We start from the raw sequence: 134,846 nt of genomic DNA on the forward strand, positions 1-134,846 counted from the left end.
ATTAGCAGGGCTCGGAATGGGGGATTCAAAATCGACGAAATCAGTACCGAGACAGACAGAGTTATCGACATGGAGATCATGACCAACTGGACTCATCCACAGTAAGGACTTGGCTTGTGAAACCACTGCGTCCAAGCATGAGACGGGATCCAGGTCAACTAGGAGGGTATGTCATTTGCCATGGTAGCAGGGTTTTGCTAAGTTCTTCTGTTTGGTTTCTCATGGGAGTCATGTTTTAGGGAATGGATTTCCGTTGCTTCGGGTTATAGTGTAGAGGTGCCAAATCAAGTCCGCATTGATATCAATCATGGTAACTCTAAACAAGTGGTGATGGATCTCTCGTGTCTTGTTTTACCGCTTGAAAAGTGCCATTCCCACCCACAAAACTCAGGTGAGATGATTGGAGTGGCTGACACTATACTGCTTGTCTAGGTGCGTAGTCCAGATGATCTTATACAGAAACAGGTACGGTATCTAATAATCTACAATTACAATCATGCAGTTCACTCATCTTCAGATTCTCACCAATCTGTGTTGGGCAGACAAGGCTTTGGGGAAGACTGTGCTGAATTGACGACGACTTGGCCAATATCAAATCACCTGTCTGTGAATAACTGCCGACTGACTGGCTGCGTCTGAAACATGAGCTCGCATAACTCTGGACTGTGAATAACACTAGATGCCCAAACGGCATTTTTTATTCAAACAAGGCCCCGGTTGACGATGGCTGCCTTGATTTGAAACGACACCAAAGAACCCCCAAGGCAGCTTAACCAAGACATTTATTTGCATTGCCATTCCTTCTGCCCAAAGGAACCAACCTCAACAGCTTGGCAAGGGATTCGATCCAAAAACTTACCACCACCCGGCAAAATCTGTCAACTCGCCATCATGTACGACTTCACTTCCCCATCGTATGACTATGTCGACTGCATCTTCTCGTGGCGAGACAAGACCGACTGCGATTGTGGTGTCTTGACGCGAATGCGCCACATGAAGGTCCTCAACAGATACAAGAGCGGCCGCTGCGAGATGCCCGACGTGATGAGCTTGAAGCTCGAAATCTTTCTCACCGCCGTCACCCACCTCTTGTCCCATGACGACTTCATCCAACAGTACGACCCCGAGATCCACCTGATTGCCGGCTCCAAGAAGGCTGGAACGAAGAAGCAGATTCACTACCTGTGCCTGGACTTTGGCGCAAAGATACTCGAATTTCCCTGCCCCCCCTACAACGTCAGTTTCGAGACGAACCTCAAGAACCATGCCAACAGCTTGCAATTTGCCTTGTTTGAAGTGGCCAAATGCGCCAATCGATATGGCGGCGGCAAGGTGGTTCCTCGACTGGCATGGATCATGCAGGGCGTTGGAAAGGACGGACCGTACTGTTACACTTTTCATCCCCGTCAGCAAGGAGGCGGATTCCTCGAGCTCGCTCTATTCGGAGGAGTCTCTCTCAAGATTGATATCAACTAAGGACGATACTTGGACGGAAACATCCCCGGCGTCGGGTCTCAACGACGGCGAAGTAGGAGATTGCGTGGATACAGGAAATGGGGAGAGCGTCAGGGAATACACCAGTTGCTGTGTGCCCACGGTTCCAATCGCTCCTTGGCCACTTCTGCTCAGACGGCTCGCATGGATAATACTTGTAAAATCAAGGGCCTGTTGAAAGGAGAGTGTGGAAATACCCAAGCAGAACAACACAGAACAGAGTCAATACAAGAAGTACATCACCACTTTCGTAGACATGATAAAGACGTGACCCCACCCATGGCCGAACTTTGCTTTGTAGCCGTCGTCAAATGGATTAATGACGGATGGGGAAACCATTTTCCTATTAGCTATCAAATCTTGTTTTACGCTTTCCTGTACTTGCTGTTGGGACATTTCCATTGCCTGGTGTTGTGTCTCGACTGCTTGTGGCACTGGCTGACACGAATTGCACTGGACCGCCCTTTGATCGCGCTCTCGCTTGTCCGATCTCGGTTTGGCTTTGCCTCAACTGCTCCTTGTATGCCGATTTGGGGAATATGCTAGGATCCCACAAATCCGTTCCCAATGTGGTCCGGTACTGATCCTTTTGGCTCACTTCGGCGAAGCCCATGAGCTTGTCCATGAGGCTAGGGTTCTTCAACGCGGAAGATTGTGCAATCTTGGAGTTGAAATGGACGCCGTCCTTCTTGAGCTTGAGAAAGTGCTCAAACTTCTTGTTGGCACCCGGAGGTGGCGATCCGGGAGGCGAAGGGGGGATATCCATGTTCGGGACGGTGGGAAGAGTCAGATCCCGCAGCAGTGCCCGGTTGGCTGAGTATGGTGATCCTGGTGGTAGGGACGGCACGGATGCCTCATCTTCCATGGGCGCCTCTTCCAATGGGGGAAAACTGAGACTTTCCGAGCCTTCAGGTGGTCGCATGGGACCGATCATGCTTGGCTGGTCTGCTGTGGCGGGTGCTGGAGCCGACATCGTGGCAGGGTCAGGCTCAGCTTTTGGGACATTTTCTTCCTCTTTGTCATGTATGAGCTTTCAGTCATGGTGAAGTGTGGTAGAGAGACTTACTGGGAACCTCATTCGAGGTGGTTGTAGCTGCGACTTGATTCTCAAGTGACTGGCCTCATTCGAATCAGTGCTGCCCGCTGTTCTAGGAGTGGACGATGACATTGCGTTCTTGTCATAGGGCTCGTACCTTGGGAGGCGGCGTCTGGACCTCTTCGTCCTCGTCGCTACTCTCGTAACCCACGAGAGCCATCTTCTTTTCAAACACTAGGTTATGAAATTACGTAGATGACAGTTGATATAATTTCTTGAAGGATAATTCCAAATCGTTCACCTCGTGGACAAGACGCAAGATTTTTGTATATCTCAAACAGATATCAAATTAAATCCTTTTGAACTTTACTCTCTCTCACAAATGCTTGGCTTAGCACTCAAGGCACAGTAAAAGCGACCGACGTGAGTGAATGAAGCAGAAATGGTCTAACACTAATCGGGTTTAGCCTGGGGAAGCAACTACCCATGCCGGACCCGCCCAAATGCCATTGCTCCAGTCAGTCAGTCCATTGAGCCAAAGGCGAGGCCAGGCAACGGAAGCTGCATCAGCGCTGGCCCTGGCTGCTGCTACTGGGTCCAGCCTCATCATCCACCCAAAGAGCTCCCGCTTAGCAACCTTTGGAGCTTGCCAACGTCACAATCAAACCCGCGATTTCCCAACCCACGCCCATCAAACAAACGAACTTCCCAAGAAGGCGGCACCCAAACATTTACATTCTATCCATTGACGTTGGCCGTTCAACGTCTCCCGTCTCCGCCAGATCCATACGAGCCACCTCACATCCACATTACACATTATGGCTTCCGACCAAGAGCGGGAGCACGCTCTCCAGAACCTCCGTGCCAAACTCATCGAGTCGCGGGAATGGGAAGCAAAGCTCAAGGGCCTCCGACAGGAGATCAAGGGACTCGTTAAGGACTTTGACCAGACAGAGGAGAATATCAAAGCTCTGCAAAGCGTGGGACAAATCATTGGAGAAGTGCTGAAGCAGCTGGATGAGGAGAGATGTGAGTTTATCCCCAATACACTCCTACCTCTACGTAAATATCCTTCTGGAAATTTGCATTGGAGAGGGTGACAAGTGCTAGCATCTTTCAAGCCCACAGTTCGCTAATCCGACTTGCCACAAACAGTCATCGTCAAAGCCTCTTCAGGTCCCCGCTATGTCGTCGGTTGCCGCTCCAAGGTCGACAAGGCCAAGATGAAGCAAGGAACCCGTGTCGCGCTCGACATGACGACTCTCACAATTATGCGCATGCTTCCCCGCGAGGTCGACCCTCTTGTCTACAACATGTCATTGGAGGACCCCGGCCAAGTCAGCTTTGCCGGTATCGGTGGATTGAATGACCAGATCAGAGAGCTGCGTGAGGTCATTGAGCTGCCGCTCAAGAACCCCGAGCTCTTCCTTAGAGTAGGCATCAAGCCGCCAAAGGGAGTTCTGTTATACGGACCGCCCGGAACAGGCAAGACGCTACTCGCAAGAGCCGTGGCCAGCAGTTTGGAGACAAATTTCCTAAAGGGTAGGCACATTGAACAATGTATGAGCACACACGAATGCTAACTCTCACCGTCTCTTAGTCGTCTCTTCGGCCATTGTGGACAAGTATATTGGTGAATCCGCAAGGTTGATTCGAGAAATGTTCGGCTATGCCAAGGAGCACGAGCCCTGTATCATCTTCATGGACGAGATTGACGCCATCGGTGGACGACGATTTTCCGAGGGAACGAGTGCGGATCGTGAGATTCAGCGTACGCTGATGGAACTGCTCAACCAGCTCGACGGTTTCGACTATCTGGGCAAGACCAAGATCATCATGGCTACCAACAGACCCGACACCCTCGACCCGGCTCTGCTGCGTGCCGGTCGTTTGGACCGAAAGATTGAGATCCCGCTGCCCAACGAGGTTGGTCGGCTCGAGATTCTCAAGATTCACTCGCAAAGTGTCGTGACGGATGGCGAAATCGACTTTGAGAGTGTAGTCAAGATGAGTGACGGTTTGAACGGTGCCGATTTGCGGAATATCGTAACAGAGGCGTAAGTCCATCTTGACCTTGCCCTATGGAGTGTTTGCTAACATGTTTTCAAAGGGGTCTATTCGCCATCAAGGATTATCGTGATGCCATCAACCAAGACGACTTCAACAAGGCAGTGCGTAAGCTGGCTGAAGCCAAGAAATTAGAAGGCAAGCTTGAGTACAAGCAGCTGTAAGCTATAAGGAATGAATGATCTTGATTCAGTGGTTTTTTGCTCGGCGTTGGCACGGCAAATAGACAACGAGGCTTGGTCACATCAGTCCGCATGACTATACCTCGATGTATAATTCTACCTACCTAGGTACTCTTAAGAAACAGGGTACTTGTGATGATTCCCAGCACTGCTTACTTTCCCTTTGTGAAGACTATGAATGTGTAGCCGTCTCTTGATGGGGGACGACGGTTTGATCGCGGTTTAGATGTGTAGTTGTGTTGACGATTGTTTCTTTCCGATCGGCACGGGCTCCAAGCGTGTATCCTTAGTGGACGAGAACACCATGGCCTTCGGATCAATTGCCGAGGCTTTAGATCTCTCAAAGAAAAGGCTTAGGTACACACTCCGTAGATCCGTGGAGCCCACACAGATTGATGCACCTTTGCTTACCTTGGAAATGGCAAGAGTCAAGATTTGGCGGTGAAGCATTATACGGATAAAAATCCGAGCGGGCACTTTTTTCTGTCTATTCTATAACATGACTCAAACTTTTATCATTTTTGGGGGGTGGAATAGGACATTTGACAAGTCCAAAGGCCTTTTTCGTGCCGCTGCCCACCCGAGCCACCCTCATCAGATTCTACACGGTTCAAGAAGCGACTAAAAAAGAATGCAGCCCATCGGGCCGGCGTCGATGGGTGGTGGTAGTACTTAATCTGTACATGGCGATTTCTAGACTAGTCTGGTGTTGGTCATAAACCTTACGGTTAGTGTCATTGGTTATACAGAAGCACAGAGAAAAAAAAACAAGGCGGTCAAATAACATAATGGTCATGTTTTGGGTAGAGAGGATTTTATGATCAAGAGGCTAGCTTCGGGACGATGAACTTCCCTGATGAACCATTCCCATAGCCCAACGATGTGGACGCAGCCGATTGGTCAAGGGAAATGGGGATGGTTGTTGTGACAGGTAGAATATTTCCAGCCTTTTACAAGAAACATATCAGACTACAACATCAGCGCGTCGCGGTTTGGTTGTCATTTTCTGCAGTATGTCGAGTGTGTGGCTGCATCAGTTGTCTTTCGTTCATGGTGATAGCTCGCAGCTAATGACAGAAATCAATCACAAGGCTGAGAGAGACAAACAGGCCAAGCCACCTTGAATTCGAGCCTTCTAGGTATTAAGAATTCTGTATAGGCCGTACTGTTGACCAAGAGGATTGTGCATCTTTGTTGGCGACAATGCAAAAGTGAGACTCATTTATGATAATCGCGGGTTTGAGCCAACCAGGTTCTAGGAATGGCCATAACCTTGTTGATCTAAAATCGCAGCAGGAATTTTTTTTCTTTTTCCTCAATCATATTTTCACGTGAAAGGGTCTTTTCCCATTGGGCTGATCCCGGTCATCTTCCCGCGAAATGGCTTTCATGTCGCGATGGCCATTCAAGCGCCATGATAGATCCGGGCGGCATTGTGAGGAACGAATGACCACGACGAAATTTGATCCCTGCTGTCTGACATCAGAAGTGCTTCCCGAGAAATGCAGCAAGTGCTGCTAGAGGTGCTATTCTTAGTGATTCAGAATTCTTAGTCACCGGACTAACCCGGTAGAGTCCCCTGAAAATGAGGCTGTGGTTTTGGAATTTCCGCAGTACGACTTCGAGAAGGTCGCCAGCGGAGGGCCACCCAGGCCTTGTGCGTCCGGCGATCTCCATTGGGCGGGGGCTTGGGGGGGTGGTTTTCCTCTCTCTATCACCAAAAGGGCGCGCCCGCGCTAGAGCAAGGCACCCGACAGGCCACAGGTTGGGAAGGACGACAGGTAGGCCTGGTAGGTTGGCGGACAAGAGAAATGTCGTCAAAGGGTCGGATTGCATAAACGCAGAGCCAAGGAAGCGCAGGTTGGAGAGTAGTAGGTATCGGAGATATTGCCATGCATAGCACAAGGGGTGCCACCACAAACCTCGTATGACCCAAGCAAGGCCAGGGACGGACGATGGATAGTGTCTCCCAAGCTTTTGAGATCGCAAGCTTGCCCTCTGGTACAGAGTATTGGCCCGCAAGATCTGCATGCGGATACGGGAACGCTGATGGATGGGGGGAGCCACTGTTGCTTGCTTGCCGGCCTTTCTGTTGGAAGGACAGACAGAAACTTTCTTTTACTCTTCGGCTACCTCGTTTCCCTCCAACGGCATCAATATCCACTTGGACTCATCCCATGTTTGGACTAACGATGTCTAAGCCCTTGGAACGATATTTAGTTGAACACAAGCCTGACGAGCAGAAAGAAAGAGGGAGGGGCAAGGCGTCCAGGATTGAAGCCAAGCGTGTCAGCATTTGGGCGGCTGGCCCGCCGTAATGAAAGAGAAGAAACGAGGCTCATAGGCAGCTCAATTGCCTATTCGCAGAGCCAGTAGAAGGATGGGCGTTGTGCCAAATGACAGCTGCGGTCAGACGGCCGCAGTGGTGGTGGTGATGGTTTTTGCACGTAGTTTTAGTGGGCATTGGCAATGTATTCCATAGGTAATAGCATACTGTTTTGCTGTTGGGTCGCCGCCGCATTGCATGGATTCCAGTTCAAACGAATGACGCTTGATCCTTGTCATACCTGGCGTTGCCGAGCCAGGGTGATGCCCTGCTCTGTGCTCTTCAGCCACCATGTTGTTGGCCATGTTCTTGTGGGAGACTGACCCCAGGGCCCAGCTCGTACCGACAGGTCAGTGGGTTCTGGTAGGTAAGTAGTTAGTTAATAGTGGGATGGATTGTCAGGTACGCCACGATATACGATGGGGAACGGGGGGAGAACAGGACAGATAGATCATGAAGGTGGTGATTTGCTGGATGGCTGCACTGTGCCTGCCCATACGGAGAATGAAGTTTTCGCAGTCCCCTCCAAAGGTCCTGCAGCAGGGGACCTCAATTGTCGATACGGATGGGCACGAGAATAGTAGTTGCTCAGCCAATGCATTCGATTCTGCACATACCCTGAGGGATAGAGAGCGTTATTACAGTAGTGTTTGTAGTATGTATCAGCCATGAGTCCAGAGGGGCCAAATCTGACAATGCATGAAAGAGCAGAAAGCAACAACGAGTCAATGGCAAAAATGGTTCGGTCGCTGCCCGGCAAAATGCCTTGGCATTGTACGTAAGTCGCTACCACACTTGTTTACCAGCAAAGCCGGTCCAAATGGCAAGAATAAAGTGATTTTCAAATAAAGAACTCAAAAGAGGAAGTCGACCCCGGAGCAGTATATTGGTGTCTAGTCGTACAAAGCCGCGGGTGAGGCTGGAGGGGAACAAGACGTGGTTGTTGCATAGTGGTCATCACATCACGTCAATTTCTTCCAAACCTCTTGTCAGCAACCAGCGGGCGACGATCGGGACATTGAGATTTCTCCTTTCATTGCTTTTTCTTGTTTCTTTTGTTGTACTGATCTGGATACACTCCAACGGCCACGGTTCCGTTGCCAGATAGAGTCAGGGAAGAAATCATAACTATAAATGCCAAACTGGGGTGAATCTCAATGTATGGACATGCATTACAAGCAGTAAAAAGTGTAGATTAGGTACATGACCAACATCCAAACCTAGGTGTTGATCCCAAGTCTCTCTCTGTCTTTCTGGTTGAATTTAACCTGCCGAAGGTACATTTCATGGAATACAACAAGACACTGGACCCGGTGCCCATCCTTCATAGTATGTACAATATTATTTACGTATGTATGCACTGCATTTCATCTGGTCAATGGCGTCTCCGTTCCCCCCCAAACCAAAATCATCGATGGGTGGAAGCCCCATGGCCACTCACCTGGCAATACGGAGCTCAGGGGCTGCTTAGCACGCCAAGAACTAGCTGGTGACCCACTATCTTTGTTACGCTGCAGCTGCCCCCGCCATACAGAGTACGTACTTGGTACTGTACGTAGTAGTAGCAGTAGTTGCAGCTCAGCCCAGAGCCAGTTGAGAGCCAGAGCCAGCACCAAAGCCAGAGCCAGGCGCTCAAAGAGAAACCTACATAATAAGAGCAATCCCCTTGACCGTGCTGCTTCGGAAAGCATTTCTTGTTCTTAGTATTTCTGCCTCTCATCTCTTGCACTTCGCTCACTCTTGATACCCCCCCTCTTTTCGTAGTAAACCCAATCCCATCAACAGACCACCCGCGGGAGCTCGCTTGAACAAACCCCCCTCCAATCCATCCCACTTCGTACGAGCCTACTACTCTAGAGACTGCCGGCAAGATGTGTGGGTAAGTTCAGACACCAGAAGACCCGACCAAAGAAAAGAGACAGACCCATTGTCGAGCTCTCTCCCGTCTGCTGTTTCACCGCGAGGTCTTGGTATCACGGAAACTTGACTTGTCATCCTGCCGAGTCTCAGTCACACCATTGTTTTTAATGGTTGTGACTACCAGACTTTGGCGGCTAGCCCGCGGTGAAAGCAGACAGGATGGATCCTGCGATGTCTCTGCCACTCGACCCAAGCAACGTTGAATACTGATGATTCAAAACAGAATCTTTGGCTACATAAACTACCTTGTCGAGAAGGACAGAAAGTTCAGTACGTGTTCCCCAATTCCCGTTACCCCTTGAGAGGTGGGGGTGCCTTTACATCCGCATCTCCAGACCGCCTATTAGAAAGAAAAATGCTAACTTTGAACTTCCAGTTCTTGACACACTTGTCAATGGTACGAGCATCAATACAGCTGTATTGAGCACTCTCTTCGGGGTGCTTCCATCCTCGTGCTGTGGCTAATACGATTGCCTAACATACAGGTCTTTCCCGACTCGAATACCGTGGATACGACTCTGCCGGTCTCGCCGTCGACGGTGACAAGAAGAACACAGTCTTTGCCTTCAAGGAGGTTGGCAAGGTTGCCAAGCTCAAGGCACTGATTGAGGAGGAGAAGCCAGATCTTACCAAGATCTTTGACTCACATGCTGGTATTGCCCACACAAGATGGGCTACCCACGGTCCTCCCTCTCGCTTGAACTGCCACCCCCACAGGTCAGTGATTTCTCCCCCAACCCAGTATTGGAATCCTATGCAGTTCGGTTCCAACGTGCCATACAAACCATTGTAGCTGTTGCTGACATGTCATTGGCTCCAGATCCGACGCCAACTGGGAGTTTTCCGTCGTCCACAATGGTATCATTACCAACTACAAGGAGCTCAAGACTCTCCTGGAGTCCAAGGGCCTGAAGTTCGAGACTGAGACCGATACGGAATGTATTGCCAAGCTCGCCAAGTACATCTACGACCAGCACCCAACCTTGGGCTTTGTCGACCTTACAAAGACTGTCATCAACGAGCTCGAGGGTGCCTACGGTCTCCTGATCAAGTCTGTCCACTACCCCCACGAGGTTGTCGCCGCCCGCAAGGGTTCGCCCCTCGTCATTGGTGTCAAGACCCAGAAGCGCATGAAGGTTGACTTTGTCGATGTCGAGTACTCTGAGGAGGGTGCTCTGCCGGCTGAGGCCGCCTCGCAGAATGCTGCCCTCAAGAAGACCTCGGACAACTTCTTGACTCCCAACGCCGCCATGCTGACGGCTCCCGACAAGTCTCTGCTCCACCGATCGCAGTCGCGTGCTTTCATGACCGACGATGGCATGCCCATGCCCGCCGAGTTCTTCCTGTCCTCCGACCCGGCTGCCATTATCGAGCACACCAAGAAGGTCATGTACCTTGAGGATGACGACATTGCCCACATCCACGAGGGCTCCCTCAACATCCACCGTCTCAAGAAGGCCGACGGCAGCTCCAATGTACGAACCATTCAGACTCTCGAGCTCGAGCTGCAGGAGATCATGAAGGGCAAGTTCGACCACTTCATGCAGAAGGAGATCTTCGAGCAGCCCGAGTCGGTTGTCAACACCATGAGAGGTCGTCTGGATCTGGAGAACAAGACCGTCACTCTTGGTGGTCTCCGATCATACATTGCAACCATCCGAAGATGCCGTCGTATCATCTTCATTGCTTGCGGCACTAGTTATCACTCTTGCATGGCTGTTCGAGGTATCTTCGAAGAGCTTGCCGAGATTCCCATCTCTGTCGAGTTGGCTTCGGACTTCCTGGACAGACAGGCTCCCGTTTTCCGTGACGACACCTGCGTGTTCGTCTCGCAATCTGGTGAGACTGCTGACTCTCTGATGGCTCTGCGATACTGCTTGGAGCGCGGTGCTCTCACTGTCGGTATCGTCAACGTCGTTGGTTCGTCCATCTCGCTGCTCACCCACTGTGGTGTCCACGTCAACGCTGGTCCTGAGATTGGTGTCGCCTCCACCAAGGCCTACACTTCGCAGTTCATTGCCATGGTCATGTTTGCTCTGTCGCTTAGCGAGGACCGTGCTTCCAAGGCTCAGAGACGTCTGGAGATCATGGAGGGTCTTGGCAAGATCTCTGGCCAGATCAAGGATATCCTTGCTCTCGACCAGCCCATCAAGGAGCTGTGCGCCCAGACTTTCAAGAACCAGAAGTCCCTGCTGCTCTTGGGTCGTGGCAGCCAGTTCTCTACTGCCCTTGAGGGTGCCCTGAAGATCAAGGAAATTTCTTACCTTCACTGCGAGGCTGTCATGTCCGGTGAGCTCAAGCACGGTGTGCTGGCCCTTGTCGATGAGAACCTTCCCATCATCATGATCTTGACCCGCGACGACCTCTTCAAGAAGTCGCTCAACGCCTACCAACAAGGTATGTTCTTTCCCTTTCATTACCCACAGGATTCCGATTAACTAACTTGCAATAGTTACTGCTCGTGGTGGCAAGCCCATTGTCATCTGCAACCCCAGCGACGAGGAGTTCCAGGCCAACCAGGCAGAGAAGATTGAGGTTCCCAAGACCGTTGACTGCTTGCAGGGTCTCCTCAATGTTATCCCCCTGCAGTTGATTGCCTACTGGCTGGCTGTCATGGAGGGTCTCAACGTCGACTTCCCGCGTAACTTGGCCAAGTCCGTGACTGTCGAGTAAAGGAATTGGTTGTATGAATTAAGCATTTGTTGGCCACGGCGACCGGAGTTGGTTGCTATAGGTATGCAGGAGCGGTGATTGATTTTGGCGCAATATCACCGTTCACCCAGCACAAAGGAACTGGGAATTTGGGAAAAAGCCGACAAAATGTACTCACGCATTTGGTGCGATGATGAAGCGACGGCATCAGCAGATGATGTACGTGCAAATAAATGAATTTTTAGCGCAGTCAAAAGCTAGACAGAGGATGACTGAGATTTTTACTAATTGATACATGTTCTAAAATCACCTTGACTGACTGATTTCTTCACCGCGAGACTTGTGCGAACAAGATGAACAAGGCCTTGATTCAATTTGCTACTTGGGAAAGATGATATCATGTGCATTCTCTCTTCCATCCATAATCAACCAGACACACCCATGATTTTGGCAGGCACGTACATGTTCTTATGCCTTGACATACCGAGCACCAGGTTGCCGATTCATGATCTCTTGGCGCAGGTGGCAAGTAGCCGTAGTTATGAATGATATCGAGACAGCAACGCATGCAAGAAGCGAAGTGGTTGCCCCAAGAATCCTCCAGTGGCCAGAAGATTCCGCGTAGAAAGGATACATTTGCACATACTGAATAGAGTACGAAGATTGGCACGATCATTGACCACAAGCCTTATTGACCATGCGAAGGCTTTCAGATTGTATTCGCTCTAGTGTTACACATCCAACCCGAAACGCCGAGAGCAGTCTATATTGCTTCACTCGCGCTTTGTCATTTCCACGGGATATCGTGCTGCTGCTATCAAGAATGTGCAAGACCCCCAGTCCGCCTGAACCAATCAAACATAGCTTAGACTGTCTGCGTGCCATATCCCTTGATTCTGTCAGCAAACGCCCAGCTCTGGTTCTCCAGCTTGGCGTCCTCCTTCAGATCCACTCCATCCTTGGTCACGACGGCAATTGAGTACGTGTCCAAGGATCGAGCATCTCTGTAAAACAACACCTTCATACACTCCTGGACAACCTTGACGGCCTCTTCCCGGGTAAGCTTGGCGGCGCTCTCCTCGTCGGGAGCATACTTGCGCATGACGGGTTGGGCCAGCATCTCGCCGTAGCCAGTGGCCAAGCTGGGGCTGGTGAACGTGGTGCCGAGCAGATCGGTGGCGGCGAGGAAGGGCTTGCCCTCCTCATCAAGGCCGGCGACCAGCAGGTGGTTCCAGAGCGGGTCAAACTTGGAGCGGCGGTGGTAGAGCAGCTTGGCCAGGTACTTGTGCAAGTTGCGGGCGTTGAGCGTATGCGAGGCGTCTGAGTGGTAGTTCTCGTCAATAGCGAGCTCTGTGAGGTGGCGGTCGAGGTACTGCATGTCCGACACGTCGCCGCCAAAGCCGACAACGGTCGAGTCGGCAAAGGTGCGCAGACGCTTGACGTCGTTGAAGCGGGCGAGCGATCCGTACGAGGCTGATCAGATGGGCAAATTAGCAAGGAAACAGTTGCAGGTACGGATGAATTGTCGAGCGGAATCCCCCGTCGTTTTCGTGAGCATACCTAGGTTGTCGGCCGCAATGACGACGCCGTCCTTGAACTTGAGAGCTACCACAGAGGTTCCGGTCACGATTGGAGACTGGGTGTGTGTGCTGGGACCATTGGGGCGCATATAGGAAGCATCGTAGCTGCCGTAAACGTCGTCTCTGGGCTGTGTCAAGACAACGAGGCAGACATTAGCAATCAGGTTCAGGTCGAATGGACATGGGTGACTCTGGAAGCAAGCTTACACGGCCCCAAAATTGCGGTCGGTGATCCATCTTGGTGTTGTATGTATCTGGTGAGCGACTCTGGAGAGAGAGAGTTACGTGACGTAAGAAAGCAGCGAGAGATGATGAACGGCGTCGTTTGTGGTGGTTGATTGTAGTCAAGATGATGGAGATGATGGGAAAGGCTGAGAGTTGCGAGGCGTTCAGTGGTTCGTTCCTACCTTAGGTACCTCAGGTAGCGTGCGTAGCTCTGTGAGCTGGGGTGTTTTGGGGGGCCTGGCAGTCGTCACGGTTCTGCCTTCCATCATTGAGGTGGGCGAGAGAGCTTGGACCAATGAGCTATCACCCTTCGGTGCCTTGTATGTTGGAACCAATCAGCATACACTCCTCCTACACGACATACTCTGTACATATCCCACAGCTCGCTTATGTATCAACTTGCACAAATATAATTGTTGTTGATAATTGCAGTCATGCACCGCATCTATATATTTCTGACTGCATAGGAAACTTCAATGATATTTCTAGGAAATTCAATAATGGTCCAGACTGCCCGCGGTTGAGGCCTCAACCGGGCATGCTCAACCAAACTCAATTGCTACCCATCTTCCTCTGCTGAGAATCGCAGTTCCAAAAACATATATAGAATGGAAACTCTTTCTCTCTCTCTCAGAGTTATCCTAATTACAAAATCTAAGTGTTGCTAGAATAGGTGTGTAAATATACAAGATTGATTAAAATATGACTATATTGTACAGAGGATAATGAAATGGTAATCCTAACGCGAGCGCGACAAGCACGCTTTTGGGTATATGATCGCGACAAATCTGATCTTATTGCAAGATTGAATGCTCCAGGCCCGCCCCCAGGTAAAGGACCTTTTTGTGTGTCGAAATCTAAACCTCCCTTGTACCGTTGAAAATGCTGTCCGAAGTCGAAGGTGGAAAATAAAAAATGCGGATTCCTCAAAAACGCCCATAGACTCGAGACATCAAATCATCACTTGTGACCGACAGACTCTCTCTCTCTCTTTTACCCCATAAACCTTTGCTATTGTTTTCAGCCCTCCTTTGCCAGCTCGGATGCAATCTCCTCCCGTACCTTGCGGCACCATGTCCAGATTGCTTGCTCAAAGTCCAACCATACTTGTCTGTCACGGTTGTAGACGATGCCCATGACGTCCACTTTAAGGACGATCTCCCATCGCAACTCGGCTGCCTTGATCCAGTAGCGCAAGTTGTCGGCGCATCTATAGGGCTTCTGCGTATCTGTGTGGAAATTGCCAATCGCGCCGAACCGTCGCTTGGACTTTCTGACTGCTGCATTGTGAAGCTGTACAAGGCGCAGTCCGTTCTGCATACTCTGAAGAAATGGCGTCGGCAGCTCTATAGAGTCGGTAATAGGAGTGTATGAGGGCAAGACCTCATCCTCGGGCATCATCGCGGTAAGGAAGACGATTTCACGCTCAATCTCTCGGCCGGTCCAGTTGCCAGTCAACCAAGTCCATCCGGCCCTCTCTGCCCGATCTGCTGCTTCAAGTTCTTCTTCTTGCTTGAGCATTGAGCGGATGCTCCCAATCCAGGAGACCATGGTGTCATGCTCGTTGTCATGCATACCCCCAATAAAGTTGCGTGTCGCCATGTTTTTCAAAACCTCCATGACTTTCCAAAGCTCCGAGCGTACCGCCTTTTCCGATTTGATCGTATCCAGGCGTTCGGGATGGTCATGGGTCGTGTAGTATACCTTGGCGGCACGAATAGCCAAGGTCATGACGTCAAGGATTTGCATACCTTGCAGTTCATACCAGCCCTGTCCATGAGCGGCAGTCTTGTCAGGCGATGTAATCACAATTGACGCGCGAGATGAAGCAGTTGCCGCTGCAGACTCGCGTAGTGACTTGGCAGCAGTATCGAGAGCCGAGTTCAGCTCAGCCTTGAGCTCGGCATTTGTCGGCGGCTTGGGAATGTGCTTTTCCCTGTGTTTGTAGGTACTGGTGGTTGGAGGGAGCATATTGGCGTCCGCCTCATCTTCTTCTTCGTCATCCGAGTAGAAGACAGCACTATCTGTAACGGGTGACTGAGCAAAATAGCCATGGATGGAACTGAAGTCTGGACTCGTGCTCATGGGGGAAGCATATGGCGAGTCAAAGTCATACCCCGACACAATGGGCGAAAGGAGTGCTGGCATATCGACTTGTGAGAAATCCAGCGTAGCTCTGGGATTTCTTTTCCTGGCAAGCTGCCCTCCCTTTCCATCCAACAATCCGGTCCTAGCGAAATAATGCTGAAGGTGAGTAATGCTTCCCAAGCTCAAAACACTGTCTCTGTGCTTGGCACTCTCTGCAAAATCGGTCCCATCAGGCCTCGAATATCCTCGTCGCTTTGATTTACCGACACCAAAGAAGCTTGCCGATGAATAACGCTTGGACTTTCTGTCTGTTACTGATGGGGCCGATGTATAGCTGGCCGATGACTGTCGTGAGTAGGAATCGTTGTCAAGAGAGTATCGGTATGATGAGGCATCGGAGCTGGAAGCGCGGGATTCTGATGAGGCTGTTGATATGGTGCGGCCGAATCTCAAGCTTAGGGCGCCCAATGCCCTTGTTGGCACCGTCTCCAAGGCGGGCGAGCCGCGGCGACGAATAGGTTCGTCAAGAGACATCCTCGGCCTTGCAGGCTCGTCAAGGGACATCCTGTAAGCCATGACGAGCAGTCAGGATAGAGAACGAGTTAAGGAGGATTATCTAAAAGATCCAGTAGCGGCAGGATGTAACGGCAGCTAGTTCAGGCCTGCAACTGAATGAGACGAAAGAGACGGGGAGAGATTAAAGTACGATTGTTACGGCGGAAGTAGTAGTAAAAAACAAGTGGAAGAAAGATAGCGAGAAGAAGAGGGAAAGGTTTGTGTACCACAACGAAAGAGAAACGAAAGATGTCGAGGTACAGATTTGACGGGGAGTCAGCGGAAAGTTCGGTAGGTTGGCAAGTAGGTAGGCACTGTTTGAACAAAATCTCTGAGCCTAGGAGGTATAATGGAGCAACATTGACATGCTGGCGAAGGAGCAGTGGTAATGTAGGTAGGTAGCAAGCAGGTGTACACGTCGAGAGGAGTACGTACGGTAGGTAAGAGGAGTGGCAGCCAACTAACTGCTTCGTACCTAACGTACCTGAACCCTAGGGATGGACATCGTTAGAATATCAGGGGTGGATTCTTCGAGGAGAGCGACCAGGGGGTTTCGAAAGCAGTCATTCGCGTCTTGCCGATTGGGTGGAGACGCGTGAAATGGGACTGTCTAGCCCTTGTATTTTTCTCTGTAAAAGGAAGATCCGACGGAATGGATGGGACGGGGAACTTGGATCGCCTGGCAGCTAAGCAAGAAAGCTAGCTGCCTGGTCGATGCTGTTGTAGACGATTCCATCATGTCTCTCTCTATCTCACTCTGAAAGATTGGCGGTGGGCACAAGAGTGTCTCTGCATAAAGAGAGTGCTGCCAACGCAGAGAGGCATGACTTGGGAAGTGAACTGGACACCAAAGCTTTTTTGGCTCCTGTGACAATGTTTAGATCAACTGGCCCAGCAACGAAATTGGTTGACATTCCACAGCTAATGACCGAAGAGTGGGGTGCAATGAAGTTCGACAGTGTCAAGCAAATGCCCTTGCCATCCACCAATAACCGACGAAGGGGCGAACTGTCCTGACTGGATGGATGGAGACAGGACCCAGGGTTGTTGCTTGCTCCTCAGGTGATTACAGAAAACCGTCAGATCTTGCCCAAGATTCGAGTCTATCGAAAGGAAAGCATTCAAGAAGAGATGTCAGACTCTGACTGCGGTATGTCGGGTAGTACCAAATCTGTCTGCTCAATCAGGTTTGGTAGCTGTCAGGTCAAATATCACTTGCTGAACCCAAACGAGCTTGCTTAATTTTAGCTGCTCCCCCACATTTTCCCTCGACAGCAAGACAAGGTACCTAGGTAATTAGCTTGTGCTCGGGCCGGGTATGGAGCTTTCCAGGGGCCCTTCCGTACCTTACCTAGGCTGTGTATGCCGCGCCGCAGCTGGGAATGGAGCTTCTAGAAGCCGGGTACGTACGTCAAAGGAGGCAACCCTTGTACTGATTACCAACCAGTCGTAACCCTGATGAAGTGTAATACGACCATCATTGATCACCTTTTCCCTTCAGCTACAGTGTGTGTAGTCTAACTGAAGCGAACGGTCTTCTTGAGACCGGAAACTAAAATCTGTTCCCCATGCAAGGGTCCATGGGGTCTTATGGTTTGGCTGTTTTATGATTCCCGCCTTACATATACGACATTTGAACCTATCCATGCACAAAAAAAGAAGGGCTGCATCAACTTCTGCATCCGCGGGTATAATGCATAACGAACCATGCATGTTGCCAGGGTTCAGTGCTGCAATACACGAGCTATTTCCAAACTATTGTATGAGATGTGACGCCAATGTGCATGTAAGAAAAAAAAAACATATGTTTCAAGTTAAGTATTAAACAATTACATGGTAATATCTAGAAGAAGAAAAGAAGTAAACTGCAAAATAGGTGGTCGGCTTTTGGCCACTGCTTGGTTTTGAGATTTGGAGCACACTTATGATTTTGTATCGTACGTAATCTGAGGTCATGTATTTTATCAGATCGATCGATCCAAAAACTCTCCTGCTCGGCTGCTAAATAAATGCCTACCTTCTATGCAATACACGTGCAAACCAGCAACACTTGGACTTCATGATGAACACTTGATACCACATGTCGGTAATGTACCCAGCGACAACTACCACCTTTAATTGGCACGGTCTTGCACGGGTCTTGCAACGTGGCTGCTAGCTTGGGAGGTCTGAACCACTTATCAGACTTCATCTCAAGGTCCATAACCACGGCACAAAAGCCCAGCCAGGTTGCCAGGCTCTGTCGCACAAACCATCATCTGTACCGTGTGAAGCGCACGAGTTATTCTCGTCCAGTTCGTCTGGTAGATCTGCAGACACCAAACCGCTTGTGGGTCTAGTGCCACTGTCACCCTGGGAGGTTCTAAAAATCCATATTACAACCGGACCCATCCCGTGGGTCGGGGATTGTATCACGATAGAAGGACCCTTGAAGGACATCTGCAAACTAAAGCCAGTGGCTCGTGAAGCTGGAAATGAAAGTCACCATGAGGCAATCTCCTAGGTCCCGTCGGCCGGTCAGTCGGTCGCACAGCAGTCTCCTGAATCGACAGACTTCCTCATTGCCTTGTGTTTGGCCTGTCTGTCTTGCTGCAAGTCAAGGGCTCTCGTAATCAAATCTGTGTATTGGGGGGGTTTTCGCATACGGACGAGCCAACCACTCGACTTTGACCAGCCGCGGTTGCTTTTCCCCAAAGTCAAATCGCGGGCGGAAAAACAACAATAACAACAACACTGCTGCTACTCCTACTACCACTACCGCCAGCTACCGCCACTACTGCTACTAGGTACTCTGTAGTTCGATTGAAACTTGGGTTGTAAAAGTTCAAAGGGAACACCCGAAAATGTTTTAGATTTTCCTTCCGGCCAGCTTTTGGACTGCTTCCTCTCTTCTTCCCACCTTCACGCCGGGTTTTATTCTTTGGGCTTTCTAAACAAGCGCAATTTTTTGTTTGCCTCGACGATTTTGCTTGGAAGTGCCTCGCCCGGAAGCATTCGACTTTGTGCCCGCGACGCGAGGAGTTTGGCAGCAGAAGCTCTCCTTGCAGCCGTCAACCTTGTACCTTGCTGCTGTGTAGAACAACAGCGACAAAAGCTTACTACCTGGAGCGACCCGGACCCCGGACACCAAAGCCGCCTAGGGGCATCCATCCATCCATCATCCATTTGCCATCATCTATTCGCCATTCATCCATCCAGATCCTCCGTTGGATGGATTCTTAGAGGGAGACCCGCGGAATCTGCGAACCTGAGCTTGCCACATATCACATTGGCTGAGCATACCTACTACATACGTACAGGCATCGGCCCTCTTTTGGGCTTTCACACCCTTTAGCGGACGTTGCTACCTAACTAGGCAGACGAAACACTTCCTCCTCGCCGCTACCTACCTGCCGCCAATTCCGCTGGATACCGAGTCCTCCCTACTCAGGACCGGGCTCCAACTGAAGGCCCATAGGCTGGTTCGTTCGTTCATTCGTTCGCCTTGCTGTTTACCTGCGTCCTGCAAGTCTCAATTAAAGGACCGGCCTGCAATTACGCGTTGTTGACGAGCCCCTACCTATCTTCCTACCTGCAGGGCCTCCAAGAAAAAAAAAAGAATAACAGAAACTCCACCCCCACTAATGCCAGCTTGGGGCGGGCTGGGGGCCAATACCTATTACCTACCAAGGACCTTTGTTAGCTGTGAGCAAAGCTGCAATACTAAACGTTCAGTACGCCGGCCGCGCAAAAGGAGAAAGCGAGCCTGTGAAACACCCAACTTTATCAATTTCACACCAGATCGTCAACTGCTTCAACTAAATCGACGGTTAAATGACCGGGCCAGCTGTCATCGTGGATCCGGCTACTGAGGCTCAACAACAACCACCTATTATCTCATCGCCTACTGCTCCTGCATTACAAGTGCCAGCAGATCAGCACCACCATGTCCACCACCCCGACCACCCCGATCCGCCCTCCATCCTGACAAGCCTGACGCTTTCAGATGTCCCGGGTGACCTTGCCCAGCTCGGACCACTCGATCCGCCCCATCTGCAACTCACTGATACCAGTCTGGACAACGACAGCGCCGCATTACCACCTGTCCGCTCAACTTCACGTCACCAACCGCGCAAACCCTCTCCCGGCCTCGCAGCGCGTCTCAAGGCCCTAGGCTTCGGCGGCACACCGAGGCAGTCCTCCGCGCCATCAACATACAGTCACGAGCGCATCGGCCGATTGCCAGAAGACCAGCTACGATCAATCGACGAAAAGCATCAGGCCAACAGTGTTGCCGATCTTATTGAGCGGCGTGGTCGCGCTTGGAAGGGCGCCGGCGCTCCCTTGCAGCAACTGCTCAGATCAAAGTCCAGTCGCAGCAGTCTAAGGTCGCTGGGCAGGGTCGAGGAGGATACTCTCGAGCCCGAGCGGAAACCCATCACAAAGCTTGAGCTGCCCGAGATTCCCTCAACGCCCCCTCTCGAGATGGATACAAACAAGTACATCCTGCCTGACCACACCAATGGCAATGGCACAAAGGCTCTGTCGGATACACGTCGTGAGCACATTGAGCGTGATGTGCCCGCACAAGATCAAGAAGACGATTTGATCACAACGCCGCCGCCGCCGCCTCCTCCCCCCAAAGACACGCCGCCAGGCGGGACAGCTCCGTCCGAGTTCAATCCCGATGAACTCTCATATTTCAATCCGCTGGGCTTGCAACGGACTGGTTCTATTTACACCATCTCGAGACTTTCTTTTGCGAACCAACTTGCCCAACTGACGTCATTGCAACTCCCCGATGCCGAAACGTTGCCAGGCAAGATATCTGCAATTCCAACAGCTCAGGCTGCTGCTAAAGCTCTGATCAATGCCGCTGAACAGATACGCATGTGGATCTACAAGGCAACCGAGGTAATCGGAGGTCTCGACAGTGATGGCGATGTTGAGTGGGCTGCAGCAGGTGGCAGGGAAGGTTATGAGGAAGTGGAAAATCTCGTGACAAGATTCGAGGAACTCATCAATGTCTACGTTGGTGCGATTGAGGAGCTTCAAGGCCGTGGCGACATTGGCAATGTGAGTAGCAATGACTTGACGCGAGCCGTCTCACAGATGGAGTCGATTTTGGGTGAATGGGCCAAGATTCGTTCAACTTTAAAGGTTGCCAAGGGCCAAATCGAAATTGCCATGGAGTGGGAGGAGCTATGGAACACGGTGCTGGGCGAAATTCAGAACGAGATGGACGACCTTTGTCGGCTCGTCTTTGAAATGGAGGAACGGAGGCACAAGTCTCTCATGGCTGTCGCCAATGGAGATGGAGTCGATATAGGGGACTTGGAAACCATAGTGGAGGAGACGCCATCCGTAGCGGCCCGCAACAACCGCATGAGTTTACCAGTCATCCCCAATAGTCCCGCTTCCCCGGCAGGAGCGGGCCCTTCTCTGAACCAGGACGACTCCAGTCTGCTCGCACTGTTTGCCAGGATGCAACCACTCAAGGCCTCCCTGGACTTTTTGCCAATGAGACTCTCAGTATTCGAGGCGAGAGCAGAGGGCGTGTTTCCTTCCGCCTGTGAGGAGTTGTCAGAGAGGAAAATAGCTCTTGAGGAGAGCTACAAGAAACTTGAAAAGGATGCAGAATCAGTACGAAAAGAGCTCGGCGAGGACAAGTGGGTGCTAGTGTTTCGCGGTGCTGGTCGTCAAGCACAGAAGATGTACGAATCTGTCGAGCGTAGTGTCGCCAAACTGCGTGAAGCGGTGGACGCGGGAATGCATCTCACCAACCCGGCGGCCATGATCAAGAAGATTGAGAGCTACGAAGCGAAGAAGGTACACTATGGTCCAGCCATCGAAAGAGTTCTTTCCATCATTGAAAAGGGCGTCAAAGATCGGCTGACCGTCAATGGTGAGATCCTGAGGCTGCACGCCGACATGCAATTGAAGTGGCAGGACATCAAACACCAGATACAGGATTTGGATGCGGCACTCGAGGAAGTCCAGGCGGACAAGAGAGGCCAAACATTGCGAGACTCCATCTCGAGCATGCTCTCCAACGACAGGTCTACTATTGCTAGCGGCCATGATACTCCGGGAAGCTCTCCGCCTTCATCTGTCATCATGTCAAACCTTGGACTGGAGCCCGTGACACCAGCAGCCAAGAAGACTCGCGCAGTCAGCACCGGCAGTCATCTTCCACAGCCGTCGTCCGCCCGCAGATCCCTTGCCGCTCCCAATCAGATCCCTCGAAAGCCGATCGGCTCGCGTCTCTCCACCATATCCACCCCATCCCAAAAGTCCACGCCGCCACGAAGCGCATCTGCAACGCCTCTCGGGTATCGGATGCCCAGGACTTCTTCCAACCTGATTGACAACCGTCCTCGCTGGAATGGCTCGGTCAACCCACAGCATAGCGACGTCGGGCACAACTTCAAACCCCTCAGCATGACTACACCAAGTCCATATGCAAAGACGGGTTCTACTCCGAACCGTTCCACATCGTCTCTAGCAGCACACGGCTCACAGAGCTCAAAGCTTCCTGTTCTTCGCAGTCCGCTCAGCCGAGCGGGGACAGTATCACCAATGCCCGAGGATACACCCTCGAGATTGAGTACATCCCGTCTATCGTTCCGCGATCGAATTTCCTCGCCCGGGCCTTATGCGCAGCAAACGTTGGCCCAGCCACGTTTGACAAGCAAGAACTCCATGTCCTCGCTCACAAACAATAGAAGGGCCTCGTTGCAGCCACCTCAAATGCAGGGCTACGATGCTGCGAGGCGACCCGCGAGCTCCATGGCAGCCTCCAGACGCACAAGCATGCTGCCGCAGCCAAAGGCAAGAGCAGAGACACCTACTGGACGGCACAGTCCCCATGCGCTTGCTGGGGCGCGTTCTGCTGTGCGGAAATACAGCAGTAGTAGCAGTGCAGCAAGGGAGGATTCCAAGGATAACAAGCCTCGTTGGCGGTTTTGAGAACAAGGCAGCTGGCGTGTTCAAGTAGGACCTGAGGATTCATCCTCACTCCTTTACCGTCCGTTCGTCCACACACTTGCACATACACACAAACACACACACACAAAATGAATCGGCGACTCGGCGTAGTCAGATACCACTAGTGATACCAAATGACCCAATGATACCATAAGAAGTTTTTGTTTTTCCCCAGGCGCATATACAGATCAGATATTGAATACTTTACATCAAAGCAGGCAGCAGGCAGTGAAATTGCCATTCCCTTCACGTTCAACATCGATGCTTCAATAAAAAGAAAGAAAGGTATCGTTTGCATAGCATTGTGCAAGCGGTGCTACTTGCAAGTTTTTGATCATGATTCTCCCTCTCACTCTTGCTGGTCAATAAATCATATGGTTCTTGAGCCTATAGACATCATGAGGGGCTGAATTTGTAAAATAATATACAATCAAAGACACAACCCACGTTTTACATGGTCCACATTTGTTTTCTCAATCATATGCATGTATTGATTATCCACAATCAACTTGTCTTGTATGTCTGCTCATTCATGGATAATACATATGAACCGGGAAGGCATGTCTGGAATTACATTTACACCTAAACAACCAGCTTGCTGCCCAAGAAGGAACAAAATTGGGTGAGGTCTCATTTATATCGTAAGTGGAAAAGAAAAGGTCCATAGAACGCCTCTACCATGCCATGCTATAGCCATTTGCCAGAAAAAATAATAATGTTTGCACGCTCCACTGCAATGCTGTTCATGTCTCTAATCATATAACGTCACAAAACCGAAGAAAGGTATAAGCTGTGCTAAGCAACAGTGCTCGGCATATCCTTCCTCTCCAACAAGACACGCTTTCCCAGGGCTCGTCAAGGTCGTGTTGTCCGTGCAAGCTAGTGTGGCATGGCCTCAATGTATAGGGTCTGTTGTGTGCCGCTTCGGCTTCCACCTCGAGCCCCGACTCTCCCACCTCGACTTGTAGAGCCTGTCGCGCTCGACGCGGAACGCGCCGATCCGGTTGACGTTCTCTTGCTTGCTGTCTTCTTCTTCACGCCGGCACCTGGTCGTGCCTTTTGGCTACCAAATGACCTGCGATAGGGTTTGCGTCCACCCTTGGCAAAGCGCCCGGCGCCTCCGCGGCTCGACGACGCAGACCGGGAGCGAGATGAAGCCGCCGCCGATTTTTTCTCCATCTCATCCATTTCGGCATTCCATCGTTGTACATGAGGAGGCAGCTGGGAAGCACTCTTGTCGAAATAGTGAGAGTCCTCGCCGTCATCCTCGGCGTCTTCCATCTCGTCGTCATCGTCGTCATTATCCTCTTCGTCCGTCGACACAAGATCCACAACACTGTGCCCTGAGACCTTGCGAGACTTCGATTGTGAAGATTTGGCGGATGCACGGTCACGGTATAGCTCGACATATTGACCGTGGTAGTCCTTGAGCATTGACAAGAACTTTTTCCCGAAAGACTTGACCTTGTCGCGGTCGATTCCAGGTATCTCTGCCATTTCATCCAGATTCAATGTCCATTTGGTCGCCATGATCCGCAATTGCTGACGGGTGAAAATGGGTTTGCGAAAACTGTGCTGATTCTGAAGGTCTGCAGCCAAGTTGGCACCTTCTTGCTCAAAGAGAGATATGATGTTCCGATGAACCACATTAATGTTTACCAGTCCAGGATCCTCAGCTATTGGCGCCCCAGCTAGAGCCCTGCGCCTTCTGCTCCTGGGAGTTGGCATGACTTCAAAATCGTCATCGTCGAATGAATCATCATCGACGACAAAATTGTCCTTGGCATACCCATTGTCATGCATTTCGTAGGCTTCTTCCTCTCCTTCACTACTAGAGTATACCAAAGTAGCCTTGCCTTTGCCCTTTTGCCTCGAGCTTTTTGTCATTGGCGAGGAAATATTGGTGGATGGAGGCAACATCGATGTTGAAAGTTTAGTCTGTTTCCCTGCACCAGATGCTTTCTTCTTGGTTCTGGGAGCATTCGCTTGACTGTCGCCGCTCTTAACTTGAACAGTCAACATGAGCTTCTGTTTTTGGCGTAAAAAGGAATATGCCTTTGGGCCCAGCTGTCACAGCAGGTCAGATCATTGGTTCGGTTCTGCAGGGAATGACGAATTACTTACAATAAAGTATTGGAATGCCATATCGATCTTCTTGTTGATGACATTGTTCTCCAAAAGCGCCTCTTGTGCCGCAAGCCTATCAATGACTCTGTGCAGTTCATGTTTTGGTGTCCCATGGGCAACGCCAAAATACTTCATCGTCTCTTCCTTCATCAATTCCGTATTCCTTTTCCGTTGAAGGCCAAGTAAGATCTCAGTGCACTGGTTCAACGTCAACTTCTCTTGGCAATCGATAACCTGCAGAACTTTTGTGGCGAGCTCTGTGTAATCCTTCAACTCAAAGACACCCTTAGTCCTGCAGTTGTCGCATGTAGACTGACAGTCGGATTTATCGAATGTCTCCCCAAAGTATCGAAGAATCTCGACACGCCTGCAATCGCTCTGGTTCTCGGCAAATGCAGTCACTGTACTCAACATGTTTCTTTGGCGGGCCTTTTGCTCTTCGTGTCCATCTCCTTCGGCAATCATTTTCCTCAGCTGCGTGACATCGCCGTAGCTGTAGTACAGGTAACACTCGGACGGCTTCCCGTCTCGCCCGGCACGTCCAGTCTCCTGGTAATATCCTTCCAGACTTTTGGGCAAAGTCTGATGGATAACGAATCGGACATCTGGTTTGTCAATGCCCATACCAAATGCTATCGTCGCGACAACTACCTTGATCTTCCCGCTTTGCCAGTCCTTTTGGATCTGTGATTTTTGGACCGGCTCCATTCCGGCATGGTAGTGATGCGCAGCAATCTCTTGGGCTTGGAGCTTTTTAGCCGTCGACTCTGCATTCTTTCTCGATAACGTATAAACGATGCCAGTTTTCCCAGCATACTTGCCATTTATCAGTTCTGCAATGAGGTTCACGGTCCCCTTCTCTTTCCGTCGAACCTCGTAATACAGGTTGGGTCGGTTGAACGACTGTGAAAATACTTGGCACTGATCTATGCCAAGATTGTGCTTGATGTCGACTATGACATTAGGAGTGGCAGTCGCGGTCAGGGCCATCACAGGGACGTTGGGAAATTCTAGACGAAACGTCCCAAGCTCCTTGTAGTCTGGGCGGAAATCATGTCCCCATTGACTGACACAATGTGCCTCATCAATGACCAAGCGGGCAAGTTTTCTGTTCCGGTGCAAAATCTTCAGGGCATCTCGAAAGGCTGCACTTTTGTTGATCATTTCCGGCGTCACATAGAGAAGATCCAGATACTGGTCCCCATTTCGATCTTTGACGGTGTCTAGAACAATTTTCTTGTGTGCGGCGCTGCATTCGCCATTGAAGGATCTGGCCTGTATGTTCAGATACGTCAGGTGGTCAACCTGGTCTTGCATCAAACTCAGCAGTGGAGAGACCACGATGGTAATACCATGAGTCCTTCCACTCTTGACCACAGCTGGCAGTTGGTAACAGAGAGATTTGCCTCCACCGGTTGGCATGAGAACAAAAGCGTCTTTTCCGGCAAGTGTAGTGTTGATAGCTTCGAGCTGGTTGTGCCTGAAGCCGGCCATCCTAAACCTGTCCTTAAGGGCTCTCTTCACCTCTGGTGACCAGGCGAATTTCATCAATTCAGGAGGAAAGCTAGCTTTGGTCGATGTACTCGCAACTCGCTTGACAGTCTTCTGCTTTGCCGGGGCGGCATTGCCTGATGTCTCTGAAAAAACCGAGCGTCCGTTCTTCCGCGAGGCTTCCGAAGAAGATTGCTTGAGCTCAAAGTCTTGGGCAAGTTCTAGCATATCCATGTCGTCGTCAAACTCGTCTTCGCTCATGAAAGTCTCAACGCGTTGAGAGGGCGTTCTGCTTGTGGGGTTCCTACCCCTAGAGCCAGAAGCATTAGTCACGGGTCTTTGTTTTGTGGGCGCTTCATATGCCGGGTCATCGTCAAACAGCTCCGCTTCGTCCTCCAGATCGTAGAGATCTTCATCCATGGAAGGAATCGTGTTGGGCCAAGCTGGTGTGCGCACCGTCGTAGGCTCTTGGTACGTCCTGGCAGTTGTGCTCCTCGATCCAGCAGATGTATCCCGCTGTTGGTGTTTTGCGGTGGGTCGAGTCCGCGATGGATTCTCAGCTACATACGAAGAGCCCGGAACTTCCGAGCGCTGTGTGACTTGTGTTTGCAGGATAACCTGGCCATGACCACCAGGTACTAATGTAGACTCCCTGGATAAGCTCGGCTCGTTCTGATTTCGGATCGGCTGTGTGGCATGAACGATTGAATCGTGCCGGCCGTTGCGGGTAGGCTCGTGATCTTCGAACATTGCGACATCGTTGATTCCGGCTCGGAGGAGAGAAGCTATCATTGACGACTCCTGGCTTTGGATAGCTTTCACCAAGTCGTCCATTTTTCCATTCATAGATGTGGTGTCTTCCATTTGTTCGTAAGCATCCATCATTCTTTCAATGTGCATATCTTTTTCAAGTACAAGATCCTCGTATGACTGATGTTCATCGGAAAGAGCATTCAAAGCGGCATGTTGTCGAGTAAGTCGTTCCTTGTCTTTTTTCAACTCGTCGGTTTTCTTGAAGTCTGCGCTGGTGAGCGCATTCCGGAACTCGATTCTGTTGTTCTTCAAACGTTCCTCCATTAGACTGCGATGCCTTTGCAAGATTGAGGGTTTAGACAAGAACAATTTCAACAGCGCCGTCTGCAGGCCGTCTTCAGGCAAGGAAGCAGCTTGTGCCAGTGGGCTAGGATTCGTCTCAGCAACGGGCTGATTGTCGGCACTTTCGTCCAAGGAAGCAGCCGCTGTTGACTGACCCGGCTTTTTGACGGGCGACATCACAGGCTGAGGCACTTTGACATTGGCATGTCGTGCCTTGGATGGCGTATCGAAGGCGATTATGGCTGGAGAGGTCTCCCGTTCACAGCCTCGAGAGAAGTCCTCTTGACTACCACGACTCTTTCCACGGCTGTTTGTAGATTGTATCGTGATGATGGACGCGTTGTGCGTAGGTGGCGTGGCCCACTCTTCATCAGAGTCTTGAATCACTTGACTATTGCGCCGTATCCTTCGAGCTCCTGAAGGCTGAGAGTTGCTCCCATCAGCAAGCTCTTCTTTCAAGGTCGAGAACTTCTTCACGGGACTCGGGGTATGTCTCACGGCCCTCGATGTCACCTCGGTGGTGGCGCGTCGATTTGATGTCTCATCTGGTGACTGCTTCCGATTTGTTATTTCCTTGGCGGCATTCGCTTTGGGCCGCGACTCCCGAATGGTCACTTGGCTGGCATGCTGACTGCCGAGGAAGTCAAGCTCCATGAGATCGGGACTTCGTTCCGACTTCGCTGCGTCCCTTTTCTTTGTCTTTGGGGTGACGCGAATGACTGATTCCACAGACGTATCACCAACCAAATCGTCGATGTCAGGGAACTCGTCGTCATAGAGCTCGGCCGACGAGCCCACGCGTCGGCTAATCTCGTTGCTCTTGCGTTTCTTTCCACGATCTTCAGCCACGGGCTCCGGCCGACTCGCATGATCTTCAGTCCACAGCTGGACGTCGTCGCCGAATGCGAATCCATTAGAGTCTGAAGAGGTGAAGTCGTCAGATCCGGTCAAATCTACAGTATCGCAGAAATCGTCGTCGAATAAATTTGGAGTTCGCAGCTTGGGCGCAGGACTTCGTTTGGCAGCGGGTCTTTGGGGAGCCGGTGTGCGCACTGTGGGTGTCTTTAGAGACGCCGAGTATGCCCTCTGTAGGTTGCCTGATCCCGTAGCCGAGGCTGGCGTTAGGAGTTGTTCCTGGGTCTGCTCTTGCTGCAGTATCAGAGAGCGTCTCTTCCGCGCCGAGTTGGTCACTAAGCGCCCCATGTTCGCCCCAGGCTGTCCTATTCCCTCCTCGTCCAGATCCTCCTGCGAATATCTCGATTTCGTTGTTGAAACATGAGTTGCGGGGGTTCGAGAGGTCTGTCTTTCTGACGGGACCAGCGTTGACGAGGAGCTGCTAAACGATCCAATATGCCTTGTTTTGGGTTGCGGTGGTACAGCGAACTGTGTTGCAGCATCTGGCGTCGACGAGAGATCCCCAGATATATCGCGTGCAGCGGGGAGCTCGGGCGCGTTTGGTGTTGATAGTGCTAGATTCGCCAGTAACCAAGAAAGATTCTCGCGAAGATTGTTTCGAGTCATGAAGACGTATTGGAACCCCAGTTCCACAGCTTCGCCATGGAAAACAAGATTCGCATACGATTCTTCTTGGGCGGCAGTTTGATATCGAACGGTCTTGTTGTGTTTTTTGCTGGCCCGTTGACCATGACCACAAAACGCGGCCCCACTATGTAGGTAGACGCGGTTACCAAACGTGGAGGACCATCGCCAGATCATGTGACTCAAATTTACAGATTTGCTGCCAACTCCTATTTGGGGAGCGCAACAACTTTTGGTGGTACTGATCCACTAGCGGCGGGATCTCGAAACGCTAAAAATTGGAATCCAGCCAGGCACTGAGTCGGGGTCTTTCTAGTAACTCTGCACAGACATTGCGGCTCTCGGGCGGCTATAATACGTACAGTACAGTCCAGAACCTTGACGTGGGCTTTTCCCACCGCGTCTGATCGTCAGAATACAAGAAGTTGGGTATCAACTCTATTCGGTTTGCTTGCATTAGACTTTTTCCATTTGAATTGGCCGGTAGACGCCGTCAACAATTCACTTGGGCAAAGCAAGTGCAATCATGATATGCCATGAATTTAGTTCCCTATTGGAATATGAACATGTCCCGTTGTGGGCCACGATCTATCTATGAGTCTAAGTCTAAATGTACAAGTCAACCACTATTTATACTGAGCCGTCTTCTACATCAACTACTTTTGGTCTCTCCGCCCCATTAAATAAGTACATTAGTGTCACAAGGAGTTTACCGGCCGCCGAAAGGAATATCGCCGGCGCCGAGCCACTCGTTTTGTAAATGCCAGCACCAATGAGGGCTCCCACGATCAGCGCCAACAAGAAACACACCCTCCGGTTCCGGGCCCGGTTCTCGCGCGTAAACATGTGAGGATCGATCAACAAGTCCACCCAAGCCGCCGTGGCCATGGCCGTGGAGATCTCCGTCATGGCCAGCGACCGCGACTGCACGACCTGGCTACCAGACGCAAACGCCAGCAAGGCCACGGCGGTGACGGCGGCGGGGCCTACTTTGTGGGTGCCGTACTCGAGCTGGATGGCGGCCGCGGCAAAGACGAGGAGCGACTGCAACAGGTTGCACAAGACGAGCCACCAGCGCCGCCGGGGACCGACCAGGTGGCTCACTTGTCCTGTTGACCAGCCGCCCAGCACAAAGAACCCGAGAGCGGCGCCAATGTTTGCCGTGATAAACATGTCTCCATCGAACTCGGGGAATACGATTGCCAGCATGAGAAATACAGTGTTTCCAGTCTGATTGGAGGCGAAACAGTGGTAGTCGGGGAAGGAGATGGCATCTTGAATTCCGGTGAATCTGTAATATTGAATTGATCAGCATTTGTTCATGTCATATGCTCATCCAATCCGGGTCTAGAAGTTCAAGGTCCGAGTGGAGCCTAGAATCTGGATCTAGAGGACCACTTGTCGACTTACAGTGTTAAAAGTATAAGTTCGAACTCTGCAAATATGGACGGTCGAACATCTTCAAGAAGATGATTCTTCATTTTTGTGAAACAGTTATTCTTTGACATAGCTGTCTTATTCGGTAAACTGGCCAGCTGCCCTGTACTTGCTGAATCCCTCGTCTTTTCCGCGGGCAACTTTTCGCTTTCAGGGGAGCTCATGATGATGGTGGGCTTTGAGGAAAGTATCAAGATTGATTAACGACTTAGTGTTCACTTGGCCCAAGAGGCAGAAAGTTTGTTGAGAGATCGGATGTTTGATTGCAAACAAAATTAGATTCTACTTTTACTCATAAAGTCGGAAGAAAACAAAGAGTCAACTCTCGGGGGGGGCCCGCTTTACGTCCGGCAACTCAACCGGTCATCTTGGGCATCTTGAACACGGGAAACCAGATTCGGCACGGCTGAGAGGCGACCGTGACCGCCTCAACAATGAATCAAGTCACAAAAGAAAAACCTTGACCGACCTTCTGGAAGCCGTTCAAGAAGTATTAGACTGGGCACCGATAACCGTGAGGGAGGCCAAAAGCATTGTCCATGTGGAACTTGACGGTCTCGACTAGCCAGACCCGTCGACAATTCTGGGAGGGCTTGCCATGATTGGGACTAGTTGTTGTCCAACGACACGAAGACAACACATGAGTCAAGGCTACCCTTCGGCGTTAAGGTGCCAGTTTGCTCGCCACGACCTGATTTTCATCGTGAGTAAATATGATCGAAATGCTACATAGCGACTATAGAAATTCCATGGTATCTATTACAGACCAGTCTTGCGTCAATGGTGGCCCCGAAAAGCTGATCTCCTTATGACATGTATTTTGTAGAATACTTACATTCGGCTACCACTCGACTGCCAGGCACGAGAAGAACTTTGGAAACATGACGTCGCGTAACGCCACCCCTGTTGGTCGTTGCCTCTGAAAATGTTTTCCCTTTTCCTTGAGGCTCCGGTGGCACCGGCGACCGACTACCGAGTGGAGACAACCGACTACCGTTTCCGTGTAACACGGCATCCTGCTTCCTGACTCTGCGCCAAGAGAAGCACTTGACCATACCGGTGGAATGTGTGATGCTTAAAGAGCAGTCTGTCTGATCTTTTCTTTGCGTGGCCACTGGTTGAGACATCTCGAATCCGGAGGCCGCCATCCAGGTCGAGCTGCCCAGATCCAGTGAGCGGAGCCCTGTTCTGCGAGATGTTAGAGTGAATACCCCTTTTCCCTCTGAGTCTAATACGGTAGCATTCATATTGGGTGTTGGCACACACAGTGGAAGGCTCATATTCTGGTTGATTTTGGATTGGACATGCTCTCCTTTACATGGCTGCCGTCGCGATACCGAGGTCTTCCTGGTTGATGGATTTTTGTTCTGTCCTAGCAGTACCTCGGAGGTCCTGGTCTTCTTCTGATATATGAGGAGACGAATGTGGCTGACATACTGCCACGTTGATCATACATAGATGCTCGATTAGTTGAAATGCTGGAAATGCCCGATGCATGTTACCTCGACTGCATGGCACCCAAGAGAGGTCCACTAGAAAGCGATTTCTCATTCAGCCCTACGCGTGGATCTTTGGGGTCGGTCGCAGGTAGCTCCGTACACTTGGAAATCCGTTCCAGGGCCCGACAGCCGCTGCGCTGCAAGTAGGGCGAGTAATCTCAGCCGTGCTTTACCGAACATGCTTGGGCTGATGAACCTACAAGTACAGCTTGAGTATATTACATCTTAACAGAACGTGGACCCGTCTCCAGTCTTGCATCAGCCTGTTCATTATGTCCCAATCCTACAAAGAAGTCTCATCCCAGTCAACCAACCTTCTCTTTGATCCAAGGACTTGGGTAATTCCTACGTACCGTGTTCTTGCATTGCAAATGGAATCGGCACATTTCCGACTGGGTGGGCGCGGCCTCCTAGGGGGGCCAGCGCTAACCCTAGCCTAGCCAGTAGCCAGCCCCTAAGGCCCCTGATAATGCTGAGTTTTTTTTGTGTTTTGTGACAAATCGTCGCGGCTCATGGTGTACACCTTAGTTTGACTACCAGCCGCCAGATCTACCGAACGAGCAATCTTTAGGGTCAGTATATTGTAACCCTTTTGTTGCCTTTCCGCGGAAGTCACTGACTGGTGCTGTAGTATACTGACGCTCGAATCCCTAGCCGCATAGGATTGGCCCAATCCAGAGCCCTCCAAGATATAGATAAGCTATGCTTGTGCGACCATGATCGGGAACTTCTTGGCACACTTTCGAGACGGGATTCTGGCTGGCTGAGGCTTTGTCGCCTCCTCATTTCATCTCTACCGCCCATCATTGGGACATCACGAAAAGATCCGGGGAAAGCAAGAAGACGATCCAGATCTGCTTCTGCAGGTCTCGATGGGGCATCCCCAGACTTGCCGCGGAGATTCCTTCCTGACGTCGTTATCGAGCGTAGGCCAACGACAGTTCATATGCTTATCTCTCGGCGGGTGGATCCGACTATTTTCGACGCGGCATACAACAGATAAGGTGACATTCACTACCCCCCGGCTTTGCTCTCACCATCCTTGACAGCCCTTATCCATCTGCCAACCTGACGGCAATCTGTAGGCGGGCTAGGGTGATCCAATTCGCTTGATCATATCATCGATTAGCTGGGGGACTATTCCTTGCCGGCATTTTGGGGGGGCGGTGTTGTCGACCAGTCTGACAGCCGGAGAAACACATTTCAACCATGACACGAGACATAACAAAGACTTTATCTATGCCCAGAAAAACTTATCTCAAATCAAGCGTTCGTCGAAGCTGATTGTTGAGAACAGCTTCTTATCGAAAAGCAGTTCAGAAGTACCAAGGCCTTGGCCGTATAATCATTTCGGTCCAAAACAGCGTTCTTTTGTACGAGTGTCACTCGACCGCTTGCTATTTCGCCGTGGGGGGTTATTGAATATACATCACCGACCAGAAGTCTGCGAATCTTCTGATTTCCCATATACTTGCCCACGCTAGAGCACTTGCTCCCAGAAATACTGGATCTTGTCATGCTTATCATTGATTGTCAATAAGCTTATCGACCTTTCTTCGAATCAACAATTAGTTTGGATTTGGTGGTTTCTGCTAGTGCCAGTTTCAATCTCTCTACTCAAGAACCAGGAACAGCAAGAAGACCGTTTGATAGCGGCTTGACGACATATTAGCTTTCCCAATTATACAGCCAGCTCCCGGTGGCCTTTCCCTAGACTGGAAACCACTCCACCACAATCTTCCGCGGAGAAGACGACTTTGGATGAGTGTGGAGGGTCTAAGAGGGTCCAGCCCACCTTGAAGCTGCAAATCCGGAGATGCTTATTGCAGGACTCGATATTTCATATTGAGAAAGAGCTCAATACTTGAAGCCTAGATATATAGGCGAAAGGTTCGTCGATATTGATATACTCAATTCATCGACAGGCGCCATCTGACCCATTGGCAACCTTGCGAACCGTCCGCATCCATTCACTGCGATTTCTTGTATATTCGGAGATCATCTGGCGGACAGAATGAAGCTATCTTACATTTGGACCGCTCCTGAGGTCAATCCCATTAACCGCAAAGCCCGCTCCATACCCTTTCTAAACCCTCTTAATGTCTATGGACGTGTTTTCTTCTTCTCGTGGTTTGGCTTCATGGTTGCCTTCTGGGCATGGTATACATTTCCACCACTGGTATGAAAAAATGACATGTTATGGTGGAGGGCTCCAAGTCGCTGACAAAAGTCCAGCTGTCACACACCATCAAATCAAATCTTGGGCTTTCACCAGCTCAGGTAGCCAACTCAAATATTGTATCATTATGTGCTACGTAAGTATATGGGTCATGGGACTCGGGTTTCGAGTCCATGTGCTTACACTATAATTCTAGACTACTCATTCGGTTCATTGCTGGATCTCTTTGTGATCAGTTTGGGCCTCGTTGGGTATTCGCCGGCCTGCTTCTCATCGGCTCTATTCCACTCGGCCTGGCACCCCTCGTTCATGATGCCACCGGCCTATATGTCAGTCGGTTCTTCATGGGTATTCTTGGAGGCGCTTTCGTCCCTTGCATGGTCTGGTCGACTGGCTTCTTCGACAAGAATGTCGTAGGTACTGCCAACGCATTGACCGGCGGGTGGGGAAATGCTGGTGGAGGTATAACCTACTTTATCATGCCGGCTGTCTTTGATTCTCTCAAGGGACGTGGATATACTGACGGTCAGGCTTGGCGTATCACCTTTATCGTTCCATTGATCATTGTCATTGCCACGGCGCTGGGTATGATCGTGTTCTGCCCGGATACTCCGACCGGCAAGTGGTCCGAAAGACACCTCCACGCCAACGTCAACCTTAACGCCCACGGTGTCGAGACTCCTACTGATGGAGCGCGGACTCCGACGGGTGGTGTTGTTGATGTCCCTGGGGTCGTTACCGATAAGGACGATGCGAATGGCTATCCGGTCAGCGAGGAAAAGGACAGTAAGGCAGTACCTAAACATGGCTCCAACTGGGACCATGAGGCAGCCATGACAAAGGAGGAGATGCGTGTGACGGCCAAGGGTGAAGTTGTGGCTAAGCCATCATTCGCAGAAGGCATGCGAGTACTTTGCTGCCTTCAGACTGCTTTCCACGTTGCAACCTACTTTTGCTCATTCGGCGGCGAGTTGGCCATCAACTCCATCCTGGGCGCATACTACCTCAAGAATTTCCCCTCCCTTGGCCAAACCAAGGCGTCCAACTGGGCTGCCATGTTTGGCTTTCTCAATTTTGTCACTCGGCCCCTCGGCGGCATGGTCAGCGACTTGATCTTTCGGGCGACAGGTCACAGCCTCTGGGGCAAAAAGATTTGGATCATGGTGTGCGGGTGTCTGACGGGTATCCTCCTCATCGTCATTGGGCGGGTAGACCCACACGATCAGTCGACCATGTTTGGCCTCATTGCCCTCATGGCCGTGTTTCTCGAAGCGGGTAACGGAGCCAACTTTTCGCTCGTACCACATGTTCACCCGCATGCCAACGGCTTTGTCTCGGGCACCACGGGCGCGGGCGGCAACCTCGGCGGCGTCGTGTTTGCCATCATCTTTCGCTTCATGGAGAATGGCACGGATTACGCCAGGGCCTTTTGGATCATTGGCATCATGATGATTGCTTTGAATCTTGTATTTTCATGGGTCAAGCCTCTACCAGCGGGCCAGATTGGGGGCCGTTGAGAGGGTGACTTGTGTGCAATGTTGAGCGACCTTGGTTTTTTTTCTTTCTTTTTTTTCTTTTTTTTTTCAAGATCATCATCTCTCTTGTCTTTTCTTGATGACACCAAGGCGCAAAGGGGTCGGGAGCGGAGACCTTTTGGTAGATTCTGCGGGTTGAAGCCGAAGGGGGGGGGAAAAAAAAGGAGCGAAAACGATGATGATACCTTTTGTTATTTTGTTTAATTGAGCGGGTATGAAAATATAGTCTACATGATTCTGGTTGGTTTTCTTGCATAGGATAGTTCCGTTCGTGACACCCCTTTTGTGATATTGGACCAGCGAAATAACTTACCTAATCAAGACGGATGCCAAAATGATGCAGTAAAATCCGGAGACTGATTGTCAAACACCTTAATATCCGTGATTAGAGGAGAGAGAAAAAACAAAGTTAGATTAGAGAATGAGTACAAGTATACAGGTTGATCGACAGCCGCGACTACCGATTCGGGCGAAGTGGCAACGGGAAAACAGGAGCTGTCCCGTCCCGACCAACCACGACACAAAACCATTCCCGAATCTGGAAATGCTGTTTATATTCCCTTTTGGAATGACAGGAATTCCAACGCACGTGCATTTTGACTGCAACAATGTATAAAAGACACGGTCTCGACCTTGGTACTCAGTATGCTGCTGTAATGTAAAATGATTCAATGTAACAAATCCCGGCCCCAGACTTTTTTTTCTCCTTGTTCCCCTTGTCCAAGAGCCGAGGGGAGTTCCCTGCTCAGAAGCGTGGTCCGGGTTCCATTGCATAACGGTCCGCAAATGGCTAATATATATCAAACAGACTTGTATATAAAAACCATATTTTGACAACCATGCAAAATAGAAAATAACGAGGTCATTAATTTAAAAGGCTTCTAGAGGTTTTTTTTTTTTTTAATTTACGCTTTGCCGGCGTCCTCCACTCTATAGACATGCTACCTTGATCATACATGACATTATTAAAAAACAAGGAAAACTGGGCAATAATGTTATGAGATTCGTTTTTGGAATGCAAAATATGCAAGAGCCGCAACCGAGCCCCGTACCCGTCGTCGGTGGGAACTCGAAACCCATTTTTTGTTTCCCCCTTTGCAGATCACCAGATGGCTCTGCAAAGACTATGCGCGCGCGATTGAAAAACCAGTGTATCCTCACTTCAAGCGACAAGGAAAGAACCATGCAAAGTAAAACCGTTTTGTGTGATTGAAAATACTAAAACTCTACCTCACAATGCTGAATTGAAAAAGAATCAAGAAAAGTAACCATGGTGGTTGCTTTCTTTACAGAGCAAAGACGGCAGCGAGGGCCAGGGATCCGAACAGAGCCAGGGATCCAGCGAGAGAACGGCCAGCTCCACTGATAATGGGAGTAGAGGTGGCGTTGGAAGCGGACGTGCTGGTGGCAGAGGTCTTGGTCACGCTGGACAGAGTGGAAGAAGCGGCGCCGCTGGCAGTGGTGACGGCGGTGCTGCTAGAGTTGGCAATGATGGTGGTGGCCTCGGCGTAGGTGGAAGTGCTGGTGGTGGTGGGCTCGGCGACGTAGGTGGTGGGCTCGGCGGCGTAGGTAGTAGCCTCAGTGGTGGCCTCAGTGGTGGCAGAGGAGATCACAGTGGTAGGGTAGCCGCCGGCGCTGGTGGTGGCAGCAGCAGTGGTGGCAACAGTGGTGGTGCTGTCGTCGCTGGTGGTGGCTACAATGTGGAAGGGGAACGAGTACTGGAAGATGGACGTGTCGCTCTCCAGGGTGATCTTGATACCGTAGGTGGCGGCATCACCGAGAGAAGAGTCCACAGCCCAAGAGTAGCTACCAGCTCCGTTGTCAACACCAGCTACGATAGTCAGTCAGTGTTTGTTCTTTCTATAGAGTTTCCAACTCGGCACGAGTCTAGTAACTTACTGGCAAAGGAGCCAAGGTCCTGAAGAGTGGTAGAGTCGGCACCACCGAGCAGAGACAGGGTCACGGTCTCGTCAGTGTAGGAGCTGGCATCCCAAACAACAGTGTAAGTCGAGCCGGCAGAGACATTCTCGTCCTTGGCGGGGGTGGACAGAGCATCGAAGCCTGAAGTCTGGGCGACGGCGGAGGCGGCAAAGGCCACAATGGCAGCAGAGATGGTGTAGCGCATCTTGACGGTTTTTTGAATTGTCGTTTGTTTGTTTTTTTGAATATTAGAAGTATTAGAATATACGTCTATGAAAAGAAACAAGCTGGAATCACTGAATTAAGCGATCGGCCGAGACGGGAAAGAATGAATGAATGGATATAGAGAAGACCGTTCCGGGGAGGGAGGGGTGTTGCTCTATGGGGGTGAATGAGTGACTTATAAAAAGAGTGTGGGAAGGCTGAGTATTTGCCAATTGGTAAAGAATGTGGTAGACGAGAAAAAATGTCTGTCCTGTTTGGGTTGAGAGGAGGTGGAAAGAAAGAGAGGAGGAAGAGAAGAAGATGCCGGCATGGATAGACGATGAGAAAAAGCGCAGCCAGTCCGGCGTACGCACCAGCGGGCAGGCGGCACAGCACGGACGGGGCGCGCCTCCATTCGAGGGTCGCGATGGTGGATGATATGACAGGCAGACGAACATGGGCCGCCGCCCGGCTGACTTGCACTAAACTGCCTGACTGTGTGTGTGAGAGTTGACCGAAAGGCCCTGGACCTGGACCTGGACACCCCCAAAACACACACACACAGAGAGACAGAGCCCAGCATACCTACACTGAAGGGACCCAGACAAATGGGAATCCGTTATTGATCCATCCCTCCCATTCTATCCATCCAGCTAGACTCTAACTACTTACCTAGGTTACCTAGCCCAGCCCACCTGCCCCAAGCCAATACCTGATCGGACCAACAAGCCAAGAGGGAAGACGACAAGAGTAAAAAAAATAACCAAATCTCCAGTCGGCTAGGCAGGATGGGGTCAATTGAGCCGCTGTCTGCTCGTCTGCGCCGCTGCATCATACCCACCCAGTCTACCTTAATCTAGTTACAACGCGCGTGCTGCAAATAGACTTGAGGAGTCACTTGGGCGAACACCCTGAATGATTGAAATTACCCGGGCTAAACTGTTACGTCGTTTGCTGAGCGGCTGGCGGGCGCGGGGCCTCTGCTAACTACTAGTTCAACTTGCCCACGCAGCAAAATACTGGGGAACATTGAATGGAATTGCACCGCGCGCATACCTAACTTCCACCTCTAGGGTACGCATGGACCCAACGTCCATGTCAATCTCCCGTCGGCCGCTGGGTCTCCAGTGGGAAGGATTGGCGACGACAGAAGTTGGTCTGTTTTTTTCTTTCTTGGTGTTTGACACGGATAAGGGGAGGGGAGGGGGGTTCTGCACCACAAGTTTGTCAGAATCTTTTCAAGCCGAGCGGCCGGTAATGGACTAGGATAGCTAGTGGTGGGAATTGTGTATTCGTAGGTAGGACCAGTTAATATTTCTCTCTTACACGAGCAATACCTGCCCAATACACTACTCACCCCATTTCTCATCGCCACAGCCTGGGCAGCCTACGTAACTTGATCATTAAATTTAATATCATTTCGAGCCCATTCCTCGATCTTGAATGGTCCACTCGTACTGAAAACAGCACGCCGAACGCGCACCTAAGCTACGTGGTCGCAAAACCCGCAGTGGACATGATGTGATGAGAGAGAAAGTAGTGTAGCGGAAGAGGAAGAATGAATAATAATAATAATAATGCTGCAGCATGGTGGATGTACCTAAAAAAGTAAGCAGAGTAGTAGTTCGGAGGAATAGAACAAACTAAGCGAAATTTCCCCTGCAGAAGTTCAGAAAAAAGTCTACATTACATTAGGTGCGCTGAGCTTCTTTTCAGCCCTTGGCACTTGTTGAATGCTATTGGCCGCCGACGATGGCTCAGCGTTGCCCTTATGCAAGGACGAACCCCCTACCACCCTACCTAGCCCAGACCAGACCATGCTCATCCTTGTCCATGCTTTGCTGACACGCGGGACAGGACTCCCAAAGTGACTCCGACCGATGGAATGGATGATGGATGCATGGCCTTGTTGGCGCTTGTATTGTGGGAATCTGGACCCGGTGCTTGCCTGCCTGCCTGCCTAAAAAGAAGAGGACCATCTTTGTGTGTGTGCGAGTCGTAAAAGTTGACTTCCAACTCCTATTGCTATACGATGACAAAGTGAGAGAACATTGCCGAGAATAGGGATACAAATGAGCCAAGCAATCATGCCCCATGGGTGGGCAGGAAGGACTTCGTATAAGTAAGAAGGGGATAAGTTGCGATGATGGCTGTGTGAGCGCAACTCGTCTAGGGTTCGGAACAGGTCACAAGTAACAAAATATGCGAGGGGTCATTTCCATGTGTCTCTCTCTGGGCATTATTCGCCCATTCATGCTGGATTGACAGGTCGGCTCCTCTGTCTGCATGGGCAAAATTGCTCAAAAGGGTACATGGCGTGAATGGCGTCTTGGTTATGCTTGGCTAGCTGTCCCTGTTCTGTCCCAAAAGCAATTTCCTGTCCCCAAGCCCAAAAAGCTTGGCATGAAGTTTGTTCCTGTTCCTTTAACCACCAGTCATCACATCACCCCATCCGCGCTTCCAATCACGGAAGTCTTCCGAGTCACGGTCGGTTTTTTTTTTTTTTTTTTTTTTTCCCTCTGTCGACATCCCTTCCACATCCCTAGCCTATTTACCAGGTATTTCAAGGTGGTAAACCGCCGTCTTTCTGACTAGTATTTTTCTTTATTCAAGTTTCAGCCACCAGATTGGATTGACATCATGGTACATAAGTCGTGAGATTCGCCAGTCTTTACAAACTACTCTCCCTAACAACTATCTGCGTGAATCAATCGGCCTCATTACGGGGTCCATCAGGCTGCCTCACCAGCGGCTCAGCTTGGATACTATAGAGAGCAAACGAGGAAAAGATCTGCAGCCCCAAGTCCAGCAAAAAAAAAGGCAGCATTGGCAAACCAAGCGAGAAGCGACCGGCCCGAGCTAAACCGTCTCACCAAGAGAAAAGAGAGATTAACGTATGACAGATCAAAACCACTTCGGATCTCGATAGTGCATCTTTCTTTCAACTGAGCTTAAAAAAAAGGTAAAACTTGGTAAGACATCGTCTAGTACATGACATCCACATGGTAATACTACGTAAATGTATTTACTTCAACCTGCTTGTCTCTACCGTCTATTCCTGAGAAAACTAGCCCTTGAAAATGGCTCACCACGGTGATCTATCCTAGCTTGCCTAGACAGGTGCTCGTATAGTCGGTCGATCAAATGATTCAAATCCTCCTTCGGCCGCCCGCTACGGCCGCCAATGCCCTGTTTCAGTGGGTTTCCCCTTCGCTTGCTTGCTAGGTCACTTCGATCATGTATTCACTCACCACCGAGAGCATTCAAGAGGATTGTCAAATCAAGGTGGGAAAATTTGATCTCATGGTTCCCAGGGACCCGTTCGTCTCTACTTTACCGCTGACCGTGCCCCCATTAAGTCAGCTCTTATTGACCAGATTCAGCAGCCAATATAATGCACGTCTGACAGGACAAAAAAACGCGTGCGTGTGTTTTACTACTCTTCATGGTTATGTGCCGCCCTTTCCCATTACACCAAAATCTCACGCTGTGCTGGCATTATTGAAAAAGTATTCATTCCATGAGACCCAACCATGTAGTGTCATACGTTACTGGCGCCTTTCTTTGATCTTGTCTCATTCGCCACGCCGCGGTTAGCCCTTGCTGGGAACAATCTCAGCCACCCATGCGGTAAATGGACTGCTGACAGTAAAGAGAAACTATACCATTAAGGAAACCATCTCAGCTTTGTCTCTCTAAAAAAACTGTTTCTTTTTTTGGACAGCACCTAAAGTGGTTTTTTTTCGTCCTTCTCTCAGCCCTACCAAACCGGTTCCACCGAAAACAGGTCTACAACCATCGTGACCCATGTCGTCGGTGACGAGCCAGTGAGGCAGGTGTTGGGGCCCAATGCTGGCGGTGCAGCCAGTTTTTGGAAATAATGGAGTCAACCACCGCCGTGTTATGGAGTCTCGTCGCTCGGTACTCCGTAGTTTACACACTCAGCCTTGGCGCTAGCACTCTTTAACAAATACGAATATGCGAATTTCAAGATTTCCCTGACCCCGAGTTTCATGTTTTTATCTTATTTCTTTTTCCCGGCAGCCGGGTGGCCTGCTGGGTTCATATCGTGGGGTATTTCATGATGCAATCCTTTTGGGGTACAATGCATTCCAATGCGCATGTCAATGACTGGAAAGAAGTGCCGCAGCCAGACTTAGAATTATTCTACAAGCGTCAGCCCACGACCACACTGGCCTGCCATTGGGGCAAACAAAACAAACACTACTGCTCTCATCCAGAGAGAGAATAGATAGTAGTCTGGACACCATCTCAACGCATAGACAAGAGTGACGTTGCATCCTACCCCCGAAAAGAGAGAGAATACCAAGCCAGTGGTTGCATCCACATAGTCGCCCATCCTTATCTCCGCACCGACGGCAATTGAATAATCGAATAATGGGATACGAGCAACACTGGATTACCACATGACCTACTAACTCACCCCTTCGCTGGATAAGGCTTCGTGTGAGCAGTACTTTCAGACAAAGAGTAGGGAGAAACTGGAACCATGCTGTCGGTGTCGGCACTTCAGTGTATTTCGAGATCCAAAATGGGAAGAAGAAAGCGACTGTCAGAATACTACTTCAGCAGGGCTAATTGAAGTAAGCTACATGATGACGTGCCTCGAACAATCATGCCTTAGCCTTGTTATTTTGCAAAAGCTGTGCCGTATAGTTGCTTTCAACAGGTTCAGCCTGATTCCAGTCGCTACAATGCTTGGGCCCTCATCCATTCGTTCGCAAGGCAGTTGATGTGACTCACATGAACAAATCTTTCATGTAGATCGGCGGCGTTGCAATGAATACGAGGTGTTTACTGGGGATGACATTTCGATTTACAAAAATCTAGAGTAGTGTCGAAAAATGTAACTGTAACACTCGGATTGTTCGATTGGTTGAAGAATGATTCCATACTCGACAATACGACGTCCAAGCTTCTGGTATCGCGATACAGCCTCACAATGCCCGAGCCAAGAGAGAAATGGCATAAGCTCAGGCTATGCTTCTTGGGCCGTTTCATCGTGATTCTTTTCCACCCGAACATGACATATCTGAACCACACAGTCTTTAGGGCCTAGCACAACCAGTCCTCATCTGTGTGAGGCGATGCCGTCCAAAGATGATTCAACTTGCGACCAAGTGACCTATTGGGGAGATTCGTGATTCAAACATCTTCTCATTTTACCAAGGTGCTCACATCGATTCTCTCTGCGAATTAAATATAGTGCCTCTGAATGACTCAAGCTCCAGGTCTGTTTTCCGACTCAACGGCTACAAAAAACCTAAAAGCCGGAGCAAATCCCTTTTTTAAGATGACCATGTCCATGATCATACAATCAAACCTTGACGCCATAACCATTGGAGCGCTCTGATCATAAGTAGACCGAGCCGCTCCAATTCAAGAAAAGTGGTTTTTTTTGCCGGGAGGAAACACAACGCCCAACCCATTTGTGCAAGAAACTCCTCGTGAAGGAAAGTCGTTAGATTCTATGCTTTTCGCTCTCTGTGGGAATATGCCATTAGTATCGCAATTGACAAAACATCGACTTGACTCAAGGTCGAAAATTACTCACCAAGTCGAGAATACAGCATATACAGAGCCATTCTGTTACACTCCTCGGTACCAGTAATGGTAACCAGTCGCTCATTGCTATTGTCTTGCGGCTCGTTGATCTTGATGACACTTCCACTGATCTGTCGAATTTCGTTGATCTTCTGTCCACCCTTACCAATAATAGCGCCGACCATGTCATTAGGGATGTAGATCTGCTGAGTCATGGGAGCACCGGCCATACCGCCACCGTGCATGGGTTGCTGGCCCTGAGGTCCACCGTGGGCTTGAGGACCAGCGACATGACCACCCTGGTGCGGAGGCATGTGAGGTCCAGCACCGTAGCCACCGGCGGCTTGAGGAGCATAGTGCAAAGGTGCGCTGGCAGCAGGCTGCGGTACTGCGCCGTGGTACGGGGGCTGCTGTTGAGGATAAGGGTTGGGAGGCAAGTAGTGGTGGGATCTCGGATCGGGACGTCTGCCGTAGTTCTCCCGTTGTCCAAAGTTGCCTCCGGCTGGTTGAGGACAGTACGGCACTACCTGCATGCCGCCAGGTACAACACCAGCAGGGCCACCGCTGCGCGTTGCGTATGCCGACGCTGCGGGTCCACCGAAGCGCTCATTGAGCTGATCCAAGAGGGTACTTCCGACATAGTAGGTAGCAATGTGCACTGCATCGGCCACGCCCATGACTACTAGCGAGCGCTCAGAGGACAGGGGTAAGCACGAGTCCGAGGCGTTAAGTCTGGCACCCGAAGCCTCCTGAATTTCACGGATTCTCACACCACCCTTGCCGATAATAGATCCTATAAGCACGTGAGGAATCAGGAGACGGAGAGGGTACGTCTTGGACTGGGCTGTCGACGACTCTGTCAAAGGTTCATTGTTGAGGGTACGAATGATCAGACCAAAGGCCTACACATGTTAGAACGACCTCAACCTGCAAGAATATGTACGGGCTAGACAAACCTTGGCGACAGCATCTACAACTCCGCTAACAGTGAGGATACGCTCTACGGCGCCCTTTTGGTAATCACTGACGGTACACTTAGCGCCAGACTGCTTGCGAATGTTGCTGACATTTTCGCCTCCCTTGCCAATGATGGTTGCAGCCTCGGGGCTGGAAATCACAGCTCGAATGTGAATCCAAGCAGTCTCATCGTGAGTGTTGGTACTCGGCGGAATGGAAGCAGCAGTAGTGCTGGCGGCAGTGAGACCGCCAGGAGCCTTCAAATCATTGGCATCTGAAGCAGCGACCTCGCCGAGATCATCCTTGGACTCCGCCTCGGCCTTTTCTCCGTTGGTGTCTTCGGGCTTGAGAGGGGCTTCAGCCTCGGTGGGAGATGTGACGGGACGTTCTTCAACGTCTGATTTCTCCTCCTCTTCATGGCCGTTCTTGATAACCTTGTCGAGGGCAGGTCGCTTAGCTTCAGGCTGGTCATTCTTGGCCGAAGGCGATGAGGCATCCTCGAGAGGGCGCTTGGCCGGGTTGGTTGTATGAGATGGTGATGCAGACATGGTGTCGTGACTATTGTGTGGCTTTTCTTTTCTCTTTCTTGTTCACGCGGAATTGGCGAGTGAAACTTGCAATGTCGAATACGTTGATTCAATTATCGATTTCTATCTACACCTAAAGGGTTTTCGGAAGGAAAACGTGTAGGTGTAGTGGCTTCGGGACGGACACACACTCGGTGTGAGGGAGGGTCGGGAGATGAGGTCGGATTGAGACGTGGTCGAGTGAATGTGCAGGCTCGGTATATCGCAGGCAGTTGAAGTGCTGGTGATGTGATGCGATGCTACAACGATGGCCCTTGGGAGCTGTCGCGTAGGCTGGTAGGTGACTTGAGAAGCGGCGAAATGTGGCAATAGGAAGACTGTTTGCTACCCCAAAGCAGACTGGGTTGGAGGATGGTGAAAGTGAAGAAATGACACGGTGGTGGAGCAGAGTAGTGATGATATCTCGGAAAAACACGAGGCGGGATGAGATAGACACAGTCAGTCAGCGGTTCTTCAAACCTTTGCTCCGTCAAACGGGACCAGACAGCGGCGCGAAGTCGTCTTCTTTGAATGCCAGTTCCAAACAGCTACACCGCTTATTCCCTAGAATCTTTTTTGATAGCAGCAGGCCGCAGACGTGCAGGAAGAAGTTGAGGACTGATAGTTTGCGCGGGTGGCAGCTTCGATAGCTCCTTGTCCGATTCTTTGACCTCTGCCGGGGAAGCTCCAACTCTGGGAAAACCGAGAATTGGAAAAAAAAAATCGAGGGCGCGATGGGGGGTTAGGGTGGAGAGGGAAGAAAACCAAGATGCGAAGAGAATCACCCAGAGGAGAAGAAACCTTGGATGGGGGTTCCGAAATAGAAACAGAGATGAAGAAACCAAGCTGGGGAAGACGGGGTTTGCGAGAAGGATGAAGGGGATGTTGTCTCACGAAAGGTTGATGTGGACGAAGATCTACGCTCCACTCCTGCAGTCCAAGCGTTTGTGCCCAGGTGGTTTTAGGGCGCGGTCCAAGGAGTGGGGCAAGACACAGTGCGAAGATCTTGTGTTTCTAAATGCCGGATCGCCAAGGTGACCTTGCTTTTTGCACGGAATACGAGGGTCTAAAGGTTGTTTGTACGCGTCTGCAGGGGCGACTGTTACTGTGCCTACACTGTAAGCTTCGTCTCCTCTCCATTCCAATGTCACGATCTGTGCTGCAAGCCATTTCGGTGGGGGACTAATGACGAAACAGATACAGACATTGAGAATGTGAGTGTATGTATGAGCTGAATGGACCAATTGACAGAACGACAGATGACACTTGTTGCGCATTTCTCTTGAGGGGCCGCCAAAGGTTCATATGAATCCGAGAAATTCAGAGGTTACCGTGCCGTATATAGCCTGGTCAGACTCCAGGTCGCAAATTGGTAAGCTTGCTGGCGCTTCTTTGAAGCTATGAAGCGGGAGTGGCTCCCCCGGAGTAGTACCATAGTAATAACACCCTACCTACTACTACTTTAGCTACACAAGCATAAACCAACTGTGGACCATTGAGACCAACACAGACGCTGCGGGCCCTGCCGCGAAATACGAAAAGCTTCCGATATCCAAGAATCATTCTGGCGCGAATTTGCTGCTGTGCATTGGCACGTTTGAGATAAAGTCTTGCGGGCCAGTCCTGTGCCGTGATGGACTTTACTCAGGAGGATGGGCTGGACGCGCTCCACGCTCGTCGCGTCGAGCAGTCGCTGGCAGAACTACAGGCAACAGTCAGGGAGCACGAGTTAGCCTTGAGCAAGGTCGGTACTTTGCAATCTTCTTGATAATGTTCCCATTCATTTCAACAATTCTAATGGACCATAGCTGCGCGCATCAGCGTCCAATGGACCAAATCATGGCAACCGTCCAGAGGCCCCTTTGCAAATGGTAAAGGCGGCCTATGATGAGCTTGCAGCTCAGACGGCCTTTCTGCCTTTCCCCGAGTCCGTCTTGCCGGCTCTTATTGCACTGCGCAAGACCCATCAGACCGTCGAGGATACAAAGGCCTACCTTGAGTTCCACGGGGAAGAAGTAGAGAAGGCAAAGAAGCGGCTGCAAGCTGAGCAGTCAGCCTTACGGGATCAGCAGGTGCTCTCACAAAGTTTACACAATCGCATCCGGTCTCTACGCGACGGAGCGGAGAGTCGCATGGATATGGGCCCCGACGACATTGCACAAGAGCGCATTACCGAGCTGAAGCAGAGGAAGAAGAAATACACTAGGGAGACTTCGACCCTGCTCAAAGCATTGAAGAAGTTCATTGACGAGCATCTTGCAGCATCGTTGGCTGCAGAGGACTTGGGCGGTCCTGTAGTTGGTGACATGATGGACCTCGATGACGAAGATTTGGCTGCCGGCTTCAGTTCTCAGGGTCGACTGAAAAAGCCCAAGGCAAATCAGGATCAAGATAAGCGGCAACGGCGTATCGATGAGATTTGGGGCCAGAGCCAGGAACCGGTAGCGCAGTCCGAAGCAGAAGATCGAAAAGAGGCTGCCGCCGCGGGCGCGGAGATGCGAGACTTGACAGAGGCATTGCTCAACAAGCTTGTCGAGTCGGAAGGCGACAGCTCAGCAGCTTACATTATACTGCACAAAGAAACAGCAGCGGCACGTTTTTTGGTCAGGTCAAAAGTCGCACAGTTTCATCCTAGAGATTCGACCAAACTACGGCTCATCGACTTTGGCCGAGAGTTGGATGATTAACCATGGATAGATCCATGATAAATGGTATCATACTGGGAGAAATCACTTTTGTCCATCTTACCACATCAATGTCTCTCTATCATCTTTGACAGCCTGTCTTCATCGATTCGTGAGTCGTCTGAAATCCACAGATGTGCTTTCATCACTCTAAGCGGCCTTAAGGCTCATAAGTGTTTGATGCTGGTCCACAACTTTGTTTGGTTCTAGAACCCCCCGGGTGCCGGGATGCTGAAACCAAGACAATTGATGCGATGTTCATTTTTAGAACTGTCCTCTAAACAAAAGTATTTATCCCTGACTTTGAAACGCCCAGATGTGACGATGCTACCGGAATGTCTGTGACCTCCAAAAAACGAATTTCGATCAGCGCAACAGTGCATACATGGCTCATCCCTTTAAGCGAACACACAAAGATCATCAAGAGCAAGGTACAATATCGTCTTGCAACGTAGTGAATGACAAGGGTGGCTTTCCCACACATCCACAGAAAGTTGGAACTTAAAATAAGACGTTCAAAGTCAGTGAGCGGATATAAAAGCGGATGGAAGGGGGGCTTTTATGATATGGTCATAATACTAAAAAGAAGAATGCGAGAATGAGAGTTAGGACTTTGTGGGACATCTAATGCAATCGGCTCATGTTTCGGTGTATATTTTGAAAAGATCCCTATTAGCGGAGTATACTCTACTTTGATGTACTTTGGCCAAGAAATTTGAAAGGGCTATTACCGCCTACTTATTCCGTACATACTTTGTCATTTGAATCTTGAGAACAGCAAAACCAGAGAGAACCTCTGTCATTCGTTCGATTTGTAAAGCAAGAATCAATACAGAAAGCACAACTATATGAGATCTTGATCCATTTTTTTTGGTTTGCTTTTTCATTGTCGTATCTGCAGCCCAGATCACAAACACGCTCATGCACAGATCCCCACGGATCTCAGCAGCTGCGGCCCTCGCAGGGCGGCAGTTGGGTGTCGTTCCACCCACTACTCCCTTGCGGCAAAAACCATTTTACGCGTCTCCGTCGCGTCTCTCGCAACGCGGTGGGCAGCAGCAATTCTTCCCCCACTACCACCACCGCCAGACTTGCTCATCGTCACCAACACCAACCCGTCTTGCCATTGACATTTCCGGAGCGCAAAGCTGCCTTGTTCTCCTCCCCTTCACCTCGTTCCACCGCGCAATGAGCACCGTCCCCTCTGCCACCTCGCCCCCGACCTCGCCGCCCGCCAAGCGCCACAAGCCATCCAACTCGATTGCCGAGGCCGTCGCTACCACCACCACCACCGACAGCACTGACAACACCACTACAAGTAATACAATGGCCGACACGACAACAACAAGCAGCAACGGCACCACTGCCGCCACCGCCACCACCCTCGACCAAGCCCCTCCACTGCTGATCAAGAAGCTTTCGGAAACGGCCAAGCTGCCCCTCCGCGGCAACGAGTTTGCTGCGGGCTACGATATCTACGCCTCCCAGGATACGGTCATTCCCAAGCGAGGCAAGGGCCTTGTTGAGACTGATCTCTCCATTGCCGTGCCGGCTGGTACCTGTACGTTCTATTCTGCTGTCTTCGTGGGGAGTTTGTCGATTTCTACTCCCTCGTTTTCTCTTCAAGTTGAAGAGCAAAGATGGAATCCCAAAAAAAACCACCACAGTGAAACAAGTTTTCAAAGAAAAAAGCAGTCCAGCTAACGCAAAGCCTTCTTGAAAATTCTAGACGGCCGCATTGCCCCCCGCTCCGGCCTCGCCGTCAAGAACTTTATCGACACGGGCGCCGGCGTCATTGACGCCGACTACCGGGGCCCGGTCAAGGTGCTGCTGTTCAACCACAGCGACGAGGACTTTGAGGTCAAGGTGGGCCACCGCATTGCCCAGCTCATTATCGAGCGCATCTATCATCCCGAGATTCTCGAGGTGCAAGAGCTCTCGGAAACCGTCCGTGGTGCAGGCGGTTTTGGCAGCACCGGTATGTTTTAGATGGGGAGGGAGATAGAACGACTGATGAGAGGTGTCATTTGACTCTTGCAATGGATTGTGGATATAAGAGAGCAAATGCGTACCCATGTACAATAAATGAGAAGGCATGATTATAGTGTCACAGACGGCCATGGCATCAATATCTGGAAAAAGGACCAGGAAAAGAAGTTTTGGGGATCAAACAAAAAAACCACGATGCCCGTGGGTTTTGCCTACGACAAGAGCAATCATAGACAAGACAGGCGTCTCAGGTCTGAGAGACCAAAAATGACAAAGTTAGATAAAGACAAAAAGACAATATTTATATGCTCTGAAGCGCTCAATCGATCTTGTCTACGAATCCTACCATGTTTAGTAAAAGTTTAGGTAAATGATATGCCTTCTCCTTTTGTTTCTACATCTTTTCAGCCCTGTATTCGATATTCGGACTCCTCAGACAGCTCAGGTTTCTGACCAGCCTCAGCTCGGCAGCTCTGCTTCGGAGCAGATGCCTCTTCTTCTCCTCCTCTTCGGACGACAAAGTCGCGCCGCCCGCGGGCAAGCCATTGACAATGCCCGCCTGTGCCGTCTCGGTCGCCATACTCTCGCACGTCCGGCTCAGCACCTCGTGCATGCTGGCCAGGACCTTTTCGGCGGCCCGGGCGAGGGGCAGATCCAGCGGCGCCACCTCGTCGCCGCTCAGCCAGCTCGTCGTCGAGCTCAGCGCGCCGCCGGCATTGTGGACAACCTCGCGCATGCGCACCACCATGAGCGCGGCAAACATGTCGCCCGTGCCGCTAAAGTAGCACTCGAACACGGGGAAGTGGATCTTGAACAGCCGCGGCTTGCCCGTCGATGTCTTGGTCGAGCCCACGACCGACATGGTCCGCGAATTGGGCGAAGTCGTCTGCGAGTCGCTCAGGGGCAGGGAGACGGAGGTGATGACAATGTGCGGGATGTTGAATTTCGTGTGCAGAACCTCAATGGCCTGGCGAAGCGACGCGGAATCAGTAATCTTGACCTCGGAGAGTTGCCTGGCAAATCCACTTGTTTAGCTCTTGCGGTCAAAATGAACATTGAGGGAGGCAAGATTCCACTCACTCGGCCTCGAATTGATTTGGCAGGATCAGGTCGGCATGCTGGACCAAGCCCCTATACGCAGGCACGACGTCGTCGGCAACGTATAACTTGCCATTGTCCCCCATGACTGGGTCCAGAACCCAAAAGAAGCTTCCCGGTTTTGTTCTCGACTTTTCCTTGAGCTCCTTTGCAATGTTGCCCACGGCCTCGACGGCGGCCGCGCCCGGTACATAACCCGACAGCATCATGTCAAATTGGTCGAGGTATGACTGCTTGAGACCCTCCCACAGATCCGTTATCTCCTGCGCCGATACTCGTGTGCCCTTCCATTGTCTATATCCAGTATGGTTGCCTATGGGAAATGAATATCAGCAATGACCTAGGCTAGCAATGATGGCCAGCGCATCATGGGTGGTTTCTTACTGAATTGTACGGTATTTAGAGCCGAGACATCGCAGCCCATGGACTGAAGCACGAAGACGGCGATTTTGTTTCCGACATGTCTGCGCCTTCTGGTTAGCAGCTTGCGCGCCTAGATCACCTTTTGCCAGTAAGATTTGTTTTTGTAAAATGGGAACTCACCCGGATACGACCTTGAGATTTTGTTAGCTGGCTCTCGTGGAACGATATCAAGGCGACTGTCTCCCTACATGACTGGCTACAGCGAGGACGCTCGTCTCTGGCACTGGCGGTTCGGCGCTCATTCTCGATTAACCACTTGAGTGATGCTGTGATTGGCTGTTGTAAGGTACGGTTTGGTATCAACGGACGGATGGTTGCTTCTACAGGATAAGAAATACGTATAGTGCGGGAGACTAGAAAGCGGTTAAAAGTCTCGAAATTTGTATGAGTCTAATAAGATGGTAGCAGCAGTAGTATATGGAAGTGTGTGATTCTTTCTCTTGTTCTTCACGAGGGGTACAATGTACGAAAACACAAGACAGAATAAAATGACCACCGTTATCGCAAAACACCGCCGCAAGCCGTCAAGGAAACCGGACCATGGCCACGATCCAATGACTCGAAATTTCTCGCAGGGTCCTCCGATGCGACCGATCAATTGGTACCTTTTACACATCAGCAGCGTCAGCAACAACCCCGCCAGCCCCGCACTAGCCAATCTGAGATACGCGTCGCCCACAAAGACACGCGACGTCATGGGGGTTCAACTTTGTGCATATGTCGGGAGCGTGCCTGAAATTCAGTTGTCATTATTGTTTGTACTGTAGTATACGCCAGTGTCGCCGTCCATATCCATGCAAAGCTGTGGCTCGACTCGTGGAAGGCTGCTGCCACATTGACCCTCATTTAGGTAGCCCGTTATCGTCTACTCAGGAATTCCAATTGGCCTGCATATTGCTCGTAGACTCTGATGTCTTGCTCCGAATTGTAATTCAAAAGTATCCTGGCCAGATCCCCCATTTTGTGGTATCTCTCGTAAAGTGTCATTTTTATCAAAATATCTATTGCCGCCATCATCTTTACTCCTCATCACCAATCTGTACCATAGTGTTAGCAAATGGGAAGCTGCTAATACAAATCGATAAATGGGTGAAAAACGAACCTTTGGTGCCAGGTAGAAGCGTAGATAACTGGTACCAGCCAATCCGTACTCGACCAACAAGGGCACTTCATTAGAGAGGCAAACCTTGACTCTGTTCGACAGGGGCTGAGCTTTGCAGAAGTTTACGAGGTACTTGAGGGAGAAGGTCAGAGCTACGGGCTCGGTGAGCTCGATCTCAATGTTGTTCTCCTCCTTCTCAACGTCCTGGTTGCTGCGCAGGGTGACCGATCCGTTTCCAATGTCGCCGTTGGCGGAGAACTTGACACCATCCTTGGATGCTTCAATGGTCACTAGAAGATGGCATGTTAGCGAACTGGTAGAGGTCTGAATAGAGAAAACAAGGTAACAGAGAACTCACCAGACTCGGACATGGCCATCAAGTCGGTGCAAATCCTCTTGAATTCAGCGCTGGGCATGGAAATAGTGGCGGCGTATTCCGTCTCGGGAATGCCCAGGTGCTCCTGGTCAATGTCCATGAGCTTGAGGTCGTACTCGGAAATACGGTCGTTGTTGGAGCTCTCAAAGACGAGGTTGAGCGAGTCGGGGGCGTCGTCGGCCTTGAGGGTGAGGACATCCTCGTTCTGTGCGGCGCGCAGCACCTTGGTGAGGGAGACCAGGTTGACACCGAGGGCAATGTTGCGGTCGCAGCGGTACGGCGAGAAAGACTCGGCCTTGTACATCATGGAGACGAGGGCGACGTGCGAGTTGTCCATGGCCTGGAGCGCGAGACCAGAGTCATTGCAGTCAAAGTTGCAGTCCTGGACTAGGTCCTTGATGGCATCAACGACCTGAGTATCACGAGTTAGCTTCAAGTTCCCAGCCCATGTTGTTGATCCGTCCTTCTCACCTTCTTCAGGTCGTTAGCCTTTTCGAGTCTTGCCTCAAGCATCGTGGCGGTCTGTGGTTGTGATGGGGGATCTTTGGTTTGGAAAGGAAGTGCTTGAACAGAAAGAGTAGTACAAGACAAGCAACCGAGAGGCTAGACTGTCGAAGAGTGTTTTGGGGGCGAGGATGTTGAGTGTTTGGTAAATGGTGAAAGGATGAACAACAGCAGAACAGAGCAGAGGTTCAAGGCTTCAAAAGAAAGTGGGATGGAGCAACCCAACGCGTCGCGTTCGCGGCTTTAATTGAAGGCAGCTGGACGCGCAGCGCGCGCGGCTCTTTAGCGCAGATGCGGGTCGCAACAAATGCCAAAGCGATACCTAGCAGGCAGACACCATAGCGCCGCCTCACTTGGATGTCTAATCCTCTTTAAATATGGCTGGTACTTTCAAAAGCTGCTGTCATAATCTGTAGTGATGGTTTGATACATTAAAAGGCATGTAAGAAAGGATATATACACTTTGCCTCGGAAACAGGCAATGTAATTTGTACCTCCATCTATCCTGGTCCGACAGATATTCTGGAACAGTGTCTTTGAATATGACCCATTGGCGAACTATGCAGAAATGCATCACTTGCACAATCACATTGCCGCGGCAACTAGTATCTTCGTTAATTTCCTTCCCGTTTGGGAGTATTCTCATTCTCTATATATGCAGTTGGATGATATATACAATAATAACAACAAGGAGACATTACATTCAACGATTGTGATTTGCGGGCCGATCCCATCTCTGACAAAAAAAAAAACAAACAAAAAAAAAAAAAAGCCATGCTGACGCTGTCCCAACCTTACGCCGGCAGTCGAACACTGCAACCTTTATTTCCCGATATCTATACCAATGTGACGCCTATGCAACCCAGGCATGCCGATTTGTTCGATGGTTTTTGTGCCAGTACCGGAACTCCGCAAGTGAAAATAAATCCAAGTTATAAGAATAGCCGCTCTCCAGGCCCAGGCAATGATATCCTTTTCGATAATCTAGGGCCGACGGATTTGGGGCTTGGTAGAGGACCTGGGGCAATGATCGGCGAGGAGTCGCCGCCTTGGTTCGTATCCACGACCGTGTGTAGACCGCGGCTTTTGAGGACATCTCTGAGTTCACCCATAACATGACCCCTTTGCATGGCTGCCGCCCGTTCGGCTTCCCGGATCTTTCGTTCCTCGTGAGACCGCTGGATGCGCTCTGCTCGGGTCATCAAGCTCCTTGGTCTGGGGGTCGCGATGGCCTCGAAAGTCTCCATGACGAGCGGTTGCGGCTCGGGACTTTGTGGGCTCATGTTTTCAGGCGGTGCTTCACCTCCAGTGAGCTGGTCCCACGCTGACGCAACTCCGCCTTCACTTTCAGCCTCGCCGGTCTCTTCCAGTACTGCCTCCATGGATTTGTCGAGCCCTGGCGATAGTAGAGAGCTCATTGATGATACCCGGCGCTCATTTTTGTTGATTGACTTGGCTAGGCTCGACTTGCCAGATTGCCAAGCATCCATCAGATCTTCGATATCTTTCCCTATGCTTTCATAACGATCCATGAACATCTGGCCTAATTCCGATACGTCGTCGGCCGTGTCCAAGGTCTTTTTCGATTCTTCGAGTAACGAGTACATCTTTGCCTGGATGGTGCGAATACTCATGTTCATTCCGCCCACCTTGTCGATCTGGTGTTTCCATTTCAAGTGACGTGGACTTGTTGGACTCGTGCTTGTCCGATTGTCTCTCACCTCTGCGTCAAGTCAGCACACTTGCTTTGATGCCTACATCTTGCATTGAAACAAACCTCTATCTGGTACCAGGGCAGCCCGAAGGTTGCTGTAGGCTTTTTGCGTCACCTGGAGACACCTTTGGATGCCCTGCAATGCGGTTGTATATTGTACCAGCTCCGTTCTGCTGCCAGTCTTTTCGAGTGACATTAGTGTAATAAGAAACATTTTTCGCGCATCTCGAGACAGCTGGAGAGTTTCCCTCAACTGTGCCGTCTTCTGAGCATCTTCCGTGCTCAGGTTGACAAAGTGAACCATGTATTCATGGACCTTTTCCTTGTCACACTTGAAAGCCTCGTCGTATTCCTTGAGTTGCTTTTGGCTTGCGAAATCTCGAATCTCTTGCGCTGTTTGATAGTAAACTTCAATGACGTCCTGGAAACACTGGTTGAGCGAATGTCGGAGCTTTTGGCTCTTCAAAGCTTGACCATTATCATTATTCTCCAGACGACTCAGAGGAGGCAATGGTAAAGATCTGCTCGAATTAGTTAGATGATCAGGAGAAAATAGGATCAGCCTGTACTTACAATCTGTAACCGCGTGCAACAAGCTCAACCTCAAAGATAAAGCTCAAAGCCGAACTGGCCATGCTGTCATATTCGGAAGAGCTTCGCAAGAATCTCTTCAGCTCGCTCAAGGCTATTTCGTAGGTGTTCTTGGCCTGTTGTTGCCGCATATGTGTCCTCAAAGCCCATGCGAGCAGGCCCAAGGCTATCGTTACCACCACTAGACGTCTTGCTGATAGAATAAATGAGCCTCCTACGACAAACCATCGCATCAAACCCGCTATCGAAAACCCCAATGCTCCTGCGGCGAGGGCGCCATTCGGAGTCCACGAGGTAATGACTAGCTCCTGGCCATCGAGACGATCAAGCGCCTCTGTGGGCAAGGGCGCCGCAGATGCAGGTCCAAAGGCCGGGTGTTCGTTCAGTAGCGATGATGCGATAATGAGAAAGCTGAGTTCCTCGATGAAGCCTCGAGCATGCTTTGCGTGCGCAACCGAGTTGATCGCATTCTAGGGTAACGTTGAGTACAAGGGACGTCTCTCCAGCGCTTGAGGGGGGATTTGTGGCTTACTTTATAAGCACCCTGCAACTCCTTGAGCCGTATATTTTCCGCTATTTTCGACACTCCCTCCGCCAAGCCAACGTTGAGGGCGAGTCCCCTTGGTATCTTGCCCTTGAATCCTAGTCTCGGCGTCACGGGGCCTCTGGGAGCGAAATTCGGCCTTGGGCTCCCCGGGGGCGACGATGGCGGCGTCCCGACCGAACGGCGCCTGCCATCTTGACTACTCCGATCGGACTCGGTTTCTTGTCCCGTACCTGGGGGCAAAGTCAGTGAACATGTCCTTGTGCCAGCCATGCAGTGGCTCGGGGTTTGCGTCGCGGAGGAAATAAACCGGTCGTCTGGGAGCAGCAAGAGGGAGAGAGAGCAAGTGCGCCTACCTTCGCCTTCGTAGAGGTCTCTCTCTAGAGAGTCGTGAGGACCGCCGGGTTCGAAATGGTTCTCCATGAAATCGAGTGCGTCGCACAAGCGACGTTGACCATCCGCCGCAGTACTATAATATCACCCCTAAAGTACTCATGGGGGTGTTCTGGATTTTTTTTTATTTTCGCAAGTCGCAGTGGGTATCACGGGGCCATCGAGGTCGGGATCGTACAGTAAGCGAAGCGTTCTTTGGCGGTTGCGATGCAAGCGGGTGCAAGCATAAAAAGAGAAAGCAGAGGAGGGCCAAAGGCGAGGCTGGGTATCGTTGGTTGGTGCTTTGTCCTCTGTTCTGGCGGTCAAGATTGTTCACGGTCGAGATGGGTAAAGTATAATGGGGTCAAAGAATCAATCGAGCAGCAGCAACAATGTCGAGTCGGCAATGTAGCAATGGTGGCAGTTTGTTTTGAATACGTATGTAGTTCGCTTTTGACGGGCGCCAGGTAGCGAGATAAACATTAGATTGCGATAAGTGAGATCGTGGAGCGTCATGTGTTTCCTAATAAGCGAAAATGGTATTGTTAACTTCCGTTTAGGAGGCGGTTCATTAAACCATCCCCGAGTGTCCGACTTAGAAGATGGACTCCGTATAAAACAGGATCCCCATGACAGATCCAAGAGGCTAAGCATAAAGGCCAGGGTTCGTCATGGGTCTGGATGGGGAGGACATGAACCAAAAGACCCGATCCGCGTGCCATGGGAAATGGAGTTCTGCTTCTACGTCGAACATCTGCGGCTTGTCCAGTCATTGCCAGTGCGTCTTTCTCATCTTGAACTGCTCATCCCTGACGGCCATCGGCACCCCAACCCACCGTTCTTTGGCATTGCAGCCAATCAGACACGCATCTTCTTGACCATGCACGCTGTTTAAAGGACGCATCGTCTGAAGTTGCGGGCCGCTTAAAAAAGCGAACCAAAAAATTGCCCGCCGACCGACCAACCAATTCATTTTAAGCCGCTAAGCCCGCCCCCTGAATCTGTGCTTACGTTCACTGGAAGAGAAGCCGCGACACCGCTGAAAAGGAAGGGCAGGCCCACGATGGGGTCGTACAGCGCATTGTTCAGGCTGGGATCTGGCCCGATGCTCCCCACTCATTAGCACCTATTGTGCTGAGCAACATGCACTGGCGCAATTGGGGGGAGGACACGGAAACACTCTGGAAAACCATTGTGGAAGACGCCGTCCCTTCCTCCCCCCCAACGCTGACGTCTACTGCCGAACCAAGCTCCCAACCCAAAGCCTCAAGCTCCCTCCTACCAGCACCAACCAACCAACCGACCGACCGACCAACCACATCCACATCCACACTTCGTACTGCTCTCTAGCCTCGCTGGCCTCGCCTGGGCGCAATCAACCACAAGCGGATCTTTCGTGATCAAAGCACCTAAACACAGTAAATCAGCAATTTGCGAACAAGCCGACAGTTCATTCGCATGTTTCGCCTCCCGCTCCGTTTCGGATAAACTCGAGCAAACAAAGAGAGCGCCTTTTCTCCCCACCATTATTACTGTCATCAGCAACATGGCTACCGAACGCGAATTCCAGGTCTCGCCCATTGTGCCGGAATCGGTAATGCACAACACAAGGGTTAGCTATACTCTTTTCTTTTTCAATGCCTTCATCAATAGATACTTGGTCGCTCTTTGGTCTTGGATGGTCTCAAACAATATCGCTGACTTTCTCTCGCCCGTGTGAATTACAGGCATTGTCGAACGTCCAGAGCTTGACGGCTTCCATCTTTGGCGTGGCGGCGGGTATCCTGGGTCTCGAATCATACAACGGCTTCTTATTCTACCTCATCTTCTCCGTCTTGACTACGCTGCTCTTCTATACCGTGCGCGTTGCCCCGGCGTCGCTCAAGTCTGGTCTGGGCCCGTTGGACACGAGCAGGTATTTTCGGACACAGTACGAGTTTTGGTCGGGCGGCGTCTTTGGTGGGTTGGCTGGGTATATCTTGACGTGGACATTATTCTACGGTTTGGTGAGGGCGTGATTGGGGAAAAGAGAACTATCTATTGAAATATCCACGACAAATGGTGGCGTTTAGGGTATGACCGACATTGATTGATGCAAGAGCCAAGAAGAGCGAAATGTGCATTTATCAAAATCATAAAAAAGTAAAGATATACATATTGCCCGGTCCCTTGATGGACACGAGCTTCAGATATTCAGGCTTGGGGTCCTCCATCATATCCCCCCATCTCATACTCACTCGGCTATCTCTATCACATTGCCCACGAACCCTTCTAATCCCGAGCTCCCCTGCTTCCCGCCTTCCAGCAAAACGACGCGAGAGCCCAATTCTATCCATTCCCGATTTGTGAGAAGCTCCAAAGTGACAGCGTATTCGTTCTTTGTGGGAGCACTATCGGACTCTCCAAGTGATCGATCAAGCTCGATGCTGTCAGCCATGCTGAAGACATCGTCATGCTCTTCACTGTGTGCTTTTCGAGCTCCATTCTCGGGCAAATGTCGAATAACTTTCAGTATTCTTGCTGCAGCACGAACGGTGGCGACGTAGATATTAACAAGGTTGCCAACTGAGAGTTCGGTCACTCCTTCATCAGTGAATACTGCCCTCAGCCCTGAAGCTGCCTGCAAAGACAGGCCAGTGTCCAGCATGTGCTGACTAGGAATGGCGAGGATCTGGCCCTTGCGGATTGTTCCACCGGTTGACGGTTTCGTTCTTTCAAAAAGAGAGTCGGAGTCAGATGGCTCTTCCACGGGGTCATCAAATACGATTTGAACGGTTCCAGCTTGCCCGGCCTCCATTGTCCGGACTGGCAGTCGCAGGTTACGAATGTTGACAATGGTTGCATTGCGCCACTCGCCCTTGACATTGGAGGCGGATACTGCATTCTTGGATGCGAACCGTGCGAGTTCAGAAAACGATGGGTGGGATATGGACAAGCCGTCTCCCGGTGACGGATGATCGCGCGGAACGTGATTTCTGGCATCCTCGTCGTCGGCTGGAAATGGACCTAGGAGCACCTTGTCCCCAATGCGCAGCGTACCAAAACGGAGGTAGCCAGCAATCACAATGGCGCTTCTATCAGACGTATGGTTCGAAAGCTCATACTTGTCGTCAATATGGAACAGTGCAGCAGGCTGCTCTGGATTCAGGACCTGGGGAACAAAGTCTCTGGCAGTCGGTGCTGGAGGCATGGGCAGGCTATTCAAGAGAGCATGAATATGACCAATGCCCAGGCCCGTGACTGCGCTTGTAAGAACCAATGGGATGATTGAAAGATGATTGTTTGATTCCCCAATGCTCTTGATCACATCCTGCTCGATCTTGAGTTGGCTGGTTTCGGGAACTTCAAGCAAATCCCCGCCATCTGGTCGCGGAGGGATTATCAGCTTTGGAGCTCGACCTTTGGCTTTAATCTTGGTCAAAATAACGTTCAGAGTGCTCTTAAGCTTGTCTTTGGTTGTTGTATCATACTTGGTTATCAAGATAACCAAGGGGATTTCCAGCTGCAAACAAAGGTCCAGGTGAGCAATAGCAAGATCAAGTCCTCCATCTCCCAGGTCATCAGTGGTGCCTGATAACGAATGAGACCCGCGGCCAGTGCCCTCGTTTCCATTGGCAGTGATGCACAAGAATGTCCAGTGTGGCGCCCACCCAACGAGCCCACGTAATATGGTGCGTCGATATCGAAGATGGCCCGCCGAGTCCGAGAAGAACACAAGTCTTCCGTTCTCTGCATAGTCGTGTATGTCTGTCCAAGACTCGATATTTGTGCCAGCATAGTTGTAGATCTTTCCGTCCTTGTAGCCAATGAGTTCCTGGGCCACAGAGGAAGTTTGACCTGAGACAACTTCATGGCGGTGCTTCAAAAGGTTGATACGGCTGCTCCCTCGCCCGTTGTCTAATGTACCATTTGCCAGCGTGCCAAGCAGCGTAGTCTTGCCAGACGTTGTTGGTCCGGTCAACGAAACACGGAGCTGCTCGGTCCTAGACACATTGACTGCATTTAATGGGTCAGACTGCACCTGGGAGCTTGTGCCATCGCCATTGGATTCTTTTTGGGGCTCAAGAACTGGCATGATCAACGCTTCGGCAACCCAGAGATCGGCTTCACGGGAATCCATGGTTGACACGGTGTCGGCATGAGAGATTTCGGTCCACTGGCAGTTACCCACCATCTTCATCCGTTGAACTTCTACTCGACAGCCCAAGCTTGCCGCCATGATCTTGAGAGTCGACATACTTTCGTCCATCTCATCCTTGGTCAGCCCAACAAAGGTTCCATCGTCAGAAACGCCAATCTCATACAATGCACCATTTGATTCTTCAAGGCCCGGAAGCAGTTTTTGGGGGTTCTCCAATATAGACAGATCCACGTTATCAGTATCTTCGGGTAGTTTAGGCACCACCAGCTGTCTTCGTGCCTTTGCATGATAAGGAGCAGACTGCTGCAGCCTCCAGAGTAGCTGGGTTGTCAACTGCGAGAGGCGGTTCTGCCGCGTCTGGGTTGAGGTGGTCGGTGTGCTGCTCCCAGACTTGAGGGATACAACTGGGCGCGGCCGGGACTGCTGCGAGCCGACGACCCTAGTAGTAGTGCTCATCACATCATAGCGGCGACGCGGGCGCAACAGAAGATGCAGCTTGTACTCAATCGGCCCATCTTGCGGCTCGGCATCCAACCTGTCGACAGTGTCCTGGTTCTGATCAGAATCGCCGTCGTTGCTCGCCGAGCCCGAACGTTCGGCGCCACCATGCTTCTTTTCCGGGTCTTCGGGCAGCAGCCACGGCGAAGAAACCCGTGGTGGATTTGGATCAAAGGTGATTACGGAAGCCATGTTTCCCTAGCGTTGCAGACTGCCTCAATATATTCCTAATCGATATCGATACAGTGCGGTCAGTGTCATGATATGGAATCGCTGCTGTATCCTGGTGATCATTTCGAAGCTTGTCGAGCCACGGAAATGGAATATGCAAATATGAGATGTGATGCCTGGATGCAAACAGAGATCTCTTGGATTGATGCTGCTATGATTCAGATTCCATTCAAAGTGACAGCCCGAAAAGAAGAAGAGGCTCTTGAATATGTAACGAAGAAGTAGCAGGGCAGTGCAGCAGGGGGGCGACGAAGAGTCACTCGGGAACGAGAACGAATTTAGTACAGCGAATTGAGTCAAAGATTCATGAATTGATGGGTATCAATCATCCTTGCATTCGGACCAACGATGCAGGGAAAATTGTATTGAATAGAATGTCCGATTGTTTCACACCTGAGTGTTCATAAATAGGACGGAGGTATTGAGGTTGCAGTTGACAGCAACGTAACGATGCAGTGCCCAATCGCTTTGATCAGGCCAGATCAGACAACCTGAAGTTCCAATACGAAGGGGGTTCGTTCGCTGGTGACGAGACGGAGACTAAGCACGGCCCCGGACGTGGGTGCTAGCCGGTCACGGCGGTCAGGACTCTCGACATCCGTCTCTAAAACTAATTGTCATCAGGTCACGCCTGAAGATTTTACCCAAGAACCTGAATGTTTCCAGCTCAAGTAAATCTTGAATTGAGTTCTTGTCGGAGTCATTCTATATTGCAAGGCATGCAGGATTCAGGTAATCGCCAGATTGATGGGTGGTGTCTTTTTCCTAGTCCGTCGTCGCTTGTCTGTAAGCTTATAGAAGAGAAAATGTTCAATCATACCTGGTTCATACAGAGTAGTCGTAAGAACATGCGGCCGAACACAAAGAAAATACGTAGATTCACATGCGCATGTGTTGCCAATGCTCTAAATATAAGTTGAATACTGCTTGACAGACTTGCATTGATATGAAAACCTGCACTCGCCACCCTAGGTACCTATTCACCTACCTTTCTACTAATGAACCAGCGATCAGCTCGTGTTCTGCCCAGAGTCATTGAACTCCTGTATGTACGCTGGGATGTACCTACCTCGTAAGGTACGAACAGCTGGTGCGATGGGGCTGAGCTCACCGCAGCAGTGGCAGCTTTTTGCGCCTATCCTGGAGCCTGGGCGCCGTTCGTGTAGGTTAATGAAAAGTAATTGTTGATTGCGTTAAAGGTAGTAAAGTAGTAGCCAGATGATGTATTGCGATCGGTTGCCATTTAATTTAGATCACTGAGGAGTGCCGCCAGTGACTACATTGTAAGAAGCCATTGATTGTTCCTCCATTCAATCTATTTCTTGATGCAACCAAACCAAACCGAACCAAACCACCCCCCTGAAAGCGCCATACATTACTGACTGACGAAGCGCTCGAGGCTCAGTGCATCAGACCTCCCATACACTTTGACTACTACAAGGCAACCTTTTAGCCCCTCCATACAAACAAACCCAAGCGACCTAGCACAGGACCACAGGACCCTGAAGGAGGGCAGAGGCCAGGGAGGAGAACCGCCCCTTTTGTCGATCCGTAGTCCAGCAGCGTTGGGTTCTATTCTCGAAACACACCTCCGACACCTGAAAGGTGCCCATTGTTGGTTTTGGCTGGGCGCCGCCCCTCCCCATAAAACCAATCGACCATTCTTTAAAACGAAACCCATCGCCCTCAAGTAGTCCCACTAGTAGTTTACCTTGCTGCTATTCATTTCCATTCTACCTACATTACTTACGACTTCTCTTTTTCTCGTTTCTCGTCCTCCCTTTTGTCTCCCTTTGCATCGAGAAAGAAAACAACAAAGCCGTCGCGATGGGTAAATTCAGCTTCGGCAGTAAGAAGTCCGAAAGCAATGACGACGGTAACAGACAGGCCCTCTTTGGCAACAAGAAGGTTCCTGTAGCCTCCGAGAACCCCTATGCGCAACAGGGCCAAAATGACCCATACATGGGCAACCAGCAGCCCATGACCGGAGCCCAAGCATCCTACAAACAGTACACACAAGCATCGTACACGGGAACCCTGCCCGGTGGCCCCCGACCTGGCCCTCCCGGCGGTGCACCTGGTCTTCCCAGCGGGCCCCGCGGTGGTGCTGCCCCTCCAAGCCGCAGCGCTTCCAACGAGACCGCCCCTCCCCCCTACAGCGGCGGCGGCGCTCAGCAGGGCTACGGCTCAGATCGCTACGGCGCGTCTTCGGGATACGGATCCAGCAGATACAACGACGGCGGTTACGGTACCGACAAGAAGCGCCCTGGCGGTTACGGCGGTTTGGGTCCTGCTGACGACGATGCCGCCCGAGACAACCTTTTTGGCGGTGCCAGAGAGCGTGCTGAGCAGAAGCAACAATCCACTGGCGCATATGGCAGCAGCGCGGGTGCATCCGGTGCAGGCGACGACTCGGGCTACGGCGGATATGGTGCGCAGCGCGAATTGACTGCCGAGGAGCAAGAGGAGGAGGAGGTTCGCGACATTCGCAGGCAAATCAAGGAGACCAAGCTGGCCTCGGCCAACTCGGCAGAGAACAGTGAGCGCATCGCCTCTCAGGCCGTCGAGACTGCTCTTGGTACATATGCACGACTGGGCGCACAACACGAGCGACTCAACTACACTGAAGGTCTTTTGGACAAGGCCGGCATGTCCACCCGCGAGGCCGAGGGCCAGACTAAGAAGTTGAAGCACTTGAACCGCAGCATGTTTGCTGTACACGTCAACAACCCGTTCACAGCCGGCAAGAAGACTCGCGAAATGGAGACGCAGATCCTGGAACAGCACCGCGCGGACCGTGATCTGCGTGAGGCTACGCGAAAGGCAGGTTGGCAAGCAAATGACCACATGGAGAGGGGCTTCAAGGAAATTGAGGCAACTCGCAGCACGGCCAAGTGGCAGAGAGCCAGTGGAGCCGAGAAGAGCAGATACCAGTTCGAGGACGACTCGGAAGACGACGAGGCGGAAGACCGTATCGATGCTGCCATGGAGCGGACTGCAGGCCACGTTGGCACACTAAACAGTGTGGCACGTTTGATGCAGAAGGAGATTGATTCTCAGGACGAGCTCATAGGACGACTCGGCGAGAAGGTAAGATGTCTTGATGTTCTTCTCTTTGCATTATTTCCCTTGCTCTTGATTCACTATGACTTGGGATCATGGCTAACGAGATATACAGAGCGACTCTGTCAACGATCGGGCCAAGCTCAACACGGAGAGATTGAAGCGCATTCACTAAACTGGCGGAGGGTATCTGGTGAAGCAAGTGAGCATAGGCAAGGATTGGTTTCACTCTCCTAGCAGTACAGGCGTTCTATTGAGGTCATATCATGCAATGGATGATACCGGATTAGGGCATTGTTTACTAGATTTTCAGAATAATTGACCTTGTTGCATTGCTTGAGTACCTCCCTAGTTTTATTCGTACTTGTTATTCCGCGGTAATTCAGGGGCGCACAGTACATTTGATCATATTGATTCATTTCTGACACTGTGCGGCCCACTAAAGAAGCCATGACATCTTATTTCACAACTTGAAGACATCATCACCATTTGCACAGTGAGAGTCGGCAACTTGTGCCATTGTACGATTGTACTTCTACTCTGGCTTTTAGACTAGATTTTCCTGTCATAATTCATTACCATCCACACGCACATACCTGGCTTCCTCAGTCCGCGGCTTTTTTGTGTTCAAAACAAGACAAAACACCGAGGCCACTTTTTTATTCCGTCAGGGCCCCAACCACAAGAGAAGGAAGGAATAATACCAACAAAGGAAACAAGAAAAGAAGGACAATGAGACCCTCGTGCCGACTCCTCGCTCAAGCCTCGTCGGCCGGCTCGACCAATGCCGGCCTGCGGCCGGCGCTGGCCCTGCTGCCGCCCATCCCGCTGTACCGGCGGCTGTTTCGCGCGCACCGCAAGCACCTGCCCGCCGAGATGCGGCTCCTGGGCGACGAGTACATCAAGGCCGAGTTTCGGAGTCATCGGGAGACGGAGAATCCTGCGCATATTGTGAGTTTTACAATTTTTGGTTTGTTTCAGAGGAGGTTTCCCTGGTGCAGATGAGGGGGATCTCAACTTTGAACCATGAGGGAAAAAAAATAAATCGAACCACGTGAGCTGACATTTTCATCGCTTTTGTCTGTCCAATATAGATTGGTTTCTTGACCGAGTGGCAGTTGTATGCTCAAAAGATTGAGGGCGACGCGTGGCAGGGCGAAAAGATTGACCCGGCCAAGATTGAAAAGATGAGTGGTGAGTGTTTTGGTCCCCTTCTGTTTCTTTCTTGGGGACTCCTCCGCCTTGTCCAGAGTATTAACATATTTTGCCTTCCCCCCAAAACAAGATCAGCAGATGGGACAGCTTTATGAGCTGATGCAGGCTATACGGAAACACTCTGCCGATGAGGGAGAGGGCGAGGCATGAGTTGCTTCAGTCCACTTGGTTTTCTCGCCAGACAAGATCATGGATCTCAGGTATGGACGAACTCTGTTATGAGATCGACCAAAGACTTTTGTCAGAGCTAGTCAAGATGTGACACTTGGGCAAGCTGTCTTTCAATATCTCTGATGTACATTTTCAGACGCCACCAGTTGAAACAGAGGAGACCTGTCTATTGTCTTTAGAACTTGTGGCTTAGCTGGGCATGGAGACATTCGTGTACGCAGGCCCATAATGCCTGGCCAGACCGCATGTACAAGGAGTGAATGGACCGGAGCACAAGGCAGGCATTCGTCCACGAAAACACACACTTGACGCACTCCTGCGACGGATAGCTTGGAAACTACAACGTCATCACGAACCTTGTAAACAGATGAGGGAATGGACACAATGTAAAGAGATATAAAAATGACTTCGCTGATTATACCATCTATATCTATGAATTGCCACCCAACGCCTCAATGATCCAATCCGCCTGAATGGCGCTGACCTTTTTTGCATAATTCTTCTGCGTAAACACATGCTCCAAGAACATGATGGCTTCCTTCTTTTGTCCATGGAGAACACTGGAAGGGTGTATGGCGACAATGTGCTTTCCCTGAGTCGTCACATAGCTGCCGTCTGGGGCGAGCAGAGCACACTTGGTGACGAAGCCGCGGAGGAAACATTGGATCAGCGCCTCTGCGCGCTCGGGAGAGACCGGCACAAACGGGACCGGGTCCGCCTCGGGTTTTTCCTTGAGCAGCTTGTCCTTGAGGCACTGGCTCCGGAGTTGGTTGCGAATGTTCAAGGCTTGCCTCATGTTGCGCACATTGATCTTGCGCTTCTTGCACCAGTCCACTCGATCCGCGTGCTCTGCCGTGTACTGCTGCATGGCCGTGAGATAGGTAAGGATATCGCCCTCTCTTCGGTACAAGGCTTTGCGCGCTTCTTCCGTCTCTTCATCTTGCTCCTCGGAATTCATCTGGTGGAAAATACTCTCGCCAGACGTGATACAGGCTATTATATCGATCACTTCGAGAAGGCAATCAAACTGGGGCTCGGCCGCTGCCAAAAGCACGCGACCATACGGCGCTGTGACGGGAAAAAGAGCAATCTTTCGTCCAATGTCGGTAATGGCTCCATCATCAGCAATGGCTCCCAAAAAGTGGAGATGTATCAGCGCCTTCTCGACGGATTCCACGTCGGGAAAGTCCATCAAGGGAAAGGAAAAGACGTCATTGATGCCACGCGCCTTCATTGTCAGCACAGCTCCGAGCACATCGTTTCGCAGGATCTCGGGGAGATCTGCATCCTTCAATGCCTCATACGTCTCCGCAGTATAGAGTCTAAAACATTTGCCAGGGCCTTCACGACCCGCACGACCAGTCCGCTGCAGGGCAGACGACTTGGAGATCGGCTTTGCCAAGAGAGACTCGAGGCCCAGTCGCGATCTGAACTGCTTCACCTTGGCTTTTCCACAGTCGATCACGTGTCTGACTCCAGGGACGGTGACGGAAGTTTCTGCAATGTTGGTGGCAAGGATGACCTTTCTCGTAAATTTTGTTGGTGCGGGCTGGAATGCTGCTTGCTGGGCCTGGACGGACAACTGGCCATAGAGTGGGCAAGCCAGAATCTTTGGCACATCCGAGGCCAGGCCAGCGCCATACTCTTCGAGGCGCCGCTGCAATGCTTCGATATCTTCTTGGCCGGTAAGAAAAGCCAGTATATCGCCAGGTAGAGGTTCTTGTTCGTGTATCGTCCTGATCTGATTGAAGAGCCCTTCCCGCAGATCCGGCACTGGCGATGGTGTATGCTTGACTTCGACTGGATATTGCCGTCCCTTGATATGGAGTACCTTGACAGAAGAGCGCTTCTCTGTTGTAGCCTCTGCAGCTGGACTGAAAAATTCTGATATCCGCTCTACATCTGCCGTGGCACTCATGACCACAACCTTGAGTGGCAGACCACCTCGACCGGCCTTGTCGCCAGTGACGATCTGCTTCAAGAAGCCCGAAATCAGATCAACGTCCACGCTTCTCTCGTGAATCTCGTCCACAATGACGGCGCTGTATTGACGCAGATTTGGATCCCGCAGTAGTTCCTGGAGCAGCATACCCTCGGTCAAGAACTTGATCTTGGTGCCCTTGGGCACATTGTGATCGAACCGGACCGAGTAACCCACAGATCCCTCACGCGTCGCGCCCGCCGTTGAGCCCAGGGGCGTGCCCATCTCCTTGGCGACTCGGCTGGCGAGCGTCGTGGCGGCCACCCGACGGGGTTGCGTAATGGCAATGACGCCGCCAACGTTGACGGCGTCCGTCTTGTCCGGGACCTGGACCTTTTTCCTCTGGCACCAGCGCTCGTGGCATAGAAACTGTGGCACCTGCGTACTCTTTCCCGAACCCGTTTCACCCACAATCAGGAGAACGTCATTGTCCCGCACGCTGGACGTGATCTGGTCCTTGTGCGCCCATATCGGCAACTGCTTGCGAGCTTTGAGCAGAGGTGTGTCCGCTTCTGATCTTGCCTTGAAATTCTTCCCGCCTCCAACCCGCGCCTGGGAGTTCTTTGGCTGCCTTTTTGGATTTGCAGCTGATTCAGTTGCGGGCGCAGCGTCCTTTTGCTGTGCTGCAGCCGTGGGCTGCTCCGTTGATTTTGTCTTTTCGGTAGCCTCGACTTTCTTGACCTTTGAAAACCCCAAATCGACAAGTTTACCCCCGATCATAATCAGATCAGGGTTATGGGCCTGTTTGTCGCCCTTGCGGCGTTTTGCAGGACGTTCCATATTTTTTTCGTTGATGTGCCTTTTATTTTCACCAAAGTGGAAGAATCTTCATACAAAGACATGCACGTAAAGCGCAGGTGAAGATCTAGATTTCGTACAGACAGCTGCTGCCGGCTGCCAGCTCAGCCTGCCAGCTCCAATATCTCAAACCTATACCGAAGACGGGTGACTGTAAATGAAGTACTCATACCAAAGTCTCGAGGAAAATCACCAGACGTCATATCCTGTTGATGAAGAAAATTGCCTTTATAAGGGGCATACTCATTGGAACCATGGTCAATTGCTCAGCATCTAAGTGAACAAGTCAATCAATCACGAGCACAGGAAACAGCGTTGCACAAACAGCTAGTGTATTAAACAGATTACTTTTTTCGTTCGTTTAGTGGGCGAAAAAGCATGGTATTTTGTTTTCGAATTTGGAAAGAATATCAAAATTTATTCCGCGGTCTATAATCATCAATCGTGAGCTTTACACCCACCACGCCTGTCACTGGTTGATCCCAGTACCTTAGCATACATTGAAGTAGAAGGTCCTGGCTGGTCTCCCAAGACGTACATACCCTCGAGGGCTCATATCATTGTCTGCGGAATATAGATTCGCACTATCCCCTTCGAGTTATGACTGCTTTTGATTCATATGGGAGTTTCTGCGGGTCATTTCAAGAGTTGCTGAAGAGTCGATTGCCCTGGTATATCGCACTCTATGTCAAGACTGCCAGACGGTGAGATAGCGTCTCGAAACGTCTCGAGTCCGCAATGACTTGGTTACTATTATCATTTCATTCCTGTAAAGCCATTCATGCCTTGAGGTAGCACTTGACCACGCCCCTGCGGACGCCCTCAGTCTCCTCCCGGAGCTGCTCAACCGTCGCGCCAAGCTCTCGAGACTTGAGGATAAAATCATCGAGCGAACCGCCCACACCAAAGTAGAGTCTCTTGGCGGCAGCAAAGACTTCTGCCGTGCTACCGGTCGATTGCGAGTGCCTCATGAGGGCAAAGATGGTCTCGGTAAAAGCCTGCAGAGCAAACGGGGAGTAAATGGTCTCCGCTCCGAGTACAACCATTCTTTGCTTCTGGTTTGCGACATTCGGCAATGCTTGCGCTGCCTTGACGATCTCGACAAACTCGTCCGACCAGCCACCGGAGAGGAACTGCAGGCTGATCTGCTGAGCAGCCAGGAACTCCTCAAAGGCTTGGAGGACCTCGGGTGTGAGCTCCAGCTCCCCCTCGACTGCCTCAAAGGCGGCCATGAGCAAGGGCGAGTCTGCAGCATGCTGCAGTGCCCACGATAGGACAAAGTTGGGCAAAGTTACGAGTTGCAGGACAGTAGAGTTGTAATCGGCCAATATGATGGACAAGGGTCTAGGGCCTGTGGCTCTGCGGGCCGAGATGGCCCACTGGAAGAGAGCCAACGAAGGCAGGGCTGTGCCACATCCAAGCTATATAACATGACAGTCAGGTTAGAAAAGGATATTGTCGTTCCCGTGTCCAATTAGGAGATGGGTTTCTTTCTATTACCTCGATCACGCAGGGAACCTCATCCTGCGACGTCCAGAGCGATTGCGACGACTTTTCCAGAACCTTGACGAGATCGACGCTGCTCTCCCAGGATTTGAAGCCGCCTTCATAGACTCCGGTCTTGACATCATGGCTTCCCAGACCGGGCTCCGCCTCGCCGCCGTCCTCCTCCTCGGCCATGAGCTGCAGGCGCACGTCCCATAGCTCGCGGCGCGGCAGCTTGATTACATCGCCTCCGTCGAGCTGGACGTCCAAGGTGCTAAAGGCGACCTTGGAGGGGAGCGCCGAGAGCATGTGCTTCAGGTCATGGCGGACAGCAGGGAGCAGTGGCTTACCAGCAACTGGAAATGCACTGCTGCTGGTGCTGGGAGCAGCAGCAACAGCGGCCGCCGTTGTCTCGGCTGACTGGCTCGGGATGCTGGCGTCCGCCTGGACCTGGGCCTCGTCTATATCGTCCCCTGAAAAAGAAAAGGCAAAAGACATGGCGACAACGGAAGCTTCGGGGGGTCGGACAGGCCGTCCCTGATAGGTCAAAAAGCGAAGAGTAGTGTATCCTGTTTTTTTATCCTCGCTGGAATTTTTTTTTTGCTTTGCCTACCTTAGTAAGCTCAAAGGCAGCTGGCGGGCGGGCAGTAGGTATTTTGGCGGGTTCAGGGATTAGGTCGGAGGCCGGTGGAGTTTCAGCGAAAATCGGTGGGTTGATTATAGTACCTACATTACCTACCTGTAGTAGTAGGTAAAAATGCACGGCAGCTGTTAGTCTAAGAACATGTAGTACAGTAACACAATGTGGGCGATCCTCGGGTCCGCATAAGAAATGTTTTGCAACGTTGCTGGCGTTCGAGCCTTTCAATGGCTGTAAACCTTGACAGGTAACAAGGCAATTTTCATTATTATTATCATTAGTAGTAGTCACGCATCGGTTGTTGTCCTGTGTCTTGTCTCGGGTGCCTGGTTCATCAGATCAGTCATCCCGTGCGTCTAGAAGGAACCATGAAATCCCTCCGTCGGTCTTCTTCAATCAGTAATCAAAAGTTCAAGATACGTAGATACATGGAGAGTTTAGCTATTTCCTCAACTGCCCTTGACCTTGACCTTGACTTTGACTTGAATGAATGACATGCCGCCACGGTGGGACGAGCGGCCGTCTATGGGAATTTTTAGGATCGGTTTGCTTTGGGTCTTGGGGTTCGCTGAGAAAGGGATCTTGACAATTATGTGGGGTCGCATCGGTCGTGGTTGGACGGAATACGACCACCCAAGCACAGTGGGCCACATGGACCATACATTAATTCTGGGCTGCGGTCCCCAAAAGGCTCGTTTTGGCTCGAGCTGCAACCTGCCATTGGTCCAGACCTCAGACTCAGCCCCTTGTTCCCCATTGGCGGCGCTTTTGCTGAGTCGAGTGCGATTAAGATCTGGCAAAGAGGAGAGAGTGGATGGCGACATGTCGCGATATGGCCCAGCCCATGGGGGCAAAGAGCGGGCGAAGCAGACAAGCATCTGGCCCTGGGTTCAAGCCAAGGCAGGCAGCACGTGCAAGGGAACTGCTGCAATCAAGTATGTACATACCTACATACACACCAATGCGGACGATACGGAGTTCGTAATGCAGGTCATGTAAATGGGGTCGGTCGGTCGGTCGGTCGGTCGGTCTGGTCGGACTGCCTCGTGCGCATGCGCTCGGCATTGATTATCAGTCCCAAGCAAGCATAACCTACATCACCTAGACATAGAATACAGGGTACCTAGGTGTAAGTAGGTAGGTCGACGGACGATCCCATCCCATCCGCCTCTTCTCATTTGACCACTTGACCAGTACAGGATTCCTATCGAATTCTGCATTTTTCCTGGTTGCACGACTTACTCGTCGACTATGCGCAGTCCTATCGAACCTCTGTTGTGGTAGGCTGAGATACGTCGGGGCCTCGAAGCAGCCGCGGAATCCCTCTTCTGGCAAGCGACGCTCCTTGGTTGGACCACATGCGTTTGGCTCATTCACCTTGGCAATTTCCCAGCTGAAACTGCTATTGCTGTTAATCACTTCTGCAGAGCCGCTACTTTTTTACCCATTGTTTCAATTGCCTTTAAACAATTCTATAAAAGTTATCTCTCTCCTCGTGCTTGTTCCGCCCAATATGACAATAAACTCAGCCGCTTCTCCTTTACCCACCCAGACCAATTCCGCCATGACTAAACAACGTCCCGGCCGGCTCTCTACGCCGAGTTTGGCTACCAATGGCAATCAAGTGAACAACTCGAGTACTGCACCACCATACTCGGTCGAGGAAAAGCCCTTGGGAGCTACGAGACATGTCAGAATCATCGGCATTGGTGCGGGCGCGAGCGGCATCAACATGGTCAAGACGCTGCGGGAGAGCCTCACAGACTACGAGTTTATCATTTATGAAAAGAACGACGACGTGGGCGGCACTTGGCACGAGAACCGGTATCCAGGTTGCAGGTGTGACATACCCAGTCACAACTACCAATTCTCATGGCGGCCGAATCTCGAATGGTCCAACTTCCATGCACCTGCCGAGGAGATCAGGCAATACCTCTGTCGCATCTGTGAAGAGGAGAACATGCTGGATTCGATAAAGCTTCGGCACCAAGTCACCGGTGCTTGGTGGAATGAGGCTCGCGGATTGTGGGATGTCAATGTTCAGGACCTGTCTAGTGGAGAAGAATTCCATGACCAGGCGCATTTCATCGTTGACGGATCCGGAATTCTCAAGTACGTCGGTCACAACAGCATCGATGGCTGGGATAAGGATGTACTGACATGGCGTGTAGCAATTGGAAGTGGCCCGACGTCCCAGACCTTCATACCTTCCAGGGCGACTTGATCCATACGGCTCGCTGGCCTGAAGGCTTTGAGTACGCTGGCAAGACTGTTGCAGTCATTGGAAACGGTGCTACCGGTGTACAAGTCGTCCCCTCGATACAGGCTGGTAAGTCTCACCCAGACGTGTAGGACTAGGATGGCAATTGATGCTCTTGCAGATGTCAAGAAGTTGTATCACTTTATTCGCACCCCCACCTGGGTCACGCCCCCGAGGACAATGGCCATCAAAATGCTTGGTAGCCCTGCGCAAGAGATTTTATCTCAGATTGAGTTAGATGACAAGGAAAACTTCAGCGCTGCCCAGATTGAGAAGTTCAAGTCTGATCCGGTATTTTATAAGAAATTTGTCAAGGCCATGGAAAGGGATATCAGTGGAGCTTTTGCGCTTGTAAGTTACAGCAAAATCAAGTTCCTATCAACAGAGTCACTAATCATGTTCAAAACTTTCAAGGTACTGAATGGAAGCCCGATCCAGACCATGGCGAGGCAGAAGGTGACACAATACATGACAGCAATGCTTGGCGGAGATGAGAAGTTGTGCAAGGCTCTCATACCAACATTCCCTCTTGGCACCCGGAGACTTACGCCGGCGCCTGGTTACCTCGAGTCCCTGCGAGCACAGAATGTCGAGGTCATTACGGAAGGGATCGCCAGATTTGTGCCCCAGGGCATACAGCTGCAGTCGGGAGAGATAGTCGAGCTCGATGCCATCATCTGCGCGACGGGCTTTGATTGTTCATTTTGTCCACGTTTCCCAATCTTTGGCAGATATGGCAACGTCCAAGACCGTATGAAGTCGGAAACACCCAAGGCATACATGTCATGTGCCCTGCCCGGTGTACCAAACTACTTCACATTCCTCGGGCCCAACGCCCCGATTGGCCACGGGAGTGTGTTTACACTGAGCGAACATATCGCCCGGTATATTACTGGCATCATTCGAAAGTGTCAAAGGGAGAGCATTCGAACGATTGCGCCATCCGAGGACGCTGTAAATGACTACAGCGAGCACATTGCCGCCTTCATGCCTCGCACTTCATGGGGCACGGCCGGTCGATCATGGTGGAAGGGTGGCAAGGAGGAGGGGCCCGTCACTGCTTTGCATCCTGGAAGCAGGATTCACTTTTTCCACATGCTCGAGCATTTTAGAGGCGAAGACTGGGACTATACATACGACAGCACATCGCGGAACCGATTCAGCTACCTCGGCAACGGATTCTCGGCCAAAGAGCTGGATCCCAGCTATGATTCGACATGGTATCTTGACCTAGAGGCGAGCAAAGCATAGTGGCAGTGACACTTTTATCGCTATATAATCCACAGGGGCGTATGGCGTTTGGTGTTTTTTCTCTTTTCTTGTCATCTGGTCGGCAAAGCGATCCTTTGGGCCCATATGCACTGGCCAACGTACGTACAGCATGCATCTAGATACCTTGCACCGTAGATGTTATGATATCTGATGACGGTTACGCCAGTGTCTCGGTGAGAACGTGTGCGTGTGTGTGGCTGAGTCTCTTGGTTGTGTGACATTGTTAAAGTCTCCAGAGGTCTGAGACGATGCCATGTGACCAATTGTGCGCCATTACTGACACTTGATTATAGCCGCTCGTCGCGCCACCTGTGAGGGCTGCTGAAGGCTATATTCTGAAAGAAACCCAGACCAAGAGCATCATTGCAGCTGAATTTGAGCATCAGGTTTGCATTGGGCGTTTCTTGTACCGGTTTTCAGCTAGCCACAGTCCGCGCGTGTACTAGCAGTGGCAAGCAGAGGCGATGTGCGGTGACCAATGGCCATGCACTCGGGGGCGATAGTGTAGATGGGAATTGGACGAGTCAGATGGCTTGTTCGAAGGCAGTCAAAGTGCAAGCGACAAGAATGAGCATGTTCTTGATTGAGGCTTTCGCAACTTGAAATGGCCCCCACCCGAGAATGTCGGTCTGGCGTCTACCAAGAGCGGTGGGTTAAGAAAACAAGACGTCAGTAATAAAGAATGAATGGACTTGGCAGCTTGGACAATAATGATTCCACTCTCGGCAACTTTCATGTTTTTGGAACGTACCGAAGCAGACTTGCTATGTACTAACAAAACCCCCTGCCAGGCTCGGCTAATAACAATATCCGGGGAAATGCATACAAAAGGTGGATTGTGTTTTTTGTGGTTGTAGCGGTTCCTTCGCTCGAGCCCGAGCCACCCATTACCTTGGCTGGGATCCATTTTCGCAATGTCCGAGCCCGCCGCCCATGCAGGAACAAACGTTAAGGGAGATTGCAAATGGGGTTCTTGGGTCCCCATCTAGGAATCGCATAAAGGCGCAATGGCGCAAAATAGAAATAAAAGGACGCGATGGAGTCTTGCTATCGCGACTATAGATAAATTGCGCATATGTTTGACAACAAACAATGACCATGGATGCACCAACTAACTGACAAGCTATACTCGCATCATCCATGCGACTGATGTCACTGAAAAGACACAGCACCATCATGTGTTTGGTTTGGTTGCTGGGAAGATGTATCTTATCTATCCAGAGAAGTGACAAGTCAACAGTTTGTCATCGTGGCATTTGGGGGCGAGGTTTAGGCGCTGGTTTTGCTTTTCTCACGGCCGAATGACACTACTACTGACTGACTGCGCTTCCCCAGTTTTTAAAAGGTATAGCAGGACAGTGTTAAGGGTTAATTTGGGGGGAAAGACTGAGAAGGCGGCCTAGAACAGGATCAATTTCGCGACGGAAGCTGCTGTCAATTTGCGGATTTGCCGCTGTCGATTCGTCACACAAGGTTTGGACTTTAGGGAAAGAATGTTGCTCTTTGGCGCGTGAGACAGAGATCGTCCAACGGCATGACTGGCGACGTCACACTTCTTTTTTCTCTTTGCGCTCGAGTATCAAGTGATGCCGTCCATAGTAGCAAGTCGCACAAATGCCCTTTTCCTGCCATCAAATGAGACGTGCAGCTTCGAGATGTGCGCTTGGTAGTCGGCGGCATTATTGATTTTTTTTATGATCTGACCCTGATCTGACTTGCATACTTCTGGCGCCCGCTCTCTCAGTAAAACAGTCAGCAGGCAGCAATAGGAATGGGTTTTGTTTTTCGACCCCTTTATCCAGTCTTGTCACACATACTTGAATGGGCTGGGTGCAGGCCTGACCGAGCTCGAAAGAAGGAGCAGAAATGGGCGCACCTCGTCGTCCATCAGTATCTATCTTGCGCTATCTAGTCACGGCTTGGACGGAGCAGCGCCGGAAGCAATTCTGGCGGCAATCTGGCGTTGGCGGGAGGCGACAAACCATCAAAAACATTACTAAGGGATCCAGCAAAAGGGACAGGTCCTGAGTCCTGACAGGAGGCGGGACCCAATCCTAGGGCGATAGTTCTAGTCATTTTGTAGGTCAGCTTTTGGTCAGTAGTGTAGTGTACTGGTTAATTGCAATCCTTAAAGCGATCTGGTTCCTGCGCCAAGCCATTGAACTTGGGGCCGACCTAGTAGGTAGATAGCTTTTATTTAACCTTGTATATGGGGGTGGACTACTGAGACCCCGAGACCACATTATCCCTGGTCAGGTCCAGATTGGCTCCAGGCACCTCGATGCAAGATGGATCCGTACACAGTAGAGAGAGAAGAGAAAAAAAAAAAAGATACCTGGTCCAGCAGATGTTGGGGTTTCCCCCTCTTCTTCTCAGTCTACAAGAAGGATGATGGTGTGTGTTCCTGTCGTCTGGCAGGAGTATGTAGGTCAATTGGGGTCTCCCTCCCTCTTTTTTCTACATATCCACTGCCTGATTGGTAGGTGAGTGAAAAGAATGAAGGGTGAGTGAGGATTTCGCCAAAATGTGATGTGACTGACCATTGACCATTGAAATGCACTAGACCCCCCGGCCCTGGCTAGCTATGTAAGGTAAGGTATGGTAAGTGTAGGTACCTACAATAGGCGGCCTTTCCATGCTTGGCTCCCTGTCTGGGTCCATGTCCAGACTTGTCAGTCAGTGGTCACTTCCGCCCAAAGCAGGCTTAGCCGGGCAAACGACACTTGATAGATAATTCCTCATTTCCTCTTTCCTCCGCGCGCCCATCCGTCTCGCTTCTTTCTTTTTTCTTGATCTCCAGAAGACACTGACACTTGACTGTTTGTTTGCTCATAAACCCCCACTGGTCGTTCACCATCTCTCGTCTTTGACTCCATCCAATTGTCAAGTCGCGTAACTTTTTACAGCCTTTCTAATATACCCCAGTTCTGAACTGGTAAGTAGTCAAATCTTGTTTGTTATTGACTATGCATACTCCTCTCAGTATTCATGTTCCCGTGCCCACGCCGTCACCAGGCTTTTTTACCTGCCCACGTTTTCCCGTGTCTCGTCTCGCTTCGTCTGAAGGGTTCTTCTCCCTTCAGTTTCGGTTGGGCCTCCTTCAGGATGAATCAACCCTGCGTCACAGCATTGTCGCAATTCCTCGACCTGCCTGTCATGCGCCCTAGCTCCTTGACTTGGTGGAATAAGACCTGTTTCTCCCAATACCACGCCGCGCTTCCGTCTCTCACTTGATGAATATCTTGACTTGGAGACTTGATGTAGCTAACATTGTATCAGTTTTTTTTCTCTTCGACTTTCATTCATTCTTAATACAACTCTCAAAATGAAGTCTGTCTCTGCCTCTATCGCTTTCGCCCTCCTCGCTGGAGTGGCTAGCGCTGTCGAGTTCACCAACGTTGCTTTCGATGTTCAGGCTGGCGAGCCTTTTGTCCTGACCTGGCAGGACGGTACTGGTCCTTACCAGATTCTCTTGAAGAATGGCCCATCCACCGACCTCTCGACTGTTTCGACTCTGGTTGCCAGTAAGTTTTCCCGCCGCCCAAGACTGCATGGTCACCATACTTACAGAAATAGGCACCACTGCTGAGCAGGCCACCGTCACTCTGCCAGAGTCGCTGACCTCTGACACCTACGCCTTCGAGATCATTGACACTAGCGACGACTCCAACAACTACAGCGTCCAGTTCGTCTTCTCTGGTGCCGCCGCCTCCAGCTCTGTCACAAGCACCACTGCCAGCAGCACCAAGACTACTAGCACTACTGGCACCACCAGCACTACCAGCACCACCTCGACCACCAGCACCACCGGTACTACCTCGACCACCAGCGGCACCGCCTCTACCACTCTTGCTACTAGTAAGTTCTCGCGAATGCTCACATTGGGTACAAGTCGCTAATCCCGCCTTTAGCCACCTCGACTACTTCATCCAAGACCTCTGCATCTACCACTGCAGCATCCACCACTGTTGCCAGCACCAACGGAGGAAGTGGCCTTGTCGCTCCCCTCTTCCTTGCTGCCGGTGTCGCTCTGGCTGCTCTGTAAGCAAAAGAGTCAAAGTTGGGTGATTGATGCGTTTGTATCTCGACACGTTTCTGTATAAGATACCTTTTGTGGTTCGTTCCCGTATAATGCCCTAATATGGTAATCACGACATTCGAGTTGGAGAGGACCAGCCCTGATTGGGGTCTGGACGGTTTGAGTATATATAAAGAGGACCGACACCGGAGAATAGGCGCCTCAAGGTTATTCGTTCGTGTAGAACTACAAGTACGAAGGCATCAATACTACGCAATGATCTTGTCATGAAAAGAAAAGAAAGATGAATCACACCCCAATGTGAAATGTTGCATGCATTTGTCACCCCAGAGGACGTCGGTTGAGATGGGGTTCGACCCAATGTGACGGCCTCGACGGACGGGTAGGCGCATTAGCTGACTTGTTACAATGTGGGCGTGACGTCTCTGAATGCATGCAGCGGCCCTTGAGACAGTTTGTACGGAGTAAGCTGACCGATTATGCATTCATTGTATGACAAGGTCGGTTGGCTGCAGGAACACTGCATATGGAATGCATTAGGGGCTTCCACCGGGAAAATAAGGTCCGTTCAACATGATGTGGTTGATATATAGGCACTTGTCATATTGACCTGTACTTTTCCTACAAAAGTAAAGAAACGAGAGGCGTTTTGATTCCCGGGCTACAATCTAGAGTGCACATCCACTACTTTATATATACGTTCTGATTTGACTGGTTCAAAATGCACAAAGATGATATAATACCATAGGCTCATGATGTATGATGGAGCAGGTAGCAATTTATTCGTGGGCATTGTAGATCACCCAAGTGGTATGCCAGACACATGATGGAGGTCGCAAGTCTAAATGAATGGATGAAATACATTTATGGACCATCATCTCATCGTTAGTATAAATTAAATATGCTTATAAGTATAACTCGGAGCCTATCCAATAGTCGACTTGTTAATAGAAACATGAGCATAGTGGGAAAACAGCAAAATTGATGGTCTTGGCCGTTGTGTGGTCAATTTCTCTTGATGGCGTCCTCTTGCGTTGCAATTGTCTATAGCATACCTCACGTAGGATCGAAGGGTATATGTATATGAATATATGTCTCTGTTCCCAGTTTCCTCATTCCTTTCCATCTTGCTCTCTTTCTTCCACCTTTCCCTCTCTTATTCTCGTCGAATCCTGCTTTTCCTCAAGAAGAAGAACGGGGACATGTGCAATAACCACAAATCTACCACATGATTCAAGTTGCAGAGCCTTTTTCCGAACTTGCTGTAACAAAGTGCGAGCAGTAACGATTATCACCCTCGATCTCGGCGTGGTTATCCGTGTGCAATATGGGTAGATGCTCACTCGGTACGTTCCCAGGAGAAGAGGATGCCTCAATTTGACCTGCTTTATACTTTCTGAATTAGAGCATGATAGCGCTCCTTTAAAGCCTCATTTAGTATCGCAATGATTTTTGTGTACAGGAAAGTTTCTGAAGCTCATAAATCCCAATTCAATGTTAATAGTGAGTGTTGCTCGATACTTTATATGGAAAGAGTCGAGGGAAAGCATCCCGAGCAAAAGGTCAATTTGCAGCCATGGACCTGACAGATGAGCGGTTCTGGAATGCGGTGTTGCCATTCACTCCGGCTGGGCCAGTCATCAACAACACTTTATTTCTGGCACTACTACACTTTGTTCCTGAGCTGACCTTGATGCGGGACCGTCCGTCACCAAGCTCAATCACCGATATCCTCAAAGATGAACTTGTCACATTCACATGGTGCTCAGCATGTGCTTTCCTTGGTTGAAAAAAAACGTCCCATTGCTTGCGGGCTCGAAATCTATTCCTGATATCATGCGCTTTTTGTGTATTCTTGACAGTGGTGTACAAATTACCGCTGCAAATGCTATGCCGAATGCTTCTCCCCAGAAAAAAAAAAGACAAAACAAATACCTAGTTATTCTTGCGCCAGTCGATGCTTTTGTTGAATGTAAAGTGTAAACGGAACAGATTGTTACAGCTTGGCCTTGACGGCTGGCGTCTTTCCGTCCTCTGATACCACGACAACGACTACACAGATATCGTCAATCTTGCCGCCGTGCCAGTCCTCTTGGGGATAGTACTTTTGTACTTCCTTTGCAAACGGCCCATCGACGCGCTGATTGAGACTGAGGACTTTGGCTGCAAGAGCAATTTCCACAGCTATAGCGGCCTGAATGGTCGTGGGTCTCTGGACCGAGTCTTCAGCTTGCGTAAAAGGAGCAAGGTTGTCTACCACACGGATTCCGCCGTCTGATAACTTCCAGGCACCGCTTTTGGTCATGACACGGCTCGCCAGTTTCAGAATATCTTGATTAAAGACATTGTCCCAGAGACCGTCGCTGGCAAATACCAAGACATCTCCGTGCTTGAGGTTGTGCGTCGTCACATCCGAGTCCTTGGGATAATCGCAAAGCTGTGCGCCTCCAAACGCTGCGGCTCTAGCCAACATGCTGGCGGGCACCACAGAGAGCTGATACGGGGTATTGAAAGCGTGAGTTTGCGGCTCCGAGTAATTGTGCACGGCATTGAGGCGAAGGTGAATGAAGCCCGAGTCTCCCAAATTCGCAACCTCGAGCTTTCCGTCTTCCGAGGCAATGGCTACGCACGCCGTGCTGCCGCCCGCGTGTATGCTCTTGTCGTTGCAGACCTCGTCATATCCCTTTTGCATCAGCCCCTTTGCTGACAGGTTCGGGGCGGCGCCTGGTTTGTGCTCGTATGCTGCCAATGCCATGTAATCGCAAAAGCTGTGGGAGAAATCTGCAGGATCGACGCCGCTCTCTTCCCAGCCGCCGACACCATCTGCTACGCCCAGAGCCACGGCGTTGGTGTCGCCGACCCGTGCGATGAAAAAAGCATCCTGTCCGCTGGCCGGCCGCTTCGATTTGGGACGCTTGATCTGTGGTTGTATGCGATTATATGGGTTGAAATGAAAGACATTGCTCGTAGGATCTAATCTGTTGTTCTTGCCAGCAAAGGATGCAGCAACATTGTAGGTGAATTTGCGCATGGCGGGTTCAGAGTCTTGTGAGTGCAATATTGTTTGCGCCGAGAAGGACCGAGTATGATGTAATAGTGAAGCGTTCGAGGAGGCGCCTCTGTGGATTGGCGATGATGCTAATTGACGGAGAGTATGAACTGGAGAAGCGAGTGAGTGAATTGTAGATTGACCATCGGAGCTCGAGTTGCATGCGCATACGTTGTTGGTTGAGCAAAGCTCTCCTGGAAAGGACCAGGCGTGGTGCTGCCGTGGTGGCCATCGCTTAGATGAGGCAGTCGAAATGGGATAGCTAGGAACCCCAACAACTGCTCATCTACACATAATGCCTCGCTCGCTCGTGATGATATTCTCCTCAATGTGCGTATAATGGGAGATGGTGAGATACTCGTGTACGGTAATCGAAAACGTCGCCGACAGGTGAAAATTAAAAGAATGTTGCCTTGCGTTTGGGATTTAGTGTGGTCGTAAAGTTTCTTTCTCTTGTCGCGAACTCAGACATTCTCAGCCTGTACAATTAGCACTAAGATCTACACTTTCCCGTACCTACGTATGTACTAGAGCTGCCCACTATCTTATCACGACGCGCAAGGAACTCCAGTCGATTTGAAATGAACGACACCAAACAACACCCGGTGCTTTCCGAGGGACCCATAGCCAATGTCTTCATCGAGGTAAGGAAAGCTCCATCCGAATGGTGCCAGCTGAATAGCCAGAGTTCGACAGCTGCCAAAGCTCTTTGCCAATTATCCCGGATCTGTCTCGTGTCTGTCCGAGCCACTTTGGGTTGCTTAGGAAGAGGCGGACCGTGATTGGTCGATGACAGCCGAGGAAAGGAAAGGGAAGGACAGACATTATTGGCACGGGGCCCCAGCACTGTGCGATCGGGTCGGAAGCATGCGAGGTCCATTCAAGTCGATGATGATTTCGACATCCTCAATTCGTTGCCACCACCTACCACTACCGTTAGTTTAGACTGCACCCAAAGCGCGACTTTTCCCATCGAGAAGGACGAACCTTGGCTGGTTTCTTGTCCCCCTCTGATCCGAATCCCGTCGTCTGCGTCTCTCGAGCAGTTGGCATTGATATCGATTGACTCGCTTTTACTTTTGCACCTTTTTGCAAAAACATCTCTTTTGTCTCCAATTCTTCTTCTTCTTCTTCTTCCACAATCAGATCGCCCGCAATGGCAGCTCTCCGCTCTACCTCATCGAGGCTCCTGGCCTCGGCCTCGCGACCGGCCTTTGTCAAGCCTGCCGCCATCTTCTCCCGCTCAATGGCTTCGGTCGGTGATGCCACCGTCCAGGCTACCCCCAAGGGCGCCGACGACTCCCGCATGAAGACCTTCCAGATCTACAGATGGAACCCCGACCAGCCCACCGAGAAGCCGCGGATGCAGTCCTACACCCTCGACCTCAACAAGACCGGACCCATGGTGCTCGACGCCCTCGTGCGCATCAAGAACGAGGTCGACCCGACCCTGACCTTCCGCCGGAGTTGCCGTGAGGGTATCTGCGGCTCCTGCGCCATGAACATCAATGGCACCAACACACTGGCTTGCCTGTGCAGAATACCTACCGACACCAAGGACATGAAGATTTACCCCTTGCCTCACACCTACGTCGTCAAGGATCTCGTGCCCGACTTGACGCACTTTTACAAGCAATACAAGTCCATCAAGCCTTACCTGCAGAGAGATACTCCCGCACCTGATGTATGTCCATGGACTCGACTTATGAATCTTGAGTTAGTAAACTATGACTAACACCTTTTGACTATAGGGCAGGGAATACCGCCAGAGCAAGGCCGACCGCAAGAAGCTTGACGGTCTGTACGAGTGTATCCTGTGCGCCTGCTGCTCAACGTCGTGCCCGTCGTACTGGTGGAACTCGGAGGAGTACCTGGGCCCTGCCATCCTGCTGCAGTCGTACCGCTGGCTCGCCGACTCGCGTGACGAGCGCAAGGGTGAGCGCAAGGCCGCCCTCGACAACTCCATGAGCTTGTACCGATGCCACACCATTCTCAACTGCACACGGACTTGCCCCAAGGGTCTCAACCCCGGTCTCGCCATTGCCGAGATCAAGAAGGAGATGTCTTTCTAAGCAATAAAAGTCAAATGTTTATCCGACTTTGAAGCTGGGGAAAAGAGAGAGAGTGAGAGAGAGGGAGAAAATTGCTGGAGAGAAGTAGGGGCGTGCAGTGGATGATACCAGAAGAGACAGAGATACAGACTATTGTACAAATTTTCTACGACTTACGTGCCGCCGGAGTTTCGTCCAGGGTTGGTTGTACGTTATCACACCGTGTTCCTTTGTTCGAGCATGGTTTGGAGTTTATATTATACAATCAAAGAGCAATAAACACTACAACAGTCGGACAGTTTACAAACAAGTCGTGCCAGTTAAGGTCCGTCGACACGAATGTCATTCAACGAAAGTCATTGATTGCCTCGGCTCATCCAAGTGCGTACATACATTCATAACATTACATCTGACAGTCATCTATTGCCCTTCCCATGCAGCCAAAATTGCAACGCCAAAGGGGGAAAAGTAAACTTTAACGTTCAATCTAGACTAATCAAGTCCTGCTCCTCCTCACTCGCGACAACTTTGCACATCTTATCCGCCTTGGCTCTTGCCATCTTGACGCCCTCCGTGCCGTTTTCGTCTCGCACGGGATTTTCGCCCGCATGGCTGCGCTGTCTCATCAAGAGGGCGTTTCCGTTTCTGTGGGCCGACAGTTTCTTGGAGGAAGTGGAGTACGAGGAGGGACCCTTGATCCTCTTCTTGTCCTTGGTCATTTTGCTGGCGCGCTTTGCCTCTTCCATCATCGTCATCATGTGGCGTTCGAGACTTTGCCGCTGCTGGTGTTGGTGGTGGTGCTGCGGCTCGGTGAGCTCGGCAATCTCCTGCTTCTCTGGCTGCTCGGTCAGCGGCGGCGCTCGGGAGGAAGAGGACGAGGAAGAGTGCGGACCAACGAGCACCAGACCGGCGGGATACCTCAGGGTGCCATTGAGATTCAGGGACTGGTGCACCTCGGCCATGGCCTTTTCGTACCCGTGCTTCTCAGCCTTGTACCACTTCGGCCAGTCAGACAGGCCCACGGCGCTGAGCCCTTCGAGCGTCTTTGGCATCTCGTGGACGTACTTGCACTCGGCGCCGTACTTGCACGTGTTGTGGTGGCACCAGTGCCGACAGTAAGTTGTGCTGCTGCCAGTGCCCGCTGACGACGAGGTGCGCGTGTTGTTATTGTTGTTATTGGTGGGGTGGTGTTGGTGGTTCGTCGTGCTGCCGCCAGTAGTAGAGTAGCCCAGTACATCGTACCTCGAGCTACCACTGGTGCTGACATTGTTGCTGCCATTGCCATTGCCGCCACGATGATGAGAGATTGCCAGAGACCTCGAAGGCTGCGAGGGCGAATATCTGCTGCTAGAAGGCAGACTCTTCTTCAAACGATATGCTTGCTGATCACCGGAGGGTACGGTTCTCTTGCGGGTAAGCGTGCTGTAAGGATTATAGAGCTCGCGGGGCCGGGCTGGAACAGAGGAGGGAATTCGAGGGTTTAGGTCCGCAGTAGGGCTTGGGGGTATTTGCTTTCGTGTGACGAGAGAAGGAGTATTGGTAGTCCGCGGTGCATGGCGGCTTTCCTGAATACCTTCCTTGACTCGCAAGCTAGGGAATGTCTCCTTGTCAGGGCTGCTCGATAGGACAGACTCACATGCCTCGGACGAAGCCGAGCTAGCAGGGTGATCGTAACTGCTGTCATCTTGGCGACTCGAGTCCGACCCCAACATATCATCGTGACCGGTGCCTTGCTTTCCGGTATTCGCATCAAGCTCTCCAGGGGCTGTGCTGATTATATCACTTCCGTGGTGCTGAGGGGTCCTCTGACTGTGCCCACGAGGGTTCGAGTCATTTCCACAGTGGGCAGTTGTGATGATATGGCGCCCGCTCGAGGCTCCGACATGTTGATACTTGATTTTGTCAAGTCTCGATGTCATTCGGGGCTCAGAGGCGCCGTCGTCATCATCGTCATCATCGTCATCATCACCATCGTCGTCATGGTAAATGACACACACGTTATAAGTGTCAAAGTCCTTGGTACTCTCGCCTAGGTTTGTAAGGCCCTTCATGTGCTCGGGGCTGAGCTCGCGAGGTACACCAGTTATTTCCAGCCAGGAAGGTAGCTGGTCAATCGGAATCAGTGGCACCATGGCGCCCTTGGTCGTCACGGTACCCGAAGCAGTGTGTTTGGTGACGTCTGGACGAACCAGAAAGTATCGAGGCAACTGACCAGTCAACGATGAGGACTCTGAGGTCGGCTCCATCATGGCACGGTTACGGTTTTCCTCGTGATCACGGCCTTGCTCAATCTTCGAGGCCATGATTGCTAACAATTGATCAGGCCAAGCAACAAGGCGTCGCTAATGGATGAAGATTGAAAAAGTTTAAGCAGAGGATCTGAGCAGGTCAATTGAAGATGGGTAATCTCGCTCAATGATGCTGCTGCCGTGGAACTATTAAAAGTGGCCCAGTTTCAGCACGATGTTGTCGTTCAAAACAGATTGGTATTGTATCACAGTATGAACTTTGGCAGACGACAGGAAACCGGGGGAATCCACCGAAGGCTTGTAAATCGTTTCCTTGTCGATTGAGGACCAGGCGGAGATGTCAGTTTATGTAGTGGAACTTGTTGTTTGCCAGTAGTAGCTTGCGATCCAAATCAACAGGGTTTGTCATGCAGGTGTTCAGACCAATCCGATCCAGGCACATTGTGATTGCTTTTTTGTGTGTGGACTTTTGTGTGTGATTGATGGTAAAACGGATAGCCCAGGTCTTTGTGCATATGACTGATGGAGCTTCTGTCATTTTTCACCCCTAGGCTTGGCGAGACTCAACTCTCACTTTTGCTTCAAGTCCGTCTACACAAAAGCCAAGCTGACGGGGGCCTTCCTGCAGCTCAACTTCTCGTTTGACCCATCGGCCAGCCTTCCTGCCAGAGTCAGCCTGCGAGGCCCCGTCGCCACGTTCAGCCTCTTGCGGCTCTTCCTCTTCGTCGCTGCTGTCTCCCGTCTCGTCATCGAAACCAGCAACTGGGTCCCATTCCCCAGTTTCCCAGATCAAACGCAGGCTGATCGGCTCCTGGGCAAATAATCTGCCAGCAATCCCCTTGACACGGTAGATGTCAAAGCTTTTGGGGATCTGGATTATTCTCTCAGCGTTGTCCTTTCCATCATGGGGGTGGAAGATGAATTGAACTGTGATAAGACGAGCTTCTAGGAACGAGGGATTGATCTCCTTTTGCCTGTTGACAACGGGTGGGCCATACAATTCAACCAGCTGAGTATAGCGCTTGTGGTTCAATAAAACCTGGGGCTCTTCGTTCTCAGGGACTGCAGCGAGGTGTTTCCCTATACGTGCTAGGTAAAACATTTCTGCATCTTGCCGGTCATTTGCAGAAATATTGCCAAAGTTTAGAGCTTTGAGATTTGCTAACCGACCCACAGTTATCATGTAGGCTTCCTCGGTGACTGTCTTGGACTGTGTGGAGTGGTCGGGATCTGGATTATCATAGATTGGATTGTGCGTAAATCGCAAATGGGTGAGCCCCGGGAAACAGGAGGGAAGATTGTCGACAAAGGACCACGAAGAAACTTTGTTGTAGGATATATCCAGGTATTGCAAACTCGATGAAAAGACAGGCTGCTCTGCAGATGATTCAGAGGTGATGGCTGCGATATTGTTGCCCTTTAGATGAAGGTTCCGCAGCGCCTGCAACTTGCCGAGACATGCCACGTCTGCAAGCGAGGTAAAGTCGTTGAACTCAAGACTCAGCGAAAGCAATGTTGAAGATAGGGTCCCCACTGGGACTTGTGGTAAGAGAGAGAGTTGATTGACGTCAGCAGAGAGCGTAGCCAGAGATTGGAACTTGGAAGAGGCATGACATATCTCTTCCCAGGTCAGCAGCGTCTCCTCAAGAGCCAACTCCTTGACATCCTTGAATATCGTTTGCGCATGGGCGAGCTTTTCGTCTTCTAGTATATCAACAAAACGGTTGCCACTTATTTGTTGTCAGCTTTCCCGCTCATGATGTAGATAAATCAATAACAAGAAAGTAAAAGCAATTGTTAACGTACTTTAGGCGGAGATTCCTCAGAATTGGCAGCTCTGAACATATGTTTACCACTGTCTCGAACTTGGTGAAAAGGTTTCGGCTGAGGTCAAGCTCGACCGTCTTGGGGCAGGTCGCGACAATGCGCTGGTCTCCCTCGGCATATGGATACGCAATGCGAGTGCCGTCGAGGATGACAAACTTGAGCTCTGCCAGGTTGGCCTGTTGGCGCTGAATCTTCTGAAAGCCGACCTCCTCGGCGATCTTTCCGGAGAACCTAATCTGTGCACTTGCTGCCGACACTTCTCCAGTATATTTGTCCTGGAGCGCGGCGACAAAGCTCTGCGGTCGGTCTGCAGATCTCGTTGGACGCACAAAGGATGCCGCGGTGGGCGATTTGGATTTGCCTGGCACCTGTCAGACTTGAAATATACTACAATGAGCGATAGACTCACAGGAAAAGTATCGAGTCCCTTTATGGGAGCCATCGTGTTTGCCGCGTGTTGCGTCGTCCCATTCTACACCGATCCAGGAGCCCGAGGTGCCGGCCACTTCACCGAGATATCGGACTGTACAGATGGCGCCGTCATAAGACAGCCGATCGCCCACTTTGACAGCCGAAGTCATTTGAAAAAAATGGTGGCAATTTCAATATATTCAGTCACCTCTCGTATAGAACCATTAGCTGAAGTATACAACTTGTTTTTTGTTGAAAGGGTCGGCATGTGGTTGAAATGGTTTTGTGGATCTCACCTCGGAGCCTAGGCACCAAAATTCTGGATCATTTGGTTGTCACTGCACTGCAGCAGCTTAGCTACAGGCAGGTAAGTATTTGCCTACAGGACCGATGCGCTTTCCGCATGACATTGCGCAACATAACAAAGCACCAACACAATATCTCACTTGAGAAATGGAGAAAGTCTTGTTCCTTTTCTTTTTTTTCTGAGAGAAAAATGATTGTGTTTCTTTTTTTACATTCAACATCGAGATGGCTTGCTAACTAAACAGGTTCCACAAATTTACAGCTTGGTCTTGGTCGCACCAACAACCTTCATGAGAGCCCGGCCGTTGCTCAGACACACCTTTCCGCCCTCGATGCTGGTCACGAATCTGATCTCCTCCCATCCGTCCTTGATCTCGCCCGTCTTCCACACTTGAGTCACCAGCTTGTCGCCGGGCTTGACTGGGCTGGCAAAGCGGGCCTGGAACTCCTTGATGTTCTTGGGGTCGCTGGCACCCAGACTCTTGAGCAGACCGTGTGCAGTGGAGTTGAAGGAGTAGAGACCGTGGATGATGGCACCTCCAAAGCCCATCTTCTTGCCGGGCTCTGGGTGAGCGTGCAGCGGGTTGTAGTCACCATTTAGTCGGTACAGCAGCGCAGTCTCCTGCGTCGTCTGGTCCTCAAAAGTGACGTCGGGGGTCTTGCCCTTTGGTGGAGGGAAGTTCTCCGTGGCGGGGCCCTTGGGACCACCCCAGTTGCCCTGCGCGACAAAGAAGGCGCTGCCAATGGCACGCGAGTAGACCTCACCGGTACTGACCTCGACCAGGTCGGTCTGCGTCTCGACAACGGAGCCAGGGCGGCCCTTGTCGTAGACGCCAATCACCTTGTTGCGGATCTCAAACTTCTTGCCCTCTGACGAGGTGGGCAGAGGCTTGAGAAACTGGATCAGCCGCTGGCCGTCCACCACTCTGCGCGAGTCAAAGTCCGGAACACCGGGAATCTTGACAGCCTTCTGGGCAGCGTAGAAATCAACAACCTCCTGGGTGTTGGTCTTGAAGGCTACAAATCGGTCAGGTTTGGGCGTTGCTTATGATAACACACAAGTGGAGCAACGACTTACGTAGGATGATGGGGTAGGTAGGGAAGACGGCAAAGTCGGGGTCCAGCTCCTGGAAACATGTTAGCGAATATTCGGTCACGTAGAGCAAGACCAGTCACTCGGACGTACGTAGAGGAAGTGAAGCTCCTCGTGCGTGCAACCAATGCTGTTGGCGAAGAGGAGAGCATCACGCTTCAGCCAGGTCGCCTCCTTGGCAGGATACTCAAAACCGACACCTGGGCCACTCATATTGGACTGTTTGATTTCAGATGGAGAATATTGATTGAGTAGAGGAAGAAAAATGTCAGTTATGATATATGTATTCAGAGTAGGAAAAACTATATGCCTTGATGATTTATACTGGAATAGATTATGAGACGGCGTGGGTGAGATCCGTGGAGCGTAGCCGCCTTTTCTAATGATCCCCTCTGCCGAGGTTCGAGTGTGGAGAAACCTTTCTGGAGAAACGTTTCTGGCGCCATCTGGTCAATGGGATGGGCCCTTGAACCTGACCTACCCCAGGTTGAATGGATGCAATGACAAGGGTAAGCTCCTGGGTTACACACATAGTACACCTCTTGTCTTATACACTCTATTGTTTGGTGTACTCTGTCAGGAAAATGGAACGCTTGATTCAAAGCAGCTGACAATTATCGAGTAATCCGGTTGATAGTCCTGATTACTGAATTGTGAGGTGTAATAATAGTCAATCGTAGGAGAGAAAGTTTGCATTCCATGCACCTACCTACTTAACATACCCACCTGTGAACGCAGTACATTACGTGCTACAGGTACCTTGTTCCCCACAGAGACCCTAAGTCTGTGTGTGTTTGTTGACGGATATCGACCTAATGTAATAGTATCCAATTGAGCTCAAATTGAGACGAGAATTCGATGCGGTAACAAGAGCAACATATTTCAGTACAAGGCCTTTCTTGGATTATTTTAGGGTTGCTATGAAACACGACTTTGATAGGACCAATCACTCGTATCGTCGCGTCCCTTTCTGTTGACCTGCTTGACACTCGTCGCCCCCGCAACTGCATCAAACGCCATAGATTTGTCTGCAACCATATCAAATATTTTTTTTCACTCGACTTGCTCGAAACCCGTCACCCTGCAAAAATAAAGCACTCACATTTTTACCTTGACGGTTGATCCATCAAATCATTCAATCCCACTCAATCAACTACGTCAAGGCGTTGCTGAACTTCTCACTACACAGCTTCGGCTTCGCTAAAGATGGCCAAGAAGAAACGATCGCGCGAGTCGCGCAAACAGGAGTCTAAGAGTGACGGCGATGCGTCCAAGTCGACATAGTATGTCGAGCTTAAGAGCATCAACAGCGCAGACCATCCCAGTATCAAGCAAGAGCCGACACCAAATGGCAAGTCTGAAGAGGGAGAGAATTCCAAGGTTGCCAAGAATGCCCCAGCCAAACCCAAGAAGGGCAAGAAGAAGTCTCATGAAAAGCTACCCGCGCTACTTCAGGAAGTCGACAATCGATGCCACAACATGATTGTATACAGAAATCATCTCGACGAGAAAGTGGCTCGTCTCGCTGAGTGCGAGGATTCTGACGGGCTTCAAGAGTACGAAAAGGCTTTACTCAACTCAAAGACGCTCGAACATAACGAGCAAGAGTTTCTCCGTGAACTGAGAGAGGAGCATGATCGCTTGAGTCAGGGGGATAATGCTCAGCCTGCCGTGGTCCGCTTCTATCACCAGCTGATAGCCAAATTCAAGACGCATCTTGAGAACAACCGCCACCCCATCACTCAGCCTGACCAAGGAACAACGTCGACTGGCCCCTCAACGCAACCAGGCAAATCCAAAAAAGCCAGAAAGAAAGCTAGAAGAAGGGAACTGGGAATTGCTTTGCAACTACGAGAAAAGAGGCGCGCCGAGAGGAAGCCCTATGATACGAGAGCTTCAAGGCGTCGACTGGCTGCTTCGAGCGCAGAGTCCGACCATGACGCTGCTGCCACGGAAACGACCAAACAGTGCCAAAGCCCCACGCCACAAACATCTCAGACACAGTCTCCAGCAGAAGAAGAAGAAGAGGCCGATTCCGGATCCGAGCCCAAGTCCAACTCTGGCGAGCGTGATCTGTTAAAGAATCTGATTGAGCAACTCGGGAAGGAACAACAGCTTAGCCATGAGCTTCGTTCCTCCGCAGTAACTGCCGACATGGACAGCGCACCGAAACAAGAGGATCCATGGTATATCGGCAAAAACGCCTTCAAGCTTATGCGCCGGCGCAGCGAGTTGGACAGGGACCTGGTACAGGAAGCAGCGAGGCAGCATGTGACTGGTGAGCTTTGGAAGCCACGACAGGAGCTCCTCGACAGACAAGCTGCCATTCAAAAACGGGAGGGAAGATTTCTGAAATCGGCAACAGAAGAACACCAAAAGGCAGCACTTCGGCTTGCTAGTAAACCCAGTGTCCAGACCATTGGAAATGAGTTTCGAATTCGCAGAGTGCTAGAAACTTTCCGAGCTCACCTTGGACTGCGTTACCAGCCTGACCCAATCGAAACCACTCGCACGCAGAAGATTGACCCTTACGAATTTGTTTCATCACCGGCTCAGCCTGTCCGAAAGAATAGCCGAAAGAGGAAAGCCATGGAAGCGTCTGGCAGCCCCAGCAAGAAACCCAAGGTTACTAACACTTGCAATAATCATGCGCAAGACGTCGAATCAATAGATGAGGCAGATCAGGAGCCTCATGTATCCCCAGCTGCCGATAGCCAGGAACGAACCTGCTCATTGCGCGACCATATCGAGGCGGGCGAGTTGGAAGAGCGACGTCAGCAGCTTCTCCAGATTGTGGAGCCTTTCCTAGATGATTCTTACATCGTATATGACGCATCACCGCCCACAGGAAGAGCCGCCAGACGAGGAAGAAGGGTGACTGAAGAGGAGGCAAATCTGCCGCGACTTATGAGTGGAGCACTATGTCCCCAAGCAGTTCTCAAGGCCGGCGGTCCCCTAGCTTTACCTACCTCCTCGAAGAAGCAACGAGATCGGGCACGTGCAAAGAGTCCAGCACAGGATGAGAGTGATGCTCATCATTCCGAGGACGAGCCTATATCTTCTCCTGTGGCAATGGACAAATCGGGATCTGTTCGAAGAAGCAAACGTCTTGCCGAAAGTCACGGAACCAAAACGAAAGGGATCAACGCAAAGACACGTTCTTCAAGCCGACCTCGTTCCACGCGTCGAGCCCAAACAAGCCCTCCCGAGTCAGCTCCCGAAGAGTCTCCAACCCAGAACACACTGAAGGCTAGGCGATTAAGCACCACGACAAGAACGCCCTCGTTGCCCCCACCACGATGGAGGGCTGGCTCTGTCGGCCGTGACGAGGCAACACGCATCATTGGTCCCAAGCCGCCGAAAATGGAGGACATTGTCTTCAGAAGCCCAGGAAGTTTGTTCAAGAGTGAAGCACAGCATGTCGTGCGAGAGAGTGGTGACCCCTTTACAGACCTCGTCTCACGAAAGAAGGATCAGAAGCGAGGAGCGCGAGCCTCGTCGGAATGGTTGGGCATAAGTACCACACCCATCCCTCTACCTGTGCTCCCATACAAATTTTCAAGCCCAGCCGTGAAAAGGAAGTTCATGTCAAAGCCAATTTCGACTCGAGAGCAGCTAGGATCCTCCCCAGCCCGTTTCCTACGAGCTGGCACCGAGCCGCCCAGATCAGACGGACCTCAGCACAGAGCAGGTTTAATGGGCACCAAGCACACGGGCTTCGATACTCCATCCACGAGGTCCTCTTTATCATCCACGCCCTCCTCTCGAAGTCTACTTCAGCCTCTTCCCGGAAATTTGCGAGATGATCGCACAGCTCTGGAGGAAGAGAAACGGCGCTGGAGGAGCATGCTTGACCTATGAATGGATTAATGAGCTCGACTTTTCCTAGATTGCGTTGTTCGGCTATGGCGATGCCGTATTTGAGCATAATCAATCTTTCTCGGCACTTGTAGCAAATAGTCGTTAGATGCCATGTTATTTGAGCACTGCAACTGAATTGCTACCTGTCAAGCATTTCATGTTTTTATTTGCTTGGCAAGAGAGGGGAGAGATTCGGAAAGATTCAACGGATTCTTCTGGAGATTTAGTCTGCTTTCATGGGTATCCGGATCGTATCCGAGTTGCGCCTCATTATACCAAGGCTAATTGACATATTTGCTGAGACATGCCTTGTTTGCCGATAACGTCACAGCAAGGGGAGAGGCCTAGGTAGTGTACATACCCCATGCCAGGTAGTTGAGATTGCACTTTGCCCAAAAACTACCGAATGGAGTGAATTGCCTGTAATTGTAATGCCCCAAGCCTTATTCGCGTGCCTATCACTGACTATATTGTACGGATCCTGACTAAAAACCATAACCTGGGGTAATTATTATAAACTTGTACGTTGGAAAACGACCCGATCGCGGAGTATTTGAATCGTGCCAAGTGATGTCTGGCCCAGATCAGGTCCAGATCGCCGAGTCTATCCGCTTTAACGCAAACTTGGACTCGATCCAGTCTCAATAACCCCCGAGAACGACCCGTTGCGACAGTGGACCAGTAATAGCGTCGTTAATTGCTTGGTATCACCACTATCGATTCTCCTACCTAGCCAAGTCCGCGGGGTAAAACACGCCGAAAGGTGTGGAAACTTGGGCGGGTCCGAGATGTGGTTCCCTTGAGATAAAGTCCCAATTCGATTGCCAATGAGATCATTCTTGATTCTCATCAATTGTGTTTTGTGTTTTTTGTTGTCTCTTGTCTACAATTACAATAATTTTTGCGAATAGTGTAGTGGTGTTGTGTGTGCAAGATGGCGGCAGACAAGCTAATTAGTGCCGAGGAAGGTATGTCTCTCAATTATCCTTTAGAAGTATAATTTGCCCTCAGTCGCGAAGCAACCAAACAGACAAATGTCATGACAATCATACGAAAGGTCCCAGATTGGCTAACCTTTGAATTCTTCAGTGCTCAAGCACAACACCCGCGACAGTTGCTGGGTCGTGCTATACGACCATGTCTACGACGTGACGGATTTCCTGTCCGAGCACCCGGGCGGCGCAAAGGTGATCCTTCAGCTCGCCGGTCGCGATGCCACCGAAGAGTACGACCCTATCCACCCGCCGGGCATCCTCGAGGAGAACCTCAAGCCCGAGGCCAAGCTCGGCAAGATCGATCCCCAGACCATTGTCAGCACCACGCCGACGACCACGTCAGAGAGCAGCAGCGCAAAGTTGGAACAAGAGGCGGACCCGCCGCTCGAGAGCCTCTTGAATCTCGACGAGCTCGAGACGCTGGCTACCAAGAAGATGCCCCACAAGGCCTGGGCATACTACTATTCGTCAAGCGACGATACGTTTTCAAAGAGCTACAACAACCAAGTCTATAGAAATATCCTACTCCGGCCACGAGTATTCCTCGATTGCGTCAAGTGCGACTCGTCTACTACTTTATTAGGGCACAATGTGGGACTGCCGCTGTTTGTGGCACCGGCGGCCATGGCGAGACTGGGCCATCCCGATGGCGAGGCCGGCATTGCCCGGGCGGCGGGCAAGTTTGGTGCCCTGCAGATCATCTCGAATAATGCGTCCATGACGCCGGAACAGATTGTGGCGGACGCGGCGCCGGGGCAAATGTTTGGCTGGCAATTATACGTGCAAAACGACAGGAAAAAGAGCGAGGCCATGCTGGCGCGCATCAACAAGATGTCGGACAGGTTCAAGTGCATTATCCTGACCTTGGACGCGCCGGTCCCGGGCAAGAGAGAGTTGGACGAGAAGCAGAGTTTCGTCAACGCGGCCCCCGTGGCCGCTGCCGCAAAAACATCCGACGAGCCGAGCCGGCCGGGCGGAGGCGGCGTCGGCCAACAGCTGTTCTTTGGTACGGCGGCGGACTTGACGTGGAAGGTGACCCTGCCTTGGTTGGCCCAGCACACGAACCTGCCGATTGTACTCAAGGGGTTGCAGACACACGAGGACGCCTATATCGCGACCAAGTATGCGCCACAGGTTCAGGCCATCATCTTGTCGAACCACGGAGGACGTGCTCTAGACACGGCACCTCCTGCAATCCACACGCTCCTCGAGATCCGCAAGTACTGTCCCGACGTCCTCAAGAAGATTGAGGTTTGGGTCGATGGCGGCATCAAGCGTGGAACCGATATTGTCAAGGCATTATGCCTTGGTGCCAAGGGCGTAGGTATTGGCAGAGCGGCTCTGTTTGGCTTGGGTGCCGGTGGTCAGGCAGGAGTCGAGCGGACGTTTGAAAGTAAGTCGAAGGCGTCAGTGCAAAGTGATTGTGTCAGTGGCTAATTCCCGTGGTGCAGTTCTCAAAGGGGAGATGGAAACGTGCATGAGGCTCCTGGGTGCCCCAGATGTCAAATCGCTTGGTCCACAACATGTGAGTTTATTCCCATCATCATCAACATTGACAAAAAAGTCATGGTCTGACAGACGATATCTCTCCAGATCAACACACGCATGGTTGAGCGTGATATTTACGACGGTGACTCCAATTTGGAGAATGGCCTATGGGCCCCAAAGGCAAAGCTGTAGATGCACCAAGTGCATCTAGACCAGAAGAGTCACTGACTCTCCTGACGATACCTACCTAGAACGCTTTTGTATAGATGGTTGCATAGCGCAAGGACTGTTTCTACACGTTCAATGGATACTGTTGAATAATTTGTGGTTTCGTGTTCTTGTTCGTGTTCCAAACGGTGTAAGATTAGCCAAAGAGTGATTGCTGCACTTGAGAGGAAGCACGCACGTGCTCTGCAATGGGCGTATCTGCTTGTCTGCCTCTCGAGGGATGGCTACCAGTTGTAACCAATAGCTGGCCGATGCATCCCACCAAGATCGCCTATCGATCCGGATACTACATGCTCCTCACCCATGACAGGTCAAGTGAATGGCAGGTTCTGGTCCCTGGCGTCATGACTACATGTCAGAATCTCCGAGATGCAAGAAGTAAGCAAGACCCAAACGGATCCGAGAGGGCTGTCAATATCTCCCAGACTCTGGCCTCAAGTCGTGCATGGTGTTGATGGTGTGCCAAAAGGAACCGAGGCAAACGTAGATCTGTAATGTTTCAACAAATTTCCACAGCGTGTTGCGAGGCGCACATGCTTTCGCTTGAAGATGATTTGCCGCTGGCTCGCGTATGCCAGCCACTGTTATCCCTGTCCCCGGAGGAAGCGGACGGTCGGAACAATTAAGCTGACCCAAGTTGGCCATATAATTGACCAGGTAAGCATGAACATGATAATCATGAAAAGAGAGCCAAGTGCAAAGCACATGTCCACATTTTTTTTTTGGCTGGGCTACATAACGATGGGGTTTGCGACTTGTTGGTCGAGCGCTCCCGACAAGTTTTTGGTGGAGGGTGCCAAAAAAGGAAATAACTTGAAAAGGCCGAAACAACAAAAATCGCAATTGCTCAGTCATGTTTCTTGGTGTCTTCTGGTGCCATTGCCAATCGCAACAGTAGTCGGCCAAAGGGTTTAATTCTTTTTCTTTGTATGTTCACATGCCGACGATGATCGATCCACTCGGTAAGTGAGAAAATGGTCAGGTCAGGGACCAGGTACTTAAAACAAAAGAAAGTTATGGGGAAGGGAAGGGGCGGAAAATATGGGGGGAATAGGGCAAGGGACACTTGGCGTGTGGGGAGAGACCAAGAGGAAATCTGGGGTAAAATCAAGTCAAGACAAGAGAAAATGTTCAAGCTTTTCTCTGGGCTATTGATTTAATTATATTGACCTCTACAACCACATGTACACGCGCAAAAGAACATCTTCATGACGTTGAACTGGTCAAATATATTATTCATTCATCCAAATATATTTCCGTGATATCCTTTGTGTTATATTAGAAAAACTAAACCTAAAAGCCAGCCGTCTTCATGGCGGTCGGGCTGGTAGTCATCTCTTGTTTTTGACGCCTCTGTGCGATCGACGCGCTCATTTGATCATAGCCGCCACCTAGCAGCCGAGCTAGACGAAAAGAACTATTGAAGCTCTCTCTACCTTGGACAGGTTTGGCAGGTTGCACTGATTCCATTACTAACGTGAACCCCCTTCTCAGCTCCCGCCTCTACATACACACTCACAAAAAAAGTCTCTCGTCCCTTTGCGACGACCGCCGCCTGGCATGTGCTGCTCCATCTTGCCTCGGGAGGAGCCATTTGGAGACTTCGATTGGCCCCTTGACCCCGGAGGCTCATATAACGCCCCCCCTTGAACAGACGATCCGGTTCTGCGGGGGATGATCTCGGCTCGTCCCAAATGGGAATTACATCCGAGCCCTTTTACTCGTCTCTCCATGAAAGTTTACGAACATCGAATCTCGACTATGCACCTGGCATCTGGATCGGGGCAAGGACTGGGAGGTAGGCCAACTGGGCCAAGAGGTAACCTCGCGCCCCGGGCACAACAAGCAGCAAGAGTCGAGTTGCTCATTCATCATCTGATCTGCTTTTTCTTACCTAGTAGGTGGGTGTGGGTGTGTATCACAATCGTATCACGATTATTCGTCGCGAACCTGCTCCTGTCTTTACTTTTCTGTCCAGTCACGGGCTCATTCGTAGTTGCCAGTCTCTAGCTTTCTTTGGCCGTTTGGTGTGAGAGATCAGGATTCTCCTCAGGGAAACTGCCGTGAACCTCTACGCATCTTTATCCTACCAGTCGCTCGTTTTCTGGTCTTGTTCGTTTCTAGTTCTTCTTTGCTTTTCTTCTCTCCCTCCTCGTTTCTCGTAGCCCTCGCTCAGTATTTGGCTCGCTCGGCTTGCCTTGTGCTGGCTAGGTCAACGACCAAAAGCCCTCGGACGTCAACGCTAAAACTCCTTCAACTTGGCACGGATCTTGAGCAACCACGCTTTATACATGATATACTGAGCTGCCAAAGTGGACAAGATGTCGGACTACAAGAACGGTACAGCGGGCGGCTCCAAGGCCAAGCGTGGCCATTGCAAGAGGTTTTGGTGGGTGTACCTGTTGGTCTTGATTGTCATTATTGTTATTGTTGTTCCTTGCATGTAAGTGGCTTCCGTGACTGCCATGATGGCTATAACCGGTCACTGATTGTTTTTTTCTTTTTTGGCAGAATCCTCATTGCGGTGCCAAAGATGGCTCAATCCAAGGTCAACGATGCCAAATTGACCATCGATGGTGTTGCTGTCACTCAGACGGAGGCGGGCTCCTTTAATTTGGCCATCAACTCTACGATAACCACCGACGGCAGCGCACATGCCACGATAGCTGGCTTCAACGGAACCATGTGGCTGTTGGACACTGACGGTCCGGTTGCCTTTACCTCTATCGAGTTTCCCGAGACGTCTTCCGATGCCGTGGTTCCTGTGAATATTAGCCAGATCGTGACCATCGACCACCTCGACGAGCTCACCACGTTCAACCAGAGACTACTGACCAATGAAACGGTCAATGTCCGAGTGAATGGCAGCACCACGGTCCGCGTGTCTGGAATTGCGCGTGATTATCCCATCACATTCTCCAAGGACATTGCTTTCGCCGGGTTCAAGTCGTTTGCCGGCATCAATGTCACCAACCCGAAAGTGGGATTGACTCAGACAAAGAACTTTAATGCAACGGCAATCATTCCCAACCCCACATTGTGGAGCGTCGACGTGGTAAGTCTATACATACTTTTCAGCCTCTGTATACTCTGACAGCAGCTAACAATGATGGTAACCAGGGCAACACTTCCTTTAGCACCTACTTCAACAACACCAAGATTGGTGTCACCAACATCACCAACATGGTTCTCCAGCCCGGCGACAATGAGTTTCCCATTGAAGGAGACATTTCTCAGCTGGTGATTGTCAATGCGCTTATACAACAACCATACTGCAGCAACGGGGGTGTTCTCCCCTTTGCCATTACTGGTGATTCGGTGGTGAACAACAACGAGTCCATTCCGTGGCTTGCAAACGCCCTATCTGCTTTCAATGTCAGCCTCAATATAGAGATTGGCGCTGCCGTCAAGAGTGCTGGCATCCCACTCTCTTGTGCTGATGCCACAAACTCGACAAAGCTGAGGGTCTAGTCTGGTTAGACATGTAGTTTATGAGCACAATTTGTACAACAGCAATCGAGGGTGGAATCACCACGTCGGAATACTTGCGCCACCACATGACATTTGTGAAATATCAGATGGAAGAGGATGACGTAACGAGGGATCAAAATGTTGTGAGGGAAGAAGCATGACTGTGGACAAACAAAGTGAGGTAGCATGAGCCAGCATTTGGAACCACGGTCTCTGATTTGCGCCATGAGATTCATCGAGTAATGAGACTGATTTTCCACGCCACCTTATTCCACGCTGTCTGCTGTGCTGACAAGGACGATTTGAACGTGATCAATCCTAACAACTGCTTTGAAGCCTCCTCTACACTCATGGCTAGCACGCATCAGATTTCAGCGACGTGTCAACATGTGGCCTGCTTCTCTACCACCATGGTCATGTGCGTACATGATGTCAATCCACACTGTTGATGGGCAAGTCTCCATTCATGTCCAGCTCCCCCAACAAACTCCTCCCAGAGCACATCTGTGACGTGACGAGCAAGGACAGTCCATGGATGCCGGAAAAGGGCACTAGACGGTCCTAACCACTCCCTGTAACGAGGCAGCCACTATGGATGCTTTACCACACTTTCAAGGCGCATCCTCGGCCCACGAATTCTGCACCACGAGAAGGAAAAAACGTCTCCGGTGGGAATTGGTCTCGTGACACTTTCAACCTCCTCGTTGAACTTACTCTTTAGATCTTCCGGTAGTAAGGCCGTTGAGAGTTTTCCCGGGATTGGAGAGAACTGCAGTTTATGTAAAAATTCGGAGAGGATCTGGCATCTTGACGAGAGTTAGTGGAATCCATTCCGACCTCGTCACGCCATCGTCATTGCACAGACGCATGGCCCGGCAAAAGAGTCTTTTTAATGGAGCAAAACATTGGAGAGTACCGAGTTTTCATGCACCGTTGTTGTGTGGTAATTCACATTTTCGGTGAGAGTTCAGTTCGGTCAGGATGGTTTACATGGGATGGCGTCCGGGCATCATGGCTTCACTTTTTGTCTAGTGGCGCCGTTAACCTGCATGGCCGGCCCGGAATGAATGCCAAGCCGGGGGGAGGCAAGAAAGAAAGACGCCAACATGGCCCTCCATGGCCTCCATGTTGTAGGAAGTCCGAAAACAACACTGAGAGTTTGCCGATGCATCGAGAATTCGATCCATGGACATCCCTCGTGACCAAAAACTGAGCTAATTGATGAATTTGTTACATCAGCAAATACACACCTAATCCACGAGACTTTGTCATCAACGCGAGATAAACTTCTATACGGAAAACTTTCATGGAATTACACTTTGTTTTGTAATGAATGGCGTTATTTCAAGCTTTTATATGGACTCAAGGTAACTCCAAATCCGGTAATGCTCCATAGACTTTGCGAAATTCGAGTCAACTGGGGCTACTCGTCAACTCTATAAGAAAATAATAAAGACCGACGATATACATGGTGACTTGTCATGTCTTCTGTAGTCCTTTCGCTCCTTTTCTTGCGCATCTTTATGCCCTAAAGGACCGAGTTTCCTTGCTCCATTCCCTACCCCGAGTCTCCTTCTCGGTGAGCAAGAAAAACATACAAGGATTTTGAACAGACAAAAACCTTGGTGTTCAACGCTACGGCACCTACAAGGCCCGGATGGTGCAGGGCGTTGACAACAAATATCCATAATATCGGCCTTGTCTTTCCCCAACCTCTCTCGATCTTGAGCATACATCACATCAGAGAGAGAGAAAATCGAACCATTGATCAGCGCCGGGGATCCACGATATCGAGAAAAAGAAAATTCGGTCTTGACATTTGGTCTAATGTGGCTTTCGGTGTCAACTCTGGCATGCTCGTCACGGGCTCACAAGCAGAGTTGGACCCTTGTTCTTTCAACCAAGTGTTGTAATGGCTATTGTTTGCCAGAACATGTTCGTATTCCCCATTTGTAGATACACACCCTACACATGGAGTTCTACAGAGAGTTACACATTTTGATTTTAGGACAGCGGCTGGACCGATGGGAATGATTTCTTTAGACTTTGGGGATACAGTCGCCCATAAAAGAAAAAAGGAGGGGGAAAAAGAAAGAGAGAGAAAAGAAATACAGTTGATTTTCTTTTCCTTCTTGATTAGTGATACGAGTTCCTGTACCACGGCCCGCGTCTCTTGTCAAGCCCGTCTGTCGGTGGGCTTTTCGGCGCTACACATATATATACTCATGGGACAATAGACAGAAGCAAGCCCTCTTTTCTTTGGGTAGATTGGCCTGGTGGCTGGCCGCCATGTATGATCAGGGGGCTTGATGCCAAGTGCATACCTTTTCCCATGTGTAACTTGAACTCGTTGTTCTTGTCTAGATTCAGCAGGCACGCGGGCTAGTCTATAAGATACACATTGGAAAAAAAAAAACCCCCTCCCCTTTTCGGTCAGTGGCTGCGAATGGCAGGGCAAGTGTATAACCAAGCTACCGAGCAGTGTTCTCCATCAAGCTTGTGCATCATAGATGGATGGGTGTCAAGATAGAGGGGCGAACTTGTCGAAATAAATCCGATTAAACGAATATAAAATAAAATAGAATGCAAGTAAATGAACCCCCCCGAGTTGTACTATCTTGCCCTCATGATTCAAAGTTTTTCACTTAAGCTTTGGTTAACAACAGATCACCCAACCCAAAGTATAATAAAGAATAAACAAAGAAAAAGGAGAGAGAGAAAAAAAAAAGGGCCGAGCTAAGCTAAAGTCAGGGGTAGACAGAGTCAGGGTACCGTCTTGTCTTTGCGGGAGTCAGCCCGTCAGTCACACGTGGGATTTCGCAAATCACCCGAAAGATCCAATCAGCCCATCAAAGCACCCAACGAGGCACGAGACAAGTTTGTGCCTGTCTCAGAAATTCTCCAAAGAGTATGGGTGAGCCCCTGGAGAGACCGCAGTATTTTAGAGAACTGTAACGAGAACAGGTTACACTGAAAAGGACGGCTCGTCTTTTGTGCTCGCAATTATGTGCCCCCCAGGCGATAAAATCTTTTGAGTGACAGCAGCAAATAGAAGTCAAGGTAAACAAGGAGAGAAAAGGGGGAACAAAAAAGAAAGACGATATTAGCTCCCCACAAATGTAGAGTACTTGACCTCGTGCAACTTTGCCTGCCGTCTCAACACCGGCTCCAGATCTATGCCGTATACTGAAAATCGTGTACGACGCAGGAAAAATGTTGGACGACCGGTACCGAGCGAATCCACAACAGAGTGACACCTGCATTGTGCCACAACCCCATGGATTCGCTGGGCACCAAGCAAACACTATTCAATGCATCCAGTACAACAAAAACAACAAGCCATTGGGATACTTGACCCACAGGCCGCCGTATTGGGAACGACCGACGGGAGCTGAGATCATGGAGACTATTGCGCTGATCAATGGCAACGATGAAACCCAACTCTAGATTAGGTGCTGTAGACGGCGACGGATCATGAATTGTTGCGTCCAAGGACATTACCTGACTAATGGAGGTCCGGACGGACTCGAGGACGGACTCGGGTTGCACACGCAACAAAAGGAATTGGGCCACAATTTTCGGCCTTTGATCCGCCGGGTGGTTTCGTGTTTTGTGGTTGATTGACACGACGTTTTGCAGGCTTCAAGCTGGCTCGGTCGGCCAACAATTGTTTGCACGTGCATATAGAGTGTGGCTTACCTCAGGATGTCAAACAGCTGAAGGTTGACACATACTGATGAGATGCATGTACGTGGACCTGCCTCATGTCCATAATTCAGTAGGCAGGAAAGGCAGGCAGGGTTGGCAGGTGTGCGTGCCACCACTCGGCCGACGTGCCTGAGTACACATTTCGGCGTGTGATTTTGCGCTTTTCGTCATCATGACCCTGAGCGGTGGTTAGACTTTGTCATTGGATTCTGAGTACCCGAGGGTTTGACTTGGCTGGATGACGGAGATATTGAGCAACGCAATTCGGCCATTGCACCAAAAAAAAAAAAAAAAAAAGGCATGTTGATAGAATGGGTATTGGTATTGGATTGATCGACGATTCAAAGGTACGACAATTGCACAGAAGCCATGTCTTGGAGACATTTCTGCCGCGAGCCTCACGCCATGTGAGACATACAAGTAACGGCCTGGCTTTTCGTCGACCCGAAGCAATCAGATGCAGTAATCTGTTTGTTGTTGTGCCTAGTGGTTTGTGGATTTTGACCGTAACTGTACGTTTGTAGCCTTTTCTTCTGGACGCAGTCTATACAAGGAAATACCTGGACTTTAGGTAATGATGCTTCAAGGCGTCTCTGTTGATGCAGCCTCGAGGGTTTCCATCTTCAGAATTGGCCAGACTCCAAGACGACTCTGCGTATGCCGCATAACCGCGCCTACATGATGTAGGGCAAGCCTACCATCGGACCCTCCAAGGGGGATTTTTGTTGCGTTTCGTTCTGCCCGGATGAAATTAAGTTTCCATGAAGAGGCGACTGATGACTGTTCGGATGCTGAGAGATCGCGAGATGCTCTGCTTTTTGCACTCCCCGCGCTGCTCTTCTGCAACTTCCCGCTGATGGGATATGGGCTGCATTCTTTTCATGCAGTTGCTTACCTAGCCGCAAGGATTGCGGCCAATCCAAGTCAGACCTTCCAGACTGGTGGATATATAGGGTTCGGACCATAGAGAGTCTCTTTCCTTTTTTCTTTTCTTTTTGGGGGCCAGCCACACCGAAGGCCCCAGCTAACGAAGAAAAGCTTATATTTGAGAGAAGAAAAAAAGAGGTATTATGTAAATATCCGGAAGCTCAGCAGCTATGAGGCAACGAGGCTTCGATCAACCACTGCGACCGACGAGTGGGTGTTCTCTTTGGTTGCTTCTCAGTGGGTAGAGACAGATGATGGGCAGAGCCAGGGGGCCCAGAGACAGGGGGGCCATTGGGGGGCCTTCTCGCGTCTAGCCTGACAGCAGAAAAGAAGGGCCTCTGGGTCCTCTCCAAGAGACTCTCGACCCGGATGTGATGCCGCGGTCGAGCACAGACGCATATCTTGGCGGAAGCAGAACCGAATGGGGTGTGCGTACTCTGTACTATGGCATGTGTTTTTATTCCTGTGCACTGTATTCCGTAGCGTAGGTCTCTGCTCGTGTAGCGCACCCCCCTCCCCCTCCACCCAAAACCCAACCCACTGATTTGTAGTGCTGTCACTAACAAGCTCGTCTCCTATCAGATGAAAATGTCATGTGCAGCGCCAGTATTTTGATTGGGCACAGCAGTCTTCTACAGCGCTGAGGTGCTTGCTGCTGCGACAATGGCCATATTTCTAGACAATGGTGACCATGATGACGATAGCAGTGATGATGATGATGATGATGTCGGCCGTTTGCATCGGTGATGGATGCTTTTGCTGACAAGTCGTACAGTAAGTACCTCATCCAAAGTATGTAAGCAAGTAGTTACTAGGTAACAACATAGCATTGAATCTGATCACCAAATACTTAATGTTGTTATCTACTCGCATTCTGATGGCGTAACAACAATACTACAGCAAATCTGCTGCCAAAATCGTTGCCGTGAACCTTCCGTGGAGATTTCGCCGAGTGGTGCTGGCTGCAGCCCTGGATCGGTGCCATGGATACCAGGTCTGTGGATGGTGCTTGGCCCTTGTGTGCTGAGTAGCGCTGGTCCTGGGGGTCGTCTGGAGCGCTGAGTGTCGGTCCCAGCTACGGGAACAGCACATTTTCCAACCCTGTCGAGCCAACAGTCGGGGCGAGTCCGCAATCTGGGCAATGATTGACGCGAGCCCTTGAGACTCTCTTCCTTTTCGGATTTGTCCTCCAATGGGCCAGCGATGCGCGAGTCTCTGCGCAGGGGTCCTGCTCCGGGAGCGCTAACGGTGGCTAACTGCTTTGACCCGCAGCAGTTGCACGCACCACTGGCACTCAAACCAACGGCGAACCGCCCCCCCGATTCGAGCGCTCGCTGGTTTGGCTGGCAGTTACCTAAGGTATGGAACTCTGCTGTGCCGCTGTGCGCCTGTATCATCCCCTACGTGCATTGCTGGTGTATACATGTTACGTCCATGAAAGTATGCTCTCGTGAGGAGTGCCGTTGCATACACCATGTAACATGCAAAATCCGTCTATGTAATGCGAAGGCACAGCGGCGGATACTCTTTAAAAAGTGTAGCAATCTGGATCCGGAACATGGTCATCATCCTCCACGCGGACTGTGCCGCAAAATGGGGGCCAGCGGAATTGGCAAGTCGCGATACCCGGTTGCACGCACATTATACCGTGGTTTGGGTGAGTTAGCACGAATGGAAGGTGAGGATGCATCCTTTGTAGGATCCAGAAGCATCTACAATCTGTCATATCTGGCAGATGGGTTGGGATCGATTAATCGCCCACCCCGATGGCCATATCTATAGGATCTCAAACCCTACAAGATGACGACGTCTGCTTGAAGCATTCGAGATATTATCATTATCACTTTATGGCAATTGACATGCTCATATACGGCTTATTCTGCTATGCTGCAGTGGCCGTTCTATTCGGTTTGGCCGTGAAGTGAAGCTGCCAACGAAGATATCTAGTCCCCGCAGATCAAGTATCATGCGTACGTACCTACGCTCACTACCTAGGTAAAGATGAACCGCAATGGACAGCATCTGCAAGTGCCGTTTTGTCGGCATGATACGATCGGATGCGATAGAATACGATGATGGTGCCCTGTGTGCCCTTTTCATGGTCCTGCATAGAGCTTGTGTGCGATTCCGCGGCGGCAATACGACAGATCTCAAGTAAAAATATGTAATCATACTACCGCCAATGAATGTCACGGAGGCCGGGTTCCGACTAATCTTCTGTCTGCACAGAACTATAGTAGTTTAAATCTTGGCCGAAAAAGCAACGGCATTTGAGGACACAGATGCTCGGCTTGAGCTGAATCTCGAGTGCTTTCCTTGTTACCATTTAATCCTGGTTGGGGGTGCGACGCTGCACAAGCCTTACGCAGTAGCTAGTGGGACGAATCTCACTCGCAGCATACACCGGCTGCAAGCTGTAAAGCGCGGGGGGTACTAGGTAGTAGCTGCATTCTGCTTTCAGAAGGAAACAGTATGTAGCTCGATCCAATTGGATGTGCATCAGGAAGCCCGCTCAGGATACTTGCCATGCTTGATCAAAGGTACGGTTGGTAAGGGCTATCAGGGCTGAGAGGTTGCCCAAAACTGCCGCTGCCTCACAACAACGCTGCGTGCTCTCGGGATTATATTGTGCAAGGCCCAGGAATCTGATGATGCACAGTAGCGTGTGGGCGTAGCGCCATCTGCTTGTCTTTTTGAGGAGGAATTGCAGATAATTCGTCGTGCTGATGTGGTGAGATACCATCCATGTTTACAAGACGGGTGCTACGTTCAACCAGGCAGAACCTTGGAATTTGTGGGGGCAGGACAAGCCTTGTCTTTGGTTGGCTCCGAGCTGAGCGACCAAATCTGATCGTCTCTGGCTGTCGTCTGTCTGGCTGGGCTGACACAAGATTTCCCAATATTGACTCCCGTAAGAATCGGTGCTTCTTGTGAAAAGATGATCAGAAGTCAATAATCGTCTTGGAGAGAACATAAACCTTCCGAGAAATCCTTGCGCCGGTGGTTGTAGCGAAAGCCTCGTTTTCGCAAGCTGGCAGAATGTGGCCTGGTTGCGTGTCGCATGGTTGACTTGACGGCAAACATGGGTGATTGGAATATAGCCGGTAAGCAATGCATTCGGCTCTTTTCGACCGCCGATGGTAGAGTATCAATCGAGGCAAGGTCGTAAGGGGGTAAAGCTTACAGTATGAACATGTATAATGCTCCTTTGAATGTGGTGCGTCTGCGTAATCCGGACCGATGTGTAGGAAAGACTTTCCGTTTGGGTACTGGCTCGATTCTAGAAACCAGCCTATTCGAGAGCTTCATGACTGAAGGAGGAAAACAAAGAGACAGACATACAGCAAAGACGAGCGTAGCGCGGGGTGTTGGAGCTGACCAAATGCTATTTCTGCACATGTCTGTCTCTGTCTCATCATCAGATGGATTGAAGGGGGTCCATTTGGGTTAGTCGGCCCCCCGAATCCAGGACAGCAAAGAGTCAAAGACACATGGCTTACCACCACAAGTACTATGGCTTGCAGCAGCTAACAGGCTGGACAAGTAGGAGGGGGCGTTCATTCAGTGTGGTGCCCGGAGTCGAGGTAGGTAAAGGCAAGGATGTAAAGCCAGTCAAAAGCACCAGAAAAGTGTAAAAGAGGGTGAATGGAGTGATTTGTGAGAAGGGAAGGGGAAGGAAGGTAAAAAAAAAAGGCCAGTCCAGTACGTACCTGGATACGTCCAGGTAGTAAGCTCACGTGGCGCGCCGGGTAGATCGTCGCTCTCTAGTTGCGGTACATGTGCAAAATCCAGCCGGGGTCCATGGGGTGTCTTCCCAAGAAGCAAAAGCCTGAGCTCAGATCTGCCAAGTCTAGGAATTTTTCCTGGGTTTTAATGTAGTGCAGCATGTCTGCCGCGTACCGAGCTCACTGTACCGAGCTCACTGAGTCTCTACAGAGTACGCTACCTTGCTCTGTATGAGTGTCGAGACCTAATGTACATTAATTAATGTCAAGCAAGCATAAACCGGAAAAGTAATGTCAACGGATTTATTCTCTGCCATTTTCCCACAAAATTTTCGGCTGATGGATCACGACTATGGGTGGCATGGACATTTAGAAATGGATGCTACTGCTGGATACATTCTAGATGGCGGTACTGGTTCGCATCACTTTCCCCCCTTCGCTCTGTATGATCGACAGGCAGTGAAAGTTCCTCACGCGCGTCCTATCCGGGGAAGGCGACTCACTCAGACAATAATATAAAGTATCCAGACCTGTGCACGCTTGGTGTTGCTGTCTTACCACCATGCTGAGCCGGACCAACGGTCGTGTTTTTGAGTTTCACTCCTTCATAGTGAACCTGACCCTGGGAAGACTTCGTCTGACTCCAAATAGGTTCGAGATCTCGTTGGTAGCGTCTTTACGGATTTGTGCTCCAAGCGCACCTGGTTGAGAGCGGCCAAATCGATCGATTACGGAGAGTACTAGGTTAATTATGTTTGCGCATGCAGATAGGTTGCATGACGACATTATATAATGAAACAAGGCACAGTCTAATCGTTCAATACAGATTTCATAGCGGGACAAAACGAAAAGTAAGTATAATTCGCCATAATGCAACGTATTTGTCAAATCATGCTACTGGAGGACTCTTGAACGTCTGGATTGCAACGATTCGTCCAGCTATCAGCCAGCGGCGCACAATTGGGACGCAATTCGACAATGAACGGCTCTTTTGAGCGGGCCGGATAAGGCAAGGCGAACAGCATAAATCAAACACGATTAATTGGGTACGAATGAGACTCGGGGGTGCATGTGTGTAATCGAGCCTGTTATGAGGTTTCCCACGTGTGCTACCGATATCCGGGCAAAAGCAACGGCCCAAGAGTTCTTGTATGTATTTTTCTTCTTCCCTTTTTTTTTTGCCTCTAATAGAAGCAATTTCTACTGTCGCCGTCATAAATAATTGTCCAATTCATGCCTTTATGACGGCTCCTGGTTGCTATTCAAGAGGGTTATTTACTACCAACCAGACTTTGATCGCGGACAAGGCAGCAGAAATCCGATGGTGAGTGCAGTGCCGTTTGATACAGTGACCAGCGACTCGACAAACACCACTTACGGGCCATTATGCCATCACAATGAACGAGGACATCGGGAGTGACATGCACGAGACACCAGACACATACAATAATACCTTATGTCTGATTCCCCAAAGAAAAAAAGCCGATCCATGTAACGTACCTGTGCGTGAGAATTGGTCAAACAGCAAAAAGAAACCCCCTTGGTTCTGGGACAAGAAGAAGCAAATAGGCATTCAATGTGATTGATTGTCTGCTTGCCAATATAGGTGCCTGTCCATCCACAGTCGGATCATGGATGCTTGCTTCCAACCTTGTCCTCTGTACACAGTAGAATTTCCAGTTGTCTGCCCCGTGAATGGCATTGGCTAGCTAATGTATCCGATGGGTGGGATGGGCGCATCTCAGCACCAGTTAGCTGCCAATTCAGCAATGGGCCATGATTACTATCTAGCGTGCAGACGGGAGGGAGGTATTGGGTACTTGGCCACGCGCTGCTGTTCGAGGGGGTGGGGAAAAAGCCACGGGGAGCTTGAGGGGAGACTGGGGGACGAAGAATTCTGGGTTTGCTAGGCTTGCTGGGCTGGCTTGGCTGGGTTCTCAGTCGACGAATTGGTGGCCCCACCGAGTTGATGAGTCCAGTCGCGGCGCAGGATCGGCGAGGGGCCCGGGGGTTCGCGAATGAACTGCAGCGATAGGTACTGGGTACGGGATTACTGCCACGAGGGAGCAGATACATTAACTCACATACCTAAGTGCTTGTGGGCACCTACATACGGCAATCAGCAAATGGTGCCAAATGCGAGCCCTTCTTCTGCACGAGCGAGAACCTCCCTGTCTCGGGCGTGCACATGTACTCCCCGACCTGCCCAGCCATTAGGTAGCTTTTCGGGCCATTAACCCCATCTAAGCAGCTTCTAGGTGGTCTAAGTAGGTTAGGTAGTCTCACCCTTTCAAGCCCTTCCCTCCCTCCGCATGGCTGTGCCATGCGAGACAGAGGAGGGAAAAAAAGGCCGACTCCAATAATGCCTAGGAGCCTGGTTGTTTGTGGTGGTGGTGGTCAATACCGTAATAGTAAAGGCCTGTGCAGGTAGTAGCGTCCTCCTTTCGATTTGACTGACCGGGGAAATACTAATCATTTGGTACTCCATACTGGTTGGAAGGCTGGAAGGGATAATACTTTTGCGCTGCGTGACGCGGGCGGCGAATATATCGAAGCCGCAGCCTCCCTCAAATCGCCCACCTATCTACACTAATAACCATTGCCCCCAGGTAAGCACTCGGCTGACAATACCAAGAGGTACATGTATGACCTGTCTAGCCTGCTCGACTGTCAATGGATTTGATCTTGACCTTCAGACTCCCCGAGATCAGACGTATTGATGTACGGGCATTTGCAGCATGTACCCTTTCTAAACGTATGGCTGCCCGTATTGAGCAAGTCAGATTCGCGCAATTGATCATATAGCCCGGCTTGGTATATACGCACCAACCTGTATGTGGCGGCGGTAGCTCCGAGGCGAGTCCAATCCTTTTGTCTCGAGACCATTTCATCCCATCAACGTGTTGGACTCCATCCATGTGCCGGTAGGTACGAGATACATTCATTCCTCTGAACTCAATCGTTCAACGTCCGTCCCCCCTACGCTTGACACCTGCCCTTCCAGCAACTTGTCCCATCTTTCGCTCGAACGTCTTCCAGTCGCTTGGATCGGATCTTTTCTACTTGCATGAATAGCTGCTGCTACATGTACACACATGCTTGTTCGGATCAGTGGCCGGTCTCCCTACATAAAAGAATCATACTCGCCTCGGGATCCCCCCATTGCCCAAGTGAACACTGCATTTGTGCTAGGTGCTGCTGCTGGTAGGCCAATGTAGTAAAGTACCCAGATACATGCGCTACTGTGCTCTTGATTGCGCACGTCCCGCCCTAGTCGCTTGTTCTGCTTTTTTTCCCTCTTCTTCCCACGCACACGCCCCCCCTCCCCTGGCCCAGCCGGGCATCATTGATCCCTACTAGCATCTCTGATGTTCCACTGAGAGTGGACAAGTCGCTGGGGACTTCTGGGTGGGTTCCTATGGCAGTCCACCTTAAACCGCTTTTAACTCTTCCTCCACGTTCTCACCAATCCTTCTGAGATTCTACTTACTACCTTACTTTGCCATCGTCAACTCCAACTCCCATCATGTTTCTTCAACATTAACTCAAGCATCCTCGCCTATTATTCGTCTCCGATTTGTATGCCCGTAGTAGTGTCGGCTTCTTTCATAAAGCTAAATCGAGAGTCCGGAATATCACCAGATCGACGCACGATCCAACTCAGTCCCGCTTGGGGATCACTAGGCCTTCGGTGCCCATTGCGTTGCGCCTGGCTGGCAGCAGCGCGGACACGGGAGCGGGAAGTGGTTCTGGCCAAGCTCGCGGATAATATCTATATATTCGCCTCTATCCCTCTCGTCCAGCCGAGTCTCAACCTTCTTCAGCTTCCGCGCACACTACAAAACTGAGCACAAGTTCGCAAAAACAGCTGCGATCTAGGGGAAGGGAGAAGAACAAAAAAAGATCAGGTCTCGGCAACATCGACTTCTGTAGACTCTTTACTCTCGCCGTTAACATGACCACCGAGAATAATCGACCAATCTCCCACAAGCTGCCTAATGGGATGGCTGGGGTTCTCAATCACCCAGAGGAGACTCGCGACTCTGCCTACTTCTCGGGCACAGATGCCTCCAGTAAACGTAGGTTTGACCGCCATTGACACGGCAGAGTATTAGCTCACCAAGGTATTTAGACACCTCAGCCGCCTCGGGAATGGGCCTCAATGTCCACCAAACACACCCAGGCTTTCGCGTGTCAAGCGACAAGACTCCGTCTCCAGGCACCACAGCCATGTATTCTCAGCCTTTGATCTCTCCATCCGGCAACATGAGTATCACTGCGATGGTCTCACCCACCACGCCTGAAGGTGGCCGATTTGACCGCCCGCTGTCGCTGGAGTCAACTAATGGGTTGTTTGATTCCCGACGAGAGAGCGTTGACAGCAGATTTGCTCAGGGGTTTGGGGAGATGAGGCTCGGTGGTAACTCGCCTTATGCGACTCACAATGCGTCGACAACGTCCATACATGGATCCGTTGCTCACCGCCATCCCCGTAACAGTGGACTCGATTCCAATGGCCGGATGTCCAACGGATATCAACCCAATGCCGAACGCAACCCACAAGCCGATCGGGATAGCAAGATCGTGCGGACAGCGCCAGTCATTACTGGCCCGACGACCAGCACTATTGCTCGAGCTGCTGAGCCCACTAAAGGTCAAGGCTGGGCATTCCCCGAGGATGAGATTCAAAGAGGAACCTCTGCTGCTGGCCACCACTACTACGATTCAAGACGTAGTAGTATTACAGAATCGATCGCCAGCAGCCAATTCACTGAAGCATCCAAGTTACCACCTGGACAACGACGGTTCGATGACGTGAATGCCGAATACCGACTATCGAGCCTATCCAATGCCTCGCAACAAGATTTCCCCGCTGTTCACCACCATTCACTGCAGCATAAGCAGTTGACCGATCTGCACAGCGAGGAGTCCAGCCCCCCGGCCGGCTCGCAGCCGTACAGCAGAACCCCAGAACTTCGCAAGAGCCACAAGCTCGCAGAACGCAAGCGTCGCACTGAGATGAAGGAGCTTTTTGAGCAACTACGAGATCTGATGCCTCAAGAAAGAGGATCCAAGGCCTCTAAATGGGAAATTCTGACGAAAGGTATGTATTGTTGGCTTCCCAACTCCCTTGAGCCAATGTCTAATTCGTTTCCCATAGCAATTGCCGAGCATCAGAAGCAGCAAGATCACATCAGAAATTTATCTGGACATCACAGCGCGACACAGCAGGAAAATGAAGTCCTCCGCCGAGAGGTTGAGAGGCTGCAATCAGAAAACAGCCAGCTCCGTACTGGGCCCAATGGGTTGCCGGCGCACCAAGCCGGTTATGCTGCCCAAGCACATCCAACTTCTGACCCTTACGGAAAGGGTGCCACACGCCCAGAGCTGCCGCCATTGCGTGCGCTCAGCGGGCCCATGCCGAATGGTGATTCCATGATGGGTGTCCAATACGAAGGAGCACCGTCACATGGCAATGGTTATCGAGCACCACCCCAATATTAAGCACACTCTCTCGTGTTATCGTGTTTCTTTCGAGGCTTTCGGGCTCAAGTCATACAGCCCGTTGTGCATTCATTCCAACAACTTTCCCGTTCGCCAGTGCCCTCTTTGATACCCACCACAGCGTATAGCTAATATTCCGAGCGGCACAACTATTTAATTCGATTCTTTGCTGCCATCACAGAATGGTACGGAACATTCAATGCAACAAACCACCGGTCACGATGATACTCTTGGAGCACATGTGCGACTCAGAGCCACACATGGTCAACGAGATAGTGGAGGCACGATCATTCCACACCCCTGACATAATTGTGGATAAAGCCATTGCAGCGTGTAGCCTCAGGCAAGCACGTCATCGAGCTAGAGAATACAGATTTCGAGACAACGACGCTCCAACCATGAGGGAGCCTGGGCGATCCGATTCGAAAACAAGCTGCTTGAGAAAGGCAGTCATTGAACTGTGCTCTCTTACCGGACTATTATATTTGTTTCCAACTTTGTCACCCGGCGCAGGAAATTGGTGTGTTGATATACATATATATTATACCCCCATTCGTCCCACAAGGTCGATGGGCTCGGGAAAGGGAAAGCTTTTGCTTTGAGTGTCTGTGTTAAACCCCCCCAAAAAAGTACGTGGATAGTAAGTGGACGATGAAGGTTTAGCTGGAGATGATGGTTATTGGTTGATAGCTGGGCTTTGACCCTTAATGCTATTGTATGAAGCCACGTAGGTAGGCATGTGGGAGGTTGATCATGACTGCACCATAGTCGTTGCGCTGCACTGTAGCTGCAATCCATTCACGGCAGACCAGTGTTAAAATACATAATAGCGATGTACAATTGTTATCCTGTCTGGAATGTGCAAAATCGGCCTTGATCTTCCTTTGTGACATTGACTCGATTGGATCAAAACTACGAGATATTTCTACTTGTTTCTACGTGTCGACATTGCACTTGATTAGAAGGTATTGCCAGCAACCAATCTCAGTTTCGTCAAAGTGGACTTCATGTCTTGCAAAGAAGCCAGAGTGAGACAAGTGATGCAGTAGACACATGTATGCCACGCGATGACTGAGAGCTTTCGTTGCATGTGCTGCCCGTTACATCCATGGGGTTGGCAAGAATCAAACCCAGAGAAAAAGGAGTTTGCAGATGTCTTTGAACGCCCTGGGACTCATGTGCTCCCGGCCTCGTGGGCGGAACGCTCCAATTTATATCAATGGCGTAGCATGTGGTTTCCCCCGAATAAGCTGCAGGCATTTATTGTAAAAATAGGCGAGCCCATGGTTATATCCAAGGGTCCAATATATTCATGCTCTGGGGGACTAGAGTCTAGGTAGCCCAGGTAATAATAAATAGGTGCGTTGGGGCTCTGTTTTCACTTCTCAGAGCCTCTTATCTCGCCCGTTCCAGAAGCTCGATCGCGTTAAGAGGGAGGTCAGCTACACACGAACTCAGAAGTGGGTCCAGTCTAGCGGAATCTAGCCTCTACGAGATAACGCTTATCGGCGCGTCGACAGCCTTTCCAATCGACGCCAAAATTTTCCATGAACGACTGCAACTGCGCACCTATCGATTGTTACTTTTGCCCCCAATCAATGACATTTTCTATTGTATACTGAACCGCAACATTTTAATTCAACATGTAAGTTATGTCGAATACTGTCCTTCCACTGGCCCGATAATAACTGACATGGTCACAGGTTCTCTGTACGACGCGCAGCCCTGAGAGCTGCCAGCTCATCCTCGTCGCTGGCTGCCGCCACCTTGAGACAGCAGCAGCACGGCTCCTTTGCCCTGCAGTTTGCCAAGTTCGCTGCCCGCCCTGCCATTGTGGCTCCTGCCCGCCTCTTTTCTCAGACGTCGCGTGTCGCTCAGGAGGACGAGGACGAGAAGAACACAGTCGAGGGTGCCATCAAGGCCGCCGAGACCCTCGGCTCGACCGCACCGGCCACCGAAACCCCCGTCGTGGCCGAGAACGAGTCCACTGGCATCTACATTGGAAACCTCAGCTGGGACGCCACCGAAGAAAACTTGCGCGAGGCTTTCGCCAAGTACGGTGAAATTGTCCAGCTCAACATTGCCAAGGATGCCCGCGGCCTGAGCAGAGGGTAAGCGCAATCTCCCCACCCACTTGGAGAGATTAATCTTGCAAGATACAGAGAGAATTGACATGCTAACCGGCCCTCTTTTAGCTTCGCCTTTGTGACCTACACCGACAAGGCAGCAGCCGAGGCAGCCGTCGCCGAGACGGCCGAATCCTTCTGGCACGGCCGCCGCATCAACGTGCAAGTGCGCAACCCAGCTCTCCGCAGAGAGGGCCGCAGAGACGGCGGCAGAGACGGCAGGATGCCCAAGAACGAGCCCAGCACGTCGCTCTACATTGGCAACATCCCCTACGAGACGTCGGACGTTGATCTGAACCGCCTGTTCCGCGAGCTCGAGGGCGTGACCGACGTCCGCGTCGCCGTCGACCGCACCACCGGCTGGCCCCGCGGCTTCGCCCACGCCGACTTTGTCGACGTCGAGTCTGCCCAGAAGGCCTTGGAAAAACTCGCCCAGACCGAGCTGGCCGGCCGCACCCTCCGCCCCGATTTCGCCGGGGGTAGAACAAACCGGGGCTTTTCTGACAGAGGCGACAGACGGTCCAACAACAGGGACGGCTTTGCTCCGCAGCGTGACGCTCGCGACTCTGACGAGTTCTAAAGAGGCGAAGTCAGAAAGGAGAACAGCCGGGGAAGAAAGATAAACTGTACGATGACGAAATTTACTGCCATGATAGTGTCTGAGAATGCTTTGTAAGGGGGGAAGACAAACTACAGCATGAGAGAAAATCTCGGCAATCCACTGTGTCTATGTGCCTGAAGGGGGGGAAAATATCATGAAAAATAAGGCGAATGGCGCATCTTCCGGTCACAGACACGATCATGGGGAAGCAGACTAATGAACGAAATCCGAAGTATATATTGTAACAATAGCATCATAAAAATGCACAACGTGTAGAACAGCATTACAATCAGGCTACGGCGTTGGGTGATCAACAATTCAAGTATGTAGCACATCTCCCATCTGCATAAAAGAAAAAAGGCATTGAAAATTGCATCCATACAAGTACGCTGTTATATTCATGCGAACACGCGGCTAATGAATGCTCCTAAGATAAGGCAGAAGTACTATTTATTCATAATAATGATGATGGCCGGCCATAGCCCTCATAGGGGTACAAAAGCAATCGTTCCTTGGCGCGGGGGTGACATGATGACCTCCGGTATCTTCTGTCCATTTCGAAAACTGTGATGCCTTCGGGGGTCCTGAATTTGCTCTAAAAGTCGATGTCACCTCTGAAGACACTCGGATCTACACCAGCAACCACCTTTTCAGCCAAGTCACGTCGGCCCATCTGAGTAAACACCCTCCGCAGCGTGTCGTAAAGATTGGTGCTCCTGTTCTGGGTAGTCATGGCATCTAGTTGCTCATCCGACACACCACCTCCTAGAATCTCTCTGGCCTTTTCGCGGCCTTCCGTCTCAACGCTCTTGTGCATTTCAAGGGCAGCCAGGAGATGTCCGGCAGCTTCAGCATGACAGCCCATGTTGATGCAGCTGACACCCAGGTTATATCGTGCCCGGACAAAGTTGGGTCGTAGAGTAAGTGCCTTCTCATAAGCTGCAATAGCATCTTCGCTCTTGCCGCTATTGGCCAAAGTAGCGCCCAGTCGATTCCATAGCAGGTGGACTTGGGAGCTCTGATTCGACAAGCCTTGCTCAGACGATGCCAGTGCAGCGCTGAAGCAGTCCACTGCCTTGTCATATTCCTCGGCTCCGTAGAAAAGAACACCCAGACCAACCTGGACGTCGGGGTCCATATGTTCACCGTCGGGACTTAGGTTGGCCGCTTTGATGAAGAGTTCCGTGACCTTGTCGTGAAGTATTTGTCGGTCAGTGAAGCCCAAATCAGTTGCGGGCGAGAGATCGGCTGGCGAAATCACCGACGGGTATTTGATCGAGAGCCACCGCTCCAATGTTCTGTATGCCGTACTGTCGTAGCCTTCATTTGTGTACGACACGGCCAGAGTCATCAGTGCTGGTAGGTTATTGGGGTCCAAGTTCTTTGCCTGCTCTAATGCTCTGATGGCCGCGGTTTCCTTTTCATTTTGTGCCTGCGCACCACCAAGTTGTACCCAGGCCTCGACATGGCTGGGATCGCGTTGTACAGCAGCTTCGAATGCCAGGGCTGCGAGTGAAAGGTTGCCGCCCTCATCTATTATGCGCAAACCCTCTTCGAAGGGATTGCTGGTGTCTTTGAACAGATTGTCTTCTTCAAACAGGTATGTCTCAACCTGCGGATCCGCGAACAACCGCCCGCCTTCTCCCCAGTTCATATTCATGTTGTTCCAGTCGCCGTCTGTGAATTTGTTAACCCATTCGTCCTCAGCCATCATTTCCTTGTTGGCTTCTTTTTCAGCCTGAATACCTTTCCATATTGACTCGAAATCGCCAAAGTGGTCTGTTTCCGACTCTAGGATGTTCTCGTCCAACTGGTTCAGCTCGGGCTCCAAGGCGGCGTTTTGTTCTGCCTCTTCGCGAGCCTTCTGGTCATCTAGTTCCAGTTGCTTGAACTGCTCTTCCCACTGTCTATCGTCGAGCTCGACCAGCTTGCCTTTGCCCTTGGCATCCATCTGTGGCTGTTGCTGTTGAGGCGCGCCATACATCTGGTTGCCATACATGCCTCCTCCCATGCCATAGCTCATTCCCATGCCCATTCCCATGCCGCCCATCATGGGCCGCTGGTATCCCATCTGCGCCGGCATCGGACTCGATCGGTGGGACGATTGGTTACCCTGCTGCATCTGGGCGAACCGAGCATAGTCCTCGGGACTAAATTGGGTTCCTTGAGGCACCTTGAAAGCCGATTCCATGGCGGCCTGGGGGTTTTGTTGGAACTCGTTGGCCCACGAGGGGGAGGCGCTGGCGGCGCGCAGGTGTACGCCTTGGACGGGGTGGTCGAGTCGCAGGCCTTCCATGGGCGGCATGTCGTGGAGGCGGCCGTTTTGCTGAAGGAAGCTGTTCATCATCTCATCCTGGGGGGCGTGGGCGGGCGCACTACGGAACCCGCCCATGCTGCCCTGCGGTCCGCCATTGACGATGCGATCGCGCTGCAGGCTGTTATCCTCTTGTGTGTGTTTGGCGAACTGACTGAGCGGGTTGCCCGACGTCGAGCACTCGGCGCCTCCCATGAACGACATGGTGAATGATCTTGTCGCTGGTCGGCGAGGGTGTATCGAAATTGGAAAACAAAAAGAATACAACAAGAAAGAAAGAATAGTGGATATACAAATTGCAAAGTCTTTTTGTTCTGAAAATCGCAAGATGAGTGTAGAAGTCCTGGGGGCTCCGATAATTAGTAGGTGCCTCGGGCCTATTAAGTTCATATGTCAAAAGGTTACAAATCCAAACTAGCGTTTAGTGGGGTTAGGCCTTCCTCACCTTTCTCCGCAGCGAACCGAGGAAGTGGCAACCCCACATTATCCCTCCCTGTTCAGGCAGTTTTCACCGGTCCAGGACATCAAAGCCGCGGCGGAACTCCCGATTGCGCCGACTACGGTACCGGATTCCGGGTCTTGATGATAATAACACATTACCCTCGACTTGGTCTAGATAGTGGTTGATTGTGGAGATCACGATCATCTTGTAGACTTTGAAGTCTAGCGAATAAAATAATGAGTAATACTAGATCATCGTACCAAGGTATTGAGAGTTTGTTGGAACAAAAGCAAATTATTAGTCTTTCCATCAGTCAAAAAAGCCACTCGCAATTCACCAAAATGCCATCAGATGATGTGGTGGACGACGAGGTCATTACAGACTATTGTATGCAGGCCAAGTTGATTTGATAAATCTACATCTCCCGCAAATTCATTATCGACCCAAGATCATCAATTGAGTCTGCCTCATGCTTTGGGAAACGGAATAATGGCTCTGCCCAACTATGCATCAGATATGTGGTACAATATGGAAGACGAGACTCATGGTTCAAGTCTGGGATTGTTTTGCATTGAGCTATAGTATAGCTAGACAACAAAATTGGGTATCATGAATCAGTTTTTTCTTGCCCATCCACACAATCACGTCTCTTCATGCCTCGTCATACAACACTCGTCCCTCAGTAAGTCCAGCAAGTGTATCTATTTGACCCCAATAAAGGCGATACCATTGCGAGCCATACCGACTGCCTTTTTCAAGGCTTGGTCTTCCGCGTCTGTCCACTTGACGCTCAACTCGTCCCACTTGCTTCCGGGAGTGTTATACTCGCGTTTGAATTGGGCTTGCTGAGCTTGCAATCTGCTCATTTCACGTGGATCGCCGCTCCCGCTGAAGATGATCAATGCAGTACACGGCGGTAGTGACTCATGAATATACTTGAGGCGAGCAGTCAGTCTCTGCAGACATGCCTCCAAAGGTGACACAGCAGATGCGGTGCCGTTTGAACCAGTGAGATCCGAGACATCGGGTGGTCCTGGAACCTCAGATTCTGGGCTGATACGGTTTCTATTCCACCAGCCTTGCAGTGCCTCGAGTTCCCTGAACCGAGCAAACACAAAGTCAGCCCCACCGTAGGGAATCTCTTCTGCTACGGGATCGCCCTTTGTAGCTCGGAGGACTCCTTGTACGACCTCGTCATCGTTCTGGCATCCGACGCGCCAAGTCGCAGCTGCTCCTGCACCCTTCATCGGGTCGCCCCAGTCGACCATGACACTTGACTTGCCTAACACTGCGCCGCCGAGGGCCTCGATACCTCCGTTGGCACGATACGAGGTGCCCATGCGCGTTAGTCGCCGAAACAAATTTTCTCCTTGCTGCTCGTGAGCACCCCACGACTTGCCCTTCTCACACTTTTGCTTGACCAGATCAAGACAAGCTTTGGCGTCCTCAATAGGGCTATGTCCTTGAGACCCCTTCTGGATCTCGCGCTTCAAGAAGCGTTGCGACAAGAACTTCAAACTGTTCTTCAGAGGTGGTCCTCTGTTGTGAGGATAAAGCAGTGCAGTGTCGACGATGAAGGGGTGCGTAAGTCGCAATGCCTTTAAGTCAGAGTCCAGTGAGTGACCGACTAGAATGGTTCGGGGGTGCAGTAAATCTATAAGCCTTGCTTGTATGTCCTTTAGGGTAGTTGTTACAGGGTCCAACATCTGCTTCGTGATACCCGAAAATTGCGTCACGTAGTCAACAATGGGCTTGTCTGGCTTCACAAGCTCATCCAGAATAACGGTTCCATCCCAGCTCAAGAGACTGACTCTAGTCAAAGAAAATTCTGCTGGTCCAGTCATACACATTTCGCAATCAAGCGCAAGAACTTCACGGCCGGCGGTGATGGCTCCTTGCTGGATCTCTGACTCTGGCACATCGCCGTCAGAGAGGTTCTGAACATTTGTGTGAACCCAACCCTCTTCATCTCGAAACTCGGCGCGGCGGTCTGCATTGTCGATCAGGGCAGGATGCAATGTATAGCCGTTCGGGACAAAGTCCTCTGGGTTCATAAGGTACTCTGTGATTCTGGTGCGTTGATCTTTCCAGCCACTGGGCTCCCTGGCAGGCTGAACGCCCTGGCCTTTCTTGTTCTTCTCCTCTGCCGATTTCTCTTGTGGTGCTGTGAGCATGGTATGCAGTGGTGAGCGCAGGTTGCCAAACTTTTCATTCCCGGGCGTCTTTATGGGCCAAAGGTGAGGGAACATTTCGGCAAAGGGCTGAAGGACTTCGGGCAACTCTTCCTTCTTAAGCAGCCGAGGGTAGTAATCATCGGGTGAAGTCATGACGCGAGACTTTTCAGAACTTCTCGGTTCGTTTTGGTAGGTGGAGAAATCTACATCCATCTTGAACATGGCCTCTTCCAAGCCTGGCACCATGAGCGTTACAATTTTTCGGAATTGTGGCCGATTACTTATGGAAACCCATTGCGGCGCGGTTCCCTCGGCAAAGATGTACAGAATGAGGTTGCGCAATTGGTCCAAGGAGACCTTTGCCTGCAGCTTTGCATTGTAGTTGAAAGAGATGGAAGGGTAATGGGAGCCGTCGCTCTTAGGAAGCTTCTTCTGCTTTTTCTTTGATTTCTTGCGCTCAACCTTTTGCCAGCCATCTTGTTCATCTTCTTCCTCGTCCTCGGGCCTGGAGCGCTTGATGCCGACGCCATTGTTGGTGTTGGATTCGATTGCTGCAGCGACGGTCGGCTGTGCTTGGGAATCTGCTTGAGGCACTATTTGGAATTCTGGTTGGGCGGTGATGTTTGCCTCTAGGTTTTCAGCATTCGCATCGTGCAGGTCTTGGAGCTGGAGCTTCTGCTCGGGAAACTCTGGCTGGGCGTCGAATCCGAGGCTGTAGCTTTTCGGAATGGCAGCCTCTGGATTGCTGGCCACAGCAGCCTGGACGGCAGCGAGTGCATTCGCAATGCTTTCGGCCGTCGATTCGTCCATGGCGGTGAAACGCGGGGGGGACAGAAGGACGGAGAGGGGCGAGATTGAGGAGACACGCGACCGAGAAGAAAATGGAAAAACGAGTAAAGGGGAAAGAAGAAGAAGAAGAAAAAAGTGGTGATGGGGAAATCTCGAACTCAACCAAAAAGTCGAGATTTCCGAGTGGCAGGCAGGGATTAGCTCCAGCAGATCTACCGTCCAAGGTGGGACCTAATGTAGCCTCACAAGCAAGCATGTGGGGTCCGGCCCGGCGCTCGCATTGACTGAATTGTGCTAATGTAAAAAGAAGCTCAGATACCTACTGACTTGGCTAGTTTAACTTCCAATAAGGGGCGGCTATTTTATTTTTAAAATCTGTTTAATGATTCTGTTTATGATTTTCTGGCAGGTTTCAGGCCGGAACATCTTCTCCTTCTACTGGCCTAAACGTTGTTCGTTGTCATAATCGTCATCATTACTCCTCCTCTTCTTGGGCGATATTTGGAGAGCTGGACATGTGGCTCGGGGAAATGATCGGGATCTGAGCTGTTTTTTCTTCTTCTCCATGTTCTTGTTGTTGCCAGACGACTGATCACCCAAGAGCCTTTGCGCCGCGCTCCCGGCAACTGCTGCGCAACACATCATGGTTCTCCTGGATCTTCTGAACCCATCTGTCGTGAGCTCTCCTGTATCTTGCTCCAGCGCTTGTCTTGCGCTCTCGCATACTGGGACGGTCGTGCCCAAGCAGTTTTCCAAGGCAAAGGAGAACCTAGCAAGCCCCACCATTGGCTATGATCCAAATGCTAAGAGCTATAATTACCTCTTCATGAGACCCGAAACTCCTTCGTCTCAAAAATGGACGGTCGTGGTCGACGGGGTGGTGTCGCGGGTGGAGCGAGAGGTGGAAAAGCTGAGGCAGACCATGCAGACCCTTGAGAATGGTCTCGTTGGTCAGGAATCTCAGTTTGAGGGGATCAGCGCAAAGCTGACCTCTTTTGCCACCAAGATTGACGACATCGAAAGATTGGCCTTGGACGAAGACAGGCTGGTCAAGGTTGAAGGGCGTGTTGAGAAGGCCAATGGACTCATGTGTGCCTCCTTGAAGGACTTATCAAATTCCTTGCAAGACTATGGCAAGGAGTTCCGGGAACAAATCCAAGCGGTATCCGCGGCTGAGAAGGAAATCTCAAGGGATATCGATCGGCTCCGTGCAGAACTACGCGAACAGAGGAGTCTCGCCGACATGAATTCATCTGATATGCGGGAGGAGATTCGCACGACCTCACAATCTCTGGAAAATTACCATGCCGACTTTCAAAAAGAACTCACCGAAGCTAGAAAAGCGCTGATTGCTGTTCAACAAGAGACCTCGCAATCGCTTGAGAATCACAACCAAGCATCTCGGGACGATGTTGTGGCAGTTGAAAACACATTGGCCTTGTTCCGTGACCAAAACATGCAATCATTAGACACCCTCAGCGAGAAATTTCGAGAAGAGATCGCTGCGCTCAAGGTGTCCTTGTCAGATATCCGGGAAGACGCCCTGCAAAGTTCGCATTCGATGGAAAGCAAAACCGAAGAATTTCAGAGAGATGTCGTCGCAGCAAAGAAAGCCACAGCCGTTCTGCAGCAGGAAATGTCTTTGTCAATTGACAGGCGCATTGATGAATTGCAGCTTAAACATGACACTGATTTGGATAGTGTGCGAAACGATACAACACGCACACTAGCCGAGCAGAAGGCAGAGTTTAGGGACGATATGGCTGCAGCCAACGAGGCGATTTCTGCGGCTAGAACCGAGTCGACACGATCCCTAGGCAAATTCAACGACGACCTCAAACGGGAACTTTTCACGGTCAGAGATGGCCTCTCTGAATCTGCAAATATAACAAAACAATCGTTCCAGAAGACAAATGATGACCTGCGAAAAGAAAACGATGTGATCAAGATGGACCTAGCCAATGCACAACAAGAACTGAAACATCTCCGAAAGAAGCTAGAAGAAGCAGAACAAGATCGCAAAGAGGACAGGACAGCAGCTCGAGAATACGCCAAGGACATGTTATCTTTGAAGAACGAATTAGAGCAACTCAAGAAGAATATTGCGCAAGACAAGGAGCGGAGGGAAACCGAACCGATTGTGATGCCGGACGACTTTGAGTCGCTGGCCAGGAACCTGAGCGACATCACTGTGCGGGTAGACCAGATTCGCCACGTACAGCTCGAAGTCCAATTCCTGAGAAGCCGAATGCAAGATTTGGAGGCTGGTTCGTTTGCCGGAACCAGCGATGCGGCATCGACTGTGCTGATCCACGGGAGCGAAAATGGGGACAGGCCAGTTTCTCGAAGAAGGGACTCTCGCAAGCGGGCCAGTTATATTTCCAACCATGGGAGTAGTGAGAACGAAGAAAGGGATACTAGAAAGCGGTCGAGCTTTATCTCCTCCTACGCAAGCAGCGAGAATGGCGACAGGGATTCTCGTAAACGGACGAGCTTGACAGTCCCCCAAAGCAATGGCGAGAATGGAGATAGAAACTCTTACAAGCGTACAAGTCTGACACAACCCGTCAATGGAGAGCACATGGAGAGACCAACAACACCGCGGAGGGATTCTCGCAACAAACGGACGAGCGTGCCTCCTGTGAACGACAGCAGAGATAGACCGACGACGCCAAAGAGGGGAGAGTCTCGCAAGCGGACAAGTCTCATTCACGGTGGCGACGATAAAGCCAGACCTACAACCCCAAGACGAGGGGATTCTCACAAGAGAGCAAGTCTGATACATTCGCCAAAGAGCACCGAAATATCCCGGCCTTCGCCCCCTCGGCGGGCGTTACAGTCGGAGTTGGATGTCAGAAGCTCACTTTTACAACCAGATCGAAGTCACGCGGGGAAAATTAACAAGAGGCCTGCGAGGCGTAGTCTGAAGAAGCCATTGGATGAGGATGAATTACCCCTTCATTTGAATAACCTATAGATTTATAGTATATACTTTATTGAGATGCCTACCAATTGAACATGTAGAACAGCCATCATATTAAGGATACTAGGTATATGACTGAGGACTTGCCGGCGGTGAGTCATTGAGTTTTTGTATTTTCTTTTTGAATACACACACTGACACATATAGTGAAAATCGCAGTAGCGGCGACGAAATTTATCGTCTACTTGTGTCCCAATAAAGCTCTGTTGGAGCCAAACTCTGTATCCATAATCTCAAGCGCAAATCCTGCCAGCTCTTGCACCGGCTTGAGCACAGCATAATCAAAGAACAGGGCCGCTTCTTGATCCGTCTGATCCGTGATCCAGCGCTGGATCAAACGCTTTTCTTTGTCGCGGCCGCGTAAGCCCTCGATATCCTGGAGCTGCTCCTTGGCCTCGTGGTATATCTGCCATTCCTCCGAATGTGCCCGCGGCGCCCAATGCACGGCAATGGCCAGGACGGCCTGGGCAATGGTAGCCTGGTCCATGTTGCTCAGGGCGCGGACAATTCTGCCCCGGAGCGAGCCGTCAAAACTCGACGCGCGCCTGCCCGACAGCGGCGCCGTGTTGCTCAGGAGGTTGGCCAGGAGCTGCAGGCCCTTGATGCGGGCGCCGCCAAACGGCATGGGGCTCTTGACGGGGTCGCAGCGCAGCGCGATGAAGCAGCTGACGGCCAGGCTGCTGGGGTAGTCCTCGCGCTGCTCGCCGAGGTGAATGGTGGCCTGGCCCAGGGTCTGCGGGACGGGCTCGACGGCGTACAGGCCGGCGGCGCAGAGGGGCTGGCAGAGTTGCCACCGTTGGCGCAGGGCGGCTGCGTACTGCGATGGCGAGTCGGCCGCGGCTGTGCTCAGCGGCGTGGAGCAGGCCGAGTAGATCTCTTCGACTTGGGCTTCGATGCTCGCAACCGTGGTGGAGGGCTTGGGTGACGATGGAGTAAAGTCTGGGTTTAGGCTGATGGAGTTGAGGTCCAGGTGAGGATATGCCCAGGCAGTTTGATAGACATCGAGATCATTCTCACACCTGGAGCACAAGCAATCAAACCGCCACCTCTCTTTCAAGGCTTTGATTCTATTTGATTTGTGCAGATTACAGTCTGTATAGTTGTGTTAGTCATGTAGATGTATGGTCTCGATAATGTGACATGTATACCTATGTACGAGATGTCGACTATCTCGCCTTCTTTGATTGCTTTGTTGGCACGCAAAATGGCCTGCCTCCCGTCAAACTGTACAAAAGCGTTCGGCAGGCAGGAGTGGTTGATCATGGATAGTGCCGGGTGCAAAAAGATGCCCGTATCACCCACATCCTCGTCTTTCCTGTTGAACGAGTTGATTTTCAACTAGAGCGAGAGTTTCAGCCTACTTTCCTACACACAAGACATTGATATCACGAAGAACAGCACAAAGAATCGAGCTTACCATGAAGAGTACAGCGAGAGCCTCACCCAACCGCGCCGGCGTCATCTCCAGCTCGAGGTACTTGAGCGCCGCCATGGCCTGGAGCTTCATGTCATCATAGTCCTCGGGCGCATCGTTGCGATCCCACCCCTCGACGAGCTTGCCCAGCTCCGTCCTGGCCGTTGCCAGGTCAGGCCGAACCAGCATCTGCATGAGGGCCCTCACGGGCGTCGGCAGCAGGCGACCGTGGCCGCCCTCGGCCCGGACCTTTTTAAAGGCCTTGCACTCGCGCTTGTGCGCCAGGGCCCAGTCGGCGCGCTGGCACGGCTTGGAGCAATAGTAGGCGCCCTGGCAGCCCGTGCAAGCCTTCACGTCGACATCGATGCGCAGGCAGTATGAGCACGTCAGGTGCAGTGTCGGGGTGTCTGGGAGCGCAATGCTCGGCCCATCGAAGCGGGCAATCAGGTCGCCAGGACCAAAGGATTGGGTCGCCACGAGGTCGCGCCCGCGCGGCGATGTGACGGAGCCCGTTAAATTGAGACCCCGTGGTATTTCCATGCTGTCCCAAGATGTTGGACTTGTCAGATTGACATTTCTTGAATTGTGACCTCAGTGCCAAAAGCCAGAGCTTTGTTGACGGAGTTAGCGTTTGGCGATCGGAAGTCGTGGGGCGTTTTTTGCGTTGGAAAGTTCAACATGACACTATCGATAGATCTGGGTCATACTGCCGTTCAGACAAGTGTATCAGAATAAAAATATCCTGATATCAGTATTGCTGCAACTGAGGAACCATAGGACTTGCACATATATTTTATTCCTTAATGAACTGGGGCGCGCAAGCCACAGGTCTGTGGCGCTTTCAATAATTCTGACCAATCAGTGCATAGAGAAAGCAAAGCCACAACTGGACCTTATGTAGGCTCAATTATACCATACAACTTGGAACAAAAGCTTCGCCATGTCGTGATCATTATTGTGCCACACACAACACGATGATTAATTCTGATGGGAAATGCACTCAGTGAACCATATTTGAAATTCATTGTCAGACAGCTACCATCTGTTAAAAACTATTAAATCATCCGGCGGACCTTTTGTCGTTTGACAAAGGAAGCGAACATAAAAGCGCCGCCGGATCTTTTCTCTCGCATGGGTGATCAACAAGGTCGTGGTCCACTCACTAAAATGCTTTTGCCGCGCGTCATGCTTAAAAGCTTGTTGAGATGACAGGGACCCGGCTAATTTCTCATTGGGCAGAGTGCCCCGCGGATTCCACGGGCCAAGTATCCATAATTGTGCTTGAGTAAACTACATTGTATCACTGCGTAGGGTCTGTGGACTACAATGGACGTTGGAGTGATTCAAGACATTTCACAGAGGCTCCCGAGTATCCAGCTGCACAATTATAAAAGTACCAATGGGATATGAGCTAGCCAGATTTTCTATTTGATGTATATACTAGATAGATTCTATGACTATGGAACAATGGGATCAATGTCCAAACGAATAGACGTTTAGAAAGGAAAGAATAAAAGAAATTCTAAACCCCCCTGAGGTGTGACGGGAATGGAGACTGGGGGTTTTAGGAGACTAAAAGCCGAGGCTTTCAGTGCCCGAGAAGAGCTTAGTCGCTATTCGAGACACCTCCATCGGCGGTCAAGAGCGCAGCATAGCTTGTTTCGTAGCTGGCGGTAGGGTCGACACCAATAGTGATCCAAGAGAAGATGCCATCAGTGACATCATCTCCAAGGAAGACGTAATCAAAGACGGGGTCATTGTCGTTTTCGCTCTCGAGGCTAAAGACGCGATCGGCAGAGTTGAGGGTAATGTCGACCGTGCTAGTGTTGTAAGGGTAGGTGGCCTCGACCTGGGTAATCAAATCCTGGTCGTAGAAAAGCTGTCCAATGTGCGAGACGTTGCCGCCAGTGAGGGTGCCGTTCTCGAGAAGGCCGGCGCCTACGTGGGCGACAACGTGGACGTGGGTGGCGCGGCCGGAGTAGTGACCAGGGAAGACGGATCGGAACGAGGCCACACCATCCTCGTCGGTGGGCTGGATTCCGCGGGCGAAAGTCTTGTCCAGGTTTGAAGCATCATCGCCGTTTCCGTTGCTGTCGTCCTGGACACCAGAGTAGACGCCAGTTGAGTTGCAGTTCCAAACGTCCCACCAGAGACCGGTGACGGGCTCGCACGTATTGACGTCGATGAACTGGGCGTGCAGGTAGTTGACCACACCGGGCTCGCCGTCGACAATGTCCTCGCGGTTGAGCTCGCCCTTGACCCAGAACGGTCCAATCTCGCCTTCCGGCGCCAAGATACAGGTGTGATTGCTTCCAAAGTAGGCCGAGGAATCGCTGTCGACGGTGATACCGGTCAGATCGGAGTGGTGGGTCGTGTTGAGGACGGTAGCAGCATCGCGGGCTTTGAGTGCTGTAATTAATGATTGCTCCATCAGCATCTGTCTATTCAATGGGGTTTTTGTTCTCTAGTCCTGCCTGTGTCTTACCTCGTGCCTTGACCAGCTCGTCAACGTATGCCTGTCGACGAACCTCGGCGCGCTTGAGGGTTCCTCTACGCTCGAGGGTTTCGGCGCACGAGTTGAGAGATCGCTTCGACTGGGCAATAAAGCTACGTTTCACTGCCTTGTTCACGACATGTTCTTCGTGGCCTGGGTGAGCGGCGGCGGCGGCAGCCAAGCAGGCAATGGTCAATTTAGTGAAAGCAACCATGATGGGCGAAAAGAGAGAGTTTGGGCAAGTAGTTGCAGAAAAGAGAGTGATAGACGGCTCAGGTGATGATGAGATAGATGTCCAATATGTCCCAAGAACTGGGTGCTACCACCGGCCTTTTATCAACAGATTCATTGTATAGAACTTCGTGCAGTTTCCAATAGCCGTATCCCTATTTGATGATGCCTCTCAGGGGCTGACGGGACGAAGATCCCTGTGTCCCCAGTATCCCATCATTCCCTTGTTTGCATAAAGCTCTAGATCCACGATGTTCCTTGGAATCTAAGCCATACAGGTGCGAGGATACGCCTTACAATCTGATTTTTTGTCTATCCTTGAAACAAATTGCGTGGCCAGTTGCGTTGGCTTGTGGCCCGCGGACCAGTTCAGAGGACTATAAGCGAGTGTGAATGGATCCATAACACTGAGGAAGGCAGTGTTCCCTTCACGGTGAGCGTTGGGCATGTGGAGTCTTTGTTGGGCGGTTTTCCCGAGCAGATCGTCATTCTCGTAGTATTCTGAAAATATCCTTCTCCCTCTGGAAACGTGATAGCGTTCTATATCCCCGTTTTTGAATCCAGTGATCGGCTGGGTAGTCGTACTCTAGCAATACAATCGGGGTACCTCGGTAGTCGGGAAACTATAGTTGTCCGTCAGCCTCATTAGCGGTCTGTCCACTTTTCCAGACGAGCAATGCCAAGAATACGAGTAAACGATGCCAAACATCTGTGTATATACAAGTATTTTATTGTGAAATTGAATTATATCAAGGATAAACGAATTTATAAAAGTCTTGAAAAAGGTTATTCCCGCTAAATTATTTCTAATTATTTTATAAATTTCGTGGATTAAGAAATCTTTCTTATACGATTCATTATTGTTGCGCATATACATAAATGTTTTTATTAACTTAGGAACAAAAGCTAAATATGACATATAGTTTAAATCATAATATTGCACCTTACACTAAAGGCCAGCGACGTTTAAAAAAAGAGCCATTGCTTATTAGCAGGCTATACGTACGGGTATACTATTCTGAGTAACCTTTTGAATACTAGTATATATGGAGTGGAAAGCCTTATTAACGCAATATGGTATTTTTTACCGAATGCTTCATATTCCAAGCGAACAAAGTCCCAGCGAGCGTGGGTTAGGTGAATGACGCGAGTAATTAGGATTCTCTTGAAATGACCCAATGACTCGGCATAGGGAATGGATCCAGGATATTCCGACTGTTTACCATGTATCCATTATACAGCGAAACCCCAGCCAAGGATATAGTCTTGGCAATGCAGCGCCGCGTAATGTACTAACGTGTGCCCTTGGAAACCCTTCTTTTGGTAGTGTATAATGCCCCAAGTCATTGAACCTGGTGGGGACGGATAATACATGCGCCCTACATATTTGTTGACAATACATGCCATCAGGAGCCGGGGACCGAGTGGAACCCTGCCCTGTCGGTCCGCCATCGCCAAGACATTCTACTTTAACCTTTCGCAGGGCCAAACACCCAATGATAACATTACAGTTACAAATTGCGGGGATGGTATATATCGATCAATGGTACTTTGCGGAGCAGCAACACGTATACCCCACGAATCATTGCGATATAAAGCCTAGGCTCGGCACTTGGTACAAGCGCGAGACTTGATATCAACATTGCTCCTCCTGTAGCTGCGCGTACTAGCTGACGACGGCATTGTTACACGAATTTGATGCAAAAAAGACAGTGGCTCAGGGGTATAGTTTGTGTATATGAGTCAGTGTTCGCAGAGACGGCTAGTTACAATGGATCCAGCAGTGCCACTATCTTCTATTGCTCCAAGCAGTCACTGTGAAACATTCTTCCCGTGGCGATGATCAAGTCTGCTGTTATCCTCGGTGCCTTTGTTGCCGCTACCAAGGCTGCCACTTGCGACTCGCCCGTGCAGCGTCAGAACTTTCTTTCGCTCTCAGATGACGACAAGACGGCTTATCTCGATGCTGTTTCCTGCCTCACAACCCACGAAGCGGTCTTTGGCCTCTACGATGGAGCCACGACCCTGTGGGATGAACAGCAATACCTGCACTTGACCATGTCAAACTATATCCATGGCGTGGTACGTCATATCAACAGGACTGCCCTCTCGAGCATTTGCTAAAAACGTAGTAGGGACAATTTCTCCCATGGCATAGATATTATATGACATTGCATGAGAAATTACTGCAAACCTACTGTGGCTACACCGGCGGTATCCCATACTGGGACGAGCAAGCTGACGCCGCCAACATCACCGAATCCGAGATCTGGAACTGGTTAGGCGGAGACGGAAACTCGTCCGACAGTCAGATTGTGACCGATGGGCCATTTGCCAACTTGGAACTCCATTTGGGAGGATGGTCTTTCAATACAGTCATTCCAAAGATTGCAACGTATCACCTCAACCGCACCATTAGTGAAAGCATCTTTCAGGGCGCAAATCAGACAAATGTAGACGCCTGCTTTGCACTGGACAACTACGACGAGGCATGGTATTGCTACGCCAAGAAGCCTCATTCATCAGCTCATGCGGGCACCGGAGGCACGGTAAGCCCATTGCAGAGATATTTCCCCAAAGACATACATCTGATAAGCTGACCATTATCGATGAAAACAGATGCAGAATCCAGTACTCTCTCCAGGCGACCCAATCTTCTTCCTCCACCACACCAATCTTGATCGACTCTGGTGGTTGTGGCAGTCGGCCAACTTGACTGCCCGTCTCACGGATATGGGCGGCTCAAACGTGCCTTCGGACGAGTTCAATGCCCAGAACAGCTGGGACGCCCCTGGTGCGAATTTCACCGATTACAGCGGCGACCCGGCCAATGTCACCACTCTTGCACACGTCCTGTCAATGTACGACATGATTCCCAACGTGACGATTGCGGACATTATGGACATTGGCGGCGAGGTTGTCTGTGCGGAATACGTCTAACTACACATTGCATGTCATGTATGGCAACAATATGCAAAGGGTAGTAGTTATGGTGGCTTGATCATAATTTGCTTTCTTATATATATAACTACCAAAACGTATTTGGTTGTGTATAGTTTAATGACATTTAAGAGAACTCTCATGTCGGCTATATTCCACACGCTATCGGACGATTATGATCCTTTGTATTCCCACCTTCCTCTTTGAGCAAGCTAGCGATCGTATAGCCAGTACGTGACTCATCGCCGTGGAGGGTTGCCTAAAAGATGCTTACCGCGTCGGGTTAAAGTCGACTCTGGATGTCAACCAATATGAGGAGCACAACATACATTGCAGGAATACGACCGATGATGCATATATACTCGCTTGTTGGGTATTGTTCGTATTCACTGCTAGATTCCCTCATGAAACAAGTACTATTACAATGCCTCTCGTAGTTCAACCCGCCACAGAAGCCGACGTGCCTCGCGCCGTCGAGATTGAGGCGGCTGCGTATGGGCCCAACCAATTCACACCTATTCTCTTCCCCGGACCCATGCCGGCCAACGCCCTAGAAGAACGGGCCGCATTCTTCGTCAAGGGCCTGAGGGAAGACCCGACGACACGATGGCACAAGGTCGTTGACACGGATTTAGACGGCCAGGAACAAACGGTGGCCGTGGTCAAGTGGCATATTTTCACCGAGAAGCCGCAGTTTACGCCTCGGGCAGCTGTGCAGGGCTGCAATCTCGAGGCCTGTGACTTGGTGTTTGGGGGACTGCAAAGGCAGAGAGCTAGGATCTTGGGCGACACTTCCTATGTTTGTGGGTATTTCTCGTGATGTCTTCCCACCGCCCTTCTCGGAACGATTCGCTAATAGGCCCTTGAAACGGTAAGATCTTCATTCACTGCAGACTGACCCCAAACACAAGCGCCGAGGTGCTGCGACCTTGCTCATACAGATTGTCCTGGAAGAAGCACAGAAACGGGGCATGATTGCCTATCTTGAGTCCTCCGAGGCCGGCCATTCTCTTTACAAGGGACAAGGCTTTGAGGATATTGAGATGCACGAGGTTGACTTGAGCAAATGGGGTGCCACGGATACTCACAAGACCTGGGCCATGATGTGGAAACCTACCAAGAATTCATAACAAGGTTTCGGGCCCTATACTATGAACAGCAACGTTTCTCAAATTTATGCTTTTGCATTCAGATCTCATGGAGCATTCAATGTGCAGTACTAAGCCCGTATACTGGAGCCGGATATGATCTTTTGTTATTTCCTTTCAGAATGCGAAATGTTGCACCAAAAAAAAAAAGATCAAAGTTTATTACCAAGTTTGAGAAAGAGATATAAAACAGGTTAAGACTTTTTGCCCACCGCTTGCTACTTGAAATTGCTGTTTGAGTCTTGTCAAATTTCTGGAAATGGACAAACGGTTTGGTGATTGGAGAGTTGTTTGCCTTTTGACGCCTATTTAAAGAAGCTACATTTAGCGGGGTTGGAAGCCTAGTATAGCTCAGACTTCTCAAAACTCCATCACCAACCAGGCTTAGAATCAACACTAAACTTCCTAAAAAGGGCAATTTTGGCTTTAGTGAATGGGAGAAACCGCAGTCAGACTTCTTTCTCTCTAGGCACACTATTGATTCAGTCGAATCAAAGCAGGTAAAGGAGCCACGAACCACCCGGACTAGAGCTGCCTGCCCTTGTACAACGTCTGGATGCTGTCAGCGCTCAGATCCTACATGATGACGACGCCCAAGCCCGACCCTCCGGCACCTCTGCTCTCAACGTGGGAGGTGTCGGCCGCCGCCGGCGAGCCCATTGCCGTGGTGCGCGTGCGCAATCTGCAGGGCACGGTGCCGGTCGGCCGGGACGCCTGGGGCCGGCCGGACAAGGCGCAGCCGGCGCTCATCTCGACCGAGGTGTCGTTTGCCCAGCCCTTTGGCGCCGCCTCGGCCACGGACACGGTCAGCGCCGAGACGGCGCACTACGGCAACCTGAGCAAGAACCTCTTGGCCAGCCTGGGCGCCTTTGCCCAGGCGAGCCCGCCCACCAAGGTCGCTGCTGCTGCCTCCGCGGCCGGAGACAATGGCAAACCTAGCTCCGGCGACGTCTTTGAGCTGCTCTGGGTCGGCCTGACGGGCCGCGTCGTCGACGGCAGCGCCCGGGCGCTACCGCTCGACCGTCTGCCCTTTCTCAACACGGATCGCTTGCGGGGCTTGTCGCTGACGGTGCACCTGCCCAAGGCGAGTCTGCTGGGTTCCGGGGTCAGCCAGACCGTTACGGCGTGCTTCAATGGGGAGACTGAGGCGGCCGGCAACCCGCTGCGGAGCTACGCCCGTAGTCTCCGGATACACGAGCTACGCATCCCCGTTCTCATTGGCGTCAACGACAATGAGCGGCAAGCCAAGCAGATGGTTGTGGCCGACGTGGAGATTGATAAGCTCGATGTGACGAGGGACATTCACCCGGAGCTCGAAAGTATTATTACCGAGGCAAGTAACAATCATGTGTCTCTTCTTCTCTCTTCCCATTTCTACAAGCTTAGTGCTGAGTGCTAACTGACACATCAATGATTAGACAATGAGTGCATCTTCCTTTGAAACACTGGAGGCACTTGGAGCGTTGGTGGCAGGAAAGATCCTGGACGAGTTTAAGATTGTAGACGATCCCAAGACAGGTCGGGAAAGGGGTTGGCAAGTCAAAATAGCACTTGGCAAGCCTATTGCGGTTCCCTTTGCGGATAGTCCCGAGGTGATTATCAAGATGGGAGCCGGGTTGCTCTGAGACGTGATGAGAATAGATGAATACATGAATTGCAGCTCTATCTGATCTGCATGTGACTGCTATGGTTGTCTATCGCGTGTCGACTCTAAATACTATCGCTAACTTTAAGATCTGAAACACGGGTCACAACCGACGCCTGCCAGCACTCAATCATGGCCATTCAAACCTTTCGGCAGAGTGGCACATCACCGTTTGTGATCATATCGATGAAGGCGGGATCTGGGTTGTACATCATGACATGAAAATGCTCAACTGCCCGGACCGACTTTAGAGAT

General features: G+C 50.8%; 45 protein-coding genes across 45 annotated transcripts in view; 23 read left to right on the forward strand and 22 right to left on the reverse strand.

Annotated features, from left to right (window-relative positions):
* PFICI_01752 (uncharacterized protein) overlaps positions 1–105 on the forward strand; it is a gene marked incomplete at both ends in the record, with an annotated part of 630 nt that extends 525 nt beyond the window's left edge. The window contains one exon of the mRNA XM_007830333.1: positions 1–105. This exon is cut by the window's left edge and continues 525 nt beyond it. Coding sequence (XP_007828524.1) covers positions 1–105 — 105 coding nt within the window.
* A 786-nt stretch (positions 106–891) lies between these two features.
* PFICI_01753 (uncharacterized protein) lies at positions 892–1,476 on the forward strand (the record flags this gene model as incomplete). Its single annotated transcript, XM_007830334.1, has 1 exon — positions 892–1,476. The coding sequence occupies one exon, from the start codon at positions 892–894 to the stop codon at positions 1,474–1,476; it is 585 nt and encodes a 194-aa protein (XP_007828525.1).
* A 364-nt stretch (positions 1,477–1,840) lies between these two features.
* On the reverse strand, positions 1,841–2,467 carry PFICI_01754 (uncharacterized protein; the record flags this gene model as incomplete). Its single annotated transcript, XM_007830335.1, has 1 exon — positions 1,841–2,467. The coding sequence occupies one exon, from the start codon at positions 2,465–2,467 to the stop codon at positions 1,841–1,843; it is 627 nt and encodes a 208-aa protein (XP_007828526.1).
* Positions 2,468–3,348: 881 nt separating this feature from the next.
* PFICI_01755 (putative 26S protease subunit rpt4) lies at positions 3,349–4,761 on the forward strand (the record flags this gene model as incomplete). The annotated part of the gene is made up of 4 exons (XM_007830336.1): positions 3,349–3,559; positions 3,686–4,072; positions 4,131–4,587; positions 4,641–4,761. The coding sequence occupies 4 exons, from the start codon at positions 3,349–3,351 to the stop codon at positions 4,759–4,761; spliced, it is 1,176 nt and encodes a 391-aa protein (XP_007828527.1).
* Positions 4,762–8,976: 4,215 nt separating this feature from the next.
* PFICI_01756 (Glucosamine--fructose-6-phosphate aminotransferase) lies at positions 8,977–11,698 on the forward strand (the record flags this gene model as incomplete). The annotated part of the gene is made up of 6 exons (XM_007830337.1): positions 8,977–8,984; positions 9,249–9,295; positions 9,402–9,422; positions 9,511–9,742; positions 9,846–11,422; positions 11,478–11,698. 6 exons carry the CDS (start codon positions 8,977–8,979, stop codon positions 11,696–11,698), a joined length of 2,106 nt encoding a protein of 701 aa, XP_007828528.1.
* Positions 11,699–12,542: 844 nt separating this feature from the next.
* PFICI_01757 (uncharacterized protein) lies at positions 12,543–13,494 on the reverse strand (the record flags this gene model as incomplete). Its single annotated transcript, XM_007830338.1, has 3 exons — positions 12,543–13,150; positions 13,238–13,385; positions 13,465–13,494. 3 exons carry the CDS (start codon positions 13,492–13,494, stop codon positions 12,543–12,545), a joined length of 786 nt encoding a protein of 261 aa, XP_007828529.1.
* Positions 13,495–14,502: 1,008 nt separating this feature from the next.
* On the reverse strand, positions 14,503–16,146 carry PFICI_01758 (uncharacterized protein; the record flags this gene model as incomplete). Its single annotated transcript, XM_007830339.1, has 1 exon — positions 14,503–16,146. The coding sequence occupies one exon, from the start codon at positions 16,144–16,146 to the stop codon at positions 14,503–14,505; it is 1,644 nt and encodes a 547-aa protein (XP_007828530.1).
* Positions 16,147–19,938: 3,792 nt separating this feature from the next.
* PFICI_01759 (uncharacterized protein) lies at positions 19,939–23,073 on the forward strand (the record flags this gene model as incomplete). The annotated part of the gene is made up of 1 exon (XM_007830340.1): positions 19,939–23,073. The coding sequence occupies one exon, from the start codon at positions 19,939–19,941 to the stop codon at positions 23,071–23,073; it is 3,135 nt and encodes a 1,044-aa protein (XP_007828531.1).
* Positions 23,074–23,970: 897 nt separating this feature from the next.
* Positions 23,971–29,325, reverse strand: PFICI_01760 (uncharacterized protein; the record flags this gene model as incomplete). The annotated part of the gene is made up of 2 exons (XM_007830341.1): positions 23,971–25,158; positions 25,216–29,325. The coding sequence occupies 2 exons, from the start codon at positions 29,323–29,325 to the stop codon at positions 23,971–23,973; spliced, it is 5,298 nt and encodes a 1,765-aa protein (XP_007828532.1).
* Positions 29,326–29,973: 648 nt separating this feature from the next.
* On the reverse strand, positions 29,974–30,824 carry PFICI_01761 (uncharacterized protein; the record flags this gene model as incomplete). Its single annotated transcript, XM_007830342.1, has 2 exons — positions 29,974–30,634; positions 30,754–30,824. 2 exons carry the CDS (start codon positions 30,822–30,824, stop codon positions 29,974–29,976), a joined length of 732 nt encoding a protein of 243 aa, XP_007828533.1.
* Positions 30,825–34,293: 3,469 nt separating this feature from the next.
* PFICI_01762 (uncharacterized protein) lies at positions 34,294–35,975 on the forward strand (the record flags this gene model as incomplete). The annotated part of the gene is made up of 3 exons (XM_007830343.1): positions 34,294–34,458; positions 34,515–34,594; positions 34,655–35,975. 3 exons carry the CDS (start codon positions 34,294–34,296, stop codon positions 35,973–35,975), a joined length of 1,566 nt encoding a protein of 521 aa, XP_007828534.1.
* A 1,304-nt stretch (positions 35,976–37,279) lies between these two features.
* Positions 37,280–38,118, reverse strand: PFICI_01763 (uncharacterized protein; the record flags this gene model as incomplete). The annotated part of the gene is made up of 2 exons (XM_007830344.1): positions 37,280–37,824; positions 37,893–38,118. The coding sequence occupies 2 exons, from the start codon at positions 38,116–38,118 to the stop codon at positions 37,280–37,282; spliced, it is 771 nt and encodes a 256-aa protein (XP_007828535.1).
* Positions 38,119–43,684: 5,566 nt separating this feature from the next.
* Positions 43,685–45,187, reverse strand: PFICI_01764 (uncharacterized protein; the record flags this gene model as incomplete). Its single annotated transcript, XM_007830345.1, has 2 exons — positions 43,685–44,584; positions 44,639–45,187. The coding sequence occupies 2 exons, from the start codon at positions 45,185–45,187 to the stop codon at positions 43,685–43,687; spliced, it is 1,449 nt and encodes a 482-aa protein (XP_007828536.1).
* A 1,651-nt stretch (positions 45,188–46,838) lies between these two features.
* PFICI_01765 (uncharacterized protein) lies at positions 46,839–47,892 on the forward strand (the record flags this gene model as incomplete). Its single annotated transcript, XM_007830346.1, has 2 exons — positions 46,839–46,949; positions 47,014–47,892. The coding sequence occupies 2 exons, from the start codon at positions 46,839–46,841 to the stop codon at positions 47,890–47,892; spliced, it is 990 nt and encodes a 329-aa protein (XP_007828537.1).
* Positions 47,893–48,810: 918 nt separating this feature from the next.
* PFICI_01766 (uncharacterized protein) lies at positions 48,811–49,878 on the forward strand (the record flags this gene model as incomplete). Its single annotated transcript, XM_007830347.1, has 2 exons — positions 48,811–49,450; positions 49,619–49,878. 2 exons carry the CDS (start codon positions 48,811–48,813, stop codon positions 49,876–49,878), a joined length of 900 nt encoding a protein of 299 aa, XP_007828538.1.
* Positions 49,879–50,272: 394 nt separating this feature from the next.
* Positions 50,273–51,641, reverse strand: PFICI_01767 (uncharacterized protein; the record flags this gene model as incomplete). Its single annotated transcript, XM_007830348.1, has 5 exons — positions 50,273–50,891; positions 50,959–51,289; positions 51,361–51,440; positions 51,520–51,530; positions 51,588–51,641. The coding sequence occupies 5 exons, from the start codon at positions 51,639–51,641 to the stop codon at positions 50,273–50,275; spliced, it is 1,095 nt and encodes a 364-aa protein (XP_007828539.1).
* Positions 51,642–52,418: 777 nt separating this feature from the next.
* On the reverse strand, positions 52,419–53,390 carry PFICI_01768 (Proliferating cell nuclear antigen; the record flags this gene model as incomplete). Its single annotated transcript, XM_007830349.1, has 4 exons — positions 52,419–52,436; positions 52,502–52,791; positions 52,860–53,289; positions 53,349–53,390. 4 exons carry the CDS (start codon positions 53,388–53,390, stop codon positions 52,419–52,421), a joined length of 780 nt encoding a protein of 259 aa, XP_007828540.1.
* A 923-nt stretch (positions 53,391–54,313) lies between these two features.
* Positions 54,314–56,653, reverse strand: PFICI_01769 (uncharacterized protein; the record flags this gene model as incomplete). Its single annotated transcript, XM_007830350.1, has 5 exons — positions 54,314–55,104; positions 55,159–55,616; positions 55,669–56,156; positions 56,219–56,463; positions 56,587–56,653. 5 exons carry the CDS (start codon positions 56,651–56,653, stop codon positions 54,314–54,316), a joined length of 2,049 nt encoding a protein of 682 aa, XP_007828541.1.
* A 1,495-nt stretch (positions 56,654–58,148) lies between these two features.
* On the forward strand, positions 58,149–58,620 carry PFICI_01770 (uncharacterized protein; the record flags this gene model as incomplete). Its single annotated transcript, XM_007830351.1, has 2 exons — positions 58,149–58,214; positions 58,330–58,620. 2 exons carry the CDS (start codon positions 58,149–58,151, stop codon positions 58,618–58,620), a joined length of 357 nt encoding a protein of 118 aa, XP_007828542.1.
* A 215-nt stretch (positions 58,621–58,835) lies between these two features.
* PFICI_01771 (uncharacterized protein) lies at positions 58,836–61,433 on the reverse strand (the record flags this gene model as incomplete). The annotated part of the gene is made up of 1 exon (XM_007830352.1): positions 58,836–61,433. One exon carries the CDS (start codon positions 61,431–61,433, stop codon positions 58,836–58,838), a length of 2,598 nt encoding a protein of 865 aa, XP_007828543.1.
* Positions 61,434–63,299: 1,866 nt separating this feature from the next.
* Positions 63,300–64,710, forward strand: PFICI_01772 (uncharacterized protein; the record flags this gene model as incomplete). The annotated part of the gene is made up of 2 exons (XM_007830353.1): positions 63,300–64,562; positions 64,651–64,710. 2 exons carry the CDS (start codon positions 63,300–63,302, stop codon positions 64,708–64,710), a joined length of 1,323 nt encoding a protein of 440 aa, XP_007828544.1.
* A 557-nt stretch (positions 64,711–65,267) lies between these two features.
* Positions 65,268–65,900, forward strand: PFICI_01773 (Acetate non-utilizing protein 9; the record flags this gene model as incomplete). The annotated part of the gene is made up of 3 exons (XM_007830354.1): positions 65,268–65,486; positions 65,630–65,729; positions 65,821–65,900. 3 exons carry the CDS (start codon positions 65,268–65,270, stop codon positions 65,898–65,900), a joined length of 399 nt encoding a protein of 132 aa, XP_007828545.1.
* Positions 65,901–66,351: 451 nt separating this feature from the next.
* On the reverse strand, positions 66,352–68,682 carry PFICI_01774 (uncharacterized protein; the record flags this gene model as incomplete). Its single annotated transcript, XM_007830355.1, has 1 exon — positions 66,352–68,682. The coding sequence occupies one exon, from the start codon at positions 68,680–68,682 to the stop codon at positions 66,352–66,354; it is 2,331 nt and encodes a 776-aa protein (XP_007828546.1).
* A 797-nt stretch (positions 68,683–69,479) lies between these two features.
* PFICI_01775 (uncharacterized protein) lies at positions 69,480–70,683 on the reverse strand (the record flags this gene model as incomplete). Its single annotated transcript, XM_007830356.1, has 2 exons — positions 69,480–70,121; positions 70,201–70,683. 2 exons carry the CDS (start codon positions 70,681–70,683, stop codon positions 69,480–69,482), a joined length of 1,125 nt encoding a protein of 374 aa, XP_007828547.1.
* Positions 70,684–72,389: 1,706 nt separating this feature from the next.
* PFICI_01776 (uncharacterized protein) lies at positions 72,390–74,336 on the forward strand (the record flags this gene model as incomplete). Its single annotated transcript, XM_007830357.1, has 4 exons — positions 72,390–72,937; positions 72,997–73,154; positions 73,207–73,436; positions 73,500–74,336. The coding sequence occupies 4 exons, from the start codon at positions 72,390–72,392 to the stop codon at positions 74,334–74,336; spliced, it is 1,773 nt and encodes a 590-aa protein (XP_007828548.1).
* Positions 74,337–77,682: 3,346 nt separating this feature from the next.
* On the forward strand, positions 77,683–78,402 carry PFICI_01777 (uncharacterized protein; the record flags this gene model as incomplete). The annotated part of the gene is made up of 3 exons (XM_007830358.1): positions 77,683–77,881; positions 77,934–78,215; positions 78,269–78,402. 3 exons carry the CDS (start codon positions 77,683–77,685, stop codon positions 78,400–78,402), a joined length of 615 nt encoding a protein of 204 aa, XP_007828549.1.
* A 1,990-nt stretch (positions 78,403–80,392) lies between these two features.
* Positions 80,393–81,427, reverse strand: PFICI_01778 (uncharacterized protein; the record flags this gene model as incomplete). The annotated part of the gene is made up of 1 exon (XM_007830359.1): positions 80,393–81,427. One exon carries the CDS (start codon positions 81,425–81,427, stop codon positions 80,393–80,395), a length of 1,035 nt encoding a protein of 344 aa, XP_007828550.1.
* A 1,174-nt stretch (positions 81,428–82,601) lies between these two features.
* Positions 82,602–83,517, forward strand: PFICI_01779 (Succinate dehydrogenase [ubiquinone] iron-sulfur subunit; the record flags this gene model as incomplete). The annotated part of the gene is made up of 2 exons (XM_007830360.1): positions 82,602–83,129; positions 83,197–83,517. 2 exons carry the CDS (start codon positions 82,602–82,604, stop codon positions 83,515–83,517), a joined length of 849 nt encoding a protein of 282 aa, XP_007828551.1.
* Positions 83,518–83,978: 461 nt separating this feature from the next.
* PFICI_01780 (uncharacterized protein) lies at positions 83,979–85,799 on the reverse strand (the record flags this gene model as incomplete). Its single annotated transcript, XM_007830361.1, has 1 exon — positions 83,979–85,799. The coding sequence occupies one exon, from the start codon at positions 85,797–85,799 to the stop codon at positions 83,979–83,981; it is 1,821 nt and encodes a 606-aa protein (XP_007828552.1).
* A 493-nt stretch (positions 85,800–86,292) lies between these two features.
* PFICI_01781 (uncharacterized protein) lies at positions 86,293–88,153 on the reverse strand (the record flags this gene model as incomplete). Its single annotated transcript, XM_007830362.1, has 3 exons — positions 86,293–87,475; positions 87,552–87,933; positions 87,982–88,153. 3 exons carry the CDS (start codon positions 88,151–88,153, stop codon positions 86,293–86,295), a joined length of 1,737 nt encoding a protein of 578 aa, XP_007828553.1.
* Positions 88,154–88,545: 392 nt separating this feature from the next.
* PFICI_01782 (uncharacterized protein) lies at positions 88,546–89,595 on the reverse strand (the record flags this gene model as incomplete). Its single annotated transcript, XM_007830363.1, has 3 exons — positions 88,546–89,306; positions 89,368–89,416; positions 89,476–89,595. The coding sequence occupies 3 exons, from the start codon at positions 89,593–89,595 to the stop codon at positions 88,546–88,548; spliced, it is 930 nt and encodes a 309-aa protein (XP_007828554.1).
* Positions 89,596–90,588: 993 nt separating this feature from the next.
* On the forward strand, positions 90,589–93,243 carry PFICI_01783 (uncharacterized protein; the record flags this gene model as incomplete). Its single annotated transcript, XM_007830364.1, has 2 exons — positions 90,589–90,665; positions 90,708–93,243. The coding sequence occupies 2 exons, from the start codon at positions 90,589–90,591 to the stop codon at positions 93,241–93,243; spliced, it is 2,613 nt and encodes an 870-aa protein (XP_007828555.1).
* Positions 93,244–94,177: 934 nt separating this feature from the next.
* On the forward strand, positions 94,178–95,918 carry PFICI_01784 (uncharacterized protein; the record flags this gene model as incomplete). The annotated part of the gene is made up of 4 exons (XM_007830365.1): positions 94,178–94,211; positions 94,333–95,631; positions 95,690–95,763; positions 95,832–95,918. 4 exons carry the CDS (start codon positions 94,178–94,180, stop codon positions 95,916–95,918), a joined length of 1,494 nt encoding a protein of 497 aa, XP_007828556.1.
* A 2,357-nt stretch (positions 95,919–98,275) lies between these two features.
* Positions 98,276–99,425, forward strand: PFICI_01785 (uncharacterized protein; the record flags this gene model as incomplete). Its single annotated transcript, XM_007830366.1, has 3 exons — positions 98,276–98,397; positions 98,466–99,009; positions 99,075–99,425. 3 exons carry the CDS (start codon positions 98,276–98,278, stop codon positions 99,423–99,425), a joined length of 1,017 nt encoding a protein of 338 aa, XP_007828557.1.
* Positions 99,426–111,740: 12,315 nt separating this feature from the next.
* PFICI_01786 (uncharacterized protein) lies at positions 111,741–113,290 on the forward strand (the record flags this gene model as incomplete). Its single annotated transcript, XM_007830367.1, has 3 exons — positions 111,741–111,864; positions 111,918–112,889; positions 112,947–113,290. 3 exons carry the CDS (start codon positions 111,741–111,743, stop codon positions 113,288–113,290), a joined length of 1,440 nt encoding a protein of 479 aa, XP_007828558.1.
* Positions 113,291–114,519: 1,229 nt separating this feature from the next.
* On the forward strand, positions 114,520–115,996 carry PFICI_01787 (uncharacterized protein; the record flags this gene model as incomplete). The annotated part of the gene is made up of 3 exons (XM_007830368.1): positions 114,520–114,524; positions 114,994–115,401; positions 115,486–115,996. The coding sequence occupies 3 exons, from the start codon at positions 114,520–114,522 to the stop codon at positions 115,994–115,996; spliced, it is 924 nt and encodes a 307-aa protein (XP_007828559.1).
* A 616-nt stretch (positions 115,997–116,612) lies between these two features.
* Positions 116,613–118,535, reverse strand: PFICI_01788 (uncharacterized protein; the record flags this gene model as incomplete). The annotated part of the gene is made up of 1 exon (XM_007830369.1): positions 116,613–118,535. The coding sequence occupies one exon, from the start codon at positions 118,533–118,535 to the stop codon at positions 116,613–116,615; it is 1,923 nt and encodes a 640-aa protein (XP_007828560.1).
* A 939-nt stretch (positions 118,536–119,474) lies between these two features.
* PFICI_01789 (uncharacterized protein) lies at positions 119,475–121,757 on the reverse strand (the record flags this gene model as incomplete). Its single annotated transcript, XM_007830370.1, has 1 exon — positions 119,475–121,757. The coding sequence occupies one exon, from the start codon at positions 121,755–121,757 to the stop codon at positions 119,475–119,477; it is 2,283 nt and encodes a 760-aa protein (XP_007828561.1).
* A 622-nt stretch (positions 121,758–122,379) lies between these two features.
* On the forward strand, positions 122,380–124,713 carry PFICI_01790 (uncharacterized protein; the record flags this gene model as incomplete). The annotated part of the gene is made up of 1 exon (XM_007830371.1): positions 122,380–124,713. One exon carries the CDS (start codon positions 122,380–122,382, stop codon positions 124,711–124,713), a length of 2,334 nt encoding a protein of 777 aa, XP_007828562.1.
* Positions 124,714–124,900: 187 nt separating this feature from the next.
* Positions 124,901–126,673, reverse strand: PFICI_01791 (uncharacterized protein; the record flags this gene model as incomplete). Its single annotated transcript, XM_007830372.1, has 3 exons — positions 124,901–125,811; positions 125,868–126,057; positions 126,137–126,673. 3 exons carry the CDS (start codon positions 126,671–126,673, stop codon positions 124,901–124,903), a joined length of 1,638 nt encoding a protein of 545 aa, XP_007828563.1.
* Positions 126,674–127,739: 1,066 nt separating this feature from the next.
* PFICI_01792 (uncharacterized protein) lies at positions 127,740–128,841 on the reverse strand (the record flags this gene model as incomplete). The annotated part of the gene is made up of 2 exons (XM_007830373.1): positions 127,740–128,542; positions 128,619–128,841. The coding sequence occupies 2 exons, from the start codon at positions 128,839–128,841 to the stop codon at positions 127,740–127,742; spliced, it is 1,026 nt and encodes a 341-aa protein (XP_007828564.1).
* Positions 128,842–130,697: 1,856 nt separating this feature from the next.
* On the forward strand, positions 130,698–131,798 carry PFICI_01793 (uncharacterized protein; the record flags this gene model as incomplete). Its single annotated transcript, XM_007830374.1, has 3 exons — positions 130,698–130,940; positions 130,994–131,407; positions 131,478–131,798. 3 exons carry the CDS (start codon positions 130,698–130,700, stop codon positions 131,796–131,798), a joined length of 978 nt encoding a protein of 325 aa, XP_007828565.1.
* A 424-nt stretch (positions 131,799–132,222) lies between these two features.
* Positions 132,223–132,928, forward strand: PFICI_01794 (uncharacterized protein; the record flags this gene model as incomplete). Its single annotated transcript, XM_007830375.1, has 2 exons — positions 132,223–132,597; positions 132,710–132,928. 2 exons carry the CDS (start codon positions 132,223–132,225, stop codon positions 132,926–132,928), a joined length of 594 nt encoding a protein of 197 aa, XP_007828566.1.
* A 601-nt stretch (positions 132,929–133,529) lies between these two features.
* On the forward strand, positions 133,530–134,571 carry PFICI_01795 (uncharacterized protein; the record flags this gene model as incomplete). Its single annotated transcript, XM_007830376.1, has 2 exons — positions 133,530–134,294; positions 134,365–134,571. 2 exons carry the CDS (start codon positions 133,530–133,532, stop codon positions 134,569–134,571), a joined length of 972 nt encoding a protein of 323 aa, XP_007828567.1.
* Positions 134,572–134,731: 160 nt separating this feature from the next.
* The window catches only part of PFICI_01796 (uncharacterized protein), a gene marked incomplete at both ends in the record, with an annotated part of 732 nt that continues 617 nt past the window's right edge, over positions 134,732–134,846 (reverse strand). The window contains one exon of the mRNA XM_007830377.1: positions 134,732–134,846. This exon is cut by the window's right edge and continues 23 nt beyond it. Coding sequence (XP_007828568.1) covers positions 134,732–134,846 — 115 coding nt within the window.

This window comes from Pestalotiopsis fici (genome assembly GCF_000516985.1).
Source record: "Pestalotiopsis fici W106-1 unplaced genomic scaffold PFICI_Scf_1, whole genome shotgun sequence".
Taxonomy (NCBI): Eukaryota; Fungi; Ascomycota; class Sordariomycetes; order Amphisphaeriales; family Sporocadaceae; genus Pestalotiopsis; species Pestalotiopsis fici.